A 144,179-nucleotide genomic window follows, 5' to 3' on the forward strand; every position below is an offset into this window, starting at 1 on the left:
CCTGAAGCATCGGGACAAATCAGCGCCTGTTTTCCGGCGGTAGGCGGGCTCCCGGTATTCCACTAGCGGTAACAAGGTACACGGTATGCTAAAGGTGTCTATTTGCGAGAACTTCGTTGACGACTTCGAGAATGGGATCCATTGTAACGCTGGCAAAACGCCGGTGCAAATGTAAACGAAGCAACGGCCGCAATAGCCGATAGATGCCTTCAACGTGCGGCCGGCGGTAGCTTTCTTTTCGGCTGCTGCTAGGCCGCACTGCTGGCAGTCAGAAATCACGGAGTCTGCGTTACGTCATGTGCACGTCATGTTTCACGTCTCTTAGTCCTCTGTCGTCATAGACGAATCCCAAGTTTGAATCAGAGCGGCGGGAAAAACTTTTTCAACTTGGAATCCAAATTTCTTAGAAATAAATGCATCTTTCGCTGCCGGCCAAGTGGCAACAAAGCCATGACATGCCGAACTATCGGATTTTACTATAAAAAAAAATTAATAGTGCTCTCCTCAGTGTCCCTTTAAGCTCACAGGGACAGCTCTAGATTCAGGCTGTCAAAGGGATAACTTACCTGGCGAACAAAATCGAGTGCACGACGACTCGAAATGCGCTGGGAAGCTTGTTCTGAAGCCCTGCCGCATCAGTCACGGTAGTGACGATCACATCTATGTCGATCCAGATCCCCAAACCCACGAAGGCGCAGCTGTAAAGGGTATACCAACTCTTCCACACGACTCTGGGCTGACCCTGATCTTCCCCGCCGAACATGCCACGTATGAAGAAACAGCCGCAGAGGCGGTGAAGGCGTGCATGAAGACGGTAGTTCCGTGCCATCAGCGAAGGGTAGCTGGTTTTCTTGCGTTGGCGAGGATGTTCGGTACCGCTGCCAACCTTTCGCGTTGTTACCCCAAGGAGATCTTTGAGCATCTTGGACACACGCTGGCTATAATGGTCTTTCCCGTGCTGCAGTTCTTTGTACCTAAATGCGAAGATGAAATGAAATTTACGCGGTTCATTTTGTTGCGAGTGTTAAACTCTTTTTACCATTTGTCTCTCATTATCCGCTCAATGGTAGCTCGGTTCAGATGAGAAATTTCAACCCTGCAGACGCAACTTTCACTAGTGAGCATCTTGCTCTGAAAGCTGACAACCAGGCCAAATCGCGGCGCCTTTTTTTTGTGCTTATTATTTTCTATCACCCTATTCTTCACTTAATATTTTTTTCTGCTTTTGACAATACCAATGACGTAGCTTTTTGTCAATTGTTCAAGGTAGTACAATGTTTCACACATTTTAGCAATATGTTTTTCTATAGTGCGCTTTGCTGTACCCATAAAAATTCACGAATTACTTCAGAAGAAGCGTGTATTCAACTCTGCCGTTCTTAATTCTAAAAGAAGTGCTAGAGCAGAAGCTTAAACTTACCTAGCGAAGTGTACAATCGCTTCTGATAGGGCTGGCTTAAAAGGGACATCACCGATGTTCGCCAGTTTTATTCGAAAGTTCTGTCACTACGACCGAAAAAGATTATACTCATGAACGCTTTCTAGATGCTCGACACCTGTGATCAACAGAATATCGATGCTTAGAAAGGTCTTCGCCTACTGGGATAATGGTAGCGCATACCTGCAGCTTAATAAAAGGGTCACAGAAAGCATATTACGACTTGAAGTATACAGTCCCTCCCCTATCTATTTCTGCGAGAAACAACACATGGCCCAATCAATATTTCTCTATTCTGTGTAGTGGAAGTTGAGCATTTTTTCGCTTTAAGTATTATACTTTCCTTTGATAGTTCTTTCATTGCGCGGAACTGCTGTAGTTCCGATCGTTTTCTACCAAGCATGAAAACAAGTATAATTTATTCTTATAGAGCTGTTATTAAAGTTTCCTAAACTTTGCACATGTCTCCTGCGTTAGTCCACTTCAGTGAAAAACAAAAGTTTGAACGCAACCGTTCCAGAAGGCGCCCATTTCGTTCATAACAAAACTTGTTTTAGCCAAAAACGATTGATTTCTCTTTGGGTGCGGCAGTGGACAGAATGGCCAGACCTTGACCACTTTAGTATTGCCCGCTTATTTCTTGAGGCATTTACGCTTTCGTGCACTGTCCCATAGCCGCATTGTCAACAAGTGTTCTCCTGAGTCCATTAGAGATTATTTATCCGTCCAGGGTGATGTCCGCAGTCAGAAAATGTGAAGAACCGCCGCGTCCGGGATCGAACACGCGTCTTTCTGGACAGCTGCCGAGCACCATAGCCACTCAGCCACCGCGGCAGTGGGGTCCGGATTTATGTAATGAAATTTAATAGATTTTTAACATGGTTAGTACAATGGGAATAAAAGTAGGTGAGAAGATACTGAGAATAAAAGTAGGTGAGAAGATAGTCAGTATTCAAAAAGTACAAATAATAGGCGACAACAAACATTTATCGAATTTATGGACAGTGTATTTGAATAGAAAAGCCTAGGAACGATTGGCTAAGTGAGAGTCGTCCCACATAAATATAAATAACATGCTTCTGACTATCGATTGATTGATAGATCGATCTCTCAATGTGTTTGTATCTGTTTATCTGTATCTATGAATCTATATAAATACCCTTTTTAGTTTTTGCGTAGTGTGCAGTGGCTTGGTTTTGCTATTGTGTCATGTTCATTGAATTTTTCTGCATGCTTATCGAAGGTGCGGTGGAAGTTTTCGTGCTTTGTTTTGTTTTAATTCCTGGTAAGGGTGCGTAGGACTTTAGGCACGAGAAAACATTAGATGAGTATTATTGCTCTTTCAGTAAATGATTACACCTCTGCTTTACTCCATAGTTCGGTTATGACGTCAGACGACGGCGCTTTTATCGGAGATGACAGAGCAGCAAGTGTGCCACTGTCGCGGCGCATTGATGATGCCACTTTCGTTTGGAAGCGCCGAAAAATGGCATGGAAACAGGGTGACCTCCGTACAAAAGTAACTCCTGCGGCCATCTAGTATTTTATATTTTATTCAATAAATCGCTGGTAATAGAACGGCTACTGTCATCATCTATGTTGTAAATGGAAGGACATGCTATGATATCTTCTGCTCGGCAAAATTCATATACCATGACGAAAGCAGCTCGTCATAAGCCAGAAACATATAATCGCTCATGATGGGCTGACATCGTACAGAACCGTTAAGGGGTTGACTGGAGCTAGTAAGAGAAGACAGATATTACAAGCACTCGTGTCTGTCTAGCATCTGTCTTCCCTTATTGAAGAACGAAAAGGGGACCTCTCGTCACTAACCACCAGCTCCAGCAACCGCCACTCTCCGACCACCAGTTGGACCAACACCTTCACCAGGACCACGCCACCGCAACTGATGGCTACGACATCAAAAGCGCCAGCCACAGCCTCCGAACTCTGACTTTATCTTCACGGCATCATCCTAATTGCATAAATTAATATCACCTTCACACAACCTCATGTGCAAATATGCAACCACTTCAACAGTGAATTATCAGCTGAGCATCCAACCTGTTCCCGTTCCGTAGCGGCAGTCAGGCTGGATAGTATAGTAGATACCCTCTACCCCCCCCCCCCCCCCGACCATTTTTATTTTTGTAATTTTTTATTGGGAGCAATTGCTCATCACAGATATTTCCATTGGTTTCAATTCGTTATACACTGTGTTATTAGGCGGCGCACTTTCTTTTAATGTGAAAGCAATCGGAGAGCCATGACGGCGAAAACACTCTCGAGTCGGCCTCTGTGTGAAGCTTCCATGCCTGAACCACTGCACCGGCTGTAGTATGATCACTCGCCGCTATCTATCCATGTGTCACGTTTTGAGTAGTTACAAAAAGCCGGAGGTGATAAATAGCGAGTGTATAAAGGAGCCCCAAGCGGAAAAGACGAATTTCAGAGACAACAGCTTGTCTGCGCGCTATATTTACAGACATCTGAAGAGCTCGTCATCATCATCATCAGCCTGACTACTCCTATTCCTGGGTGAAGGCCTCTCCCATGTCCCTCAAGTTAACCCTGTACTCTGCCAGTTATGGCCTCTGTATCCCCGCGAGCTTCTTAATCTCATCCGCCCACATAACTTTCCGCCGCCTTTGCTACGCTTGCCTTCTAATTAGGATTGAGAATTTGGAATAGATTGAAGAGTAAGAGAGAATGACATCAGAACTGGAATAGATTGGTGAGGAAAAGAAGAATGCTATAGCATTATCTCGCGATCAATTCAATTGATCGCCCCTAAATTTCCATTACCGCCAACAGTGCCAAGTGACAGATGGCGTCCCCACTCTCCACCTCCCACCGGCTCTACGACCGACTAGAACGAAACACCGGCTGTACAGAAACACTGCTCTAATGACACGTCCGTGATAGCAAAAAGCAGCGATACTTCGGTGACAGGGGATAGTGATAGAGTGCTAGCGGCTGATAGCGGCTGATAGCGGCTGATAGCGGCTGAGTAAAGTTACAAGTAGCGGTAGTGGTCATAGCCGTACAGTTCGTGCCCCAGGCTGCAGAACGTTAGCACAAAGGACGAAAATGTTCAGAAGAGGGCTGTCTCATTTCCACCGCATAAATCCAAATGATCTATCCTCAATTTTCCTCAGTTTTTTTCTTCGGTTTTCGTTTGCCCGAAATTAGTATCTAGGAAGGGAACAGCAGTTTACAATAGGTAGCGAGGCGCTGAAAGTAGCAACGGAATACGTCTATGTAGCACAGGTAGGTAGTCCGGATCACGAGAGTGCAGTAATCGAAGAATGGCGTGGAGCGCATATGGCAGGCGCTCTCAGATTATGAATGACAGATAGAATTGAAAATTTGTTAATTGTTGATGCGCTGCCGCGCATCTTGTGCAGTCATCTTCGACCCTCTGCTTCCACTGTAGCCGGAGCAGCGGGTGATTGACCAGGCTCGCAAGGGGCCGCCTTTTCGAATTTTGGCGGCCGTTCCCTTGCGCGCAGCCGCTCAATTTTTAGTTCCGCGTGTGGGGCTGAGAAGGGCGAATATTTTGAGACCTTTCCCGTCCCTACGGGAGTTTAACTTCCCAAGGAAACTCACGCTATGAGGGACGCCGTAGTGGAGGGCTCCGGAAATTTCCACCACCTGGGGTTCTTCATCGTGCACTGACATCGCACAGTACATGGGCCTCTAGAATTTCGCCTCCATCGAAATTCGACCACCGCGGCAGGGATCTTCGTGAATTGATGCGAGGAAGTTAACCGGAGAAAAAGGCTCAAAAGCTCAATTTATCAAATTTTGTTTTTGTCAGCATAGGAAGCGTCAAACTGTACACCGCTCTTCTAAAAACACATAAACCACCAAGTTGGCCTATTAATGCAAAAGCAAATAGGCTGAAAGGAAGGAGGCCTATTAACCACAAACAAATTCAGGCTGAATTGTCTGTTCAGTATTTAGCGCGAAAAAATGTCATAAGTAGGTGCACCGTTGTCCGTTTGCCGGCACTTTAACAAAGTGGAACCAAACGAGTCCCGCTGTCCTATATATGGTTAAATAAGTTGCAGCAGTTCCTGCAGCAGAGAGCCTCAAATTTTGAACCTCCTATTGTTAAAACAAAGAAAAAAGAAAAAAAAGCATGTTAGTCGAACCACTGCGGGCAGCTACGATGGAACTAAATTGGCGCAGAACGGATTGGCTTATTTCCTCTTCGTGCTTTACCCCCCAAGACGCCGGTCACCACGTTTACAGCGTACCTCACTGGCGAAAATATCAAAATATCAGAGCATGCTTTCTTTGATGTTGCTTCACGATCACCGCATGGGATAATGCACTTCTGCCGCGAGTTCCAGTGCCAGCACCTTTCAGGATTACCAGCTTCGCGTTTTGTAGCCGAGCAGTATAGAAAACAAACTTTACGAAGAAAAATCTCTTCTCTAATTCTCGATTGCAAAACAGACTCAGACTGATTGACGAGGAGAATCACTGTATTGGGAGAATACACTTAGGTGACACGGCGCCTGGCCACCTCTAGCTTTGGACGAAGACAACTGCTTCGGGATACCTTCCTAACTGACCGTAAGATGGCGCGGCGGCGCCCATTCGCTGCAACTAGGATGGATGCAGTGCAACTTCCAGCACGGTGGAACTACTACAACGCTGTCTAATACGATGCCAAGAGCTCCCAGACAAGACGGCTTCCATAACCACGTGACTCCTGCCACCATATTTTCCAGGAAGTGCTACTGTAAGAGTCTCTCTCTCTGGTCTCTTCCATCGGTATCTCGTGCTTCGACGTCTTTCTGTCTTGCATCTCTTAAAATTTGCTTCTTGTACAACGTTTCACAGCTCGCTGCATGGAAGAAAAGGTTGTCATCTTAGTTTTCCATCGAACCGCAGCTTCTTTGGCTTTGTTGGCTTTGGCCGGACACTCCCCGGTAAAAATGGATGCAAGCGCCCCCCGGCAAGGCGCCCGGCTTTCTTCAAAGGTGTGCGCTGAGCCCCCCACTCAGCCCCTCGTAAGCCAACCAAAGTTTCGAATGACCTCGTTGCCTGCGAATGCGGTAAAGCCTTGAAGCACAGTTACGGAGGACCGGAAACCCTCACATACCTGCAGAGGAGGAAGCGAAAGCCGCGACATTCCTCCCGAGAGAGACGCTTACTCTGCGTTTCATGCGCTTGAGACAGAACGCTAGAACATCGCCGAACAACTGCGTACTGGATATGCGCATCCAGCTTACAGGAAGATATATTTAGCCCCGCATATATTTCATCGAGCCACTAATTTGTCGAAATTCTGTATATCTTCACACCCAACCTCATGGTCTGCGCCAATTTTTTTGCAGTCATTAAGCTCTCCGCCGTAGAAGCCATGTCAATTGCTTCTTACAAATAGACCCTAAAAATTCTCTCCCCAATGCAGAGGTCGTGGAGATGAAAGTGTCTTCAGAGCCGAAGGGACCCTGCGCAGTTAGGCAGTTTTGTTTTTTCTTCTAGCTCACAGCAGCCATATACTTCATGATAGAACATTGTAGATTTATATTTAGGACTCACCATTCCCATCAGCACAAGACGAGTGTATGGTTTGTCCTTTGATGGCAAAGAACGACTTGTGCAGCTCGAAGTTGATAAACACGACCGTGAGAGTGCGTCATATTGCTGCGCTATCTATGTACGGGTAAGATATCTCCGTTAATGCCTTCGTCTTTCACTTCACGCCATCCTTTGTTTGAAGCAATAAATTGGCAGAGGCTCAGCTTGGTTAAGCTCGGAAATTGCGAAAGCAACTTCATCCGTTTCTTCAGCCCGCATCCACCGTGTCTACCGCCGCTCTGCGCCGACGGCTGTTGTTGTGACTGAGAGAAGGAAGAAAAGAAAATTGCACGAGCCTGCCTACTGACTCGAGCCAAGCCACCACCGCTGCCACGTGCAGATAGAGGAGAGTTCCAATATCAGAGGAAAGAGAAAAAGGAAAGAAAAGACGCGTGTCGCAGCAACAACCTCGTCCGCCGAAGCGGACGCTGCTGAAAAAAAAACATAAGCGGCCGTAGCCGCACTCGCTCCACCTCCTCCACGAGCTGGAGCTCTGTTTATACAAGTGCTATGACGTCACTCCAACAGCAGCGCTCCTAGAGGGAGAAGCGAGAGGCCCACCCCCCCGCCGTGTCTACCGCCGCTCCGCCGGCGGCACGAGTTGGGGCCCTTCTCTTCCACAGACGGTGTGACGTCACTCCTACCGCAGCGCCTCTAGTGGGAGAAGCGAGAGACTCACCGCCCGCCGTGTCTACCGCCGCTCTACACTGACGAGCCGAGCTGGGGCCCTGGTTTTTCGCATCTAGTATGACGTCACGTCTAAGGTCACGCTAAAGGTCAAACGTGTCCACCGCCGCGCTACGTTGAAGGGCTCAAACTGTCCGCAGTATTGCTTTAGCAATAAAACTTTTCGCACAGCACAGTAGGCGCTGGGTAACACCCGGCGCTTAATGTACCGTCAGGCTTCACCAGTTGTCCCTAGTGCTAGGAAGGATGCAACTCACGCTCGTTGAATAATACTTTATTTCACTCAAACATTCAAGAATGCGTACGTCGGCGCGACTAAATAGTGACCCATGTTTACTAAAAGGCTGGCCTATTGCAATGCTAAGATGAATCCTATATACAAGTAAAAAAAAGAATACATCCGAAGATGATATCCTTTCGTTGTGATTGTGTGTGATGCCAGCTTACACAGTATTCTGTAACCATAAGCTTTGGTCTACTCTGCTACTTCTCCCGATGAGCTACGTAGTCAAAATGGAATATCTGGCGCAAGTAAATCGCACTGCCGACTTGTATGCACACAATATCCGCTTCCGAGGTACGAAGGCAGTGTTGACATTTCGGTGTCTTTCAATCCACTCTCACATGGAGACGACTCCATTGGCTGGTTCCTGATAGTGAGAAAAACGCAGGAAATAGTGAAAAACTTCATCAAGTTTAAAATATGAAAATCTTTCATAAGGCACTCACCATATACATTTAGCAAGCAGAATGCATCCCTCTTTAAAATCCAATATTCCCATAAACCTGTATCCATTAAAAAAGGTTTATATATCGGAACCCATATGTCTACGCATCTTTTTTATAGCCCATTTTTGGAGCTTCGCCACTTCCGAAAGTTATGAAAGTTCCTTTAAAAGTACGCCGCATCCTTTACGGTAACCTACTGGAGTATCTAGAGAACGATGGTTTTTGTTTTTTTATTGGAGATGTGAAAAAGACAGAAAACTGGGAGGCTTAACTTAAAGGGTAAAATTATTTGGGCTGCACTGCTTCTAACTGGAATGCTATCCTCAGGCTAAATTGATGAACTCAGTTCTTCTCACTGGAAGAAGGCTGTGTAAACAATGCTGGGTTAACTTTACTCGAGTCTGCAATGAAAAGAAAAATTGCAGTTAATACCTTTTCTTACGACTGGAGCTGCTGTAAATTATGAGTGCGTTAAAAGTTTCCGCAATTGCCTTTGTACTTTGCCCACTGTGTGAAAATGGTGCCGTTTAAATCGTGTCCTAAGCGAGTTGCGATGTCGTGTTCTTTTTGTTTCCGGATTTCTGCGCTCTTTTTCCTTCCTGAGTATTCTAAGCTTATATAAGGAGAGGTCCACGGATCGGTTTAGTTTAGGAAGGCTTTTACAACCAGCGAAAAGCAAACTGATAGCTTTTCCTAACCAAAAAATCGTAAAATGACAACTCCACCGAGTGTATGTCAAGCGCTTTCTCTTATATCACGGAAAGACCAGTAAAACTTTCGATCTCGTCTAGCACTACGGTGCTAATTCCTTCCGAACGACTTTGGGAAGACCGAGAACTAGCTTCTTTGCGCAGAGGCAGTGTCGCATCCTAAGGAGTCTCGATAACTACAATAGGAGTTAATTTCATTCAGTGTTGTTTCACATATTGCTTTTGCTGGATATGTTGAGACGAATAGCTGAGTACCACAGAGCGTCATCTCCTGGCAACAAACACCCCGAATTTGTCTCGGATTAATCACTGCATTTGTGAGAACAACCTCAGTCAGCAAACATTAAAGTGTAACGAGACATCACTCAACGCAAAATGCTCCAGCATGCCATCCCTCTGAACCAATACCAATTTCTCCTGCGCAAGTCCTTGAAGCACGTTGCTACAAAGAATATTCTAATCGCGCGATGGGGCAAGTGGGACATCGGAGGGACCCTTTGTAGCCCAAGTGTCCACTCCACAACTCTTGCCGGGCAAAAGTTTTTCGAGGAGCCGTAGTCGTATCTTCGTTATTTTTCGTTCTCTCGTCGCATGCCACCATGTTTCTAAATGCAGTCTGTGAAGCGTCATCCAGCAAATAGACGAGTACTTGCAAATATAATGGATTCTAGAACCGTTCCCAACAGCATGTTTTCTTGCATATGTAAAGGCCCGCGTCTTCATTGTAATTCATGGGCGGAAACATCTTGGGACAGTGATATCTCTAACATATTCCAAGCGCAAAGATTATTGCGGCAAAAAGAGAAAGTTTATAATTGCTGGCATTTTGCAATCGTGCCAAAGAATTTCGACAATAAAACAACATACGTACCTTTTGTTCAGGTTTCAACACATGAAGCACTGCGTCGTGCACCGAAGGATAGAAGCTGCCGGCAGGAATTTCATCCAGCACTTTACCCTTCTTGAGCATTGAAAACACGGGCGCTGAAAAATATGGAGAAAAAACGCGACTCGTGAAGCCTGAACGAATCACTGGGAAAAAGTTCTGTATGGCTTCTACGAGTGGCTAGTATGTACTTGAGAACGCTACGTAAACAGGAAGTCAAATCTTACCCGAGCAGCACGCAATGTACACGCCGATGTGGATACTTTGGTACTCCTTCAGCACCTGGGATAGTAATGGCCGAAATTCAGAAGCAACCTCTCGAAGACTATGCACGCAAAGCCGATTATCTTCCCTCAACCGCATTTGCAGAAATAATTATGCGGCACTGGAAACTTTAGTGTCATAAATTATAAGGTTATAGTAATTGATAAGGTTTGAAGTGTAATGATTTTACTTCGCCTACCAAACTTTGGCAACATTATAGCTTTATTCTAAGGGGGAAGTCCCTGTTTGCTCCTTTTCTTTCGGAAGTTCTCTTCAAAGGAAGTTGCCAGCCCTTGTTGCCTACCACACGAAGCCTCTAATAGATATGGAAGAGGCTTGGCATGGCATAGAACTATGGCCAGACGCTACGCGAAATTATTGGCTATTTCATAGAAACATAATTTTGTTTTCAAGATCTGTCATTATAAAGAATTAATGTGGACATCAGATTGCCTTATATGTTTGCAATGGGATAGTATTACAAATTTTGATGCCTATACCGCAACAGGCGTCACTACCGGTTTGACGACACCACTTCTATCAGGCCAACTGGCGAATTCGACTCACATCACTTGGTTTGCTTCACGCGGGAAATTGTTCGCATTAAAGTGCTGGGCAAAAAATTCACGTGGACATCAGATTACTTTATGGTTGCAATCGGATAGTATTACAAGCTTTGATGCCTTTACCACTTTAGAGGTCACTTCAGGTCTGGTGTCGTCACCTCCATCCAGCCAACGGGAGAATTTTATGATCAATGACACATTTTTTTTCTCCATGAGGAATTTAATGATGTCGCATTAGAATCGCAGGGGCCGCGTACCTGCTTCAGCACAACAGCACTGGAGCCATCGACGAAGGTGACCCTGGAGAAGTCCAGCACAATGTGACGAGGCAGTTGGCCGGCACTACTTGACGGCGTGGGCGGAGAAGAGATCGAAGACGAAGATGAAGAATCTACATCGGCGCCCGCTGTTGTCTGAATGCTTGCCGTCGATTCGCTTAGCTCGTCGTAAAGAGGGGGGCCGGGTTGTACGGCATTCACCTGACGAGAATGAATCAACGTTACGCAAGAGCAGAATGCGATTCGTAATTCTGATCTCGCTTTATGCTGCAACAGGTGTAAAATTTGTGAAATATACCCGGTGCTTCAGGGAAGCCTGCCACTGGTTTTTAAAACTGTTGGTATTTTCAAGTAGGGAGAGGCTATTTGTGACATAGTATAATAACTAGTAAAGTGATTAACTAAATTCTAATAGTTACCTTTTTAACTACTAAAGATTGACGCCTGATTGCAAATAGAGATTTGTAGTCGGCTGACAGTAGTAGCCAAATCAGTTTTTAAAAGTTTAGAAGACGCGATTACGCTCGCCGCTGTGGCTCAACAAATTTGGGTCATATCTTACGCCATTTGAAAACCGCGCGCTGCGTAAAGCGTAAAGTGACGTCCGTCAATTCGCGTCACTACATGCCACATGTACCACGCGACATTCTCTGCCCAGCCCGCGCTGGAGCAACAAAGTGTACAGGAGCACCGCAGCGCGGGTGGGGCAATAAATGTCACATGGTACATGCGGTGTTTAGTGAAGCGATTTGATGGACGTCACTTTGCGCTCCCTTCAGGACGGCAGTTTTTGAATGGCGCGGCAAGTAGCCGAAATTTGATGAGCCACACCGGCGAGGATTATCGCGTTTTCAAATTAAGAAAAGCTGATATGGCTACTACTATCGCGCGGCAACAAACCTCTGTTTGCAATCAGGAACCTGTCAGTAGTAGTAAAAAGCTAACTATTAGAGTTTACTTAATCGCCTTACAAGTTAACGTGATTCTATTTTCTAACATCCGCAAACACTTGCTGTACAGCAGAAAGCCTCTGAAAATACCTATTTTTACAAATTAGTGGAGGGCTTCCCAGAAACACCTGTACATGCAAGGCCTAGGGCGCGCGAGAGAATGTCTTCGCAAGAGAACTGGCTGCCCTTGACCCGGATTCTTCAAGAAGCATCTAGTGTCCAGCAACACCCTGAATATAGCTCACCCTGTGTAGTGAACTAAACGATGAAGCCCTCCCCGCTGGCTGTGACGAATAATAGCTTAAGACAGACAACAAAACGCTAGCAGAATAATTTTGGCTGCGCCATCGTCGACATAAGTAATATGGTCTCAGCCTTTCGGAACAGTAGACGAAATAGACGAGTCGCAAACTGTAGCAGGCCCCTCGCGATATCTTACTGTCGCATTGTTAGACTTTGTTGGATGCCACCTTCAGCGCTGGAGACGGAAATATCGCAATCGGAATTTATCACAGAGAAGCTTTATTAGTGCAAATATCCGAAACATTTTCGAAACCTTCAGTGACTACCTAAACGCATCCCGCTGTTCCACGCGAAAGCGCTGAAAAATAAATGTTGCTATTTTATGAGGTTAAATCTCCAGTGCTTCTGGGATTGAACACACGCCTCTACATCAGTAGGTCCAGTTTTCGGATGTTCGCGTCCTACGGGCTGTTGCGCCAACTTAATATCCTCTTTCAAGAGGTGAAGCTTTCGAAACGTGCAGTTTAAGTTTGGAATCTCCCTTGTCTGTCTTCTCGCACGCCGTTCCAAATAGTCGTTTATGTGCACCTAAATGCAAAAAGCTCCAAGTCAGTTCCGAACCGACGCCTAAATGCTAGTCGGTTGTTGTCCTTCCATGCACAACTTTAACAAGAGGGGTAACATAAGACTAACCCAGTACAATGGAGGGGCAGGCTTTGCAGCAGCTTCTTTCTTCCTGGCTGCAAGCACTTTGCTGTAACAAGACATGAGCAATCAGCCACGTCGCCATTGAAGTTTACCTGAAAATTAAGCTTTTTTTCGCTGCCCATGTCAGACTCGGCGACATTTATGGCACAAGATTTCAGTTCGCGAAAACACTTGACTGCTCCGAGTCTGGTCAACATCTAAATTCTTCCATTTTATGTTGCACAGAGTTCATCGTACTTACTATACTTTTCTTCCTTATGGTAAAAGGCCATAATTATCGGAATATGACGGTGATGACGAACGCGAGAAAGCAGTCTTCCGTAGTTCAAGGATGTAAGTAGTGCTTTTAGCGTCTGTAGCCATGTGGCCCACTCAGGTGATCTCTCGCAGTGTATTAATGGCTGAAGTATACACTCAATCATATACGCTAGCCGCTTCTACACCCACCGTAAAGCATACAAACTAGATTCTCAGACAAATGAAAAACTTTCGCTCATTGTTGACCAGACTGCCGTAATTTAAAACACGGGGCACAATGAATCGGTCTGATTTTAACTTGCTTAACTATAGACTTCTTTAGTAACGAGTTACAACGGCCGAAGGAAGAACTACTCACTGCACACGGATAAGGGTTCTCCTGGACAATTCCGCCCTAAAGAACTCTGCGTTGGCGAAGTGTAGTGGCCCACCAAAATGATAGACCTTGATGCCAGGAATCTCCTGCGCCTGTTGAATAACAATCAAGCGTATGTACAGCATGGGTTTTCTAAAGAAGAGCAAGATTTTGTTTTTGTATAGAAAGTATATCAAAAATTTACAAAAAAGCAATGAGCACACCACGCCTACTTCTGTACAAAATCACAGGTAACCCGCAATAAGACTGAACTTTGGTAATGCATTCTTGTACAAAATAACAACAAATCTATTACCCCTCGGACAAGGTAAACAAGCAGAAAACTTGGGCAGCTCTCTAATCTCGGTATGGTTCGCTTTGTCGCCGCTCACGAAGTAGGTATAAATTATATATGTGGCGTTTATGCCCCAGCAGCTCCACTGGTGCTAGGGGAGACCGCTTAAGAAAGATCCGAATGAATTTTGACGGTCCGAGGTTATTTAACAAGGGCTAACGTCACACAGCACAAATGTCTCTTTGCATTAAACCTCGATCGAAATGTGGCCGCCTCGACTAAGGCTCTATCCAGAGAGCTTAGCATCATCCACTGCACTCTACATGCACTAAGCCACCATGGCCTGCCCAAATCAATAAACGGGGGTTTTGCGTCGTAAGGCTAGCTCCTTGCAATGACTTCAAAGATTCTCATTTGTTTAACTCCTGACAGACTTTCTTCAACGCTTAGTACAGACAAGGTAATGAATAAGTGTAACGCAACATTCTTTTTTTTTTGTGCGGCTCGTTCATGTTTCATTTTCAAAAAGCATTCTCGTTTGCTAAGCTAAGCACTATGTTAGCAAACTGGGATGTAATTGTAATAGCTACATCGGCACTAAAGGTACTTAGCTTCATTATTTGCGTTAAAGCCGTTCACCTTACAGCTTGCCGCACATCAGCAGAACTTTTGGTAAAAATTAAAGCGTGAGTTGCGTCTGCACAAAGCACAATATCTGTACTGAGCAGCGTTATGATCCGCAGACACCACCGTCGTTCTGTGCAAAACATTTCATTGATGAGCGCGTGGCTACGATGCTTAGACATGGCTGGAAAGTCATGGCTGGAGAAGATATGGACGAAGTATAGAACAAATTCTTCCTAATGTATCGGCGCATCTTAAACACTAAGGCATGTGACAACAACAAATAATTCTTTAGCTTTCCACTCTGGCACTCTTCACCGCCACTTTCATCGAATGTTTAATAATCCTTCATTTTAACTTAATAATTTCATAATAATTTAATAATAATAATAATTTAAATAACTATTTAATAATCCTTTTTTGCCTGCGTCACCTATTCTGGATGCTCCGCCACTTCTGGACGCAGTGGTCGATTCCGTCTGGCAACGTGGGACTCTGACTGCTGATCGGGCGGTACAAAAGTGCGCGCCTTTCGACGCCCCTCTGGGCCACGGCACAGCCACTGCGATCCCACGCTCACCACTGATGTATCTACAGGTGCTGCTGCTGATTTTCCTGGGCCGGCCATGGACGATGCACAAGACGGAATGCCTCAACGATACAAGCTCCCAGCTCGGCGCGTGTACGTCAACCGACTGCGGCCTATCAACATGTTTTTTGCCTGCGTCACCTATTCTGGATGCTCCGCCACTTCTGGACGCAGTGGTCGATTCCGTCTGGCAACGTGGGACTGACTGCTGATCGGGCGGTACAAAAGTGCGCGCCTTTCGACGCCCCTCTGGGCCACGGCACAGCCACTGCGATCCCACGCTCACCACTGATGTATCTACAGGTGCTGCTGCTGATTTTCCTGGGCCGGCCATGGACGATGCACAAGACGGAATGCCTCAACGATACAAGCTCCCAGCTCGGCGCGTGTACGTCAACCGACTGCGGCCTATCAACATGTTTTTTGCCTGCGTCACCTATTCTGGATGCTCCGCCACTTCTGGACGCAGTGGTCGATTCCGTCTGGCAACGTGGGACTCTGACTGCTGATCGGGCGGTACAAAAGTGCGCGCCTTTCGACGCCCCTCTGGGCCACGGCACAGCCACTGCGATCCCACGCTCACCACTGATGTATCTACAGGTTGGTTACTATGACGCTTATTCTTACCGTGACGATGACGTCTGTCTTTTAGCGGTGTCGTGGCCACCTCATGTTTTGAAAAGTTTCCGCGCTGGTGTATCCTATTTATGGTGTCTGCTAGTTTTGGGAGGCGATGTCGAGCTAAACCCGGGACCCATGACTAAGGCTCAAGAGGAAAAGCTGGACCTTGTGGCTGGTTCCATCTTACGCCTTGAAGCTAGCAATGCAGTCCTTCAAGACTCTGTCAACAAAGTGCTTCAGATTCACGCAGACTTAAAAATTGACTTAGAAAAACTAACAAAGCGAGTTCACGATCTAGAGCAGAAATTTGCAACCGCACCATCTGCTGAGCTCGTGGTGAACAGTGACAAGGGTCTCGCAATTGTACAGGAAAAAATTGACGACCTTGAAAATCGCTCTAGGCGATCCAATGTTCTATTTTACGGTATAGATGATCCAGAGAAGTCGGAAACTTGGGAGGAGTCTGAACGTCTCGTAAATGACTTTTGTAAAGAAAAACTTGGGCTTACTGTTGAATCTGTTTCCAGAGCACATCGCGTGGGCCGCTTTTCTTCCGAGAAAAAGCGGCCTATCATAGCCAAATTTTTTAATGAAAGGGAAGTTCGCACTGTCATGAGCCGCGGCTATAAGTTAAAAAACACTAATTTAAGCATCTCGCGCGATTACTCCGAAGCCGTTCGCGAAAAGCGACGGAAGCTTCTCCAGTTTTCAAAATCTATTAAGAAAGATGGGGATAAAGTGCGACTCGTTTTCAATAAGCTCTTCGTTAACGATGATCTTTACATGTGAAACACCAACGAAAGTCGAGCCATTCTTGTATCAGGGCGCGAGGATGGCGAATGACGTCCTCCCTCAGTTTCCGTTAACCTGAGTTCATCGACCACCTCACCTGCCAAATTACGAGTACATTGTGGTAATGATAACGAATGGCTGTTTTTGTACACCAACATTAGAAGTGTTGTAGCTAACGGTATTGCACTATCATCTTTCATCGATTCATGTCAAGCTTGTTTAGTGGTACTAACTGAGACGTGGCTGAACGACACTATTCATGATGTCAACATCTTTACCAGTGCATGCAATTTCAAATTTTTTTCGCTGCGATAGACAACTGCGAAGGGGGGGGGCGGTGTTCTCATCGCGATAAAGGAAGATTTCATTGCCACACCTATCGTTATCGATTCTTTCCTTGAATGTGTTTGGGTTTCTTTGAATGATGGTGCATTTCGTGTCATCATCGGCGTTTTCTACCGTCCTCCCGACATGTCTGGTGCGTTTTCAGATCAATATCATCGGGTGCTCAGTGAAATGTATGCGCGTTTTCCCAATTCCGCTGTTATTATATTTGGAGATTTTAATTTTCCAAGAATTAATTGGTCAACACTTTCCGTAGTGGACACAGATGCAGAAGCACATTCTTTTCTCAGCACTTGCCTTGATTTTTCATTAACACAACTCATTAACCAACCAACACGATCAACTAAAGCCTCTTCCAATGTACTTGACTTAGTTCTCACAAACAAACCTGATATATTTTCAGGCATAACTCATGAGGAACGCATCTCTGACCACGATGTTATCACTGGGTACATTAAATTTCGCGCTAGTAAAAAGATAACTACTAAAAAGAAAATAAGATGTTACGGCAAAGCAAATTTTGATGCAATTAATGCAGAATTATTAATGTTTTCTGATAAATTTCTGCATGATTTCTGCTCTCGCTCTATAGAGCAGAACTGGATCCTTTTTAAAACTGCCCTCAATGATCTCATCGACCAGTTCATTCCCATGTTAACCATTACCTGTGATAGCAGTTCTCCTTGGTTTACCAACCGTCTTCGCGGCTGAACAACAAAAAGAAAAAACTATACAGACAGGCAAAACTGAATGGTCTTGTGAGTTCACATGACAAATACAGAGAATGTGAAAAGGATTATAAGGCACTATTAAAATCTACTCGGCGCATTTTTTTTTTCTCATGACTTGTCTTCCATGCTGAAAAATAATATTCGCCGTTTTTGGCGTGTGGTAAACCCAGTAATTCGACCTGACATCAATCTTACAGATTCTGTTGGTGTTCCCATCCCTGATTCAGAGTGCGCTCAACTTCTTAACGATGCGTTTGTAACTGTGTTCACAGATGAAGACATTACTTCCTTGCCTACATTAAGCGCACTAGTGGAACTAACTATGGACGAGATAGTCATCAGTGAGCCTGGTGTTTTATCTCTACTAAACAATCTCAAAACATCTTCTAGCGCTGATCATATGGGCTTCAATAATAAAATTTTAAGGAATACATCACATAGCATTTGTTCCATGTTAACCGCATTATTTTCCCAGTCGCTATCAACTGGCACCATTCCTAACGACTGGCGCATAGCTAAGATAATACCCATTTTCAAATCAGGTGATCGTGCTTCTCCGCTTAACTATCGTCCCATCTCCTTAACAAGTACAGTTTGTAAATTACTCGAGCATATTATACATACTCAGGTCATCAACTACCTTGAAGATCATAACATTATCTTCGATCATCAGCACGGTTTTCGCAAGGGCTACTCATGCGACACCCAACTTGCCGGTTTTATTAACGATATCCATGCACTGATTGACGCTGGTTTTCAAGTTGACGCAATATTTTTAGATTTTTCTAAAGCATTTGATCGCGTTCCACACCAAAGGTTGTTGCTTAAACTTTCCCAACTGAACATTCACCCTAATATTATTGCATGGATAGCAGATTTTCTCTCATCTAGAATTCAGTTCACATCAGTTAACAACTCTAACTCATGTTACGCTAATGTTACGTCTGGAGTTCCACAAGGCAGTGTACTGGGACCTTTACTTTTCCTCATCTATATTAATGACTTACCCAATTGCGTGACGTCCAGAATCAGACTATTTGCTGACGATTGTGTGCTTTATCGACGTATAACCTGTAACACTGACAACCAGCCACTGCAGTCTGATCTTGAAGCGATAAGCACATGGTGTTCTAATTGGTTAATGCCTTTAAATCTTTCCAAAACTAAGCTCATGTCTTTCACCAATAAGCCACGTATTCGTACCGCCTACTTTCTTGATAACAATAGTGTAGAATTCACCACAAGTTACAAGTATCTTGGCATTAACCTTCAATCCGACTTATCATGGAATCATCATATTAATCTCACTCTTGCCTCCGCTAACCGCACTTTCGGACTTCTCAAACATAATTTAAAAGAGGCCGCGACACATGTAAAAAAACTAGCGTACACCACATTAATCCGTCCGAAACTCGAATACGCGTCTGCCATTTGGGATCCTCATCAAAATTATATCATCAGTAACATCGAAGCCCTGCAAAACCGTGCTGCGCGATTCATCTTTTCTGATTATTCATGTTACACCAGCGTCACCTCATTGAAGACTAAAGCCGAGTTAGATAACTTAGCACTGCGCCGAAAAATTTCCCGTCTATCACTCTTCCACAAGCTTTATCACCATCCTTCCCTTCATGATGAATTCTTTCAGCCACCGCCAGTTATCTTTCCACGTCGCGATCATCCTTACAAAGTTAAACGCATTAACTGCCAGTCATTCCATTATGCCTATTCTTTTTTACCACGCACAATAACCGAATGGAACGCTTTGCCATCAGAAATTGCCACAGAATCTGATCTAAATAAATTCCAACATCTTATGCACTCATGTTTCAACAACTAAAAAGGTATTTTTTAGCGTTCTTTTCTTCCGCCTTGTCTTCTTATTTTATATTTTTTGTTTTGTACTTCAGCGGAACCTTTTCCAGTGTCGTCTTTTTCTTTTTCTAGCGGTGCTGTTATTTATGCTCAAATTTTGCTGTTATGTGCATTGTTGCGACCCTTCCTGTGAATGCCTACTTATGATTAATATTTTGTGATTTCTATTTTATTTTAGTGCAATATTTTTAACTTATAACAATGCTTTGTACTTACTCCCCCCCCCCCCCCCATGTAATACCCTGAAATGAGGGCCTTTGGGGGTATTTTGAATAAATAAATAAAATGTCCAGATGTTTGATGTGTAATATCCTCGTGCAACTTGCTCTGGCTTATAGCTCAGCCTCATTTGCTGGGTGCTGTTTCATGTCCATGAATCTGTATACGGCTCTTTCTTGTCAAAAACAGAACTGACACATCATTGCTTACCATTCCATACTTCTTCACTGGGACGTAGTAGTCAGTGTTGGGAATTCGTCCAAGCAGGCAAGTGCTTGGCCTGAAAAAAGCGGAAATTCACTTAGTTCTTTCCTATCGACCTAGTACGCGTTTGCCGACAGAGTTTCAGTAAGCCATGTGCCTTGCTTTTATTTTATAGACTGCGCAGCAAATAATCTAAAACTCTTGTTCTCGAACTCTAAAGGGGAAATAGCCGTCCTAAACGCTGGTTTCCCTTTTTTTTTCTGTGATGTCCCCAAGTGCTCTCCGAAATGACATAACGCACCTCTGTATTTTGTAGACAAGGGTGAGAAGAGAGAAGACAACGCCGATGACAAGCCCGAGTTGCACTTCCAGGATGACTGTTGAGAAGAATGTTACAAGCCACACTTGCTACGTGGGAAGAAAAAAAAAACGCAACCGGTCAGTCTCAAATACGCCTCGAACACTCACAACAAGCAACGCTGATGGTCAGCAATACTGCATTTACATTCATCATGGTGCTTAGTGCACATCGGCTTTCATGTAACTCATAGTGCACAGCAAGAAATACCAAGTAGGCTTAAAAATGCGCGCTATTTCAATCCGAAGTTCCAAATTATGTCATCTAGAGTTGAAGACCATTTGTACTTACTCCGTCAATCTTAGAGATCTTCCAAAAGTTATAGAAGTCCCTGACTTGCATGAAAACTTTCTTGAGAGACACGAAAATGATAGATGCAAGGACCGCCTGGAAGCAAAACAGAATGTAAAAAACACGTACCTTCTGTTTTGGTGAAATTAGTAGGAATACTAAGAGCGATTAATATATCTCGAAAATGAGAAATATGGTGAAGTTAGAGTGGATGGGTGAGGGAGGTCTAAAACTTACCACTGGAAGCTTCTCCAGGTAGCTACCCAAGTAGAGGAGTACAAGGGCGATCAAAACGGTATTGATTAGGCTGACGAGCTGAAAGGCAACACAGCAATAATTATAGCAACAATATACTTGTTAGTGCTTTGCGCTCGGCAAGAAAAGATTTGAACCCCATAAAACGAGCTTCCCGTGAGCACTAGCTTGGTTACGCCACTTTTTATTAAACTGAATTAAGTTGTATACTTTCCACTGACCAGGCTCTGGACATGCGAAGTGCATCAAAACCCGATACGTAGGTAGAAAAAAAATAAACAAAAATCCTAATGACTAATAATTATGCAGGAAGAAATGAATTTAATTCGGCAACATTATTTCCTCTTTCCATTTCAAAAGTATAAAATTACTTTTACGCTAAAGCAGAAAAGGTGGAAAATTTCAAGGGCAGGCCATGACTACTCCACAAGCTTCAATTTCAATGTTATGCGGCGCGTATTGCGCTAAGTATTCCTCTCTTCCAGGGATAGGAAGACCGCACCCATCAGCTGCGGATGACCACTCCAGTTCACCTGCGTCTTTCCTCCAGCGTTGTCCTGAATGGAACTTCGTGGCACCGAAGCACCGCTCGGAAAGCACTCGAGGAACGATCCGAAGAAGTTCGACATACCCAGAGCCAGCAACTCCTGTAATGGAGTAGATAAGCAGTTTGTGTCAAATCAGAAAACGGAGCACATTAAGCCTTTTGTGAAGCCTGCTTTTGTTGCAACACTGAGGGCTCTGACACAACGGCCTCAAGTTGATTTTGAGTCGCAAGCAGTGACATGTTCGGATTGCTGAATATAAGTGCACACTTATAATAATGTCTTTTCGGCGAACAATTATGGTGCGAAACTTGCGGCCGAAGCAGAACAGGCCCAATATTGGGAATGGATCGGCAAATGCCGGTCCGATAAAGGACCGCAGTGAAGCCACCCATTTCCGATATTGGGTGGATTACTTGTGCTCCTTGGATGCATATTCTACTACAAAAAAAAAACGCTTGCTTCTAGAGGCAGCATTTCAGAGTTTGCACTGTTAACAGAGCGAAATCCTAAGAAGCACAGCACCGATCTTTCATGGTAAATAAAACGTCTTAAGAGGGTTTCAAATTGGGCTAGTTGGTAGTTAACATGGTCAAACATAATTGCGCTTTTGAAAAGACAGGACAAAACAGGGACGACACAAACTCTCGTGCGTCTTTTTCAGCAATTATAGCTGCTATGTTGGCATATCATTTTCAGACACGTCATGTGTGCGAAGTCTTTCGTGTACTAAAAGCGACAAAACTTTACCACCCCTCCCCCCAGAGTACATAAGTATGCCACGCTGCCACGAGCATCACCTGACGATGCACTCCTGGTGTCGAGACCAGCGCAGCGCAACACGGTTCGAAACTTTGAGGGGAGGATCAGATATTTTTGTTATCGATAGTACTTTTTGGGGGCAAAGTTCAAGCGTCAACACGCAGAACTTTAGCGCATGACAGACACTTGCGCACTCGAGACTTAAGCTAACGTTACTAAGTCTTAAAGCTCGTCATGTGTGCTAAACTGGACTCTGCGCCACAAGTTTCGTCAAAAATAAAGAAAAGTATTCACGAAGCTCTCTTACCTGATTAGGCACAACCTCGTATCCGTGGTTCCTGGCGAAGATTCGGCCCAATGACACGGTGACGGCGAACGAGACGACAGCTATGGTAAGAGCAGGCACAACGACCTTTGTGACTAAAGAGATGCTGAGGTCTGGAAGGCCAATTTCCGGAAACCTGAAAAACAAATTTACGTCCATGCCTCCGGATCACTTGAGCAGTGTATCTTTCGATAAATTGCAGTATCGATCCACAGATTAATACTTAACAAACGCTTACGCACCACCACCGTAGCTGTGCTCAACGAGCAGCTTGAGCATATTAAAAAGTCAAACCACTTCAAACGCTTTCTATGAGTGTACAACTGACCAACATTGTGAAACACAATCAGGCCGTAGCTTTCCACCACGCGTGCATACGGTTAACTTTTATACGCATATGTGAAACTTCTGTAATTTTTTTTTCCTGTCTGCATAAACAGGATTGTGCGACTGCTCTGTATCCACAATGCGCATACACCCTGGTGGGCATCCGAAAGCAGAATCCAAAATAAGGCTAAAGAAACCTACGTGTTGGGTATGGGACCGATGATCTCGAACCCCTTGTGCTCCAAGTCAAAGTAACTTGACATTACCGTGCCAATTATAACCTGCAATACAAAGCACACCGTCAAACCTCAATCATTCTACTAGCAACTTAGCCAACTCGAATAAAAACACAAAAGCGTTTACGAAGAGGAAAGTGGTTCGGTGTCATCGCAGCTTGAGCCGGTAGGCGCCAGGGATTGAATATAAAAATAATAACCGCGTCAGCATCGATACGCGGTGCATCAGTTCCTGGAAGCATAAGACTAAAAAGAACCCCTTAAGAAAGACGCCCTTCAACTTTAGCACCGAATGTTCCGAGTAGCTTCAGATGTTATTTTTCTGCATTTAGCACTCATTATCTGAAGTGGAAAAAAGCTCGTTTCTTTTCATGCATATGCACTATGCAGCCACATTAATGTTACTTCGCTTGCAAAATCAACCTTCATGTGATGGCTGGAAACTATTAACGCCTAGTTGCACACCACGGACAAGCGACGGCCTTGTTATTAAGTGACAAATGCAGCTCCGAAAAAGTTCATTCACACCAGGGCATTGGCCAGGGTAGTCTCGTACGTGCTTCTGGTAAACGGCAAACATGTGGGAAGGTAAGTTGCTCACGTCACCTTTAAAACACCCGATAAATTATCTAAATTATTCTGCACTTTGTCGAGAGGAAGAGCAGAGCAATCACTAGTTCCTCTCACCAGGATCATCTCGATGGGAACCGGCATTCTGATTTTCCTTTCGACGAAAGGGTCGACCGCAAGCTTGACGAAGAGTAGGATAAAGATGCAGCAAGCTGAGAGAGCCAGCGTGGGCAGGTGTGTGTCTGGCAGGAGCGTGAAGAATTGCACGTAGAGCTGCAGAAACAAAACAAAACAGCGTTAACACCTTAAAGCAGCGTTAACGTCTGCTCCGACGCCTATTTTTCAAGATGGCAGCCCATGTATTCTTACGTACATGTAACAAAAATGGGCTCCTCGGGGGTCTTTACATCGCACGGTACCATATTAGGCACAGGGAAGACAGTTGTCAGCGCACCATCTCTACTGATCTCAAAGAAGACACAATGACCAGCAGCTGTATTCTCCTTTGCGCCGGCTGAAAGTGTAAGGAAGTATTCAGTAGCTACATCTGTAGTAAATCTGGATAGTTTAAACGCTTGCACCGTACTCCGGCTCTGAATTAACCTTGTCACCGCACTACGGCGGCAAAATCTTTATAGACAAGCACTTAAGCCTGCCCTGCTTAAGGGTTGTTTCCTTTTTCTTCTGGAAACATAAATAAAGTTCCTGTTGTGACTGTACATTCTACTGGTGTCCTCGATAATTCCCTTCCGCTCAAACAAGGTATATACGCAAATCCGTCAGCATATCTAGCATCCTGGGACAGGTGACGAAAAAATCACGTCTGCCCACATTAACAATAGTCTCATAGCAATCACTTCTAAACAGGAATATCCTGTTCTATATTTTATACGCCCGTACAGTAGACCAGACACGCTACGGGAGAGGAGCCAAAAGCTCATCAGTTTCTTCACAACGCCAGTGCCAGCGGCTGCAATAAATGCTTTGATTTTAAATACACTGAATGTTTCTTTTTAGAATAATTTCAGCCAAGTTAACGACAATCTGGTACTAAAAAATAGCAGCATTCTCGTTAAACAAATTTGTCACGATTATTAATTAAATTTATAGTGGGCTGGGAGAGCCACTGGTTATAATTGAGCTGCTGGTTATAATGCGTTAAAATCTGCACACTGATTTGGCCCACAGTTACACCAGGCCAGTTGTTCCAAGGGGAGCCTACTATTTTATTCTCATTTTTATTCTCATTCATTATTCTTAAATATTTCTTAGATATTTCTTAAATATTCTTAAATATTCCTTAAATTTTGTTATTTGCTATAATCTATCTTGAGATAGGCAGTATTCTTAAATAAATAAAACGCCACATGATTTAGGAGACATGGATTGACTTCACCACTCATTTCCTCCTCGTCCCACAACTCACTTAAGAGTCTCTAGAACTTCGCTTAAATGTGACCCAGCTTGTCATCAAAGTTCCAAAAATTACCAAGCACTCAGGACTAGCATGCGACACAGAGGGCTTCAAAACTAACCATTTCTTTTTGTCTCGTACAATGTTCCTAATATTGCATGGTTCTTCAGGCAAAAGTTTGCACAAAACGGGATGATGGGTTTCGCCATGCATGCGCTAATCCTACTTACCCTAATGAGCAGGAAAGTGCCGGAGAAGTGTCCCACCGGTATACCAAAGAGGCTTCCTAACTGACTTGAGCCTATGTGGACGGACACTCCAGCTGTGAAGCCGCTCACGAATTGCTCAGACAGGAACACGCTGAGACCTCCGAGGTTAAGAACGCCAAGTGCCAGCTGCGTAACAGTAAAATAAATATGATGCAAATCAGGCAGCCTAAGTGCAAAGCAGCACAAAGGGTACCGGCTAGGTTTGGTTTGGTTTATTGGGGTTTAACGTCCCAAAGCGACTGAGGCTATGAGAGACTGCGTAGTCGAGGGATCCGGAAATTTCGACCACCTGGGGTTCTTTAACAAATGCTGACATCGCACAGCACACGGGCCTCCAGAATTTCGCCTCCATCGAAATTCAGCCGCCGCGGACGGGATCGAACCCGCGGTACCGGCTGGGTAATGAGGGAGCTGGCCTAAGCGCATTTATGTTTCCAGTATAACATGTTCCATATCAGAAGATCCTTAGACCAATAGCATAGAGGAAGTACAGGTAATATTTTTGTACCCTCAGCACCAGTGAAAATCAAGTGCGCTTGTATTCAGCCTCCCTACGCAAAATAGTTTGATTTTGTTGCTTACGTTGCGATAGTATTATTCGTACTTCATCCGACACTGACAGCCGTGTGTGTGCTTCAGCAATCTACTCACACTTTCGAGGAATGGAAACTGAAAACAAAGCAACCACTTTCTTTATCCTTTAACCACACTTCGCATGGTAGGAATCTAAATTTGGCGATATATCTGTCTTGGAGTTTACGAGAAATCGAATTCTCCTAGAGGCTAAATAACGATCTTTATTTAGGCGAAATTTTAATAAAGACGGTGTCTTTAATAATATTATTTTAGTGAAGTTTACAATGAGAAGCGTGCATACTGGTATTAGTACTGATCTCTCACCTGGTACAAGCCCACGAAGAACATCAATGTCGACGCCACGTTCGCTGCTCCGAACTCTTCCTTGTATTGCTCAACGACGGCTCCGGTCATCATGCAGACCACGGCGAAAGCCCCTGCGGCGAAGATCGTTTACACCACAGTGTAAAAAGCCTTCTACATGCTCGAACATGACGGAAAGCGGCCACCTTTTTTTTCTTTAAAGCAGCAGGAATATGATTATCTTTCTGCAGTAAGCGATGTAATACATTGTAACCTTCTACCTTAGAATCCCCGTATTAGCTGATGAGGATGTCGTCCAAGTGCACATGAATCATAGAAGAAATGTGGGCTGCTATATGGAAAGTATATGCAGCCACATCCGGTCTATGCCATGCCAAGTTATATGAATGTGTCAGGTGTATAGTTATGTTATCTAGGTGGAGCTTTTTATTTCTGCTCATTTTTGTCCCTTTTTCTGCACCACGCTTTCGTTGTCGAAGCAAGAAGATACTCTAACACTATTTCTATGAATTTCCTCTGATTGGGGCTAACGGGTAGCTGGCGAGCGGTAATTCTCGTAGCAGAGTGCATTCACGGGGATTACTGCCATATCTCTTGACACTCGGACAGCTAAAATCGCTGTTTTAACACGCTAAAAAGAAATCAAACATGACCATACCGATGGAAAGTTGTCTGGATGTCCCAAAGATGGTGTACATAAGCATTGGAAACATAGCCGTGTAGAGAGCGTTGACTGCTGGCACGCTAGCCAGAAGGGAGTATCCAAAGCCTACGCGAAAAAGTAAAAAACAGGATCAATGAAATGTCAGGCCATACCTCTGAGGTAGGTAGCATGAAACGGGCGCACTCTAGAGCACCACCTTCCATCTGCTTTTGGCACGAAAACCCTATGCTCTCCAAATTAGAGGCAGCATGCTTATCGTTACGAACAATAAACCAAATGACATCTGAACACAAACTGCCTAGGGAATCACTGGCTGCATGCGTGTAACAGGACAAACCCAAAGGAAAATGTACGCTAACGCCAAATTCGTTTCTTGACCTTTCAACAGGTCGATGCTAAGAATTTATATCATTTCTTAATTTACTACTCATTGCACCAGCAGATGATGCTGCGTCACCCTGTCAGTAGTGCTGGCCCTCACGCATCGAGTGGAATGGAATTGCAATACTGTTGTAGTATACCGACCCTGCCTCTCGAGCTCGCATGCAGTGTCTTTACATCAAGCAAGCTTTTCACACTGTTGTTTCCGCATATGCGAAAGCAGCATCTTTAAATCTCAGAATATTTTTCCAAATAGAGAAAACAGAACCAGCAAAATTGCTGGACTCAAGAAATCGGGACTTCCTTGAGCAGTTTTTCCTGGTGGTTTTATGGCGTATATGCAGCTAAGGCCACCACGCGCCAAACATGAAGCCTAATTGAGGTCCGTTGCGTTAAATAGCCTACACATTAAGAAAATTACAGATGGTTCATGGCATTTGCTTTCTTTAGTAACCTAAAATCACACGATAAACAAATGCATTTTCACCTAAAAGCAACACTAGATGAAAAAGAATGCTCTCATTGCAAAATAGAGTAGAATGTTTTTTTACATTTCTTTCAGTTTTGTACATGACATTAGGACGTGGTTTGCTTTGAGCTCGTCTACACACTTTTCACCAATAAGTTTCTTGATTTGGTAGTAAGTAGACATATATCATATGTGCGCGGCCAGTGCGAAGGAAGCATAAAATCGATAAAACATCCATGCAGTCTGCAGAATTTCCAATCAGATAACATGAGCTTTCCGAAGAGTAGATACACAGAGAGGAGAGAAAGGCACTTATATGTGTCTTAAAAATCTGTTCTCTTCCGAATCATCTCCCTTACCCTACCTTCACAAAGTGCCCACCCAGAACATTGTTCAATAATTAGTCCCTTTCTGTCAGGACCTTCTTACTGCGCTTTGAGGCGAAATGTCAAGATTTAGGATGATATTGGTTAGAGGATCTAGTATTTCTAACTCATGATTCACTACCCCAATTGTACTGCCTCCCCACTGTATGTTACTTTACGCTAACAGACTTTCCCAAAAAGCAAACACCATAGGAACCGATATTACAGAGTACTTGGCACTTATTCCTAAGTTTTCTGTGCACTAAACTAATCTAATCTGAATGCGGCCCTTTAATTTTCTGCGACATAGCGCTGCGTGCCTTTGCCGCACATGCATCTGCCCTGTGGCTGTCATTTGTTCCGACGTGACTAGCAGAATTTCAGTCTGTTCTTGGGTCGGGACATTCGGCATATTGTCCAGTGTCCTATTAAGGTCTTAAAAGCAATTCTGGAGTGCACTGCCTTTGGTACACCCCATGAACCATTGTAAATAACACTATTATTTATGCTCTCATTTATTATTTTGTCTACAGCTGCACAAATGGCATAACATTGAGCGGTAAAAATTGACACATTTTGACAAAAAATTGACGCATTGATTTTTTGAAGCGAAAGCTTCACTACGGGCCTCATGCTTCGATCGCGGTGTGCCTAGTTCTCACCTTCAAATGACCTTGAGCTGCGAAAGCAAAGAAAAGGCGTAAAGAAAGGCGTTTTTGTAACTCGCAAACTTCGTTTTAGTGCAAAGTACTCTAATATCGGTTCCTATGGTGTTTTCTTTTTGGGAAAGTGTGGTAGCGTAAAGTCAAATACAGTGGGGAGGCAGTACAATGGGGGCAGTGAATCATTAGTTAGGAATGCTAGACCCTCTAACCAATATCATCCTAAATCTCGACAGTTCGCCTCAAAGCGCAGCAAGAAAGGCCTGACAGACAGGAGCTTATTATTGAACAATGCTCTGGATGGGCACTTCGTGAATCTAGGGTAGCATGGATGATTCGGAAGTGAATAGACTCTTATGACGCATATCAGTGAGATTAATCCGTCCCTGAGTGGAAACTAATATTCTTTCCCACACAGTCTGGCTACAAGGAATGTTCTGCACGCGCCAGATGATAGGCAAAAGCCTATAATACGACAGGTTTAAACGTTTCAGCTATTATGGTCTTCCTGAATAATAAAAGTATGGCCACAGGAACCATGTAAGCACATTCTGCTAGATAAACAACACAAACCATGGTTACTATATTCCGTTTAAAATTTTCGTGTTCCTTCACTTGTAGTGTACCCAGCGTTAAGGTTGAGCCAGGTTAACACTGATTAAAGCGGTTCATTATTACACACCGCAAGCCGCACTTTAGGAACTTTAAAATCAACTCTGTGGTCCTATGTTTTTCCAGCTGGAGCATTAGCAAGAGGCATATACAGTAATAACTTTCAAAACGCTACTGTATAACCTGCCAACTACGAGTGTACACAGGGTCTCTTCCAAATTAAACCAATGACACCATCACTGCGTGTCATTGGTCAACACTGGCAAGACCAAATTGAGACAGTCTGCGGGAAGTTGACATGTGTATGTCATGCTCTTCATCAGGTTAAGGAATTATTTGACATGTCTACATTACGAATGCTTTATTTTGCCTTCATTGAAAGCCATCTGTAATACTGTGTCGAAGCATGGGGTGGAACTTACCATACGTATTTAAATCTTATTATCCGTCTTCAAAAATGTGCATTAAGAATAATAAACAAGTCTAACCGTTTTTAGCACAGCAAACCGTTATTTCGCAAGTTAATGATCCTTCCATTTGATTAATTGTACCGATTAAAAATCTCCGTGTGCATTCACAACATAGTAAGACACAACCACACTTTTCACGCATCAATACTTCATCCCCCGCTTCGATCCACTAGAAACCTCTCCTTCGGCAATTTCAACCTCCCTCCCATCCGCAATGTATATGGTGAGCGTTTAGTGCAGTCTGCTGGGGTAAAAATTTAGAACGCGATACCCATTTCTCTGAAAAACTCACAATTTTGTAAGTATATCTAAAAAACACTTAATTGAATTAATTGATTTAACCTGAAATTCTCTTTTTGTCATAGTTTTCTGTTATTATGTACTCTGTGTGTAACACGACAGTTTTTACTAACAATCGATGTCCGATAGTTCTTTTTGCGTGTCCTGTTTTCAAAGATATTTTCTTTCTTTTGCCTCGCCGAATGTTATCTACTAGTCTTATTTAGACTGCATTGCTTTTAATCATGTACTAAGCTTACGCTTTTCTGTATAAGTCCGCTGTTTCTGAATTTGCTTATACGTATTTTGTGTACTCCGACCCGAAGTAGCCGTTGGCTATGGGTCCAAAAAGTGTTTGTATTTCCTGTAAACTAAATTTGAAATAAATTGAAAGTGAATTGAAATTGAATTGAATTGATCAGGTGATCACAATATGACCAAAAAGGACGGAGCATCAACCGTATTTAACTGCTGGAGAATGAGCCATCAATTTCCAAGTGGTCCAAGCGTCTGGCCCAAGTAGTGCCTCTTCTCAAATATAGAGGGAAGGAGATGACAGGGGCTGCCGTTATCCCTTTGACCTCTACCAAATATTTGGAAGCCTTTACTTGTTCGACCTTTTTTCAAGTTTTACCTGTTCCCAGTAACTCTGCAGTCACGGCAGTAATACCCAACAATTGTGGACAAAAGTATTCTTGAACGGGAAAATGTTTATGAGCGAAATTTGTTATATATTGTAAGATTTCACTGTAACAATCAATATATCCGCAGATCTACCCTAACCAGGCTTGCATTTCTTTGCTATTAACTGTTTTGCTATCGTCAAAAGCGTTCCCCATTGGTTTTCTATGCTCGATGGAAGCGATGCAAACACTAAAAAAGCAGTATTTTGCAGCATATCGGGAGAAGGGACTATTATCTGCAATATTTATATTCCAGTACCTTACAGACTTCCCATATTCAAAGTTTTTGTCCAAGAATGGTAGAGGTGATCCTCTTTTCGTGTCTATGCGAGTACACAAAGAGAAACACTCACTTTGGGGGACATGAAAAATGGCGACTGTGATGCCAGCGATCATGTCGCCGATGAGCCACCGCTTCAGGTCGTAGGCGCGCACCCAGCCAATGATCGGGAAGAAGCCCAGCAGCTTCCTCTGCAGGTTCTTCACGTGCCATCTTTTTCGTATCGAGTTGGCCAAGCGGTCGCATATTGGAACCTGAGGAAGGAGGCGAGGAATTAAGAGCACTGGCAAGTGACGCACATGGTTCATGAATGTCCCTCAACAAGTTTGCCGGTTCTTGCCGAGCTGGCACATGTTATCTAGTTACGCAAAACCTCCGTGTAACTGCGAGAAGTACTCTGCTTACCTACTTCGCTATATACAATTTTGCTAGTTTCTTTACTGGCTTTGGAGAGTTTTCAAGCTTTTCAGAGCTAGTGCAACCTTTTATTCTACGTACAGTTCCTCCCCATTTCGCAGGCCCTGCCACAAACACTGCCAAGTTCAAGTCAGGAGCGTAAATTGACCTTAAAATATTACTGTTGCAAGCAAACCGTGCAACAAAAAGTGTTCCTGAAAACCCCCGGACACCTTACGACAAGAAAACGAATTGCCCAGCTTAAGTTGCAGAATACGAACTTTGTCGATTGTCGACAGTTCAGTGTAAGCTGGGGAATACATTCTCTTTATCCCATTTTTGAAGCGTGCAGTCGTGTTAATGCTCTTGTTGGAAAATATCTGCGCACTGCCTTATTTTGGTGCAGGCGCTACGGTTTCTTCAACCACTTGAGGATTCTATTCTGTCACAAGAGCATAACAGTCTGCAGGCGCTAACTTTCGGATCACTTTTGTAGCGAGAGCTACACTACGCCAGCTCTTCGAGCCTTCAGCGTGGCACCCCTTGAGCTCCGTAGCGGCGCCGTAGCGTAGAGCCGGTTGGTCACGTGGTGCGGAGCAGCTGCTGCTGCCGGCGACACGGCGCGCCGGCGAAACCGAGGTGCAACAGCTGTGCGCATACGCCGTATCGAGTGAGGGGGGGGGTGGAGAGGGGGAGAGGTGTCGCAGCTGTATAAGTAGGCGACTCGGCGGAGCTCGCGTCATCCAAGTTTTAACCACAGCTATACCACAGCCAATGTTTTATCCAGGATTTTTTAACATTTCGTTCACAAGTGCTTAGATTTTTCGTACCTTGTTTTTGGGGACGCCAGCGAACTCGCTGTCGAAGTGCGGCTGGGTGAACGCCTGTCTCTGGCTTGGTGGTGTTTCGCCATTTTCTGGTAGCCGCAGGTCGTACCGGTCACTCTTGCTGAGCCGCCTGATCATGCTGGGCCCTGCAGCAAGATGTGGCGCATATTACTAACCATTAAATATTAATGCTACTAATTAAAAAACACCGCGGAATTCAGGAGAACTTGCAAAATCTATACAATAGTTTCGTATTTACTATCAACATAGGTGGTTTAGCAGCAGAATTAGGCATGAAGTTTTACGGGTCTTAACGCCCCAAAAGCGCCTGCATATTCCAAAATGAAGGTAACCTAACACGTTTTGTTCAAGAGCAACTGATTTATGTTTCTTTAAGGAATGGAGGGTAGTTATAGCTTTTCCCGATGTAGTTAAACTATTCCAGTATGCATTACTTGTGAATTCCAAGGTGTAACGAAGGTAATCAGGGTAACAAATAGCGTTTACGTGAGGATGATTCCTCAGTTCGAACGGAAGGACTAAGAAAGGATTCAATAAATTTAACGTATGGTGAAGCAGCAGGATTCTGCCCGATGCACATGAAAAAAATAACATTATGAACCACAGAAAAAAAATGAAACCGGGCGCGAACCATAGAATGAAAATGTTGCTGTAAAATGCACTGTTCGTACAAGCTATAATTTATCAACGTGGTCCGCACTTTTCGCCGTTATTTCTGACATACTCTAAACCATCCGCAGCGCTAAGCTCAAGCTTGAGCTTCAAGATGAAACTTAGATTAAGTCATATAATGCTGTGCACACAGCGGAGTCGGAAGCATGCCGACAGTTAAATGCGGTTAGAGCGAAACAAAACTGCGCGAAGACGACGGGACAAAAGAAAGGCACGAATACACACACACAAAGCGCAGACTTCCAACTGACTTTATTTTGTAAAAGCAGGGTGCTTATAAAGGCAATCACAGCAAACTAGGAGACAAGCAGAAGCAACGTGCGAACGGCAATGACAGGGTAAACAAGACCATGTGTGAATTACGACGCATGAAAAGTTCGGATGTGTCCATCTAAGAACTTGATTTCCTGACATGAAAGAGATAAAGAAGGGGCGCTAACACACTTATCACCCCTTTTAGAAATGAAATAGGCCTCGATGACTTCTCTTTCGGTTTTTGTTTTGGCCTTTGAAAGGAACTTTGTTTTTTCCAGGTAAGGAGAACAGTTTTTGGTGTCGCAGCTCTTACAGTGCAAGGGTAGATTGCTGCCGGTGCCACTGCTAAGGGATCGCCTGTGCTCTAAAGCGCGTTCATTAAAACAACGGCCAGTCTGTCCTATGTAGGAACGACCGCATGGCAAAGGCATTTCATAAAAAACTTCGGAAACACATTTTTTAAACTTGTTCCGGTGGTTCTTCTTGCAAGTGGTGGGTTCTTTTCTTGTTCCAGCCAGTAGAGGGCACACTTTTTTCAGCTTGCAGGGAGCCGAAAAAACAACGCGTATCCCATACCTTTCTGCTACCTTCTTGATGTTATGGGAAAGGCAATGAAAATACGGCATGACAAATGGTGGCTTGGGATCCGAACATCCTTTATCTTTTACATGTGTAGATTTTAGCCTTTGAAGCAGGCTTTCGCAGGTGCCAAGAAGTAGATGACGGGGATAGCCAGCGGAAAGCAGGCAGAGATTTTCTGGATATTTTCTTCACTGGCAAAACGCACAAGCTTGACTGCCCGCTACGTGCGATTGTGTCAGAGAGAGACAGTTGGCAACGTTATGTTAGCTCCTTCCTAAAACGCCACCTCGACTAAGTTTTGGGTCGTGATCCGTTCCTCATCCGCAGCTCCAAGGACCTTGTGCTGGCTCTGGAACAGGGAATTCCCTCCGCTTACACAGCTATTTCCGTTGATGTACAAGATCTTTTCTATTCAGTACCGCATGAGGGGTTGTACACTGCTGTGAGGGATTGCATTCAAGAGCATGGTGAATTAGTTTTTCGCAATATGGCTGGCATCAGTACAGAGCATTTTTTAGAGCTTTTACAGTTTTACCCGAGTTCCACAGCCACTTTTTACGACGGACGATTTTATGTTCAAAAGTCCGGAATTTGCATTTGGTCTTCGGTAGCTCCAGTGCTGTGTGACATTTTTATGGCTTTTTTAGACAGACGCTTAGAAAAAGAGCTTTTAAACCACCCTGTATCACGTGTGTTTCGTTATGTCGATGACTTTCTAGTGATTCTAGACAATTCTTCTAACTATGACCTTGACAGTGCTGTCACTAACATTCTTAACGCCTTCTCCTCTGAGGGGCAAGGCTTACTTTTTACTCTTGAACTGACAAGGGACAACCGCATACAGTTTTTATACTTAAATCTGCACTTCACTGATGCCCACGTTTGCTGGTCGTATAGCCCAAGGTCGAACAAGAGTCTACTACCCTATAAAAGCGCTAATTCTAAGCTAGTCAAACGTGGCATCATCATGTCTGCATGCCTCTCTGCCCTGCAGAAATCCTGTACCCACACAATGCCATCCAGTTTTCACTGTCAAGTTGAGCGCCTTCTTTCCGCTGGCGATCCCCGTCATCTACTTCTTGGCACCTGCGAAAGCCTGCTTCAAAGGCTAAAATCTACACATATAAAGATAAAGGATGTTCGGATCCCAAGCCACCATTTGTCATGCCGTATTTTCATTGCCTTTCCCATAACATCAAGAAGGTAGCAGAAAGGTATGGGATACGCGTTGTTTTTTCGGCTCCCTGCAAGCTGAAGAAAGTGTGCCCTCTACTGGCTGGAACAAGAAAAGAACCCACCACTTGCAAGAAGAACCACCGGAACAAGTTTACAAAATGTGTTTCCGAAGTTGTTTATGAAATACCTTTGTCATGCGGTCGTTCCTACATAGGCCAGACTGGCCGTTGTTTTAATGAACGCGCTTTAGAGCACAGGCGATCCCTTAGCAGTGGCACCGGCAGCAATCTACCCTTGCACTGTAAGAGCTGCGACACCAAAAACTGTTCTCCTTACCTGGAAAAAACAAAGTTCCTTTCAAAGCCAAAACAAAAACCGAAAGAGAAGTCATCGAGGCCTATTTCATTTCTAAAAGGGGTGATAAGTGTGTTAGCGCCCCTTCTTTATCTCTTTCATGTCAGGAAATCAAGTTCTTAGATGGACACATCCGAACTTTTCATGCGTCGTAATTCACACATGGTCTTGTTTACCCTGTCATTGCCGTTCGCACGTTGCTTCTGCTTGTCTCCTAGTTTGCTGGGATTGCCTTTATAAGCACCCTGCTTTTACAAAATAAATTCAGTTGGAAGTCTGCGCTTTGTGTGTGTGTATTCGTGCCTTTCTTTTGTCCCGTCGTCTTCGCGCAGTTTTGTTTCGCTCTAACCATGAACCGACTAGCCCAACATCATGTCTTAGTTAAATGCGTACAGCGAACCTACCGTCGCATAAGCTCAAAAGAACGCGCATTTTCAAACTCTAGCAGACTCGCGCTATCACTCATTAAATACGTGGTCCAGGAGCGGCGTTGCTAATTTTACATTGGGAATGTCTTGCACCGCTAGTGATAAAATGATAGGCACTGCCAAAATTCACATCACAATGCTGGCAAACGGGAAGAAATGAGAGTGTAAAGGCGTGCATTTTTTCCATCACTGATTGTATAGAACGGCGGCCCAGAGCACAAAGGCTGTACGGGACTTCCTATGGATAGTTCATTATCATCACAATCAGCCTGGCTATGTCCACTGCAGAGGAAAGGCCTCTCTTGGAATCCACTCCGTTACCCTTAAGGACCAGCGGTTATCTTGCCTTCGCATTACATGCCCTGCCCAAGCACATTTCTTTCTCTTGATTTCGACTAGGATGTCATAAACCCGTGTCTGTTCCCTCACCCACTCGGCTCGCTTCCAATCTCTTAACGTTACACCTATCATTTTTCTTTCCATAGCTCGCTGCGTTATCCTGAATGCAGCGAGCCAGAAAAGCAAAATGTTCAGCATCGAAATGTAATCATGAAAACAACCGCAGTTCACAGTGGAAGTCGGGAAAAATCATTATGAACAGAAATAGGGAAAGCAAGACTCGAATAACACACGTTATAAAGTATCAGCGAAACTATTCCTTTAAGGCCATAAAATGTGAACGTGGTTTACGCTTAAACATACTCAAAGATGCCGAACGTTTCCTATCCAGAAAAACAATGCAGAAAAAAAGACTGGCTTGTCTGCCACAATTAGTGCATGCTATTGAGCGCAAGTACTTGTTATTCGTGACAAATCATGTTGAACACGTAATGAGCTCGCAATTATGGCAGTTCTTTCGGCATCCATCTGGTAAAATCGGTTTAGAAAGCAATGTTGAAGAAGGTATCAGTCAGGGCGTCAGAGGATAGAACTGTTATGACGGCACAGCGCCCAACACTTAATGGAAAACAAAGCGTTCCCTGTCGGCATCTTTGCACCAACCTAAAAGTTCAACGGATTGTGGATTGTTGTGTTTTAACGACCCGAAGCGATTCAGGCTGCGAGGGACGCCGTAGTTTGCTCCGGATTAGTTTATACCACCTGGGGTTCTTGAACCTTCGCTGACATTGCAAAGCACACTGGCGTTTTTATATTATTCCTCCATAGAAATGCGGCCGCCGCAGCCGCGCTCAGACCTGCGGCTTTGCGATCAGCATCCGGTCGCCTAAGTAAGTGAATTATATAGTAGTGGATTTAACAGTGAAATGGACGGTTATATTATCAAAGTGTCCTGTAAATGTCAGAGGGGCGATTTTTCTCCCAACCTCAACGCTTTTCGAGCTTAAAGAATTCTTGTCAAGCACATATTCTTGTCGAATACCACTTGAGGGGCATGACAGCGCTTCTAGAAGAAGCATATATGCGTAAAATCGAAACTAATGCGCAGTCAAGAAACTTATGCTGAAAGAGGGACGTTTTTTTTTCTTTCTTTTGAGTTCCGACAGATTTTTGGCTGGCTGTGTGCTGATTAGTCCCGCTTTTTGGGATTACATAATTCGTCCGAAAGCAAGTGGAAAAATTAGTTTTCTGAATGTAGGCGACGGCGATTATTGTTCTCAAATGAGAGGTGCGGCTAAAAAATTGCGTCCTATGAAAATACTTCAAACTTTCAGCGTCCCATGCAAGCAGCATACATCGATGCCTAATACAAGTTTTACTTCATCCCACAGTTCATGTCCCAGGATGCCCTATAACAACAAAGAGCGCACAGGCAGGCGCCCCTGCAGGAAAACAGAAGTACCTTCTGATAAAAACCTAAGTAATAAAGAAAACTTCGGTCGTAGAGCCACCTGGCCGTATCAATTTGCGTGGATACCGTGTCGTTTGAAAGAACACTACATGGGGCGATGCCAAAAATACTTCGGCAAACAACTCGATGTTTTTCAACCGTACTGGGAGTCTACACAAGGTCATAGTCAAAGAGCGAGAGGTATTTTGTTATTTGCTGTTCTCGTTCACCTTGCGAGTTTTCGACCCATCTGATGCAGCAAACGGATTCGCAGATTTGTACTGGTAACTGAAACGGTGTTAAGTCAAACAACAAATGCAGCAATTTGCGTGTGGTGGTCGTACTGAAATTTGAGCTTAACATAATACGCCTTGACATACAACTCACATTACCGGGAAATTACTGGTCCAAATGGCAGCTAAATGCATTGCTTTATCCAGCAGTACGACTGGAACTGTCGGCAAATTAGTCTTGCGTACTTAAATATTTTGAAAGTCATTCAACACGCGACCCACATGTCTCTTAGTAATTCTTGATAGAGCTTTGGTTCAATGCAGGTGAAGATAGTGCAAAAGGATGGAAAGTATACGAACACGAGGACTGCGTAGAACGTTACGTTCCAGAATTAGCTGCGCTTATATTCCACGTACAATCGCTCTAATCATGACTTGCAACGCGAGATCCGGTGGCCGCAGCGCTTGCCGCACTCATGGTCGCGTCAATAAGCGCCGTGTTTGAAGACCAAGGGGAAAGGATTCTGCCATTCAAAAAACTTGGAAAGTACTGCAGTGTGCTGCATTAGAGAAATGCGAAAGCGTCTGCGTTTGAACGTCAGCTACTGATCTGTTGCACGGCAGTGTTATCACGTGACCCTTGGATGACGTTGAGAACTTTTTTCGCAAGGCATCACCGTCTAACTTCAGTACAGATCTCCAAAACTCTTTCCCGTCGTACACCGTAGAACGCATTCACATCGTTCCCCTCTAATACGCTTTAACCAATGACCCTTAATTGCCACCTTTGTGATAGTCCAGAAACGATTAAGCACGGTTTCATCGATTGCAAAGGTGGCATACACTTTTGGGGTATCTTGGACCATACATTTGAAAAAAAAAAGACTTAATTTGACATCGCACTGTTTGCGGTATATCGCTGTACTGCCATGTGTTTGTGAACCTTTAGACATGTCTCTGATTGGACTACACAACCTTTAGAAGTCGTTTATGATGGACCGACATTTTGAATCTGTTTTCTTCAAAGGATAATTTCAGCAGAATGATTGTTCATCTAAGGAAATTTTACACCAGGACTGAACTTTAACCGGAGTGGCAACCACTCCTAGTGCTGTGCTCTTCATTGCCCTTTTTCTTGTGCGTCGTTGCTTTTAAGTGGCTGTTATTATGGTAGAGTAATGATGTTGCCTGTGTGGCGTCTTCGTGCTTGCTTGCTTAGGTGTATCGTATTCTACATTGTGTTCATTTGCGGTTGTTTTCTTAATTTATTGTTCATAGTTCAAGTACATATAACATCGCTTCACTGTAATAAATGCGGGGTTTAAAGAAGAGACCCTTCGCGTCATATGCTTCGCGTGCCTGCCTAGCACGGGGAGGACCTAGGTTCAAACCTCAATGACGGCAAATTTCTTTTTGGAACGAGGTCGTGTGAGAGGTACCACTTCCTGCGGACAACTTTCGGTGATGGATTTTCCTTCGCATGAGGCAGATATTGCCTTCGCATTAAAATCAGCGGTCGTCCCCTCCCCGCGTCTTCTGGTGTTCACAATTTGAAGGCGTCAAACTTCCCAGGCTGCGGCGCGTTCGCTTTCTCGCAGGCGATCTTTCATCCTGGGGCCCAAGACGGAAGTACGAACTACCAAGCCGCGGAACACAAGGGCGTAGTCATCCACAAGAAATGCGATCAATTTAGCGACATACTAATTTGTCCTAATTTGTCGAACCTAGTTTGTCGTGACTTACGCCACATATCGTAAGCGCAGTCAATATTTGTTTCGCGTCGCCGATATCAGCTGATAATAAAACGAACGAAAAAAGATATGCTTATACCCAACAATTCTGTACAGAGGCATTTCTGAGCGGGAAACCACTTATGAACGCAATTTTTTCACATAATGTAAGATTCCACTATAACAATCAGTATATCCACAGATCATCCGACGGTAGTTTTGTATTTTTTTTCTGTTATCGTTCCTGCTATCACCAAAGCCATTCCCCGTTGGTTTTCTATTGCAGTTTTAATTGTTCGATGCGATCGATGGAAACTCTTTAAAGGATTTTGCTACATATCCGGAGAATTGACTATTGCCTTCACTATTTGCATAGCAAGATATGATTTTCCGATTTTCAAAATTTTTGTCCAAGAATGTTGAAAATGCAAAATCACCTTGCATTATATAAGCCGGATAGTATAACAGCACCGAAGTCATTGCGCCAACCAAGCAATAATGTTTTGGCAGAGCCAAGAGCAGACAATGAGGGGGAGGCTGCCGATTGTTGGAACAGCCGAATACTTACCCCCTTGTTTTCAAGCGCACCGCTTGTGGGCCTTACCTTCAGTCCAAGAAGCGCTTCGACCACTCTGTAATGGGTTCCAACTCATATTAAGCTAGACAGTACCTGCGATATACTTACGATATTGTACGACGAGGGAGAGTGCATAGCTCATTTTTTAGCTCTCAAAGTCAACTCTCAAAAGTCAAAGGCAAGCTCTCAAAGTCTCTGGGAGAAGGTGTTGGTACGTCTTCCCATAAAAATCACTAGTACAAACCGCACAAAGGGCACATGATTTAAGTACAAAAGACAAGTATAGTAGAACGTCGAACCGATTCAAAGCTTTGTAACTTCGAACATGGAACTGGAGTTTAGCTTTACGTTTTTGGAAGGGTTAGGGTTGATCTTAAGATAGTAGTCACAGCTCCAAAAAATCCTCGTGAGCGATATACATTAGCTAATTTCTCCAATTATTAAGGTGAAGCCTACAAATGAGGATTCGGGTTGCAAGGAAAAACGTTTAGGAATATTCCGCGACCATACAGCATTGCTATGCCTGCCTTCGGACAGCACTTCGAGCACACCAGCTCAGCGTAAACTGAAGCGTGCAATGTGCATATCCATCTCGCTTCGTCTTGTTTAGATCCACGTTAAATTACAAATGGTGCATCCCGTCGCAGGTAAGTGGACAAAATATAACGCAGCTTCCGTCAAACCAAACATCATGGTTCTTCCGGCACTAGTTGCATGTTGTCACAAATTCGACCGCGCGAAATTCCTTTTTCAGCGCCCGCATACTACCCCATCAGAGTTACTACCTAATCAGTTTCATCCACAATCGAATATCATTCAAGTTCACAAAAGCACAGTCACCAACCTTGAATGGCTCAACGAAGAAAAAGAACAGCAGAAAAAGAAGCCAAGTGATGCAGCGCAGTACAGCAGTGGTTTCGTCGGTTTCCTCACTGGTCCAGGAGAGAGCGGAGAAAAGCTACACTGAGGCTTCTAAACACCGGCTTGACTGTTCGGCACAGGGCACATCTGCGTAGACTGTGAACTAGATGCGGAATCCTGAATGCAGCAGTTCAGAAAGCCGCAAAAATAACACAGCAAACAACCAAGTCGACAGAAGAGCAGCTTGGTTTTTCTGGAATCGTTTTGGCTGTCTTTCTTTTTTACACTTCTTTTCCCACGTACTCCCCACATTTATCGCGATGTCAGAAACCCAATTTGCTTAGACCGCGAAAAAAACAAACCCAGATTCGTAGGCCAAGGTTTCCTCTGCACAACGATAAAAAGGCACAAGACAACGCCTTTCTCATGTGTTTTCTACATAGACAAGCGAAGTTTGTTTTTCGGTCTCAGATTAAGCATCGACCATTGCAAACCACTTTCAGTAAGGCAGTGTGACATCGTCATGGTTTAAATATTACTCTAACATAATCAAGTTACTACTTATAACTTGCGTCGTGCAGACATGAATATGCGAATTATGCTAGACGAGGAAGTGAAGCTATGACGTTTGACAGAACGTCGTGTTCTGTTTATCAATGCCCGCACGCGGCCGTATCGCTTTCTGCCCTCCGCGGAACAAGTTATCAGCAGTATGTTCCCAGGACGCGACCAGATCGCCCAGGAAGTGTGTTATCAAGGGTGACAGCTCCTAGAATGTTCGGGACTCGGCAACGATGAAAGAGCGTTATCTGGGAAGTTCGAGCTATGGTAATATAAATTCGGACGACGTTCACGCCGATTCCGTCAGCTGCAGGCTGCACGCGTGCAATGGCCTCCCCGGAGATTCTTTCGTTCAAGGGCGGAAGTTCGCCCAATCAAAAAATTATTAGTGCGAAAACATTATGCTGGTGGGTAAACCTCGAGCAAGTTCTTGAAATCTTTGCAAGCTTGCTGTGTTTCTGCCAAGTTGAAAGAATTAAAACAATGCAATTTAACATCTGCGACTAGAATTCAAACAAGCGATAGCGCGAACAGATCATTCATAGCTAAGCTACCATAGTTAAGCTACCATACGTACACACACATACTATTCCGTGATGCAGACACACATTATCTTTGTACACTGCATTACACCAGCTCATCAAAATTGTGGGAGGCATACACATGCGTCCAGAATCGGCAACCATTCAGGCGGCCGGTTGTTGTTGTTGTTGTGACTGAGAGAAGGATGAAAAAGAAAGTGCACGGGCCTGCCAACTGGCTCGTGCTGAGCCACCACCGCTGCCACGTGCAAATAGAGGTCCTGCACAGCATAAACCCCACGCACCAAGGCGCACTGTTCACTGAGCAGACATTTAGATGAACGAAATGATTCTGTGTATGGATCTACCATGCGACTCCGGAACACGCCTGCAACACGAACTCATGCTGTGCAATGCGCATAGTGTTCTTAATCAAGTAATACTGCTATCAAAAAAAAACTTTCGCGCTTCGAGCTATGTGCCGGTAGTGACAGATGCGCGCTCGTGCGTTCGCGTTTACCATGTTGTGGCAGAAACACGGCACTAGAACAATACGCGATGGCGTTAACAGCATTGCTGCAGAAATTCGGCGCTTGAGTATAGGTCGCAGGCGTACAATGGGCAAATTGTTGCTGTCTGAAAAATTTAAAGATGCGCAAATCTGGCTCCCTGTGTCAGTGGACACCTCAATCGCGCTTTCAGGAATGCGGCGGTGGTTCCACCTGCAAAAAAACTGCTTTCGCACAATATTTCGTGCCGAATAAAGCTAAACCGCCAGCTATTTTTTTTTTATTTTTGCGCCCTTCTGCTAGTTTGGCGCCTACGCCTGCATCATCCTCACTGGTCGTTGCCGCCATCCTTTATACAAATAGTCTATAGACTTTCTATAAGCTTTTTATAGACTGGATTTGTAGTCTATTCAGAGTCTGCAGACCTTCTCTAGACAGAAGTCTACTAAAAGTGTATTGCCATAAATTCATAAATTCTCCATAGATTGTCCGCGGGATTCGTATTGTCTACAGAATAGTCTATATTATTTGTCTATAGAAAGCCTATAAATAAACATCTATGGGCAGACTACAGACTACCTAAAAACAATTCGTAAGGATGTGACGTTAGCACTCAGAAAATGCATAGCTGCGAGAAATGTTCTCATAAAAACGAACATGATACTCTGCTTTGAAATGATTGATATGATTGAGAAAATTAAGAGCCATGTGGAAGCGGTGACGACATTCATCAGCGATAAAGTGCTGAGAATAAAACATGTTTAACGGCTACGTGAACTCACTGTAAAGTGAAGAAAAAACTTATTGAATCCGAAATGTCGTCCTCTTCTTTCTTGGATGGCGAGATAAGAGTCACTAAACAATACATTAAAAAAAGCTTAACTTAGGCTCAAAGCTACAACAATGTAGTCGATAAGAAAACATCCGAATAACCACTTTCACAGCCTGACGCGATTTCATTGAACTCCGAGCGTGAAGTGCGCCCATCATTGTGAAGATCCGGACATCTATACTCTATTCCCCAATGGTTGATCACGTTTGATCGCGAAAGGAAAAGCCACACGTTCGATCAAACAGCAGAAGCTATTTTCCGAAACCTTCCCCGCAGAACGCTGTCTACTACATCGTAAGCGCTACCGGGTACCAGCCATGAGTACGTTAAGCTAATGTCGGAATCAGGTCATCCAGTGCAGTCAGTGCGTGAAAACGTTAACATTTGCACCGTCAAAGGTGTTCGAGGGGGAACATTGGGCCGTTCCCATTCCTATAGGTGGCGCTGTGGTAGCTTGGCATGCCGGACGAAGTGGTGATAAGGCCCAAAGTAAAATGGTTGCTTGACGCTACGGGGCTTTCAATGCGAGATTTGTCATGCAGAAGAAAAGGCAGTAAGTTGTGAGATATTAAGAACCTACGGTTGAGCTTCCGAGCATTACAGGCTCAAAAACGTGCGCTCAATATGATCATACAATCGCCAACACTCGAAAGCCACATTCTTTTTTTTTTGACGGTGACACGTGCATTAAACTTGGCACCGTTAAGTTCGTCGAACACATTAAAGTTATTTTTGGGTTTCTGTTTCTCTTTTTGGTAGAGTATCCATGCGGTGGTACACTTTATTCCGCGTTGCTGTTAAACAAAACACGACGGTTAGGTTCCCGCAGCGTGCGTTCGTAAGATGTGCAGTAAAAGACGCTGTACTGCACGCTCACACCCTTATGCGTCCAGATATTGCCGCTAGGCTGTCGACCACGCGTGTTCTATTACGCATGTGCATGGGCCCACCATAATGGGTTTGTGCATGCGTGTGAAATCTGCGTCCACGACAGGCTGTTCAACGCGTTTTGCATCAAAGCAAGCAAATATTCATTCCAATCCAGGCGAAGTCATTCCAAGCAAATATTCATTTGTCTATATTCACCTTTCGTACGTTTTATGTTTCTGCACCTCGGTTACGACCCTAAATTCGCTCCTCTACACGAGTTTCACAGCCACATGCAGCTTTTTCGTGCCCCTTCTAGTTTAGTTTAGTTTAGCAGGGTTTTAAGTCCCTGCTAAACTATAGGCAAATATTCATTTGTCTATATTCATCTTTCGTACGTTTTATGTTTTTGCACCTCGGTTACGGCCCTAAATTCGCTCCTCTACACGAGTTTCACAGCCACATGCAGCTTTTTCGTGCCCCTTCTAGTTTAGTTTAGTTTAGCAGGGTTTTAAGTCCCTGCTAAACTATAGGCAAATATTCATTTGTCTATATTCATCTTTCGTACGTTTTATGTTTTTGCACCTCGGTTACGGCCCTAAATTCGCTCCTCTACACGAGTTTCACAGCCACATGCAGCTATTCCGTGCCCCTTCTAGTTTAGTTTAGTTTAGCAGGGTTTTAAGTCCCTGCTAAACTATAGGCAAATATTCATTTGTCTATATTCATCTTTCGTACGTTTTATGTTTTTGCACCTCGGTTACGGCCCTAAATTCGCTCCTCTACACGAGTTTCACAGCCACATGCAGCTTTTTCGTGCCCCTTCTAGTTTAGTTTAGTTTAGCAGGGTTTTAAGTCCCTGCTAAACTATAGGCAAATATTCATTTGTCTATATTCATCTTTCGTACGTTTTATGTTTTTGCACCTCGGTTACGGCCCTAAATTCGCTCCTCTACACGAGTTTCACAGCCACATGCAGCTATTCCGTGCCCCTTCTAGTTTAGTTTAGTTTAGCAGGTTTTATCGTCCCAAAATGGCTATGGGGGCGCTGTAGAGAAGGGCTCCAAAAATTGTCAACCTGGGAGTCTTTAACGTGCACAGACCTCGCACAGTACACGGAACTCTACAATTTCGTTTCCATCAAAATTCGACCGCGGCGGCCGGGATCGAACTCGTGTCTTTTGAGTCAGCAGCCGAGCCCATAACCACCGAGTCACCGCGGCGGCAGTAGGAATATGGGAATAATTAAACAAGGAATGAAGAAAGGAACAGAAAGAAAGAGACAAAGAGAAAGGAAGAGAGCGAGAAAAAGAAAGAAAGAGACAGAAAGAGACAGAAAGAGACAAAGAGACAGAAAGAGACAAAGAGAAAGAGAGAGACAAAGAGAAAGAGAGAGACAAAGAGAAAGAGAGAGACAAAGAGAAAGAGAGAGACAAAGAGAAAGAGAGAGACAAAGAGAAAGAGAGAGACAAAGAGAAAGAAAGAGACAAAGAGAAAGAGAGAGACAAAGAGAAAGAAAGAGACAAAGAGAAAGAAAGAGACAAAGAGAAAGAAAGAGACAAAGAGAAAGAAAGACACAAAGAGAAAGAAAGACACAAAGAGAAAGCAAGAGACAAAGAGAAAGAAAGAGACAAAGAGAAAGCAAGACACAAAGAGAAAGCAAGAGACAAAGAGAAAGAAAGACAAAGAGAAAGCAAAAGAGAGAGAAAGAAAGAGATGAAGATAAAGAAAGAAAGAGAGAAAGAGAGAGAGAGAAAGGAAGAGATGAAGATAAAGAAAGAAAGAGAGAAAGAGAGAGAGAGAAAGAAAGAGATGAAGATAAAGAAAGAAAGAGAGAAAGAGAGAGAGAGAAAGAAAGAGATGAAGATAAAGAAAGAAAGAGAGAAAGAGAGAGAGAGAAAGAAAGAGATGAAGATAAAGAAAGAAAGAGAGAAAGAGAGAGAGAGAAAGAAAGAGAGAGAGAGAAAGAAAGAGATGAAGATAAAGAAAGAAAGAGATAAAGATAAAGAAAGAAAGAGAGAAAGAAAGAGAGAGAAAGAAAGATAAAGAAAGAAAGAGAGAGAGAGAGAAAGAGATAAAGATAAAGAAAGAAAGAAATAAAGAAAGAGAGAGAAAGAAAGATAAAGATAAAGAAAGAAAGAAATAAAGAAAGAGAGAGAAAGAAAGATAAAGATAAAGAAAGAAAGAAATAAAGAAAGAGAGAAAGAAAGATAAAGACAAAGAAAGAAAGAAATAAAGAAAGAAAGAAAGATAAAGACAAAGAAAGAAAGAAATAAAGAAAGAGAGAGAAAGAAAGATAAAGAAAGAAAGAAATAAAGAAAGAGAGAGAAAGAAAGATAAAGATAAAGAAAGAAAGAAAGAAAGAAAGAAAGAGATAAAGATAAATAAAGAAAGAGAGAGAAAGAAAGAGATAAAGATAAAGAAAGAAAGAAAGAAAGAAAGAAAGAAAGAGAGAGAGAGAGAGAGAGAGAGAGAGAGAAAGAGATAAAGATAAAGAAAGAGATAAAGATAAAGAAAGAAAGAGATAAAGATAAAGAAAGATAAATATAAAGAAACAAAGAGATAAAGATAAAGAAAGAAAGAAGCCTGATAACAGTGAAATTAATCTTACATTCAAAAATAGCGTAATTGAGCGTGTTTCTTCCTACAAATTTTTAGGCATAATCTTTGAAGAACACTTGAGTTGGACCCTGCATATTAATAAGATTCATGCCAGCATATCAAGGTCATTATGTGTATTATATAAACTTCGAGACCTTGTTCCGAAATGGCTGAAGTGGCAGTTATATTATACGCTAATTCAATCACATCTTCATTATTGTTTACTTGTTTGGGGATCTACAACGAAAACTAACCTCACGAGGCTGATAACATTACAGAAAAAAGCAATACGATATGTCGAAAACCTTGCATACAATGATCATACAGGTTTGTACTTCTCTAAGCATTCTATTCTAAAAGTCAATGAATTATTTGAGTTGAAACTGCTTTCTTATGTGTTTAACGATTTCAAACATCATCCCACTAAATATGTTCAATTAAACTCTAGTAGTGACGCGCCTTATAAATTAAGGCACGTCAGTTACAGAGTACCATTCGTAAGGACTAACTATGGAACTGAAATGCTTTCATATTTAATTCCCAGTCTTCTAAATAAACATACACAGGCCATAGAAATTATTCAGAAATCTGTTTCCCAAAAGTCATTCAATAGAAATGCTAAAGCTTACCTCCTTTCTCGCCCGAATGATTAAAATTCTTGATGTCCCTGTTTTTCCGTCAACTCTGAATTCTCGTGTTTTTCTTGTTGTGATGTGTCTTGTAAATATTTACTTTAATTATGTCATTGCAAAAGTATGCACCTTCCTCCTACTTTTACCTTGTATAATTATGTGTTGTTTTTTGTAATGAGAGTGTATGAAGCTCTTGCTTCTTTTGCCGCTTGTCGTGAGCATTGTGTCGGGTGCTTGGGCCCCGTCAGGCAGAGTGCATCTGCCTTTTGCCCCTGCATCCGAGACCTTGTTGTCTAAATAAAGATCAATCTAATCTATCTATCAAAAGATAAAGAAAGAAAGAGATAAAGATAAAGAAAGAAAGATAGAGAAAGAAAGAAAGATAGAGAAAGAAAGAAAGATAGAGAAAGAAAGAGAGAGAAAGAAAGAAAGAGAGAAAGAAAGAGAGAGGGAAAGAAAGAAAGAGAGAGAAAGAAAGAGAGAGAAAGAAAGAGATAAAGAGAAAGAAAGAGAGAGAGAAAGAAAGAGATAAAGAGAAAGAAAGAGAGAGAAAGAAAGAGATAAAGAGAAAGAAAGAGAGAGAGAAAGAAAGAGAGTGAAAGAAAGAGATAAAGAGAAAGAAAGAGAGAGAGTGAAAGAAAGAGACAAAGAGAAAGAAAGAGAGAAAGAGAAAGAAAGAGACAAAGAGAGAGAGAGAGAAAGAGAAAGAAAGAGACAAAGAGAGAGAGAGAGAAAGAGAAAGAAAGAGACAAAGAGAGAGAGAGAGAGAGAGAGAAAGAAAGAGACAAAGAGAGAGAGAGAGAAAGAGAAAGAAAGAGACAAAGAGAGAGAGACAAAGAGAGAGAGAAAGAAAGAGACAAAGAGAGAGACAAAGAAAGAAAGAAAAAAGAAAGTAAGAAGAAACAAACGAACAAACAAAGAAACAAACGAAGAAACAAACAAACAAAAAAGGGAATAAATACATAAAGGAAGAAATAAAGAGCAAGCGACGCAATAAAGAAACAAAGTCCCGTAAAAAGAAGGAAGGAAGGAATCCGCGTATTTCTTAGCCCATATTAAAATGATCCACATTTTTACAAGCCGATCACGGGTCATATGTGAAGCATTAAAGGGAAAAAAACATCAAATTCTTTCAGAACCCTGCCCATGCGCCACAAAAGAAAGTAATCTTGTCGTTGCTGTGAAACTGCCTTTGCTTTAAAGACGGCAGCCATCAGTTGAAATATTATCCGCTGGTAATCTCCATTGTTTCGCATCGTGGTAAATCGGTGTAATAAGGTCTCCAATACTGTAGCCTCAGAACTATTCTTATCAAGCTAGAACTGCGAATCAGCTGTAGTTTCATCTTTGTTCCAACTGTATCCTCAGCAAGGCAGCATGCGCGCACCTCTCGGCGTACATAAGAGGCGTTTAAATTTCAGTACATTAATATCGTTATGAGCGACACGCTGAACAAGCCTAACAACCTCAAACTGTTGACGTGTTTGCACTTGCTTGAAATATTTCTGTCACTTTTGGCGGACGGTTTTAAGTTTTCAGTGCTTGGCTTAGTTTCGCAATTGTAGTTGCCAGCGTTCTTCTCCGAGTTAAGACTAGTTCTGCACTAGCCATTGTCACAGACGCAAACGCCGTACAATTAACGATCAGAGCTGATGCTGTTCATACAATGTCTGCGAAAGCTAGCTTACAGCTGCAGCTCGAAAACCAGTGACAGGCCTGGAACGGCAAGTTTCACAGTCAGTGTTCAACTGCGCAGGCATGTGAACGGGGCTGCTAGAACGCAAGACACTTTCGTCTGTTTAGAAATAGCGGAAGCATTGTCAGCCGAGACCACAACCTATACACGGAACGCGCAATGATGAGCCCGTGCCTGTTTCGACACAACGGGCACGATACGCAACGATTCACATCTGAGGTCAGGGCTGTGACCTCGAAAGGCATTCGAGTGCAGCGGGAGTGCAAGTTTCATGGCATTTGAGGAAAAAGTGAATGTCTCCCACTCTCCTCCATCCTAGTAAGCCTAGCGCCAAGCCACTAATTTCCATCAAGGCGGTCCAGAGCACAACGCAGCTTACGTCTTTCGTTCACAAAGACAGGGCACTCACACAGGAGATGACTGATTGTCTCTTCACAGACACAGTTTGCACAAGAAGGATTGTGGCCATCGCGATCCGGAAAGCATACTGGTTTGGGAAGGTAACGCCGAGCCATAGATGGCACAGTAATGTTGCTTCACGACGCCCTATATCACATGGAAGATGGAGGCGCAGTCCAGGGTCCAATGCCCTGAGGCGACGGTCGCAGAACTGTCCCGTGTTCCGCGCTGAAAGTGAGCTCCAGACTCAAAGAGCGAAGCCCATACGTTGCGTCAGCTCTCTTTACAGGGATATTGACAGGGATTCTGTCATTGTGGGCAGAACGGGCAGCTTCGTCAGTCTGGTGATTACCATTAATACCGCAGTGGCCTGGCAGCCACTGGAAAATTATATCATCTCCTTTCAATGTGGCGTCATGGTACAGCTTGCGGATTTCTGAAACGAATTGTTCGTGTGACCCGCGGCGTAGTGCGCCTTGCAGGCCTTGAAGGGTTGTTTTAGAGTCGGTGAAAACTGTCCAGTCATGTGCAGGTTCCTGACTGATGAATTGAACTGCAGCCCGTAGGGCAGCCAGTTCTGCAACAAGATCCTCGGTCCGTGGCCACAACAGTCGCCTGCCATCAAGGCTTATAAGGCAGTGCTTTGTTTTTTGCTAGAGACTGCCTTAATTGACAGATTGTGACTGTTTCCCGTTTCTTCTCTTTCCTCTTTAATCCCCTCATCCTCTTCCCCAGGGCAGGGTAGCCAACCGGAAACCTTTCTGGTTAACATCCCTGCCTTTCCGCCCTCTCTGTATCTATCTTCACCAATTTTCATCATCATCCTTGACAAAGTTCACTGTAAGGCAAAGGCGTCTGCCATATCTCCGATTATCCGGATCCTATGCCTGCTGCGGCCACCTTACATCCGCAAACCTCCTAACCTCCTCCACCCACCTGTCTTTCTGCCGCCCCCATCTACGTTTGCCTTCTAGTCGAACCCAGTCCGTTACCCTTGACGACTATGGGTTATCTTCCCTTCATATTACATGTCCTGCCCATTCCAGTTTTTACTTCTTGATTTCTACAAGGCTGCCGTTATTTCGTAGTTGTTCCCTGACCCACTCTGCTCTCTTCCCGTCTCGTAATGTTGCACCTATCATTTTCCTTTAGATAACTCGTGGCAATGTCTAATTTTTGTTCAATCATTTTCGTTAGCCTTTACATTGCTGTCCCATAGGTGAGTACCGGTGAGATACAGCCGTCCAACTTTTCTCTTGAGGGATATTGGTAAACGAATTCATAAGCCGAGATTAGCTTCCAAATGCGGTCCACCCCGGTCTTATCCTTTTTTCATTTCACTTTCCTTGTCCGATCGGCGGTCACTACCTGCTCTAAGTAGATGTATTCTTTTACAACTTCCAGCTACTCGCTATCTGTTGTAAACTGTTTTTCCTTCCCGAGACTGATGAACATCTCATTAGTTTTTTTCGCAATAAATTTTCTCAAAAAATACTTATCTATCCCACACCCTCCCTTCTTCCAGCTGGTCGGAACGTACAAGATAGCCGGTCACAGCAGCTCTACCCAGTCGCCACCGCACGTGCCATGCGGTCTCGAGTAGAGGAACTGAAGCAAGCCTCAAAACATCCGGAAACAAGTCCAGGTGCATAGGGCAAGGTCGAACCGCAGCGCGTGCGAGCATACGCAGCCTCTGTCATTAGTCCGCTCAGCAAGCACAGGAAACAACGCCAGCTCGTGCGGTTTCGAATGAGGGGGAAGCTGTTCGATATGTACAAATATACCAGCTGGGTGAGCCTCATCCCGCGCATAGCAAAATAAACAGCGCGCAGTACAGAAGACAGAAGACACCCGCACATTGTGTTTCATCGTGCACAGTGGTGTCGTCCTTTGTCTGTTTTGCGCTCTTTAATTACCGGGCTCAGCAGGGGAAGTGACTGGCAAACTATTTTAGAAGTACCGCATTTATTATTTTTAAGCATTATATACTTTCAGCTTCAGTTGACGGCACGTCGCTATGACCTGAGCGCCAGAAAGGAGGGAGAACAAGGCGCCTGCCCTAAACGAACTTTGGCTAAACTTCCCGTCTCTCCCCTGGTGCATAAGGGCTGCGCTGCCCCCTGAGCAGCGCAAGCGATAACGGAGTCTTTCTAGTCACGGGTGCAGCGTCCTCCAGCTCGAACGGCGCACGCGCAGCTCTCAAACCTGTGAGCGAACCGAGCGTGCTGTGTGTCTTACGTAAACCACGCGTCCGCGGTCATCTGGCCTCGTCCGAAGCCATGGCGCCATGCTTCGGTACGGCGCGGAGCCCGCCGTAAACATTGAGGGTGACGGCAGGTAGTAATCCTTGCTGTTGCACTCTGCCACCCCTAGCGACGCTGCGCACGGATAGTTATGTTTTTCCAAGGGGAGACTTTGCAGTATGCTTGTTCTGTAGTAGTGCGCCTGTTCTGCAAAAGATTTCATGCTTAAGTCTACTCTCGTCCAGAGCAGTGTATTTTGCATACCCCCAGTTTTTCAAGGAAAATGGATGTATCGCCTTAATTTTTCGAGTATAATGAATACTTCCAATGCCTTAGCAGCGCCGGTATTGTTATTTTTTATACGTAAAAATCAGAATCAGAGGGAAACAAAATGCGCAATTTATGCCAACCGCAGCTGGTTCATCTATGCACCTTCTGGGAGTAGACTGGGACCAATCCAGTCGAGGAGGTGGTTCTCGTTGCGCTGGCAACGTTACGTGGCGACACCCATGTACTTCCTATAGGCCAGTGGCGCACAAAAAAGGAAGACGGTTTCCAGTAGCTCGAGCTAATGGTTCGGGCTACAGTTCCTCCGTTCACTGGCTGAATCATGACTCAGCAGTCACCGCGGAAACTGTCAGTGGAAAGTGCGAATAAACGCTACCTGCCCATGTCTGCGCTACGGCCAGTAGTGGACAGCGGAAAGCGTGGCTATCACGCCGGACAAATGACCAAAAAAAATTCCCAAATATTCTTTTGACCCATATTAGCAACGGGTCAGTACTAGGGTGATATGGCCAGCGTTCCAGCTCAGTGAGCCGTGATAATGATGAGTATTAGCGGCGCAAGGGCATAGGGTGCCATGGCACCCTATGGGGTGCCATAGGGTGCCATAGGGTGCCATGGGTAGCCATAGTAGCTATGGGTAGCTATGGGTAGCCATAGGGTGCCATGGCACAAGGTATAATTTTTTACACAACGGCAAAGATATTTTCAACATTCCATTCCAGCGAAGCCGAGCACCAAGCTTGAGGAAAGGTTGTATCCACTGTATTACCGGTAGGTACCCGCGGCAATGGGGACCGAACAAGTGAGCCATAAAGGATCCGGAGACCCCAATGCATACGTCAGTCCGGATCCCGATGACTGATTCTATGTTTAATCTTCTGTGTTCCATGAGCTTTACTTTTTCCTCTTGTTACTTCTTTCCTGTTTCCTGTTAACGCGTTTTCGGGACGCCGAAACTTATGCGGAGTGGCTCGCTTTAAACGCAGAGCGCACCGCAGTCTGGAAAGAGTAGTCAGACATGCAGTAGCATTATTGGGAGTGTCGAAACCTACTCTAACGTATCTTTTCTGGAAATCTTATCGAAGTTCATTTTCACAAGCCGTTTGTAAAGAAGTTTCATTCCGACCTGACTGTACACTTCAGGGAGACTTGCTATTCGATCGCTCTGATGTCCGTTACACCTGATGAGTGTATTCATAAGTCTTTACACCCCCTTTTATGGGATACAAAATTTTTCACTTGTGGCGCTTAAGATTCTGAAGCAACACATGGGTAATGAGGGAGTCCGTAGGGAAGGGCTCGGGTTAATTTAGACAAATTGAGGCTCTTGAACGTGCGCTGACATGACACAGCACACGGCCGTTTTGTACTTCGCCTGCCTCAATCGAAATACAGTCGCTGCCACAGGGATCGAACCAGCGACCTCGGGGCCAGCGGTTATCAGATGCATGGCGAGGCTTTGACGGGGGTAGATATGAGTAAGTCGGTATGTACGGCCTGTCTTCAGGGTCCTCCGTTTTCTGGCTAAACCCGGTTTCAACCGATTCTCCGAGGACATTGCTTAAAATTGCTGGAATGTGTTGCTCTGCCTTCTATAACTGCAACTGTAAACACTGAAGATTGTCGAACCTTCATTGTGGTTTTGGTTGCCAAGAACATCTTTACAACAATGTCAGACTTAAAGACCTTGAGCTTTTTGGTGCATCGGTGTAAAGTCCCCGCAACTATATTTCTTTTTGATTTCCGTGAACCCTGAGTTATTTAAACTTTAGACCGGCTTGTTTGGCTAGACTCCACAAATTACATGCAGCACATAAGCTCTGAACTTGATTTCTGCTGGTATCAGCAGACAAACAAAAACCCATGTCATGTAAAGGATCGATAAAACTTCTTGCTCAATCGTTACCGCTAATTCTTGGCTGCCAGGAGAGACCGAGGGCGTGGGTAATATCCCCCTTTACGTGAAAAAGTACGCAGGCGTTTTTTTTTTTTGGCGGTATGAAATATAAAATTTTTCTCAGCACCCAATTGCAAGCTGGTCAATCGTCACCCGCTCTTGTCTCTCACATGGAGCCAAATTCGAAGACCATAAGCAAGTCTGAAACACATCCACATAAACGGCACAGAAAACCCATGCTGGATTGATGTCACGCAGTGAGCTCCGAATAAAGAACAAACAGCTTATTACACCACCCTGGGAGTCGCTGTTTTCTTGCATGAAAACCCTGGATAGAGCACTAGTGCCGCCGCACAAACAGTTCTGCGGCCTCGTCAGGAAAGCTCCGCCACCACGCATGAGCCTGAAGGGAAGGTGCCTATCAGAGGCGTTCTGCTGCTCATAGCTGTGAGATATTAGTCATAAATGATGCCCGAACAGCCTTTGGGGAGTGAAAGACCAGTTCCGGAAAGCGTCTTGAATGGAACCATATTTCAGACGCATTAGAGGCTATATCAAGCGATTGGAGTGACGCGTCCGGCAGGTGTGTAGAACAAACAAATCAATGTGTCGTATACAGTATATGTGGGCGGTAATAAAACAGCTCCAATCCCGTGTTTTAGCGCTCAGACCTTAATTTATACTTCGCCTCTGAAGCGATCCCGCTCCAGCGACTTTAGTGACACGAACAGCAGTTAACGCAGGTGCCGCGCCGGCACATGCCTCCGCTCTTGCCGTCTTCGAGCGCTGTGACATGCTCTCCCAAACCAGCCGTCCAGAAGCCTGCTGTCTAGATATACAGGGTATTGCACCTAAGACATTAAAACGGTTTTTAAAAATAGGCCTATTTCAGCTCACTATTGTCAGTGGTGTAGTACATCCGAATACCACTCAGGCGTGCTAAGTAGCAGGCTCATTAACTAATATTGAATAGGTACCTTTTTAAATCTCACCTTTAGGTTCCTTAATTAATGAGTGGCATGTAGCCCACGGTAAGTAATATCCATATCAGCGCTTAGAATTTCAAAAACGCGGTTACCGTCGATGATATGGCTTAGCAAAACTTAGCTACGTCGTGCCAGAATACATCCGCTGTGGACAAGCTTGCAGGCAAAGCAACTTCTGCACTGGACGTAAGTTGTCGAAATAGCCAAAAGACGAACAAGGCTTGCTATTGCAATAATGCTCGAGACGTCCACCCATGTTCTGTTCTGTACACCGAAGCTCGGTTTTGAAATTTCGAAAAGGGATCGATCGATCGAATGCGTGAGCCGTCTGCGCACAGCGGAAAACCGGTAGCAGAAATTTTGGTTCGCAAAGTCAACTGCAGTGGCACCTGCCGTAGTGTCTACGGTTGTTGGATCTCCTCTTAAAAGGAGTGTTCCCGGCAAGGTGTACAAGCATGGAATAATAATAGAGTAACAGAAGTATAGTACATCAGGGCACGAACAGAAAGCTTCGTATACTTTAACTCGACAGAGGAGCTCAGATTTTCGGTTTCCAGAAATATGCTCCAGGCAATCAGAAACAGTGATTGTCACAGCTGCAAATAACCTTCCTGGGCGATTTAATTCAAAAATCTATTTCAGAAAAAAACTGAACAATTTAAAAAAATAAGATGTGAGTCATACATACGGTGCTGTTGCCTTGCGACGAAGGTGTATACATCTTCTCAGCTTCTATTCTCCTTTGGAAGACTAATCTTGATTTTATTATCTATTTTTGTACCATCATAGTTGTAGGCAGGTTCGGGTCGCACCACAGCTGAAAATCGCGAAAGGCCCTTGATTTCTTACACATATCGCTAAGGCTTATCCAGCACCATCTGCATGCTCACACGTAATCGTCTTGTCCCTGCAAAATTCCTTTTCGCTCCCACAACACTTCGCGACTCAAATGAAGCCATTAAAAGCATTACCATCATTTCTCATTTCTTCGAAATTAGTAACTCACTCAATTCGAATACCAATCAAGCTTATGAAAACACATTGACCAACCTTGTACGGCTCAGCGAAGAAAAACAAAAACAGGCAGGAAAGAAAGCCAGAGATGCCCACTATACACCAGGGGTTGAGTCGGTTAGCGCACAGGTACAGTAGAAGGCAAAGCTGCAGTAAAATCCCGAACACCACCACTATTGTTCACAACAGATCCCATCTGTCTCTGCTGTGCACTAAATGCGACATTCTGCACACAGCTCTCCAGGAAGTCGCTCAAATAACAGAACAAAAAACCGAGTCTGCAAAAGAACAGCTTGCTTTTTGTGAAGTCGCATTTATTGTCTGGTGTTTTTTTTCTTGTTTTTTTCACACTGGCTTTCCCTGAAGTTATCGCGCTGTCAGTGACACACTTTGCCGAGACCGTGAAAACAAGAGAAAGAAAACAAGCACGCGATGCCGTAGACCAAGGTTTCCAGAAAACAGCGTTAGAAGGACGCGTGAGAACGCCCCCTCACTGGTGATTGTAGCAGTGGGAACTGAGGTTCCTTTTCCAGCCTCTGATTAGGTATAATCAGTGAAAACCGCCTTTCAGCAGTCACGTGGAGCCTTTATTCGGCGTTGGAAACAGCCATCTAGCTTCCTTTCAAGGCTTTTTTTTTTTCAGACCACGACGTTCAGCCAGCAACATGACATGATAATACGTTTTAAATATTGTCAAAACCAACAAATTACTGCATATTACTGGCATCGTACTTATGTGGCTAACTACGACCAACGCGAGGTGAACACCGATGAAGTTTTAATACTGCCGCTAAATGTTTTTCCTGGAGGCTCAGTGCTTATGGTCGAATCGGCATCGAACCCAAGAGACACGGGTTCGGTCCCGGACGTGATGGTCGCATTTCTATGGAAGAGAAATGTTAAGAGGCCCATGTGCTGTGCGATGTCAGTGTACGTTAAAGAACTCTAGGTGGTCGAAATTATCCGGAGTCATCCACTATGAGTCCTTCATAGCCTGAGTCTCTTTGGACGTTAAACATTCACCCACCCTACGCTCTGTTTATAACCTTTGTCACGTGGCTTCATCACTGTTTTCAATGCCAAGAGATTTATCGGTCATATGCTCACTATACGCGACCAAATTGCTCCAAACTGCACTGTTAACAACGCTAAAGCTTTAACAGACTCCTTTCGTAGCTAAAAGAGTCATCTGGAAATCTGCAGTCATATTTAAATGAAGTGCGGCAGAGACCAAGGGTTAATTAAATTCCTACTACTTCCCTAAAGCACGTGTTGCCACCGCCACCGCCGATCTTTCGTTCGAGGGTGCGCGTTTGAGGCAATAAAGGGTTATTTTTATTGCCGCACATGCATATGCCTGCCTGTCATCTACACGTGCATCCTTGTTAGTCATTATCACTGTGGAATGTTATCACATTGAAGAAGCAACGTTACGAATTAAGTTTAACGATAAATAAAAACGTTGCTTCGCTTCGGTTAACAACTATGTGACTTAGAAGATTAAGCAGGGGGCATGGCCAAACAATGACGACACCTGCCTACAAAATGGAGTTATGGCACTCACCTGCAAAAAAGGTTTGGTTTGGTTTCTGGGGTTTAACGTCCCAAAGCAGCTAAGGCTATGAGAGACGCCGTAGTGGAGGGCTCCGGAAATTTCGACCACCTGGGGTTCTTTAACGTGCACTGACATCGCACAGTACACGGGCCTCTAGAATTTCTCCTCCAAAGAAATTCTAGCCGCCGCGGCCGGGATCGAACCCGCGTCTTTTGCAAAAAAGACATTAACCCTGCCGAAGTAGACTGCCTAAAGCAGAGAAAAGTACGGTTTTTATACGTACTTACGGAGTACTGACTCATTCGCTGAAGTATAACAATGCGGTCCCTTTCATATCGCAGAGGTCTGTACGAAGCTAACGAGGTGGTAGAATTCAGCACGTTAGCATTCGACAAACTTCGACACAAAACAGCAAATCACCACTCCTTGCACCCACGACAAACTTTTTCTCCACATTTATTTACTATATTTATGCGACCTCCATTACATTCATTGGAGCGAAGCACTTTCTAATATATTTACTACATTTCGATCATGCGTACACCTACCACAGCTAGCACATTAGCCTTCAATATTAGATGAGACGCTCAAAAAAAAACAGCTGCACAGCTGCTTAGAAAGCAAAAAGCCATATACATCTTCGCTCACCCTTGCATATGGAGCAGCAGAAGGCTTGCACCTGCGTGCCATTAAAAGGGGCATGGTGCAATCAGTGTGTCGCGATTGTCGCTTCTATTTTTTTTTTTCAAATCTATGCATATAACATGAAAAATACCAGCAGCGCTATCCTTGAGGGTGCATATTTTCTGCCTGAGTTACTTCAAGCTGTCGTCTATTGCAGGTCAAGTCTTGGTACAAGCGAATGTTTGTAAGTGTTTGAGTTTGGTAACGAAAAAAATCTTCAAGTCATGCCCGTGCCTCAGGCATGTGAAGACCACTCCTGGAATGCATCTAATGCTGCGACTCTGTAAGAAGCTTTAAATCTCTTAGACCCATTCCGTCGCCGGATAGTTTGATTTCGACGTGGCCGTGATCAAGCCGTCTACACGACGGAAGTAAGTGAGCCTATTCAAGAAGAGCTCGTTGCATCGCTGTCAAATCTGCGATATACGGCGCTAACATTTGTCTCCACAAGCATTCACGGGCTTGAAGCAGATGCAATGCTTGGCTTGGGGTACGAGTGACTTTAGCTGCCCCTTCATGGTATGTTTTATTCCGCTATATATCAGGCCCGGTTGTCAAATCTGCTGCAAAGAACAATTGCAGAAATACCGGAATTACAGGAATTGGAGGAACCTACAGGAAAACTGAAGTAATACAGCAATACCGTCACACGTGCAGTAATGAAATAAAGCAGTGTACAGGAAGGCAGGTGGAGGCTTTTAAAGCAATTTGCCGAAAGAACCCATTGCTCTGCGGCGGTGAAAACGCCACGGATACTTTGCAATCACCGCAGCTCTCAAGAGCGGTTCGAACATCACACAGCCCTTCCAGAGGAACTCGCATGCGTCGTTGTGAGCGCTACTAAGTACCTCATAAGTTCGTGCGCGTTATGATTAATATGTCTTGCATGACACACAGGATAACTTCACTCGCCAATAGCGATAACGAAACATTCAAAGAAGAAACAGAAGTCATCATGTCATAATCAGAGTTAGAATCAGTTTAATGTAATAAAGAATGAAATATAAGTTGGAGAAATTTATACACAAGGACATCCCGTAGTCAGTGACTGTACTGGAACACGTGATTAAAGGCGACGCCATGGTCATCATGATGAGCTTCAAACCTGCCGCGCTTGCAGGAATCCACACAGTGGTACCGTGGTAGCCCTTCACTTCTGGTAGAGGCTACGGGTCCTTTGTTTACCACATGCACACTAAATATCTTCGGTGACGGCTATGCATGTACCCCCTTTGCCAAAAGTAACCGAACAACAGGTTTTTGCTTCTCAACCCTATAATGGAGCCTTTACGGCACCCCTAAAGACCGAATGGTGTCAGAACGTCAGGAAAAGGGTTCGCCTTACTTTACACAGATTCGGAGATTAAGGGCTGCCATAGGTGCTTCGCTACGACGCTTAGAAACAAACCATAGTTGCCGGGTTACTTCTGGCAAAAACTGTACATACTTAGTAATGATAACTGCTCCGATTTGCAGGAATTGCGTCATCGTCATACTGGCAAGCGTATCGTAACGGAAAAATCACGCCAGGAACCAGGGACCACGGGATTACCGTCTGGCCATGGACAGCTGCTGAGCTTGAATGAATGTATTTGGGGATTTATGGCCCCAGGGCGACAGCTGCCGTGTTCGGCCGCCGACCAACTAGAATGAATCATCCGATGTTGTGCGCATGAAACCTTCAACTGGGTCGTTTCAGGTCGGTGGGAAGAAGCGGGGTACAGCAGACAGCTGTTTTTCCTACGCCCCCAGAAAGAATAACACACCGGTTGCTCCATTTCATTTTAAAATAAAGCCATTCTTTTTCGAGACAAATGTACGCGTCTGGAGATATCCCGTGCTCGGCGTTTCACATGAAAAACCAAAGCCGTAGCAGCCTTATGAGGAGGACTTTGGCAGCAGCCGTGCTCACTGCCTTCAAGATTGAACATCACACCACACGTCTGCTATGATCTACATTGGCGCAACACTGCTTCCAGTTTGAGCATAATGGCCTTCATTCACCTAGGACGGATGATGCGACTAAGCTCAACTGACCGACGGATTTGTCGATTCACAACAGATTTACCGACTTATTGCATTAAATACCTCCGGCAAAAAAAAAATAGTTTATTCATATAATGATTCTGTACTGCATTGATTTATATATTGGTTAACAGATTTTTTGCGTTATCTGGTGATCGAGGCGAAGAAAAGCGCTAAACTTTGCATGCATTCTGCAAGCCAGACCGTGGTCGTGCTAGAGTACTCAAAACTGCTCCGGATCATCAGTTTGTTACATATAAACCTGCGAAATAAATGCAGTACATTTAAAAGAGACTTAATTTGACTCCGATGACAGTCAAATATTAGAGTTGCTTTAACCGCTGCCGTGTTTCTTTGCCTCCGCTGTGGGTGTACTCTGATCAGAGGAACGCTTGCGAAGACTTCATGAGCTTTTTCTAGCGCCTCCCGTCGCGTTCATGTGGCAACATTTTCCGCAGTGCATGCATCTTTTTGTAGGGAGTTACGCCAAGGTAGTGCTTCAAGTTTTGTGAGACTGGCTGGTTCTTTGTGGACACCAAATGGCTCACTTCCTCCGTGGCTAGGTGGGAAAATGAATCCTAAAGAGTGACCAACTCTTTTGCGAAGCTGGTGGAAAGATCGCAGAATGCTGCGTCGGGTGTGAAGAGGCAGAGAGCGAGAGACAATAATAAAACGCAAGTAGGTTGACCAGTCATTCCCGGGTGGGTACCCCGCACGTGGTGAGGGCGACAGGGTGAGCGAAAGACAAGAGAGTGTACGATAAGTGTAACTAATAGCTTAGAATTTGTCCAAGTTCTATGGCCTGTATGTACAGTGGACGTCCACAGCTGGCCTACAGTGAAGGGCTCAAGCCTGTGCCTTGAATATAGCAGGATTGCTTTGATGGCTTTCCTGAACCACAATAAGCCTAAGTACAGGGTCTCCGAATCATGGCCTTCATTAGGGTACGCGAGATCAAGCGGTGGAGTGCTGCCTTCAGAGACATTCCTTGACTGTCAAAGCTTGGGGCCGTAGGAAACTACGAGTGCAATTGTTTCCAAACGCCTCCATTGCTCATATACTGGGGAGTCATGGGGGGGGTTGGTTACGCGCTCATTGGCTCTTTTTTTTTCAGGCGCCCATACAATGACGGAATGACGACAGGGAGCACCTTCCGTGGTTTCAGTTTTGAGCAGAGGTATTCATTGGCCTGAATATTTAGGTTGTTTCTGCGTAGACGCCTGCTCCCTGTATAAATCCCGAAGGTAGCAAGTTCCCTACACTCCTTAACATAATTCAGAATTTTCACCAATATTACAATTCAAAAGACTGCAATCTGCACGTCAAGTAAACGGGCAGAAGGTGGCCCCCAAGGTAGAACTAAGGGTGGAAAAGCATGGACGCTGCCTTAGCTCAAAGCCAACGTCACGACAAGGCAACAAGTTACTGAACATGGTTGCAACAAGTTTAAAAACAAAAAAAAACTTATGTTACGAGAAAAACCTTTGCGACGTCACCGTTTTTTTTTTTTTGCTACATCCCCCATGGTTAACCGCGTAGAAGGGCATGGCTGACATACCAGTCCTCATTTCGATAAAGCATCATCGGCAGCCTAACACTGGCTTCGTCATTACGTAAATATTAAACGGGCAGACCTTAACGGAATCTCTCAAGCCGCCATCGAGTGGCTGGCTATTCGCTGTTTATAGATCGATGAAAGCAATTAAACAAACTGATAGCAGCGGGTACAACAGACAGCTGTTTTTCCTACGCCCCTAGAAAGAATAACACACCGGTTGCTCCATTTCATTTTAAAATAAAACCATTCGTTTTCGAGACAAATGTAGGCGTCTGGAGCTATCCACTAGACGCTTCTGTTTCTTTTGATTCGCATTTCCCGTCTTTCTTAGGATGTTTCGTTATCGCCACTAGCGAGTGAACTTATCCTGTTTGTCATGCAAGGCAAATTAATCATAACGCATACGAACTTCTGCGGTACTTCGGAGCGCCCACAACGACGCATGCGGGTTTCTCTGGAAGTGCTGGGTCATGTTCGAAGGGCTCTTGAGAGCTGCGGTATTTCAACGATTGCGAGCTATCCGTGTCGTTTTCACTGCAATAGGTTTCTTTCAAGAGGAGTGGCTGGCTATTCATTGTTTACTCAGATAGATCGAAGAAAGTGAACAAACTGATCGCATATCCAACGCGCTTCGGGACAAATCAAGAGGGAGTAGAGCGGCTGGCTATTGATAGTTTGTTTAGTATAGATCGACGAAAGCAATTAAATATAAACTGATCGCTTATCTAACGCGCCTTGGGACGAAGCAACAGAATATAGCCAATTTCTGCATTCCTTATACTTTCGCCGATTATGTTCCGTGTGCCCTGGAATCGCACGCCCCGTGTCTCATGGCCATAGGCAGCGTTTTGGCCAATCTTTCCGGGCTTACAACACTCCCGTGCGCGTGCGGTTTTGGCGGCCAGTCACGCGACAATAGCGTCGCAGCTGGCAGAGTTTATCTCAACCCCGCGCTGCGCAGAAAAATAACTTGGTCGGCGCGAAACAGCTCGAGGGAGCAAGGTCGCACGTTGAGGCTGCACGTGCCGTCTAAAGTTGGAACGGGACACAACAGCCTTCAGATTTAAGCAGGCACGATGCCGACGATGCCGAGGCGACGGGGGTGTCGTGATTTTCATCGAATTTCGCGGCGGAAATTTTCACCAGTTCCAATACTAAACTCAGAAGGAGGACAACAATTTTCTGAGCTTGGTGCCCGTTCAATCACTTGAACGAGGTACCGCTGAAAGCTCACTGATTATACAAGTTGGGCAGCTTCCCGTAGAAACCCGCATAACAAAACCTGGAGCTCTGAACCAAAATTATGAGGGTTGCAGGTCCCCTCGCCACCTGCGGCTTCGAGGCAAATGGTTTAGCGCCTCTTATAGCACGCATATTTTCCGCGAGATCGACCTACAGATGGCGGCACCGTCGCTCAGCTAGTGTGAATCGGCAGCCAGAGGCGCCAGCACAAACTGCGGATAGTTATGGCATTACGGGTATTTTCTACCGGAGAAAACAGGACCTAGGCTATGTATGAGTCTTCTATTGCTTAAAATGTTGCGACTTTGCACAAAGCACAAAGCATGAAATGCTTTTAGCCCCCGTTGTCGGCAGTGTGGTGACGTCACGCCGAGACCGAGAGCCATCATCCGGGCACTGAAATCCACTCATCCGGGCTCTGAAACGAGAACATCCGGGCACCGTACGAGACTTAACGAGATTTAACGAGACTCTCTAAGCCCTCCTACGCGACCGGCATGCAAGCGCCGGTTGGTCTCCAAACGAGTCAAAAAATAACTGCTGCCAGTGCCTTCTCAATGTTTATCAAGATATCAGTCGAGCTGTGCGTTTGATAATGCACGGAATTATAATTTCCGATTACTAATAACGCGTGCAAAAAAATATCTGCCTCTCCCGTAACCGAGAGTAGAGTAAGCATGAAATGTTTACGGGCCTAATGTCATCTCGGTGGACACCCGAACCGCACCGCACCGTACAGGCAGGGAGGAACGCCACCACCCGTTCAGCGCGATGCCTTGCCATTTGAACGCAACGTTTTTTGAGGAAAGGAAATGGCGCAGTAATTCTCTGCCATCTCGGTGGACACCCGAACCACACCGTAATGGAAGGGAGGAACGCCACCACCCGTTCGGCGCGATGCCTTGCCCTTTGAACGCAGCGCTTCTCCCCCGGGCCCCTGTGCGCCTGCGCGGCTTTGTTTCGATGCGCGAAGCCCCTAAGAGATCACGTATGGCAACAAAGTGTATCGTGGCATTTATGTGCTTTTTGCACGCGTTATTAGAAATCGGAAATTATAATTCCGTGCATTATCAAACGCACAGCGACTGATATCTTGATAAACATTGAGAAGACACTGGCAGCAGTTATTTTTTGTGACTCCTTTGGAGTCCAACCGGCGCTTGCATGCCGGTCGCGTAGGAGGGCTTACAGAGTCTCGTTAAATCTCGTTTAGTCTCGTACGGTGCCCGGATGTTCTCGTTTCAGAGCCCGGGTGACTGGAATTCAGTGCCCGGATGAGTGGATTTCAGTGCCCGGATGACTGGAATTCAGTGCCCGGATGACTGGATTTCAGTGCCCGGATGACTGGACTTCAGTGCCCGGATGAGTGGATTTCAGTGCCCGGATGAGTGGATTTCAGTACCCGGATGAGTGGATTTCAGTACCCGGATGAGTGGATTTCAGTGCCCGGATGATGGCTCTCGGTCTCGGCGTGACGTCACCACACTGCCGACAACGGGGGCTAAAAGCATTTCATGCTTAAAAGCACAAATGCCACGATACACTTCGTTGTCATACGTGATCTCTTAGGGGCTTCGCGCATCGAAGCAAAGCCGCGCAGGCGCACAGGGGCCCGGGGGAGAAGCGCTGCGTTCAAAGGGCAAGGCATCGCGCCGAATGGGTGGTGGCGTTCCTCCCTTCCTTTACGGTGCGGTTCGGGTGTCCACCGAGATGGCAGAGAATTGCTGCGCCATTTCCTTTCCTCAAAAAACCTTGCGTTCAAATGGCAAGGCATCGCGCTGAACGGGTGGTGGCGTTCCTCCCTTCCTGTACGGTGCGGTTCGGGTGTCCACCGAGATGACATTAGGCCCGTAAACATTTCATGCTTACTCTACTCTCGGTTACGGAAGAGGTAGAGATTTATTTTGTTCAAATTCTCTTTTGCGTTTTTTTTTCTTTAGAAAACGGCTCTGCGCCCAAAAGGACTAGTTCTGCACTATTTAGAAGAGGTGAAACTCACTTTATAGCAGAAGTGGTTTTAGGCTCCGATAGCTAATTATTTAGAACCACTCCAAAAATGATCGTGAATACAAAAATTACGCACGATGAGGCCCTGTAGCTTTTGGCCCCAAACAAGAAAGTGCAAGCATTATTGGTACATTTCTAGATCGTTCACATTTCATTGTCCGCAATATTTCTGTGACCCGCAGTCTGTAGTTTTCGTTGTTCAAAGTTCACCGTAATTCAACCAAGGTATTTGTCTTCATGAAGGATAGTGCGTTTTCTTGGTTGCGGTGAACTGTGAACTGCGGTAAGCTTTGAACTGAACGAGCGCCGTTGGCCCAAAGACTGACTAAAAGCAGCCTCAAAACCTGGGGCATTTTTTTTTCTTGAGTATCGAGTATCCCTAAAATGTGAGACAAAAAAATAATGAGTTTTTGATGCCGATACCTTCAGGCTTTCAGATTTGGTAAGTGATACCAGATACAGATACACGAAATGCATCGAAAAATCGTATTCAATATCCATGTATCTTCAATACTGCACAGGCCTGCTGCCAATATTTTATAGCATTAGCGACGATAAGCTTCCGATAGGATATTACATGCTTGTAACATACACGGTTTTGCACTGTGCTAAATCAGTATCACCGCAGCAACAAGTTTAGTTTTGTGCTAAGAACGCTGAAACTGAAAAGGCCACACTGTCTTCGATTAAAAGGCTATATCCATTGAAATGAAATGCAGTCAGAGTTATAGGAAACGAAAAAGTCTACGAGCGCCGCTCCGCGTGAATAAAACGCATATCATTTACAGCTAGCATACAGGATCAACAGCCCGCCCAGCCAGATTATTGATGGCATGTGGAAGTGTATTGTGAAAGTAACTGTACATGTGTTCAGAATTTTCTGTTCGCTATATGCTGCTGCGTTGTACGGGCATCAGGCACCCTCAAGCTACCAATGGCAGCTTTTTTGCCTCATGACCCCCAATGAGACGTTGGAAATAAAGTTTTCAATTGAATTGAATATTTCTACTTGCTTAACATAGTGCATCCCGAAGTTTTAACGCGTGCAGGAAACAGTTCTCAGCACTCCCTCTCACGCGTCTCGCTCACTCACTACCTTCCCATTTTCAGGCCTAGCTTCTACATCAGCTTTCGTAGCACTGCCGAACGCCGTATTGTCTTTATGGATTATTAACCCTTTGCACAAGCTCAGACACAGAGCGGCGGCAGGAAATTTCGCAACCTGCGTTAATCACTAGTAAGCGCACCGGTAAACGCACCGACTATGACGGAACGACTCTTGCCGCTGTTCAGAGAGCGTGTAGGCATTGTTCAGAGCGAGCGCAGACACCGCTTAGAGGAGAAGCAGACAGTGTTCAGAGGAGACCCAGGCATTGTCAATGCCGGGCGTACACGGCACGCAACCCCCAACTAGTGCGTATTACAACATAACGCGTACGTTACGGGCGATCAATATTCGAGAGCTATGACCTGAAAGGCATTAAACAGCGCCGACAAAACAGGTGGTTATTGCCTCCCTGGCCATTCGCGACGGCGCGTGTCACGCCGTCGCATGCAGCAACTGAATCCTGCCTCAAAACATCCGAAACTAAGAGCATCTGTTCAGGCGAAGGTGACACCGTAACACGTGAGGGCCTGCATTGCAACCGCTGGTGTTCAGCGCGGTAAACCCCGAGGACCTAACCGAATCCCTCGGCTTTGTGCCACGGATAATTGTTCGGTCCGTATTCAAGTAGCCAGCTGAGCGAGCTGCTGTAAATACACGGTAAATAAACTGTGTACAGCGGATCTCGTCTACAGTCTTTCCCGCGCAGTTTAGTTAAACTGACACAGTTAGTCGACAACCCTTCAAACTTGAATTGGTTTTAAAGTTTCCCAACCGCAGGCGATGGTTTTCGCGACTACAGTTCATGTCCCGCCGGCCAGTGGTGTACATGCGCTAATGGGCCCTGGAACTCTCTTGGACGTCTTCGGGACGTCTTGAACATCCACAGGACGTGCATGGGAGTTTTATTGTCCATTGCATGCACTGAGAGGTGCCTCTTGAGGCACAGCACTTTCAAGGTGTTCAGTGTTCCCAGACCCAGTCAAAAACAGACCATGCATGAATCGGAGGAGTCTCTTCGAAACCCCATATGCCTAACCGATTCAACGGAAACTGATGTCAGTGTGTTTCCCTCTAGGCAACCTACGGTGCATGCATTTCCCTATTCCATGCTGGTTTTGTTGGCTTTATTTGCATCGCCGCGCTCAGCGTGCAGCCTATATGGGCCCAGCAACAATACCTTCCACTTCAAAACTAACAACTGCGTACATCAGCTCATTCTCATCCAAGAACAGCATCAATAGCGCAAATTCAATAGCGAAATGAGGCTCACCGAGCTCAACGAAGCAAGGTTAATCGAAACCAGTGCAAATTAGATGAGAACTTAAAAAAGTGAGATTAGGTTTCTCTTATTCGAAAGTGACTCAACGACAGCATAATCAAAGAATAGCCAGGATTAGAGAAGTTGCCCGTTTCCCTCTCCCCATATCTTTGTCCGCAAAGCGCCGGTGCCACTGCAATTTCACCACTATTCCACTCACGGCTGTGGAATATATTGGCATTTCGTAAAGTAAGAAGACATTCTAAATACGACAAGGCGGTAGCGTTATTAACAGTGGATCTTTATCGTTCACCCGCAGTCTGCAGTTCTGCAGGTGAACAACACGTATAAGCTAGATAGGCTGTGGACATTCTTGCCTCGCGAAATACGATGGCTGGTGATGTCAGCCTGCGGCAAGAAAAATGTCTTAAACGTTTTAAACTAAGAAATTCTTTTAGCTCCGATTCTCAACAAACTAAGCCGAACACTTTCCGAAAACAAGGCGAAACTGTGCAACATAACTTCGAACCTGAAGCCAAATGTAAAGAACAAAGTCGAGCATGAAGTCGACCATTTCCGACCCGTTCCGAAATTTTCCGCCAAAACAGAGCCCTGGACAAAAAACTTCAGCCCTGTGAAGGAATGGAACAAACGCCTACGAAAACGGAGCACATATTTTTTCGGTACCCCAAACGACACGCTACTGCTGTGACATCTTGCGCTAAGTATTCTGTCTAGTATTCTCTCGCACTACTGTTGTAAATAGTCTCCGTTGCCTAGGCTTCTAAAGGCTGCGTGGCAGTAGTTTCCCCACCGTGGTAGTGCAATGGAGCCGAATATGTGAAGAGATGTAATCGCTCACATATATGGCCTTATGGAGCCGCACAAGAAAGTGAGAAGGCAGCTTTATGTAGCCACACAAGAAGATGAAAATACGGTCTTATGTAGCCACACAAGAAGGTGAGAAGGTGGTCTTATGTAGCCGCACAAGAAGGTGAGAAGGTGGTCTTATGTAGCCGCACAAGAAGGTGAGAAGGTGGTCTTATGTAGCCGCACAAGAAGGTGAGAAGGCAGTCTAAAGCGAACCTAAACCCGAAGAGAAGCATGCCAGTTAAATGGCGCTTCAAGCAATGAAAGCACCGAGGCACGCTCAGCGCGCTCTGAAGGACTAAAGAAGAAAAGCTCACTGAACGCGGAGGGACGTGAAGCTCTAAATGTGGCAGAGGACGCCGAGTGAGCTGTTCAGCTGGAAGAGAAGCGAATTAGGACGGCAGTTTCGTCAAACCACGAAAGCAGCTTCTACTGTGACGATGCGCTGCCCACGTCGAAGGATAGAAGCGGGTAAAAGCGGCAGCCCGTTCAGCATCCAAAAGACCTGGCCATGCCCGGTCGCGGCTACCGCCATGATGAGACGTCTTAGGATGGGCTAATTATATCCAGCGGCTCATTTCATGCCTCCACCTGTTCTGAACGAAGAGATGCACAAGTTTTAGAGCGCAGCTCTTGGGCGCCCGTTTCTGCGTTTCGCGACGTCGCCGTTCTCCGTTGTAACCAGCAGTGGACACCCTTTAAGCTGCGAAAGCAGTGGAGAGGGAGCTTGGAAAGGAGAAAGTAAAATCGCAATCTCCTTCCCCCCTTAGCAACCGGCGCGCCAGTGGGGGGCGCAGCTGTGCATAGTAACCGTGACGTCACACAGAAGCGGTAGAACGAGCGCGCGCGCGTCGGCGGTGGCAGCTACACCGCCGCTATTTCGCCGGACGTCTCGTTGCAGGCGAGTGAGTGAGACTCATGGTTCCGAAGCGGCCCAGTGATTCTGCGCCAAGCGGTTACACCTCAATCATGCTTTAAGCTTCGTGGCGGTATTGACAGATGTGCGCTGCATGTTTTAAGCACTGATAACGTTGTGCCAGAAACACTGCCACCGGCCAGGGTGGGTGGGGACTTTAATGTAGATATAAAGACAAGCAGGAATTTCCTACCACTTATGCGGGAGAACATCTTGTTCCTCTCGCTGGTAACGGCTCCCACAGCTGTGACAACCTCACGAAATACTTGCGCAGACCTAGTCTTTGAGAACCAGGCATTGCTGGAGCAAGTCGAGCATATATCCATCTATTTCTTCGTCCACAAAGCTTCCTTCATGACAATCAAGGACTGTTAGTGGAGTGGTTCTTGAAGGAATATGTGTGAAAAATAACAAATTGTCTGTAATTGTGCATAAATGTCTTGCTCTAATTATTTTCTTCAATTTATCGATAAGCTGGAACAGCTGATGAGCTGCGCTCAAATTTTGCATTAGAAATTTTGCATCGTGGGCAATTTTTTCAACATATGGCGTTCCTTTTAACCGCATTACAGGTCACGGCAAGGAAATGTCTGCCAAGCGTAATTTTTCTAACCTAAGTACTACCATTCAAAGTACTTTCGGCAGCTCGAGGGACAGCTAATAGACTATCGAAGGATGAGCTACGAAGCGGACCAAATATAGAAGTTGCTTGTTACAATCGATGGCCGATAGCCGTACATGTCTCAAAGCCGATGGCATGTGTACAGGGAATGCTATGCTCTGGCATCTTTTTTGAGTAGCGATGTTTACATGAATGCGACAACTGGCGCGTCGCATCGCATCAACTTTGTAGCGCATCGTTTTGATTTAAACGACGATAATGCACTACGATAGCGCGTTGAATCAATAGCTGCGATTACATGAATGGGACAGAAGTCGACTCCAGTCAGCACTTTGAGGTAAAGAGGGTTTTGAGCAGGAAAAGCGTGACTCGTCCTCTACTCTCTTCCTTGATGTGTTTGCACTTTCCTGAAAGAGTGGACTGGAGTCGACTTCTGCCGCATTCATGTAAACGTGGCTAATGCGCTAGACTCAGAGGCAGACTAGACCGAGGAAGGCAAGTCGACATTTGTGGTGAATGAAAACAGGTTTCGAAGCACTCCTCGTCCTCCTCTATTACATTTCGTTAGGTGTTTGCCGCCACGTTAGTCTTAACCGAGCGTCGCCTACCACCGAGGCCATCACGGGCTGATAATTTACAGCCCTTGGTTGCAGACTGAGCAGAGTTATGCCTGGAAGCGCCATCGCTCGTTTTATTCCTGTCAAGCCTATAAATTGTGTGTGCGTGTTGGCCTTGTGCTTTTCCTCGTGTGTGATATGCCATTCGCGCGCCTGCCACAACCTGACCATGAGCAGGAGACTGCGCTTCAACTGAATGAACTATCAGCATCGGCAAGTGCGATGCTTGCAGTTCGCGTGTGTTGTCTTCGTCGTCGGTTGCCTGTAGGGTAATCGTGGCACGGTGTTGAAAGATGAAAAAATATAATCGAAATGCGTTCACACTGAAAACCTGAGCGAGCGATCGAATGTCTATGGCGTCGAGAAGCACAATTCCTCATGTACGCCCTCGCTGCTTGCTTGGCCATGGCGAGTGGAATAATTTTGACTCAGAGCTGACGACAGAGTCACTCCTTTCACAAATTAAACGTTCGGGAGATAACAGCGAGCTACGTGACTGAAACGAATCCGCTTCTGAATGTGGCAATGCTTGCTTGCGGTGATACGCGCGATAAAACTGAAATTCGGTCTCATCTGCCGCTCACGTAGGGCTGTTCATACTACGAGCGATAAAATCAATTCATTCAAAACAATACGCATTCTTGCGTTCCCCGCGCCCGCCAGCGCTCACTGGCCAACAAATACCAAAAGAAATGTGTAATTACAGGTACTGATAGGCTGACACGTTAATAACGCTATTACCGCTTGCTGAGAGGCAAGACTGCCACGCCTGCATTGAGGATTCCAATACCAGTTGGGTAGGGGCACTGCTCCAGTCGTGACATTTGTTGGACGCCTGACAAGTTATGCATCGTCTAATTGAGTGGACCTATTTACAATGCATTCGATGTGCTTTCAGTTGAACGATTACAATCCATGGCAAAGTTCCGTCTCGAGATTACCATGTGTTCTTTCGTTGCGGTCGCTGCATCTTTGTTCACTTTGTAGTTGGGTAAAAAGTTTGTCTCGTAGCTTCCATCCATGCCATGCTGTGCAAATGCGATTAGTATTTTCGTACCAACGCCACGTTTGTTTTTCGTGACATGTGTGGTAGTGAATGAAAGCTGCGGTCAAATTTTAAAGGTAGTCCGTCGTCGCAGTCCGTCCGTCGTAACCAATGGGTATATTGCCATGAGAACCACTGGGTGGGTGGTTACCATGCAAGGAGGGAGCCATGACGTGAGCGGACGGTTACCGGGAGAGCGAAAGAATTCCCCAACCGGAGGATGGTTAAGAGCGTGTGAGCGCGAAACCGGTACCTAGTAACCGTTAAGCGTAGAATGTTGGGCTAGTTGGTTGGTAGTACTATTGTGAGACATTCCAGCGGCTAAAAAGACAGGGACGAAGGTAGACGAGACAGGACGAACGCCGGACTTCAACTGAGGTTTATATCGCCGGACAGCTCACTCGTTATCTGGCGGAGGTCACCTAGCTGACCACATTCGCCGTTGCCCACACAAGCCAGCATGCAAGGCGTTTTTAGAAAGAACAAGTGTGATGAGTAAGTTTAAGACTGAAAAGAGCCGAGAAATTTTTTAAGCGTTCAGCATTTTCAATGATAAAAAAAAACTGCGTCAGCAGCCCTTCTGTGACATTACGCAAAAAATAAATAGATTACCTGAAGTCAAACGGGTGGATTCAGCCAGGTAGGCAATGAATAGAAGGTGCGCCTATGTGGCAAACATGAGTGGCATGGCACAGGCACCTTCTGCATTTTTTTTAATTATGGGTTAATCTTGTCACGGATTACTTTTCCTTGCGCCCCCTTTTGTATATTATAGCTGTTTGTGAAATAAACTTCAGTTGAAGTCCGCCGTTCGTCCTGTATCGTCTACTTTCGTCCCTGTCTTTTTAGCCGCTGGAATGTCTCACAATAGTACCTAGTAACTGACCGGAGGTCAGCTATCCTAGCAGGAGACGAGGGTTGCCGTTAAAGGGGTAGTGCGGTAGGAGGAGGGTGTGGCGAGAGTGCAGGAAGGCTTAGCATGGTAACCATCCGGAACGTGGTTACCGTGGAAGCAGGGAGGGTTGGCTAAAGCGGAGCAATGTAGCACGGTCCATTTGCGGCAGCTGCTGCGAAACACTCCGCCCGAGGAGAGCATCATCGGCGGCGCTGTATTTCTAGAGCGGCAGACTGATGTGGAGGCCTACACGAAAAGCGGCTATGTGCGGAAAACCTTAAAAGAGCGCCCTATACTCCGTTTCATACATCAGGTGCAACGCTGTAAACGCTAGCGCTCATGCCTGCGCTGCCTACATCCACGATCAGAAAGTTGTGCGCTCCATGTGGTCAGCGAAAAATAGTAAATGTTTCGCCTGCAGGCTTATTACGTTATACTTCTGTCATGAGCTTGATTCAATGCGCTCTTATTGCCGACGACAGGCTGTCACTTTCTCGTGCCTTTGACCACTAGGCCACAAAACAATCGCGGAGTCACCTGCTTCTATTTTTTCCGGCGGTCTACTTCTGTACATTTCACTGCGTTGCACCTGGTGTATGAAACGGAGCACAGAACTATAAAGATGTGAGGTCGCTCTCAGTTTCCCTACCACAACATATCGTAAAGTACAAATACCTCAACAGATGGCCTTGAGTCTAGCGTTAACCCCTAGTAACCATCCTGTCAATATTTTATTTTTCCATCCAGCTTTTTTTACGTTTTTGTAATTGAAAAGTCCGAAACACCTGCTTTGTGCCTCGCTGTAAACGTCGAGAGCACTGAACTTGCACTTGGAACACAGCCGTATTATTTAAGTGAGCATCGATGCGTATCCCAAAGCACGGACTTCCCTGTAGTCTTTACTTGGTAGGTATTTAACATTGTTTGTTTGTTTGTTTTATGGTGTTTAACGTCCCAAAGCGACTAAGGCTATGAGAGACGCCGTAGTGGAGGGCTCCGGAAATTTCGACCACCTGGGGTTCTTTAACGTGCACTGACATCGCACAGTACACGGGCTTCTAGAATTTCTCCTCCAAAGAAATTCAACCGCCGCGGCCGGGATCGAAACAGCGTCTTTCGGGTCAGCAGCCGAGCACCATAACCGCTGAGCCACCGCGGCGACAGGTATTTAACATAGAGTGCCCTGTAAATCAAATGTGTATGCCGCCATGCGTTTTCGATAATAACAGGATAGATTCGTATAGGCCTTGAATGGAAGTGGTTCCCTTCCACAGTTCGAACGAAAATGTCGCAAATTGAAATTTATCGAAATCCAGGGTGTTTCTATTGGACAGTAAACTGCTAGTCAGGGCAAACTACACATGATGGGGTGCAGTCCCAGTAGAAAATTAAAACAGAACCTTTTCTCTGCTTACAACATATTTTTGTAGGGTTTTAGCCATGCATTTTAAGACACGCATAACTGGCTTCCTGGGTCAGTGGACAGCTCAATTGTGCTTTCATATATGTGGAGGTGTTGTCTACCTAAAAAAGCTGCTTTCGCGCAATATTTCTTGCTTATCGATGCTAAACGAGCAGCCATTTTTTTTTTAAATACTTTCACTCTCCCTGCTTCCTTGAATGTTTTAATAACTGATCCTGTGGTTAAACTTATTTTGTTAGAATTTTAGTTAAGTTTCGTTTAGTTTAGTTTATGGGGTTTAACGTCCCAAAGCGACTGAGGCTATGAGAAACGCCGTAGTGAAGGGCTCCGGAAATTTCGACCACCTGGCGCTCTTTAACGTGCACTGACATCGCACAGTACACGGGCCTCTAGAATTTCTCCGCCAAGGAAATTCAACCGCCGCGGCCGGGATCGAACCCGCGTCTTTCGGGTCAGCAGCCGAGCACCATAACCACTGAGCCACCGCGGCGGCTGTTAGAATTTTCATATTTTTCCACTGAAAATTTTCTGGACCACAGCCCCCATAATTACTCTCACTAGTGTAAATCAGTGATTAAAACAAGTCCTGACGGTTGCAACGCAACTGCATTACAACGATAGAATCATGATGATGACGAATTTTTATGGCGCCATTGCACACGGGTTGTTTCTTTTACTCAAGGTGAGGTCAAAGACCTATTTTCCAAACATGTCACCCTAAAGAAGCCGAGCACCGGGCAGGGGAAAGCTTGCACCCCTTGCACCACCGGCGGACACCTGGAGGCACTGGGGATCGACCCCGCACTTTCCGCATGCGAGAACGACGGGTGAATCTTGGAGCTTTCCGCTGGCTTTGGAAATGGTTGTGTAGCGCTGCTGGAAATAGCGTAACTGCGTTGAATACCTTTCTGAATGCTAGCCGATACAAATGTTTTTAGACGCGTCCGTGCAGCAGGGTGTAAGTTGCACGCCATCGCGGCTGGGTATGGCAGAAATGGGGACATCTCTAACAAGCCGACAAGCCCCAATCATGGCCGCCATCTGTCGTAGTTGCTTCAAAGCTCCCGCTGAGATGGCGCTACTTATACGCGGCTGTTGTCTCGTGCCGAGTACGAGTGATACTGGGTACGTGAACATAGCCTTGCAAGGAGGCTATTTCCTATGTTTTGTCCGTACTTGCTTTTATTATTTGCTTTCGCCTTCGTCTTTGGCTCTAGCTCCACCAAGCCGCGTTTTCAGTGGAATAAAAAAATTCCTGCAAGAGATGATTAGAGAAGAATTAAAAATAGCTGAGGCTTAGCTAAGGTTAAGCCTAGTCAGATGCGAAGCATATTGATGGCTTTCCTTGGTTGAATACTTGGTTAATTTAGTACAACCACTAGAAGCCTTCGTCGTGGGGGAAGACAACGGCATGGCTACAGCGGAACGCCGACTAACCCCGAGACGCGCGTTGGGTGAGCGCCTGGATTGCCACGGAAGCCGCGTCCGCCTGCCCGGTGGAGCGAGCGTTTCACCTACACCGAGTGTGAACGCGCGTTCGAAATGCGCGGGAGTGTGACGTCACCATACCACGTGATTCACATGGCGTGCAACCGCAGCGACGGCACAAGTTGGAGCCCCGTCTGCCATCTGTCGTGACGTCATTGTGTCACGTGGTGTGACGTCATGTGTCACGTGATTTGGAGGCGCACAATCACAGCGACGGCGCGAGGTGCGCCCCCGTTTCTCCACTGCCGTGACGTCAGCGTGTCACGTGGTGTGGCATCATCCTGTCACGTGATTTGGAGGCGCACAACCACAGCGACGGCGCGAGGTGGGCCCCCGTTTCTCTACTGTCGTGACGTCATCGTGTCACGTGGTGTGATGTCATGTATCACGTGATTTGGAGGCGCATAACCCCGGTGAAGGGCTGAAGTGGTAGCTAAAGTAGTATGCTTCGCATAAAATGCTATGTAGACTACATGGCATTTCAGGCTAGTTGGTATGACAGAGTGATAGATACACAGCGCAAAAAACAGCAGGGACACAAGTGAGTGTGTGAAGCTTACTTGTCTCCTACTTATCGCGTGCGCCATCTCACCACCGTGAAGTATTTCACATTACGCCAGCAAGAGACTACCCTGCCATATTCAGCGGTCCTCTTATATGTGCAAGTCTCGCTTACAGACCCGGTGTAGGCCGGGTGTCATGCGGCGTTCTTTCAGACGAAGTTTTTCAGAAATATTAGCAAGTTAGCGCATATCAACTTGGGTATCAGTTAATGGCATAAAACCATCAGCATGCATTAAACCCGAGAGTCCTGGCTATACAACTGTTACTCTTAGTTTATATGAGAGAGTATATTAGTTAAGCGCTCTCAGCTTTATTTCCATGTTTATCAGCGAGATAATGAACACCAATGATGAGAGTAGACAAACTGCCTTTATAGGTTGCCGACATTGCTTGCTGCTCTCGTCATCTATTTCCACGCAATTCTAGGATTTTTAATAGACAGGTGAATATCTATTAGCAATTCTATTATCTCAAGATTGATACCCTCATCTTTGACTATCTTTGAAGCCCAACTATTTTCTTTCCTTTGATAAAGGAGTGTTCTCCATTAGAACAGAGTCTTTCTCTTTTATTTTGCACGACTAGCCAAGATGTCATGGGGCTAAATAGGAGTTCCGAGCTTCGATGCATTTAAATCTGCAAGTTTTTCGCGGTTTGAAGCTATCCACGGAGGCTATAAACTCCCACGGTTGTGTTTTCAGCAGCTTGAGTTTTCCAGGTTCCTTCTTTTCAAGAGCTGAACGATTGGCAAAATACAACTAAAATTGTTTTACAGATTCCTATCGCGACAGATCGGCCATTCATTCGGTGCAGAGACGCTCGAAGCCCTTCATACACGTGTCGAAACTTTCACTACCAGTCATGGAGCTAAGATTAATGGAACTTTTGGCGCACATGTTTTATCAGTCCATGCAAATAAGCTGTCGTGCGTGTCACATTAAACACGCAGTTCAATAACATGTGTCCCGTATATAGCTTAGAGCCATACGCATGTTGAGAGAAAATGAAGTAATGGCTGCCATTTAATGCACCGTGCAGCCTACTCCGTACGTGGAGAAATATTTTAACTCCTTAACACTTCTTATATTTTATATATTAACTTATTAATCATTTTACTCCAAGAGTGGGTCGCCTCAGTTTCACTGAGTGTTCCTTTTTTTTCATAGCTGTTTTGTTTTGGCATTCATGCTGTAGGATTGTGGTTAAATTCTAGGCATGGTCGCTTTGATTAAGCTTGCAACCGATGTACGGATCGATTTGTCAAACAAATTATAGAGAGCTTCGTGAATTATTACTGACCCGAACAATCCAATCATGAATGTGAATCTTATGGGAAGTGTTTACGTGCGGCATCAAATTCTCCACATTAATATGTAGGTTTACTAAAGACGTGGCATATATTGAAAGGCAGCAGAGGCAAACCAGTTAAAAGGCTTCAAGCAAGAGGTTCATTGCATGAAGTTCTTTACGGCACTCGATACCGCGATAAGTTTGCTCGAGTTAAAGATACAGCTATGAACTGCGCTGGCAAATGAAGGATGTAGTCACAAAGCGCAATCTTTAAACATATCAAAAAGCACGAATACTTGGAAACGTCGTAATGTGAACACTTTCGGCGTAAAAGGACAAAGTCATCAAATGATAAACCAGAATATTTACAAACAGGCAGTGCAGATGCAAAGACTGACAAACCGACTCAAAGGCAGACTGCGCAGGCTTAAACGGCTTACTGTTGAATAATCATTGCAAAAAAAGCCTGGTTATTTAATGCCGCCGTGAGCCGAGATAAATCCGTGTGATGGAAATTTTAACGTGCGCGCTTTAAGAGCTAATTTTAACCATGCCATGCACGCTAAACCGAATCAACGGGCCTCCTTTTCGCAGCGTTGCCACTTCAAAGCTGTTCACCAAGCACAAACCCACAGCGCGCAGCCATTTCTGCGAGCAACGAAACGGACCACTTCACACTTGTGTGACTAGTTTTCCACGTTGATGGAACGGAATCAGTATATTGTAGTCTAATAATTTGGCTGTGCAGTTGCACCCAACAGGCTTGTCACAATGTCTTATCACACTTCATTGCACCACAAAAATAATTGGTTTATTGGGGTTTAACGTCCCAAATCGATTCAGGCTATGAGGGACACCGTAGTGAAGGGCTCCGGAAATTTCGACCACCTGTGGCTCTTTAACGTGCACTGACATCGCACAGCACACGGGCCTCTAGAATTTCGCCTTCATCGAAATTCGGCCACCGCGGCCGGGATCGAACCCGTGTATATGGGGCTAGCAGCCGAGCGCCGTAACCACTGAGCCACCGCGGCGGGGCCACCGGAAAAATTTATTCCAGAGCGAAAAGCATGAGAACCTCTGACCAACGAGAATTTTCACGCTGGAACAACCACATCGGGCTGCCACTTCAACGAGCTGTGCCACGTCGTATAGTGACGCAGCAAGATTCAGCAATTTTCGCAAACGTAAGAGCCTTTGCCTCATCGATCAGTCACGAACCGAAAAAAGAAGCTGCCTTGAGCTGAACCTATTGCGATAAGAACATTAATACATTTTGCTGGCAGCTACACACCGCATCTTAACGGGCTGCCTGCTAAGGCAAAAAACATCCCACATTCTACAGATTTCTGCGTGTCTCCCTGCCATAACTAGCAATTCTGGACTAAAGCATTTTTGAACGGGAAAAATTTTACGAACGCATTTTCTGCATGTAATGTAAGATTTCACTATAACAACTGATATTTATTTATTTATTTCATAATACTGCAGGCCAGTAGATTGGCCCATGCAGGAGGGGCTATACAAGGCATTGAAAATGACAAATACTATGAAAATACATGGGGTTACAAACAATGAGCAGAATAACGAAATACAACGCTCATTCACTCCAGAAAATGCTTCTCAAAAGCTTTACTAAAATTTGAGGACTGGAAAATGGCCTCGGGAAGAGAGTTCCAGTCGGAAACAGTCCGTGGAAAAAAACTGTGCTTCAATGAGTCAGTCTTTGCAAAAATGCAGCAAATGAATTCGTGAATGGTGTGTTCGGCGCGACAATTGTTTGAGAATTGCAGGGCGGGGTATGTTTAGTTTATGTGTTAAAAGGTTGTGCATAAACAACAGAAGGGAAATTTTTCTGCGTACTTCCAGTAATGGAATATGGTTGGTTTTCATTAGTGTTGTAGGTGAGTAACCTCCTGTATTTGTCATAAATAAACCTAACCGCTTTCCTTTGCACCATCTCTAACTTGTATATGTCTTTCTTTATGAATAGATCCCATAATACCGAAGCGTACTCTAATTTGGACCTAATGAATGTTGAGTATGCAAGGAGTTTAACTTTACTTGGGGCATCTTTAAGCTTCCGCCTTAAGTAACAAAGCTTAGAAAAGGACGAGGAGCAAATGTCTGCAATGTGTGAAGTACATGTTAAGTCATGAGTTAACGTTACCCCTAAATATTTATATTGTGTAACCTCGTGGATTACATGATTTTGCAGGGTGTAGGAGAAGGAACTAAAATGCTTTTTGCGCGAAATGCGTAAGAGAACAGTTTTATCAAGGTTTAGTTGCATATCCCATTTTACGCACCACTGATGAACAGCTAGAAGCGCATTTTGCAAGATGTAGTGATCGTTCTGGTTATTTATGGTCTTAAAAAGTATGCAATCATCTGCAAAAAGCTTTAAAGAGACATTCCCGGGGATGGAAGCAGACAGATCATTTATATAGATTAGGAAAAGCAGTGGCCCTAAGACGCTGCCTTGAGGTACACCTGAATTAATTGGAAGATCGTTAGATCTGCAGCCATTAGCATCTACGTATTGTTTCCTATGTTTAAGATAAGCATGAATCCAGTTGACAAGATAAGTAGGGACGCCAATACTATCTAATTTAGAAATGAGTTTACCATGAGAAACAGTGTCAAAAGCTTTGCGGAAGTCTAAAAAAAGAACATCAACCTGTCCGGATTTATCAAGAACAACTTGGAATTCATTAACAGTAGAAACCAACTGCGTCACGGTGGACATACCCTTTCTGAAGCCGTGTTGCAAAAAGGATAAAATGTTATTTTCAGCAAGAAACGAATTAAGGTACCCAGAGACTATGTGTTCTATTAACTTACAACAAGAAGAAGTAATTGAAATCGGTCTGTAGTTAGAAATACTGAGCTTATCCCCTTTTTTATGGATTGGTACAACGCGGGCCATTTTCCAGTCCTCCGGCACATCACCAGAAATTAAAGAGACTTGAAATATCTGCGCTAAAAACTCTGATAATTGCGTTGCAAAACGTTTAAGAAAAGAATTCGCAAGCCCATCAGGATCTGCAGGATATATCTGCAGATCTCCCGTCGGCAGGCTTGCATTTTTCGTATCAACTTTTTTGCTGTCGTCGAAAGCATTCCCCATTTGTCTTCTACGACCGTGTGAACTGTACGATGCCAGCTATATAAAACAAACAAAAAATATTTTGCTACACGTCCAAAGAATGGGCCATTACCTTCAATATTTCCTTCACGGCACCTTACAGTTTCCCCAATGTTCAAATTTATTGTCCAAGGATGTTGGACATGGCAGCAAATGCAGTCCCCAGCGTTTATGCGATATCTAGATTTGGTTCATCACTCAGGAAAAAAATCTACTTACTTTTCTCCGGAATGTAAATAGACGTAGCCTCATACAGTTGTAGGCAAAGACATGGCTACTCTTAATGTATTACCCCATAATTTAGGTGCGCCACACCGCTTTCAGTGATGACAAGCTTACCTGCCGGCTCTCCGTCGTCCCTTGGTTTCATCACTTGGTGAGGTAGTCACTGGCCTCCTCGAATGAATTCCAAGCTGCCCTGTCGTCCGGGCCAGTCCTAAGTGTTCGCTGAAGTGAAGCGACGAACCTAACACACCCTCACTTCGATGTGTCCCGGGCAGGTTAAACGAGTGCACGACTACGCGCGTCACGCCTTGTGCAGTCAGCTCAGTCAGTCATCGAAGCCGCCGCCGCCTGTCTGTACTGAACACGACTTCCGGTACTGCCGAGAGCGTGCACTACGTATACAGGGAACGTTGTGACACGGGGCATGTTCCGCTAGCCAGAATGGGCCCGGGACAGCTGGCGTGGCGTGGCCGTCAGTGCACGCATCGCTCTAGAATAAAACGTGCAGGTATGCTTATCACTGCTTCCTTTCTCTCTTTTCTGCGCCTGCGCGTGCTTCTCGTGTGTGCTTTCGGGAGAGGAGGATTCCGTTTCGGCCGGGATGTCGTCCGAGCAGTGCAAGCGCTAATCTAATATTGACCATCTTTTGCTTTAAGCAAACAGCAACTCCAGATTCTGCTGCAGTGTCACGACAAAAAATACGAAAAAAAAGAGAGGACGCACTAGCTCCGCCTGAAGGCCATGACACTTGAGCATTAGTGTTTATTCGCTTATTTCTTGACTAGTGTCTACTTCTAATTACACAAACCCATTAGCGCATATCAGTAGGCACATTATGCCACGTGATACATCAAGATACACAACCACAAGACACACAACGCTTCCCTTGAACGAAGACGAACGAACCTGCTTCGTTGGCCTAGGGTTCGCGTGTCTTATACTAGCAACCCAAGGATTATGGGTTCGGTTCAAGCCTTAGTCGCTTTGGGACGTTAAACCCCATAAAACCAAACCAAACAACTACTTAACCCAATTTTTTTTAAACGTATTTAATTTTGTTTCCATCCTTACATGCAGTAATTACATTTCAGTCGTGCTAACACCTCATATTTGCAATTTACCTTAGGTTGAAATCATTTTGACGCGATAGCGCCAGGCTCCCATTCTCCAGAAAATCCGGCGTCGTCGTCGCCGGTGTAGTTGGCGTTGTGAACAAATAATCCCCGGAGAAGCAACCAGATCACGTGACCTTGTACAGTCATCGCGACTTGTCCACTGGACTGTGAGCAAACTGACCGCAGTGGCAGCTCTCAGCTAAGTGATGATAGGTCACTCGGGAAATGCAGCCCCGATCTCACAAGCCCCACCGGGGGCAGCAGCTGCCACCGCAGGGCAGTGGCGCATCGCTTAACCGCTGCACCACTGCGCCAAGAGTGGTATGAGGACTCCCAGGGATATAAGAATGTTAAGTAAAGAATGACTAATGCCGCATATATGGGCATTAATTAACCCATAATGGTATCACCTACTATGTATACCCTTAAGGTCAATCTTAAGCAGCACCGCCCCCCCCCCCCCCCATTTTTGCATTCCCCGGCTCTTGGTGTGCACTCACGACCCTCTCGACCAATCAGGATTTTCTCGACTCGCCAACGCCAACAACTACGGCGTTTCTCCGCTCTTCACGCTGTGGAGTAAAACAAAAAGGCAAGCCAGTATCCTGCGGCTGAAGATGTCACGGCAGAACGGCGTTCGTTGGTTGCGTAGGCGGGTTCTTACAACAACCAGCTGTGCAAATAGCGATGCTGATATTACAGCATTGCGTACACTGGCTCACGAGATTTACTCAAATATGGGTTTGCCCCTTTTTTATTGAAGACGGAACTACACTTTTCCAAGGACGACAACGTTCACTTTTCTCCACGCTTGCATTCTTCCCCTAAAATGCTAACATACGCAGTCTCGAGCCTGCATTCGTGGAGGGGATTGCGCGTGTCTTGCTTATTCATGTAAAGTATGTGGGTAACGATAAGCTCGTGGTCGGCGTCTCTTGTGCGTTCCGTATTTTTGGTTTTGTTCAAGCTAACCGCATTTACAATCCAGACATACCGCCAAGCCTAAGTCGAAGATCTATACCCAATGGTTAGGAAGGATGTGTCGGTGATCAGAAGGTTCGAGCAACTGCAAATCAGCCGTTATTCGTAGCGATAGCGTTCTCTTTGGCGGAACAGTATACGAGGTGTTTCAGGGAAGCCTTCCACTCATTTTTAAAACTAAGGTTTCTGTGGCAAAGAGCAGTTCTTTAGAGCGGTAGCATTACTAGACGCTCTTTAAGGGCTTCAAGCATGCGTGTATACGTCCCTGAAGCCTGCCTGCCTTTTGGCAGGTGGCCCACGTGACCGCCGGGTTGTGGGCAACCTGTAAGGTATGTACTCTCGGCGGACTTTCGCCTGCGTGAAGGCCTTGATGGAGCGTACATCTGGGTGAAGGCCTTCAAGGAAAATGTCTTTAAAGGGTCAAACGATTTTCGGTCAGGTGCCTTTATGGTTAACGCCTTTAGTGTAAACACCTTTGGGCCTAACCATGCTTTCGCATTCACAGCACGCAAGGATTTAAAGCTGCACTGAACAGGAATCTGAACTTGTCTTTTTGCCGCGGGAACTCGATCTACACGTGCCGAGCTTTCTTAGAAACTGCGATTTATTGCCCTGCATGGCCGATTTCCCTAATTAAATCGAATTAACGTCCGGCTCCCGCCTTTCTTTTTCAATAGACCCTTTAGAAAATTCAGCGCCATCTGGTGTGTGGTGCGCAAACCGCGGTACCTCCGCCATTACTTGGGCATACGCCTGCCGGTATGCTCTCGGGCCAGATTGAAAAGTACGGCGACCGGCGAAGCCACAACAAGCTCAATTTTCTTGTTTCTATGTCTTATCCATGTTCCTTGACATTGGCTCTCTGCACCAAGCTATAGTAGCTATGCCGGCATGCTGCTGTGTGCCTTTCTGCAGCCAGCGCGGCGAAGAGACGCGCACGGAAACAAGCTGTGTTTCCAGAGCACGGAGCGCACGGAGTAGCTGCATGCTTCTTTCTTCTCGTCCGTGACCTGTTCGTTTTCACATTAAAATAAATGATATAAGTATTGAAAGAGCAGCGAAAAGTTCCTTCTACCGTGTAGCCGCTCCGCTGTATAGTGAGCACAAAAATAAAGGTGCCACCTTCGGCGCACTCGAGGACATGCATTCCGATGCTGGCGACTGTTTCGGCGCGTCACAAAATCAAAACGTAGCTCAAACGCGCTTGTTTTGGATTTTCAAGCATCCACGTCCATTCATAGAGAGTTCCGTGTGCGCGAAAAACAGCACGACGATGCGGCGCGGCGAGGAGCGCCGTCGTTCTCTCTGTTGCGAGCATGCAGCAAACGACGGCGACATAGGCGGAGTGCAGCAGCAGCAGCTTTGTGTTTTCGTTCGGTCAGGGTGCCTATGCACTCTGGCTAAGGCAGGAGACACATGTCCGGCAACACGCTCCGGTCGCCGCTTCCGAACTGCCACACCACAGCAAGCAGGGACACACGCAGCGGCAAGCACTGCTGCGCCGCTCTGCCCAAGCTCCGCCCACAACCGGTGTCGCACTTCGCCGCAGCGCAGCAGTGGTGTGTACAAATATTGCAAGAACAAACGGCATCGCCTTGTTATCAGAAAGACTGCCAGCTATACTCGAGCGGCGACAAAGCATGCCAGCTGATGTTGCGAGCTTTCGGCAACGGCACCGCTCGCGGGCGCTCCGGGCGAAGAGCTCTGCGGCTGCCTGTCTGCCGTGGTCGTCGCTAGGCCTATAGGCTGCTTCGCATCGAAGCGGCAGGGGCCGGCGCTTCGGAAGTCGCCTGCGCTATGATTGAAGGCCTATTCTTCACTCCGCTTTGCCGTCAACAGCATCATCTCACAATAAAATAATAGTATGGTCAATTTCTACGGCGCCTTCAGCAGCGGAGCTAGCGGGAGCCAGTCGAGCCGGACCCCGGCGTCGGGCCAGCGGCAGCTTCAAGGCGGTTCTCGCAACAAATTCGCTCGTACCACAGACGTCACTTTTACCAGCAACTCGGTATTGACCAATGACCCAGAAAAATGATATATTTTCTCATTTCCCTATCCTAGGGTTTATTATTTACGTCGAGAACACTCATTAGCTCGTTTTTATGACGCCGGCAGATGGAATCCAGGCTGGCCGGCCGGCAGGCTCGGCTTACTTCACGTTCGCACAAGAAAACACAAAACAGCCATGCTACCAGAAAGGATGCATGCTAGATTCTGGCAACGACAGCATGCCTGTGCTAGAGTGGAGCTTTCGGCAACGACATCGCCTGCGGCAACGCCGGGCGACGAACTGCGCGCTGGTCCCCGACTGCCCTAGTCGTCGCTAGGCCTAGATGGTGAACAACTACAACGCGACTGATTTCGCACCGACGGCTAGCGCACCGGCACTGCTGATCGAGCGCCCGTATCCGGATCCACACGCATATCGCCCCGTAGTGCACCTGCTCGTAGTCGAGCCCGGTCCAAGTGTTGTTAACCCTCCTCGACAATAGATTCGACCTGCAGGGTGACACGGCAACGCACACTGTCGACGGATCGCAGTGATACCGGCTTGTAGCTTCGCTGAGAGGTGCGGCCGGACGATAGGAGTCCAAAAGCCTTTCCGAAAATCCGCCCGGAATGACAGTCAGGTCCCTCGACCACTGCAAATTTTCCGCCTGTCAACGGATCGCAGTAATACTGGCTTGCAGCTTCGCTGAGAGGTGCGGCCGGACAATAGGAGTCCAAAAGCCTTTCCGAAAATCCGCCCGGGATGACAGTCAAGTCCCTCGACCACTGCAAATTTTCGGCCATCGCTTTCACAAACGCAGCCAGACATGCCACAAGGTGGAAACTAGTGCAAAGGCTGTGCAGAGCGCTATAGCTGCGCGTCTTCCAGCCAAAGGTGCCCAAAATATGGCGCCCGGCGCCGACGAAAGTTGCTGATGATGATGCCTGCCGAGTTGCCAGACTGAATTTTCTAAAGGGTCTATTCTCCCCCGTACGGTGGGCGGAAACGACCAACGCGTGGAGCGCCTTTCACCGAGTCCCGTGGCGGCTTGCCGCTCTGCCATCGGCGGAGTAATACGTAGTAGTCCGTAGTAGCAAATAGCCCGCGCGTATTTTTGTTTCTGCGGGCTTATTTTGCGGCTATATTATCTGCGAATGAAACTATTTATTCACGGAAACCTAAAAAACAAAATAAAGCGAACGCAAAGCCTCCACGGAGCTGGCTGAAAGGCACGTCACGCGTTGGTCGACTCCGCCCACCGTACGGGGAGAATTCAAAAATTAAAGGCGGGAGCCAGACGTAAATTCAATTTTATTAGGGAAATCGCCCACACAGGGCAATAAGTCACAGTTTCTAAGAATGCTAGGATCGTGTAGATCGAGTTCCCGTAGCAAAAAGACAAGTTCAGAATCCTCTTCAGTGCACCTTTAAGTGCCCACCGTAACTAGTGCTACTGGACGATATTCCGTGCTCAACTATGCTAAACCGTCTGGTAATTTTTGCGGCATAGTACTACCAGTGTTGGCGGATGTCGAGAAACAGGCAAATCGTGTTGAGTCGTAAAGTCATTCGTAAATATATTATTTAACTTTCCAACACTTATAGATAGGAGCTTGATTGCAGTTGCAGAGTGGTAGCTGGCTATTAGTAATAGCCATGTCAGCTTTTAGAATTTCGAAAACTCGATTACCCTCGCCATTGGAGCTCAACAAATTTGGTCAATTTCTCGCGACATTCGCAAGGCGCGCGCCTGCGCAGAGCGCCGCACAGCCACGTCCATCAAACTGCGCTATCCCGTGGTGCACGTGCCAGCCAAGTGATAGTCTCCCCCCCCCCCCCCCCCATTACCTTGAGCTGGAGCAATAAAGTGGCGAGCAGCTGGAAGCACCAAACAGCGCAGGCCGGGCACAGTTGGTCATATGGCACGTACTCCGCCGAGTGGACACGACGCTCTACAGCGACGTGTCCACGTCCACTCTACCGGCGCGCGGTCCTCGACTGACGCCAGAAATGGCCAAATATGTTGAGCCACAGTGGTCACGGTAATCGCGTGCACGAAATTCTAAAAACTGATATGGCTACTGCTGCCGGCTGGCTACAAATCTCTGATTGCAACCAGGCGCATATCGATAATAGTTCAAAGTTAACTGTTCGAATTGAGTTAAACCCTTTACTTAGGATGATCGACCTTTTTTGTGATGCCCGCCAGCACTGGCATAACGATGCCGCGAACAACATCTGTTTACCTGAAATACCCTATTTTTAAAAGTTAGTGGTGTGCTTTCGTGAAACACCAGGTACGTGTCACTGTCGATGCGTTGTCAAGGGGGAGAATGCAAAGTGAAACGTTTATATTACTATTCATAATCTTTGCCACTAATATCTGGAGTGGACATGTGAGTCGTGACGACGTGTTGCTATTTATAAATGATCCATTGAGCTTAGCGAAACGATCGGGAAAGATTCAGTACAGAGGCAGCGACGACACAACAGAGCGGAGCCACCAAACCACGCCGGCCGCCGTCTTGTCGGTTGACCTGACAACGGAAGCCATTGAGAGAAAAGCTTTGGATTCGTTTGCGTCACGTCCAATGGTGTTCCCGAAGTACAGCCTTTGTCAAAAGCTTGGAGCACAGAAGGTTTGCTTCTGAGCCACACTGCGTGATTCGTAATGCGTCTCCAGCGCTCCAAATTTCCTGAAGGTAAGAAGATTGCTGGTCCTGCCTCCTCGAATGGTCAGGACTTCTACGAATGCTTCAGGAGGACCACTGCAAGGCTTACAAGCAAACCCCCTGGGCTCTAAACATTTGACAAAGACTGTACGTTGATTACTGCTTTCTTTGTTTTAGAAAAGCACCATTTGCAAAGCTTTCTTGAGCTCCTGAACGCCGTGGAGCCATTCATAAACTTCACCTGGAAGAGGAGGCGAATAGCAGTATTTCGTTTTTGGACGTCAACGTCAAACGCGATGCTCACCGATTATGCTTCAGCGTCTTCCGAAAGCAACGCACTCGGGAAGATACGTGGATTTTGAATCGGCTCACCCTCCGGCTCACAAACGATCAGTGGTTGCCTCACTAGTCAACCGTGCACGAAATATTTCCTCGGACTCAGCAAGCCTGAAAGTGGTGAAACCGGACCTTGAGCGAAACAGCTACCCTAGAAACTTTGTCTGCAAAGTGACAAGGAAGCGCAAGCACGCGCGCGACAGACTGCCAGCAGCAAAGGCGATGAAGCGGGATGAGATCCCCTATGTGCCTCAAGTCAGCGAAACCCTTTCCCGGATCTTCAGGAAGCACGGCGTGCACATCTTACACGTGCCAACAAGCAAGCTCTGAGCCGAGCTTGTATATGTGAAGGACCGATTGCCACGTGCCAAGTTCCTTGGCGTAGTTTATCGCATCCCTTGCAGCGACTGCCCCGCTGTCCACATCAGAGAGACCGGAAACTTTCAGCGGAAACTTCCAGAATGACGTTAGGTGCAAGCACGTGTCAAAAAACGCGATTGCGCAACACGTGCAGACCACCGGCCATGAGATAGGCTGGGACGAGGCGACCATCGTGCCAACGGAAAGAAACTTCATTGCATGATTACATCTAGAGTCCTTAGTCATCCAGACGACACCGAACACGATGAACAAGAATCATCTACGGAAAAAGCTTACGTAGGATCTTGAAGACTATGTAAGCCCCTCTTTTCCGGGACAGCCTTATTGTGAACAAGGGTCCCGTGCGGGACCCGAAACGTCCTTTTTGTTTTGTTTTTTTACTTAGTCAGTGACCAAAACTTTGCCTTGTAATAGCGTCTTATAATAAAAGTCTGAACACAGTCGGACCACAAGATGAACAGTGCACGTCACCGGAAGTAGGCCTCATTAACGCTTTTACGCCCTATGTTCACAACTGTGCATAAAGCGAACTGACAGCTTTTTCTGAGGACGGGCTGCACCTAGGTGCTATTTCATTATTTAACGTAAATTTCGCAACGTTCATGTCAAAAATAAAGTTTGTGGTGTTTCATTACTTGTTCGTGTTTGTCTTTGCGCTGTGTGGTTGTGAAAAATAATGTGTTTTTTTTCCTCCACATAGCAAAACCCAGTAATAAATATTTAGCGAAAAAGTGAGAGAGGTTGCACGTCATCCGCCATTTTTGTGCAGACTTATTGTGACAGGAGTAGCAGCACCATTTTTTCCCTCCATTTCAAGCGTAATGTGCACCTTGGTAATATAAATTATTTCTACGATCATCTGGCCGCTTACTTAATAAGTCGTAGCATTTCGATGTTGCTAATTTCAGCAAATATCACTGTTTGCACTAAATTTTGCACATCCCTGCCAAAAAAAAATCAGGAGCTAGTATTTTGCGCAGGAAACCACACAAATTGTCTTTCTAAGGCCCGAACTTAGTGTTTCGGCGGGAAAATATTTCGTTTCGATAGAAACAAAACATGTCTTGTCAAAGAGCGAACAGAGGGCATAAGCGTCTGTGTCGCGTGGTCTGAACATCAGAACGTGCTAGTGTATGTAAAATTCTGAGCTCTCTAACGTAAAATTCTGGCAAATTCTGGCCGCAGTAAGAGATTCTACGTCAAAGAGTCCAAACTATCTCCAGCTTCAGTCAGCTTTCCTGTGCCTAATTGGCACTTCCTTCCAACGCTGTTATTTACACTGTTTCAGATAATTCGCATCCCTCTCATTTCCTTTTTTGCAGGCCAAGTTTAACCATGATCATATCAATGCTCTTGGTTTCGTGTCGACCTTCCATGGAACGCAAGAAAATAGCAAGCATTTCTAGGCAATGAATGCTATTCCCCGCCTACCGCCTTGCATACAGACATGTGGCAGGGTCACTAGGCTGGTGAAGAAAAACAACGATGATTGTAGCACGGAACTATTTATCGCTGAAATCTGTGCCCTCCAACTAAAACAAGCATCGGCAGTGGCGATAGCAACACATGACTTCTGCGTCGTCCGGATAGGAGTGACGGTTGCTCTATGATGAACTTCATTATTTAAAAATGAGTCAGAACTTTGAAACAAAGAACCTGCAACCTGTGGAGCAGTCCAGAGAATAGTGGGATCCGCCGCTCGAGATGGCTATCCTTCCAGAGCAACATGGTCGCGTCCATCGAACACGCCACCTATAACTAGCCTCGCTAGGCAAGCAGGAAGTGTTAAACCCGAGCAAAGGCACCAATAAGCAAGAAACACTGGAAAAAAATGCGATCTACGCCACATTTAAAGGAGCAGCCGAAGCCACAATTGCAACAGCTAGCGGTCAGTAGCACAGGTAATCGGCCCAGTACTGCAAATGCATGGTTTCACACTGGTCCTTTGTAGGACAGGTCTTTGCCAGCATGTTTCCTGTATTGGGCCAATTACCCGTGCCGATTGGGTTATTAATGCTACAGCGTTTAGGTTGTCCTCTCACACAAAATTTACGGCTTCTCTTTCATGAAATTGCCTGATTGGTCGAAAGAAGTCACGTGATATTATGACATCATCACAACTTGTTCTTATGGGTCACCCTGATTGCTTGAGAGAGGTCATGCGGCCTTGTTACGTCATCAAAACCTGCCTACTATGGCAAGTGGCAATTCGGCCACCGGACTGTGAGCAACCTGCCGGAAGGTATTTGAACATTCTAGGTGATTACTCATGCATACCATAGAAATGTATTAAAACCAATTTGCACCGGCGTTTCGGTGGGAAGGTCTCAAGAACAACATTAGGCACCCATTGTAGACACAACCCGCAGCGGTGGCTCAGTGGTTATGGTGCTCGGCTGCTGAGCCAAAAGCCGCGGATTCAGTCCTGGCCGCGGCGGTATTTCGATGGAGGCGAAACGCTGTGAGATATAAGTACTGTGAGATATAAGTGCAAGTTAAAATATCCTAAGTGGTCTAAATAATTCTGGAGCCCTCCACTACGGCGTCCGCCATAGCCTGAGTTGTTTTGGGGCGCTAAACGTCATGAACCATAAAGCATCATTCTAGACACGATAGCAGGCAACCTAAATGCTACCGTATTTGTTCTTTAAGAATGTGGTTTAGAAGGCCCCCCAAGTTTTTTGAACGACTTTCTTCGCAGTTTGGTTTCGCGAAGCGAAAAATTGCTGACTTTCATGAAAAAAAAAATTGAACGACGACATCCCAGAACAAGTATACTCCACAAGTATAGTTGCTCCTCCCGGTAGTATTGGAGTCAATAGGACCTGCCTGTAGAAATTGTATTGCGTGGCGAACACTGTTTGGAGGATTTTTGGCAAGCATTGAGCCGAAAATTTTTACAGCTTTGGGAAGCACTCGGGGCTACAGTCTTTTTCGGCATGTGCTGCCCCAGGAAGGAAAATAAAAATGCGCTGCCAGCACCAGAAAGTTGCGACATGCAGTGTTCCGTCTAACCATACGCCTTTTTCATGACTTACGAAGGAACGTGCAATGCATCACACAAGAAACAGCTGGCATATGCGTGGCGGAGAACTTTCCATTGCTTTCGGATTTTTCTGTTCGGCTGAATTCACTAAACGAAAGCGGTTGGCTTGTCTTGTCAGGCTGTGCATGTCGTACCGAAGTAGAGGTACTTGCAACTTGAAGGTTCCCGACTATAGATGAGGATAGGCCACATATGCTTATTTTCTCTCAATCCATGGTAACAGACATTACCATCGAGCATGCCGCGTCCTGTTTTCTTGTCTTTTGTCTTTACCTGCGCGTTCAAAATTCGGTATCCTGTGCCTACCTCAACCAGCCCAAAAGAAAACTTTGTTAAGATGATAGAGACGAACAAGTTTTGAATTCACCCCCCCCCCCTTTTAATCATTATCCCGACTACGCTCAATGCAGGACAAATACCCCTCCCACATATTTCCAATATGGTAGAAGCCTTTGCGCCACCTTATCTCCGTAAATATCCACATCTCACCCCGTATATCCTGACACTCTGATGCCCCTTGTTACCCTTGCCCTCTCTTGGAATCCACTCACTAACCCTAAATGACCATTGATTGCATTTCTTCGAATTACATGCTCTGCCGATGTCCATTTGTTCTTTATTTCGACTGGGAAGTCACTAACCGACGCATGGTCTACTGGTGGTAGATTTCAATCGCTGCGATTCAGCGCATGCGCTGTCGTGTCAATATTCGATGCCTCCAAATACAGCCGTATTGCCCTTTTCAAGCCCACGTGCCTCTGCCCAGTCGGTATTGCGAATGCCAGATACCAGATCCTTGTCAAGTGCGTTCGTAGCCACCCGCCAACTATTCGCGTCATTCTGCTCTTGAAAGGTGGAAAGTTGGGCGAGTAGCATCAGATTCATGGTGAAGGTAAAGAAATTTTTCACGAGGTGGGCTTATACTCTATGTTCTTACAATAAAGATTTATTGGTTGGTTGGTTGGTTGGTTTATGGGGTTTAACGTCCCAAAGCGACTAAGGATATGAGAGACGCCGTAGTGGAGGGCTCCGGAAATTTCGACCACCTGGGGTTCTTTAACGTGCACTGACATCGCACAGTACACGGGCCTCGAATTTCTCCTCCAAAGAAATTCAGCCGCCGCGGCCGGGATCGAACCCGCGTCTTTCGGGCCAGCAGCCGAGCACCATAGCCACTGAGCCACCGCGGCGGCTAATAAAGATTTATTGCCGAAATAGCGCTCATGCCGTGTCTTGCTTCTTCCTTTCGTCCTTGTGTTTCGCACTACCTTCGCCGTGAACTCCAGTTGTGTTGCGTTGGATTTAATGGCAGATACGCAGCTAAGGCCATCATGCGCCAACAATGAATTCTGGTGTTCCCCAAATCTGCTTTCGAAGTCCCCTGACTAGCCGATATACACAGTTGCATAGTCGGCACCTGGTATTGCGTAAACAACGCCTGGGATTTTCACCTTGTGTAATTCTTCTTTTACGTGCGCCAATTCTCTCCTGTGTGCGTGGATTGGCACATGCGCAGTGTGCACGTCATAACAGCATGATATACGCGCTAACGTTGCACTAACACCTGGAACGCATGGAACTGCAGCTTACTTCTAGTTACCGGTGGTCGGATGTAGCTCGGGGTGGCTGAGTTTGCGTTCTACAGAACGAATAAAATTAGCGGGATAAATGAAAAGCATATTAATTGTGCCTGGTCTTTCATGTGCCGACTGCGCAGCTGCTTGTATCGCCGAGTCAAAGGACATTGAGAAATGGTTTATGTGGGCTTAACGTCCCGAAGCAACTCAGGCTATGAGGGACGCCGTAGTGAAGGGCTGCAAGAAATGTCGACCACCTGAGGTTCTTTAACGTGCACTGACATCGCAGAGTACACAGGCCTCTAGATTTTCTTCCTTATCGAAATGCGACCGCCACGGCCGGGATCGAACTCACGTCTTTCGGGTCAGCAGCCGAGCGCCGTAATCACTGAGCCACCGCGGCGGCGGACTTCGAAAGATTTTGAGGACAGATCATTGACCTGAGGAATCAACAGGTGGCTTCGAACGCGCTTTCCGAACATTCTGTATCGATTAGCCAGAATATCGACAGGACAAAGGCGCATGTGCCTGTGATACGAAAGAACAAAGCATGACGGTCCTATATAGGGTCGTTGATTATTCAGACGACAGCGCATGCGCTTAATTGCAACGAGGGAAATCTGCGAGATATCTGGGTTTTGTAATGTGTCGTATATTTAGCGACGACACTACGTTCCTCCTTCATTGTGATCAAGGATGCTAGAGTCAAAATCTCTTGTAATCTTTCTTTTGTTTGACGCTGTTTATTTTCTGGTCACGTACCAACCCGACCAGATGGGCTTCCGTCAAACTCTTGGCTTCAAAGATAAAACTATATACTTGCCCATTGAGGAACGCTAGTAAGCTGCTATTCGTGTCCTAAGAGCACCTGTCAAATGCGCTCCAGTTCATTGTGATTATCCTAGCTGTTTCCCTCTCGTGGTCAGTACCTACGGGCACAACGTACCCTAGATAAATGTATTCTCTTATCACTATCTCGCCGCCTATCGTAGGATGTTATCCGGTTCCAGCCTTTTCAACTTTAGTTATCTTCATGGGCAATCCTAGCTCCTCGTTTTCGCTACGGAATGTTCAATAGTTAAGAATCAAGAAGATTTATGTTTAAGGTTTAGGCTGACAGAGTTTCGTTGTTTGTACGCAGAACCAGCGATACTTATAAATCCATAAAAATTAAGTCTTTTAGCCAGGGATTTTCAGGAGAAATAATTCTCAGTATTCGCAATGTGTCATTTATTATAGTCGTTTTGCAGAACTCTTTAGCATATATAGTGGCAAAAATGCAGAAAAACAGGCGCTTGCTTTTTTCCACATCTTCGCAAGACTAGGACCAAGAACCAAGCCTTATTCCAACAAGCACATCCTAGACTGCGAGTCCTTTCTGGGAGAAATGACAGTGACAGCAGAAGCTCCTTTCCTCCCATCATCTTCTGCAAGAGACACTGACCATTCCATGTAACCCCACATTCCTGTCATGTCATCATAGCGGCAAATATTCATTAGTCTAAAGTCAGGCGATCATATGATTTCAGAGTAGTGACGTCAACTAACGTTTTGTTACGGTAGACGAGCTGCCAAATACGGCGACAACGGTTACCCGTTAGCTGTGCAAAGACTGTCTACGAACTTGTTAAACTAAAGGTGACCTTAAGCCCATTGAAATTAGGTCCACAGAACGCACTTTACTATTTCAAATGTTGCATGCAGTGTTGCTGGAATATTGACACGCCGAAGCGCAGCAAAGTACTACAATGCTACATACTGCTACAGTGGCGGCATGTTGTCAGTTACGTTTAAAACAAACAATGCCAAAATTACCTCAAACGTACAGTGACCCCACTGCGACATGCTGACATAGATAGGAACGAGCTCCCATAGATTGAGCTGTGCATTAGGCCCGAACATGTCCAATACTTTCGTACAAAAACTTTGATTATTGCAAAATTATAAGGTATTGGTATGAAAATATTAAAGATAATGGTCCATTCTTCAGATACGTAGCAAAATCTTTCTTTTATAGTGCTTCCATCCCTCGCATCAAGCAGTTAAGTGTGCCATAGAAAACCATGGGAAAGGCTTTCGACGATAGCAAAACAGTTAATAGCAAAAAAAAATGCGTCTGCCGTCGGGAGATCAGCGGATATACTGATTGTTAGAGTGAAATCTTACAATATATGCAAAAACTGCTTTCAGAAAATCCTTCCCGTTCAAAAATGCTTTTGTCCAAATTATTGGGTATGATGCCGCGCTAGTGTCTGTGCGTTTACCATTATACACCAGTTACCCTCGTTAAGGGCAGCTACGTCACTTTCCGAGACTTTACGATATTCAAAGATTAGGCTGCGGGTAAAGCATGCCAAGTTTTTGGCACAAGAATCAGAAACGGTGACGAAATCAAAGATTGAATCTCAAGCTTCCACTCAGAGCACCAGAGGGGTGCGGAGAAACTTGGTGAAGACGTCACAGACAAGGACATCTCAAAACTCCCGTTGCCCTCGCCCACAACTAGCCGTGCGCTGTCAAATGTCGCCATACCAGGCTGCGCATGCTCTGCCTTCGATGGTGTTAGTTTTTTCTTCCAAAGAGAGCGTTTATGAGCTGTAAACATACCGGCACCGTAGATCACAGCAACTCCACGTGGCGGTGTCCGCTGCCCTGAAACCTGAATGCTGCCGCAGTTCTAATTGGCGATTACGTCACCGTTTCTAATGTTAGCCAAAAAATATTTCGCAAGCTTCACCTGCAAGTTCCATATATTTGACGCATATAAGGTCGTCGAATTCTAAAACCTTAGCAGTTGCTCTTTAAAGAATGCTACTGGCGGAACAGTTACTGTGACTTGTTATACTGGTCTGCTATCTTCGCGGGGACGGCGCCAGCTTGCGAAATATTTACGCCGACACGGACGGTTCAGGGCAGTTTTCTGCACATATCGCTATCAGCAAACAAGCACAGGGAAATACCTACGGAAGAAGACAGCAATAACAAAAGAAAAAATGAAAAAACGCACGGGAATATTCTATGGGTGTACAGGGTGCTGCAATATTACAGAAAACAAAGCATGAGTGTTCAATGAATGATTAATTAGCGATGATATGAGGCAAGTACACTTTCTCCTGTTTTATAACAATTTTTTACTCTTGACGTGTAATATCCGAAAGTTCACTGCACCTTCACTGCAGAAATAAACTCACAAAAAAATAATTGAGAATTTAACACTGCGTTATGTACGCGACAGCACTTTTCGGCCACTGAGATGCATTGTCCGGCAATGAGGAACTCTGTTGAGTTTTCGTATATGTTTTATATTGACATCTTATGACATTTCTTCACTGTTAACATGTATACCGGTTAACATGTGAAACATGTGTAATGGTTAAGAGATAATAGCATTAATTCAGCGATCAGCACTCTTGTCTGTTATGTCTTCCTAACCCATCTGCAGGCGATTTTCCTCCAGTTAATAAAAAAAAGGGCAGTGAACTTCAATCGCCGCAGTTTGATGTTGCCTCACTGCAAGAGGCTTGCTCAAACATCGGTTCAATCCTGACGGTGGATAAATACCCTAATTTCAACATCAGTGTGATGGTACGGGTACATTCAAAAAGCTTATATGGCTGGCTCGTTAGTGTAGGTAGTACACCCCTTACCAGCTTCAAAGACGACAGCAAAGGATCATGGGGCAAAACTTATGCGTTGTTGTACATATGTGCATAATGTTACGGTGCAAATAATTAGAGGGTAGCAAAATCACGCAAATAAGTGGTGTACCGTAACAAGACGCACACAAAAACCTGTTCATGCACACATATCCGGAGAAAATAGTTCTGAAAGAAATTATCCAGCGGGGTACTGTCCGCAACTTTATGTGTGGTGTTGCATGTGCTTCTGATTAATTTTATCTCGCTTTAAAACTTTCTGCGCCCTTAGAAAAACGCTAACTTCAGATTAATCGCTGATGCACTGTATGCATTGCCTAACGGTGAACTTCTTTATGGCATTCGGTTCGATTCGTTTTAGGGGGTTTAACGTCCCAAAGCGACTCAGGCTATGAGAAACTGCAACAGGGTAACCATGCGGGCTAGTTGGTGTCGATGAAACATAACGTAACCAGCAACGAAAAAAAAAACGCCAGTGCTGTCCGGTGTACTTTTTCTCCTGTTCCCGTTTTCGTTGCTGGCTACATTAAGCTATGCGGTACGCCGTAGTGGAGGGCTCAGGATAATTTCAACCACATGGGCTTCTTTAACGCGCTCACACATCGCATAGCACAAGGGGCTCTAGCATTTCTCCTCCATCGAAACGCGACCACTACGGCCGGGATCGAACCCGCGTCTTTCGGGTAAGTATCCGAGGACCACAACCACTGAGCCACCACGGAACATCTTTATGACATCCCTTTTTAGCACTTAGCGCGTAGAATTACTGCGACACTGCCCTCATACGCCAACAAAACGATAAAAGACGCTAATATTTATTTAAGCAGTATCTCTTTCTGTACAAGGCTAGATGCATTAGGCCATTCAAACAAGGAAGGAGATATTGAATTTCTGCACCGGATGAACTGGAGGTAGTGTACATACCAGACAGCGCCCAGAAGAGCCCTGCTTGTGTTTCCAGGAAGGCTTCTCCGCTTAACGGGACTTATATTCCACAGCAAGGTTTGGCTGAGGAAGATACGCAAACATCCGCCACTGCTTTTTTCTGCGCACATTTGTGTGCACGTATGCGGCTGACTGGTTCACTGTTTACAGGCAGGGAAAGAAGCGTGTCCCACGCACATCCAGAAAGCTGTCAGCGTTTCTATAGCGTACACAAAGGTCTTTGTTACCAACCTCATTCGTTTTCCTTCCACACGACGTAGTAGGCTTCGGCAGTTTTAGTAAAGAGCAACGCTTTCAGAAAACTGTTGCCACCGTACTACTGCTGACCACAAAGCACGCATTTCAATGGATCAAAGTGCAGAACCTCCCGTGGATTGTGCGTTGTCAGTGCACGTTCAAGAATCACCAGGCGGAGGGAACTGAACCGAAGCCGTTCACCTATAGTGTTTTTCATAGCCGCGTGCAACTTCGGGAGGTTCTGTGGACCTGCACGCGAAAATGGCTGATAGGTCAGGAGAGGTCATGAGACCTTGTCACGTTATCACAACCTGCCCGCCGTGGCAGGTGGCAACCTAGTGTTGTCTTTGCACCAAAAGTCCGCCGAAATCCGGTGTCATGAAATTCGCTGAATTGTCGAGAGAGGTCAAGTGACCTCGTGCCGTCATAACAACCTGCACATAGGAATTTGAGCTCAGCATAGCGGATGCTTGCTACTGCAACTAGCAGTCTGAATATGGCAGTTGAAAGGTCGGCAGTTCCAAAGAAACTCACGTAAACATAGACAGAAGTTGCAACAGTAGCTGAAACCATGTGAAGCCTATTGCTGTCGCATTCCACTCGTAGGGTGACTTAAGCATACGCAGAGAGAGAAACAACTTTATTGCCAATGATGTGTAGATCGTGGGCGACTGTACCTCAATGTGACCCCCTAAACACGGGTGACCTCCAAGACGCAGTTAACGAGAGCTTTCTTTGTCGTCTTCTACTGCTTCAGCAGCAGTTGATTCCAGCTCTCTTCGGAGGGAGCTGGCAGGAGCATACGTGGTGGAGGCTTGACCTCACATGCCCACAATATGTGACCTTGAGCTGCCGATTCCTGGCAATTTAGGCATGCGGGGTTATACTCCCCGTTCGTAATAAACGATAACCTATGAGGGCTTAGAATGGATCGAGACTGGATCTTTCTTAGCATCGTGGTCTGTGCTTTGCTAAGGTCCGCAGGCGGAGGTAGATAAGTTTGTCTTCTGATAGTAGTTTGTTATGCCATGGTACAGCCGGCCAAATCTTTAGCTGGCGTGCGTGACGGCCGTGTTTTCTGTGCTACTGTAGATTATGATGGAGCAAACTTGCGACAATACCTAAATCTAAGCAGAGGCTCCCTAAGCCCTTGCTTAATATTGAGCTTTCCTCACGTTTGCTTCATCCCAAAGCTCATTAGCGCAGAAAAAGCGGCCGTCACGCACGCCAGCTAAAGATTTGGCCGGCTGTACGTGGTCAGTGCTTCAACCCGAGGGTCCGGGCCTGAGGAGCCGATCTCCCGGTTTGTCAGACCTCGGGCTATATGATCTGCCTCCTCATTCCCCGGATTTCCTTAATGAACTGGGACCCATACCAGTTCTGTTAAATGTTGTGGAGTGCAATCCCGTAAGATACGGGCTGCCGTCTTGCCTACCGCACCTTTACAGATATTCGTATAGGCCCGCTTGGATTCACGTAAGACTGTGTGCGTCGGTGTATTCGTATAGTTTTCTTCTTTCTTTCACAGTTTTTCATGACTCTCCCACAACTGATTATAACAAACAAGTCTTGTGAGAACTGAAAACCATACAACCAGCCCAGCCCAGAAAGCCTTCATGTTGCATGTTTGGACGGTTAAAAGCAGCATACGCAGTCTCAAGCACGCATAAACTATTTGCGTGTCCATGGCATGTCGGGTGGTCTATTCACCAATGCCAAAATTCTGAAAATCTTCAACTATGTTCATACTTTATTATTCACTTGAACACCGCCATGACCATGCTGATTAGCTAAGCTAAAGAATTTCATAGCAGCACAGTTGTGGCAAATATTTCATGGCCATCTTGAACTTTTTTTCATGAAAAGACAACCTAACAGTTAATTAACTATATAAGCTGAAACCAATGCAATGGCAGACCGGTTTAAAGACTGGGTGGTTTAAACGCTCGGCCAAGTGCAGCGGGCGGCTCATTTTTTTAATTATTTGTTATTCAATGTGTTGTACCTTAATACAGAAAGCGGCAAATTCAGTCATGGAGGTTTCAGTCATAGTGAGGCAATTACGCTTTTCTGAAACTTAATGCAAAGTGCGTTATCACAACGCGGAGGCTTTTCAGCGTCATATGCTTCTTAGCCGCTAGGCGCACCTCAGGCTGGGTTTGAATATCGTCACAGCAAACACTTCCCGCACTCCCACCTTACGTCAATGGTTGCGTAACTCGGGCGCCGATTTTGGCACGATCTACTGGACTAAGTGAGCGAGCATCGTCACACGAGCGCAGGTTCTTATCGAGCCTATTTCAAGCGCAAACCTGTTCTCTAACACGTGCGTGCGCAATCTTTACTTGGCTAAGTCGCAACGCACGATTAGATCTGGAGAAGTGAAGGAAATTGAATGTGTCGCCGCTGACTACGGATAAAGAGAAACCAGGAAAAAAACAATGACTGGTTGAGCCGACGAGCGTCGCTATATGTACACGGGATAGCAACCGTCTGAAGACGACCCCTCCATCGAGCGGAATAGTTCTCAAGAGCCGGCGGCCGCGTCCTTGGAATAATTCCAACCTGTACGACCAGTGCGTGTTTCCTGGATGCATCAGGAATCAGCCTCACTTGCGACGGAAGGCTGCATCTTCGATACGAACGCTTTGAATTGAAACGAATTGCAGATCGATTGCATGTACGACGGCTCAGGCGTGTCGCACGACGCAACTAATGCGGAATGGTGGGCTATCCGTATGTGACATCTCAGTAGCCATGTACAGACAAATATTGTTGTATAACAGAGGGCATTTAGAGGAACGAAAATTGGTTTGATTTTCACTATATTGCGCCAAAGCACGAATGTGGGTTTTCGGGTTTGCGGTAATTGAGGATTCCGTTTTGATGTTCACAATTCTTGGTTCTGCAACGCACGGTGGAATCTATGCTCATGAATGTTTTTGGGTTTGCGGTAACTGAGGGTTCAATTTTAACGTTCACGATCTTTGGTTATATGTAACACACGGTGGAATCTTAGTGCATGAATGTTTTTGGGTTTGAGGTAATCGAGGATTACGTTTTAATATTAAGTTCACAGTCCTTGCATGGTCCTGCAACGCACGGCAGAATCTTAGAAAATTAATTATTTAGGGTTTGCGGTAATTGAGAATTCCGTTTTAATGTTCGCAATCTTTGGTTTTGTAACGCACTGCGGAATCTAAGCTCATGAATATTTTTGGGTTTGCGGTAATGTAGCATTCGGCTGTAATGTTCACATTCTTCGGTTTTGTAACCCACGGCGGAATATTAGTACGTGAATGTTTTTGGATTTGCGGAAATTGAGGATTCCGCTTGAATATTAAATTCACAGTCTTTGGTTCTGCAACGCATGGCGGAATCTTAGAACATAAATTTTTGGGGGTTTTAGGTAATTAAGATTTCCTTTTTAATGTAGACAATTTTCGGTTCTGTTACGCACGGCGGAATCTTAGTATATGAAAGTTTTCGGGTTTGCGGTGATTTAGGATCCGTTTTAGTGTTCACAGTCTTTGTTTCTGTAACGCATGGCTCAAACTGAATACATGAATGTTTTTGCGTTCTACATGCGCTGTAGTTCAGTCGCCGCTGCCGTGATCCAACATGCGAAATCGAGTTCAATGGCACGGGACCATAGCGTATGAGCCGTCGCAGCTGCTTCAACAACGGACGTCCTGTGCCGGTCACAGAATGCTGCTTGCATGCATAAAACGTAAATATGTGGTAAACTAAGTTACAGGCATACTGCTTCGTAAGGTTGACGTTGCCTTTCATGCAGTCAATGAGTCTGCTTTGTACATCGTAGTTTAGTTTCATTTTTTCTGGGGCCAGAAAAACTGAACGGAAGCTTTCTTGGGACTTGTTACGATATACATATGATAAGAAACAGTGTCGGTTCTGTGTTACGGAGCTAATAGAATTGATTATCACGCACACTGGTTTCGTCGTGTGAACTTGTCCGCATGTTCTGATTCGTTCTTTGTATCTCGGATATGTGGGGTTTTTGGTACAGTGAACAAACGATGTTTGTTCCATATTTCTCGCACCTTTTTTCCAATTCACGTTTAAAATCCTTGGACTCAGATCTGAAGCCCCGGCTTCCATCCGGCCTACCACGACGTGAAGAAACTTTGCTGTGTCGCCTCTGGCTTGGTGTAGCTTTCACACACCATTACTCTTTCTTAATCGGTATGGCTGATAGCCCTGCATGTGCCATTTGCGGGTATGACGAGACTATATCCCAAATTCTTTGTGACTGCCCTGCCTACAGCGCCGAAAGGCAGTTTCTCAGCCGTGCGCTGGAGCGTCTGGATCCACGCCCACTGACTTAAATGAAGATTATCGGCAACTGGCCGCGGCGATCGTCGGCGATGACAGCCTCCAATGTCCTGCTCCGCTTCTTGCGAACTTCTGGCCTGCACGATAGTCTGTGACTTTAACGAATGCTGACTTTTCATAGTGACTTCAATTTTCTGCTAATCTCTTATCTCCTTCGTTTTTTATCCCCTCACCCCTTTCCCCCATGTAGGGTAGCAAACCGATTATCCTTCCGGTTAATCTCCCTGCCTTTCATCTTCTACCTCCTCCTCCTCCTCGCACCTTATACACATCTTTTATGTGCAGGAACTCAATTGAGAGATGCGGGAGCGATTCATGTAATATGTCTTGTTTTCACTATAGGTGCATTCATCACATTAGCAGGAGAAGAATAGCCGGCTTCACCAACGAAGGCCAGCAACTCATTTCGTCACACATAATAAACAAACGTTATATGTGTGATTGTAGTCAGCGTGCAATGTACTGCGGCTCTCCACTAGCTTTCACTGCGTTCCAAATCACCATGGTGCCAACAAAGGCGCATAATCTGTTTAAGACGACGGAGCATCCAAACCGACCAGCTACCTTGAACCCCCCTTACAAACTTCTGCAGTACCATCACAAGAATGAACGGAGGAGGCTATGATTTTTGGCTTGAGCGTGCGGAAGATGGCGCCAGGAGCGCGCGCAGCTAGAGCAGCGCGCTGCCCCGGCTGCGGAGCCAGTTGCGAGGGACAACAGTGACGCCGCGAAGGAAGGAAGGAAGGAAGGAAGGAAGGAAGGAAGGAAGGAAGGAAGGAAGGAAGGAAGGAAGGAAGGAAGGAAGGAAGGAAGGAAGGAAGGAAGGAAGGAAGGAAGGAAGGAAGGAAGGAAGGAAGGAAGGAAGGAAGGAAGGAAGGAAGGAAGGAAGGAAGGAAAACTTTGCTTTTTCCTGCGGTTTGGGGGCATCTTCAGAGACGTCTTGGTTCTATACCCAGGAGCCTTCTCTGTCGAAGTCGTCCGCCTCTAATCAATGGTCGGTTGCCCTCAGTCCAGGGCTCCGCTGACCACTTCCGCCCGTTGAGCTCGCTGTGCCAGACCTTGTTCGTCTTCACAGCGGTCGCTGGACAGCAGAGTTTCCCCTTGCTCCGCACTCGGGTTTTGTATTTTGGGGACCACGTCTATGTTTTGGCAGGACCATTTGATGTGACATAGTGTAGGTTTTTTGTCGCACCAGGGACATTTGTCAGCGTATATCGCAGGGTGCATTTTGTTTAGTATATGTAGGTCGAACGTGAGCACTGCCGTGTTGGATTTTCCGAGCATCATTGCCCGAAGTATGGTCACTCCTTGAGTTCTGACTCAAGGAGGGAGTTCATGAGTTATGACTCAATTTGTGCTTTGAGTTCTTCGGGAGACGTACCTGGGTCTACACCGTGAATCACGCCGCACAGGACGTCTTCCGGTGCTGCCACGTAAGCTTTTACATCATAAGCCTTTCCGTCGAACTTGAGATGGGTAATGTGCCGCTCTAGCTGAGCCGTTTGCTCGTGCGGGATGCTAACGATAATGATATTGAATCCGGTGTGAATCCTTACAAGAAGGTCCTCGTCCTTGCATTGGTGGCCGCACGCCATGACGTTGGCGCGCGCTACTTGGTGGGTGGTGAGGGACTTCACCCCGAGTCATTTCTTAGGTCGAATAATGATCTTGTAGTCTCTGCTGAGGAGTGGCGGCATTCTTCGCCTAGGCTTCCTCTGCTCCCTAGATCCATTCTTGTTGCAGCCGGTCGCATCACCCGGTAACTTTATCGTGAGGTTCGGCGGCCGAGCCGGTTCCCGTGCCTTTGCGTTCTTTTCGCCTTTGAAGTTTTCTCTGACGCTTGGATTGTGCAAGCTCCCAGCTGGCATCGTTGTTGTACCCGGCTGGCTTCGACGAGGAGTGGGACGGGATCCCGTGCTCACTTCCCAAGTCTGCGTCTCCGAAGTCGTCTGCATCCATCTCTTGAAATTCGTTGAGAAGGACGTTTGGGGGTTGTAATGACGCACCATTGGCTTGGCTGGGCCCAGGCATATGGTCCGTCTTCGAAGCGGCGTCGATGCTAGGCGTCAGCGTCGTGGACAAGGTTAGCGACCCATGCTCTCACGAAGTCGAGCTGGGTGCCCCGTTAGGGTTAGCGGGCCGGCGCCGGCTTTGAACTTTCAAGTCCGGTAGACAGCCGAAAACTGGACCTACCGCTTGAAATTTAAATCCTGGGGATCTAGCACTTGATATCTTTCCGTTCCGAATAAAATCCGGTGGCGGGAATGATGTGGTCCGGTCGAATTTGGTCAAAATTTTGCGGAACCGATGCGACGCGCGTCCGCTTACTTGAACCGCCATGTAGCGTCTCCGCGACGCCGCGAAACGAAGGGACGGGCGCCGAAGAGCTGCGCCAAAGAGCTGCGCCGTAAGACGCACAAGCGGGAAGCCCGCCGAAGTTCTCACACGCATAGTCTTGGAGTATCTCTAAAGTTCCACGTTACACAGCTTTCCCGCGCGTACATCACACACTCACTTTCACTGGTGTCTAGTACGGGAGAGGCAGCACGGCCACACGAGCACGCCGCGCGTCGATGAGTAAAAGGGAAGTTTATTCAACAGTGCAAACAAACAAAACATTGGAAACACACTCATGACTGAGGGCAAAACAAATGTATACAAAGTGGGTGGCCACCCAGAAACACCATGACCTTATTTTAACACACAGTACATATCACAAATTACAGCCTATAGTGCATAGAACGAACACTGGACAAAGAAGAATCAGCCTCCCGTAGCAACGACGCACGGGGGGGGGGGGGGGAGGGGGGGCAAGGATCTTTCTCAGGGTGATTGGCCCTTTCAAAATTATACACCACCATCCTCGAACAAACCAGCATAGTCGGTAAAGAGAGGGGGGGGTTCGGTCCGGCTAATACCGCAGCGCCGGCATAACCAGCCGACCTTCGTGCACGACAAAGAAGCGTGTGTGCCACCGTCGCAGAAACCGACTGCTGCTGACTGCCTTCTGATAGTCGCTAAGAGCCAACGATAGCGCGTTTTGGCATCACATGCTTTATTATTAAGCGCTCAACTCTGTAGCAAACATTTATGCCGATTATTCTAAATATTTGAAAATCCACAGCAAGGAACCTCCCTCGCTTTGCGTCAATTGCGATTTGCTTTTTATTTCGCTAAGTTGATAATCGAAATAAATAATCCACTTAAAGAATCAACTACAAAATAACACTTTGTAACTATCATGCAGAGAACATTTGACAGCCACGGCAATTAGTTGTCCAGTCATACCACTAGAATCTCACAGGAGGGTGGTGGTGAAAACTTTATTGACAACTGCGGAGTTTGGGACACACAGGTCAGTGGGCCCCGCAAGGCCCCACTGCACTCAAACGTTCATCTCCCGGAGGCTCATGACGCTGGCAGCCCGGCATGTGGCGATGGTTTGCTTGGCCGGGTCCTCGGAGCGCAGTAGGGTCTCCCAAGCCTCCCAAGTGGTAAGGTGCTCCAGGCCCCGCGGGGGAGGATCCGCCGGGCAGAGGAAAAGGATATGGTCTAGAGTGGCTTTGGGGTGGTGGCAGAGGGTACAGGAGGGGTTTGTGTGGACTTGGTGATAGCGCGAGCGTATATAAGGGGAGGGTAAAGTGCGTGTTTGGAGTCGCCTCCAAAGTGTCTGATGGTAATTGTCGAGGGAGGGATGGGGTGGAGGGTACAGCCGACGCTCGTGCAGGTGTACATTGGGCGTGGACCTTGCAGCGCGTCTGATCCAGGAGTCTGTCCGGCGCCTTTCACTTTGCGATAGCTGGACATGTCCCGCCTTACCCGTAACAAGTAACCGGTCTTCCAAATCGATCAGCCGCATAAAAGGGAGGGAGTCTTAACACAAACGATACTGCAATTACCAGGAGGAGTACAATGTTGATGCTGCGGAGTATCGCCACCGAGACGCCATTTCGCTCGCTATTATCGACCACACCGGCCGCCCCTCCACCTCCGTCTCCGTTATGACCGCCTCCCCCGATATCGCCAACGAGGTAGCAATCGCGATAGCAATCGCCGACTCTAAGCCAACTCCAAAACCTTTATCAGTGACTCGAAAACAGCAATCAATTATTTCTCTAAATGCCGGATCTCTCCCAGCACCCTTCCCCTCGTAGCATTTAAATCCCTACCCACACCATCCAGCTGATGCGAACCTTCACACACTCCCTGCCATATAACTAACACGCCCGAGGCAGTGCAATCTGCGCGGGGCCCAGCCCCTATCCTCTTCAGGTCAGCGAGGGACATGTAGACCGCAGGTCTGTTACGACATCAGCCAATATTATAGACTTGACCGCCATCTTTACACACCGGCCGACAGGTCCCTATCCCACACGCACTAAACCTCTTGGCACAAGCTCTCAGCGCACGCCTTCCTGAATCCCACAGTTCTCTCCCGTATATTCCCTACCCCCTGCTCACCCAGCTGAAGATTCTGCGGTGGTAATGGTAGTGAAAAAATTGCCAACGATTACGTTATTTCCTCATTGGCTGTTTCAGCTTTTCGATTGATTTAGCCAAAAAATTCGAGCAAGACATGTGTGTACAATCACGGACAACTTTTTATTTTTCACACATATTCCTTCTTCAAGAATCACGCCACTAACAGTTCTTGACTGTCATGAAGGAAGCTTTGTGGTCGGAGAAATAGATCGATATATGCTCGACTTGCTGCAACAAGGCCTGGTTCTCAAAGACGAAGTCAGCGCAAGTATTTCGCTAGATTGTCACAGTCGTGGGAGGCAATACGAGCGAGAGGAACGGGATGTTCTCCAGCATAAGTGGCAAGAAATTCCTGTTTGTCTTTATATCTACATTAAATTCCCCTGCTACCCTGGCAGGTGGCAGTTAATGGTTGATCCCGAGAAGCGCTCATCGTTGTCAGCGCTATCGCATGCAACCCAAATATCTCTCTCATCACCCTACGTATCTACAAGCGCGATTCAGGCGTCCACTGACCCAGGGAGCCAGTTATGCGCGATCCCCTTTCCTTAAAACGACCACAGTGTAAAACGTTGCCAACGGCCAATGAACACAATGAACGTCGACGGCCTATGCCTTCAGCACCGCGTTTCTGGCCCAACGTTCTCAATGCCTGCAGCCCACATCTCTCTCTCATCACCCCACGCACCTATATGTGCGATTCAGGCGTCCACTTAGCCAGGGAGCCAGTTTATTTATTTTATTTATTTATTCAATAAACCCCTAAAGGCCCTCAAACGAGGGTATTACATAGGGGGGAGCAATGACACACAACGCAAAATAAGAATGAGCAAGCACCAAAGTGCAAAACATAAATACAAAAAGCACATGTAGAAAACAAAACAAGAAACAAACAAAAACCTGTAGTATACATTGTAATTTACACGAAAAAAGAACAGATAGCGTTTTAGAGGCAATAACAATCGCAGGAACAAAACAAAATAATAAAACAGCTCAATGCAGCAAGTGGTACAATCAATTAGTAAAGCTAAACAGACATTTGGGTTAGAAGGTCGTGAAACTTGTTAAGATCCCTTTCAGAAGCGATGTGTGATGGTAGATTATTCCAGTCGACTATAGAACGTGGTACGAAAGAGTTAGCAAAAGAAGAAGTGTGGCATGATATGCGTTTAACTTTCAGCGGGTGGTCGCGACGTGGAAAAAAAGATTCAGGTGATTGAAAAAAATCGTTATGGAGCAGAACATGATGGTAAAGTTTATGGAAAAGGGTCAAGCGTGATAGTTTGCGGCGATGTGATAACGTATCAAGTTCGGTGCGAGCCTTTAGTGCGGTGACGCTAGTATGACGAGAATAATCAGAAAAGATGAATCTAACGGCACGGTTTTGCAAAGATTCCAAGTCATCTATAAGGTATGCTTGATCCGTTATGCGCAATTCCGATTGTTATGCGCAATTCCTGTCCTTAAAATGATCCGAGCGTAAAGCCTTGTCAACGCCAACGCTAATGAACACAATGAACGCCTACGGCGTATGGCTTCAGCGCCACGTTTCTGGCACAAATTGGTAAATTGGTCTTTTGAGGAAACGAAAGCAGGAGTATCTGTCTCGCATATCTCGGACGACACCCCAACCGCGCCGTAAGGAAAGGGAGGAAGGTGAGAGTAAAAGAAGAAAGAAAAAATTCAGGAGCACTTTGTCTAAAGTGCGTAGAGGCGAAAGCGTTTTCCGCACCACTTTGACTGCCTCTGTGGCACTGGTGACGCCACCCCTGGATGACGTCACACGTAATTAATGACTAATTACTAAGTAATGACAAATTACCAATTAATGGCTAATTACTTATTAATGACTAAAAAATTGCTGAGCCTTAGCTAAGGTTAAGCCTAGTCAGATGCGAAGCATATTGATGGCTAGGCTTGGTAATACATGGCTTTCCTTGGTTGACGTTCATCCCGCTCTTCATCGGTCTCTGTGACACGCTGAAGCTTTCGCTTCTCGTTCAAATCAGCCCTGCTTCTAGGCGGCATCCCAACACCTGGCCGCCTCGTAAGTGCCCGGAGATGTTGTTGTTGTTGTTGTGACTGAGAGAAGGATGAAAAGGAAATTGCACGGGCCTGCTACTGGCTCGAGCCAAGCCACCACCGCTGCCACGTGCAGATAGAGGAGAGTTAAATGATCAGAGGAAGGAGAGCGAGGCAAGCTCAGCTTTATACCGCTGCTGTAGTGTCACGTGGTCAGCTGCAGCGCCTCTGATGTGGAGCCTCCACCGCCGCGGCCGACCGCGCGAGCCGGCAGCCCATCTCTCCTCTGCTGTGACGTCATGTCACGTGGTCAGCCGCCGTGCCTCTGATGTGGAGCCTCCACCGCCGCGGCCGACCGCGCGAGCCGGCAGCCCATCTCTCCTCTGCTGTGACGTCATGTTGTCACGTGGTGTCACGTGGTCACGCTAAAGGTCAATGGTAGCTCCACCGCCGCGCTCGACGGGCTGTAGTGTAGCTCTAGTAATATGCTTCGCATAATACTCAGTAACCGCTAATGAATGACGCTTAAGCTTCGCCTTTAGGAGTGTAACGCGACAGCGTGTCGCGCCCTGCCAGGGAGTACACGGAACGCCACCACCCGTTCGGCGCGATGCTTTGCCCTTTGAACGCAACGCTTTTTGAGTAAAGGAAACGGCGCAGTAATTCTCTGTCATCTCGGTGGACACCCGAACCGCACCTTAGAGGAAGGGAGGAAGTGGGAGTGAAAGAGGAAAGAGGAAGAGGGGCCGTAATGAAGAAAATGAAATTGTATTTGAGGAAAGGAAGGGAAAGAGAGACAGAGAGGAGGAGGAGAGGGAGAAGGAGAACGAGGAGGAGACGGAGACGGTGGCGGCGGCCGCAGCGCGCCAGCTGTGTACTCTGTGACGTCACCCGCTCCTCGCGCATGCGCAGCTTGGCCTTTCCAGAGAATGGCTTAGCGACTAGCATAGTGTTACTTTCGCAACAACAGTTACAACGTTGTCAATGCCAACGCATGCAGCGCACATCCGTCACTACCGCCAAGTAGCTTAAAGCACGAATGAGGTGTCCACTCTTCCGATGGCAATTAAGCGCCCTCCTCTGCGTTCCAAGCTCCCCGCTCCATTGGTTTCGCAGCTTAATGCGTGACTAAGGTATCCACCGCTGGTTACAACGGACAACAGCGACGGCGACGCCGCAAAACGCAGAAACGGCCGCCAGAAAGCTGCGCTCTAAATAAAACGTGTTTCCACAAATTCACTGAAAGCTGATTCAAGAAAAACAAAATTTGAGGGGCACTTCACCTTAAGCGATAGCATTAAAGGATCCCCGCGGTCGCTTGGGGTCCCCTGGCGCACCCGCTCGCAGATATCGACACGCTTATGGCCATCACATACTGCTTTATTACACATCAATGGTGAGACTAATTATTTGTCCTAATTAACTAAGAGTTCCTGCAATAATTCATCCGTCGCTGTTTTTGGCGCTAGTGCAAGGCCTCCATTTATTTAACTGAACGAACGTTCTAGAATAGTTTCTCAATGGTGACTTAAAGGACAACGGTTCAATTCCGCTTGAACACCCTTCTTCTCTTGAGAGAAACTGATTTCCTACGTCACTGCCCTCTCGACCAATCAGGAGTTTCCAGCCACAACGGCGCCGAAGCCGGGTTTTCGCCGAACGGAAGCTTTACAGCTATCGCGTTAAATTTGTGTGTACCAAGCAGAGAGAGGTAAGTTCAGATATTCAGATATCCCTGCTTACCTTTTCTTTATTTATTTATTTATTTATTTATTTATTTATTTATTTATTTATTTATTTATTTATTTATTTATTTATTTATTTACAGAATACTGCAGACCCTAAGATGGGTCCAAGCAGGAAAGGCAAAAGCACAAGAAAAAGAGGCGCGGCAGATTACATAGCACAAAACACACATAACAGTAATAGAACATAGTAAAGAACAAGGGGAAAAAACAAAAAACAAAAACAAGTCAGCAATTATCAATAAGTAATTTTGTTAATGGCATCGATGCTGTTTTCAACCTCAGGCGGGAGTTCATTCCATTGATTTATTGTGTGAGGAAAAAATGACTATTTAAAAGCATTGATTCTAGCGCTGTAAGGTGTTAGTGATTCCTTTTGACGATGTCGTGTTAGTCGCGTTGTGATCGGTTTAAGAAATAAATCTGGGCTCATGGAGAGTTTGTAATTTTTTGTAGGAAAATAAATTTCAATCGTTGAATTTTTCTTCGTGTTTTCTTCTGTCGTTCCGTATACGCGTAAGATTGTTTTCAAGCATTTACTGCCGTACGTTGTGCAGAATTAAAGAACTCTCCACCGTCTCCTTTTGGCTGCTGTAGATCAAATCCTTGGGGAGTACTTTTGCTATTTCAGGGGAAATAGGACTTTGACGTTGGACGCTAAACGGTACTCATGGCGTAATTTTTGCTTTTACTTATTTCTTTCTTTTTGCATAATAACAAATGAAAATTTGCGTAAAGTAGTTGCTGTGTCTTCGAAACTTTCCCCGATCCGTAATATTTTCTTGTGTGATCTTAGGACAGTCAATGAGTTGCTGTTCCGCAGAAAAAAATGAGAGTACTTTAGTCCAGACAAAGAGACCGTTTTTCAATCCAGACGACAGCAACAGCATCGCTTTTTTTTTTTTAGGCTAACCTCGTGTTCAAATCAGTGTTAGTGGCAGGGCATCATAATAACGCGAGCCTTCGACATTGTCTTGTAATTCTTGAAAGGTGTTTTTATGCATAGCTGTGTCTCACAATGAATCCTCGATTGCCTTTTTAATTTCAACTTGCAAGAGTGCTGCGGATTGATTCTGGCTGATCGTTTTCATTGCATGTACAATAGTTGATTAACCCTTTCAGGTGCTTTCTACAAAACTCTCTACGCGGTCAGCTGGCGTGTTTTTTTTAATTTTTTTAGGATGAGCAGAGATTTCTTTATTCGGAATGAATTTACCGCCCTAATATCGCCCCTGATGGGGTTTATTTACGTTAGCTATCGAGCGCGCTAAATACTATTTCTCAGAATAGTAATAGCAGTAGCATGTATTTCGACATGTTTTGTCTCCCATTAAAATTGTTGTACTGCTCGTTCTCGCATGAAGTGCATCTTTAAAAGAAAAGAATACCGTCGCACGATGCCTGGATTTCTAATTTGAGAAATACATTTGTGCAAACACTTCCAACGCTCTTGTAAAAATAGCGATTGTTTTTTCGCGCTCCAAAACTAATTGACCATCTTCAAGCCTGCATAAACTAATTAGACGTAGATAACTTTTTCGTGCACACGACAAGCGGCTGCTGAGCACGCTAACTCGGAGGCCGTACAGCTTTGCTACTTTTGTTATTAATACCTATTGTTCTAACCAACAACTGTCCATTTAGTCCTTAACGAATAAAGACGCTGTAATTGCCTGCACACAGATCCGTGGGTGCATATTTTTCGTACCTGTGATAAAGAGGCACAATCTTTAAGGAGAACAAAAAATACACAGTCGACTGTAGACCCCACATTGAGGCATGTGTAGGTGTTTTCCTGGTAGCACTATTCCTGATTACTTTTTCTTTCCACACTTCCTTTCCTACTTCGATTTACTTTAAGCCAGAGCCATATCGACGTTTGCAGTTCGACGAGAGGAAACTACCTTACACTTTATCCGAACGGCGCGTGGAGCACAGCTTTGTTTCCGGTGAACTTGTAGCACTGCCGTACGGAGGAACCTTGATATGATTCTTGTGAACTTCCTTTAGTTTTACTTCTGGCACGTGCGTGTGCTATCTACCATAAAAAAAATATCAACGTACCATGCCAGCACATTGGAAAATTCATTTCTCGAAGCGCGGCAATGCTGTTTTAGTATTTTGGAAAAAAAAAACTCCGCAAAAAGGCGACAGACACCGAATCAACCATGTCCAGCTTTCTCGGACAAAAATTTTGAAAACAAAAAATAGTACGATATTGCTGTAAAAACACTGAAGGTAATGGTCCACGCTTCTGATATGTAGCGAAATCTTTTGTAGTGTTTCCATCGATCGCACCGAACAATTAAAACTGCCATAGAAAACCAATGGGGCACGCTTTGACGGTGACAAAAAAAAGTTTATAGAAAAAAATACAAGACTGCCGTCGGGTGATGTGAGGATATCTTGATTGTTATAGTGAAATCTTACATTATATGCAAAAATCGTGTTCATAAATGGTTTCCCGCTAAAAATCTCGATGGAGGCGAAATTCTAGAGGCTCGTGTACTGTGCGATATCAGTGCACGTTAAAGAACCCTAGGTGGTCGAAATTTCCGGAGCCCTCCACTACGGCGTCCCTCATAGCCTGAGTCGCTTTGGGAAATTAAACCCCCATAAATCCCCAAAAAATGCTGTTGTTTAGACTTTTTGGGTATGTTTTTGCGCTGTCCACCTCGACGATGTACCAACTAGCCCAAATTTGGCATTGCTTTAGTTCATTTCAAGTATCTTCGGCCCTTTCCTCAGTGTTAATTCTCCTCCAAGTAACCAGCGCTGTGAAACCTGTTCTGTACATCTCTTGCCAATGTATACCAATGTACACCGGTACAACTGCCAGTGTACACCTCCTACACTTCCCACACATAGGCCGTAGGCCATCCCATGTGCACATGCACTGAAGTCGTCAACAGGCATGGGTAGACCTGAAAACCTTTTTACAGCTTCAGGTTGACTTGTTATCCTTTCAGACAAAAGTTATGCGTTTTTTGCGCGACAAGAAAAAGTAAACTTGCTTGTGCATGTATTAGGTATGTCAGTTTACAAACAAAATCTTACGTAAACCTCACACTATTCAAAGACACGAAATGCGTTTACTTTCTATTAACTGCAAGCACACAGGATCTGTCACAAAACTACAACTAATAAAACTTTACAGAAGGAGAGGCCGAGAAGGAAAGGCAGGGAGGTTAGCCGGAAGAAACAGATTTGCTACCCTGCACGGGGAAAAGGGATGAGGGGATATAAAAGTAAAGGTGAAAAGGGAATAGCAGGAAAATGAAGTCAGTATGTGGAGTCACTGATTATGCGGTGAAGTCAGAACCTATCCTGCAGGCCCGACGCTCTCAAGGGGCGGCGCAGTGCCTGGGAAGCCTTCAACGCCGAATACCTCCACGGCCAGTGGCCGAAAATCTTCATCTCCGTCAGTGGGCGTGGATCTAGACGCTCCAGCGCATTGCAGAGAGGCCTTCTTTCGGCACTGTATGCAGGGCATTCACAAAGAATGTGGGCTATAGTTACGTCGCACCCGCAGATCAGATGGTACATGCGGAGCTATTAGCCAAACCGATTACAAAGGAAAGGGTGGTGAAAGCTACACCAAGTCACAGCCGACACAGCAAGCAAAGTTCCTTCACATCGTGGTATCTGGTTGGAAGCTTGAGCTTCAGGTCAGAGTCCAGGGACTGTAGGCCTGAGTTCGAGAACTGGACGGAATTCCACAAGGCAAGCGTGATCTCCCGCGCAAGTGTGCGAAATCTGCCCGCCGCGTCTGCTCTCGAAGGGGGTTGACACGGAGTCGACGTCGTGGGGGGCAGTTCGTGTGACCTCGTCAGCGCGTTCATTGCCTCGATACCGCTGTGCCTGGTAGCCATCGGTAGATAATTTCGTGTCTTTCGTGGAAGCCACCTTTAGGTCTCACCCTCCTCTCCCTTACAAGAGGACAAGAGTATTTCTTTCTCTCCACGGTTGCACTTACCAAACGTCACATGTGATGTATACGACACTGCGCCGCCGGACTCCGGACACTTTTTGTTCATTGTGTGGCTTCTGCTCCTAACCCATAATCTCACACACTTAAAAGAAGGACAACCTTATCTTTTTTTTTTGTTTCTTTGATCAGCGCACATTCGAAACATCCGCAAACCACGCAAGAAACAACGATTCACGGCTGACCATTTTCCAGAACTCAAATTGGCGCCATTCGTCAGCGAAATTACGCCGGCAAGGTGGTCCTTCTCTTAGTCTAAGCTGACTTTAGCTTGTCTTAAACCTCAGGCTTAACTAGGTTCGCTTGGTTATCAAAGTGGGTTAGGTTAAACTAGGCTCAGAATAAGTTTATACAGGGGGTTGTGAATTTCCGTACCTAGAAACACGCCCTCCTTAACGCGATAAGGAGGGCGTGTCGCAGAAAATCCGGCGTCGTCGGTGTCGTTGACCTTGAGCCAAAAATCCTCAGAAAAGAAATATAAGAGGCAGGTGGGGCACCTAAGTCACGTGACCTCTTGGAGTCGTCACAACCTGCCCGCCGGATTGTGAGCAGACTGCACACCGTTGCAAGTGGCGGATTAAATTAAGGATTAGAAGCGAGAGGTTGCTTGGGAAGAGCAACTTGGGAAGATCTTGGGAACTCCCACAGGTGCCAGCACCTGCCATCGCAGGGCAGTGGCGCATCATTCAATCAATCAAATAATCTTTATTTGCTCATCCAAGGAAACTTCGTACCAACTATTTGGACCGATAGCCTACATGGCTAGTATCCGGTCCAATACAAAACAGCATATTTGGGAAACTTCACAGCAAATTATGTGAATAATTTTAAACACAAAACCGTGAACAAATATAACGAAATTCTCCGGTCTTATTTTAAATTTTTAAAAAAAAACAAAGCATTTGGACAACCGCACGAGGAAAATGCAAACTGATATTTCTACAAAATACACGCATTGCATTCAACAAAATGCAAACATTCAATTAACGTAGGGAAATCACATCATTACTTGATTGTGCAAAAAAAAAACAACTTCGAAGAAAGTTTAAAATTTCCGGCAAGCTTTAGTTCTATTGGAAATGTATTCCAGATCTTCGTCTCAACAGATTCTAATAATCTCTGACTGTATGTATTCTTATGGATTGGAAGGTTAAAGTTACCGTTAGCCGCATGTCTTGTGTTGCGTACTGGAAAAGTGAACAGGCTGAACGGAAGTGGAGGGTTAGTTGTTATACTATTTACTAGAACGGAGATTTTATAGTCACGCAGAGCTGAAAATTTTAGTACGCGAAGTTCTTCAAACAGAATGCTGCTCGGATGGTTTAGTGCAGAAAAAGTTATTATCCTTAGTGCTCGCTTTTGTAAACGTTGTAGTGGCATGAGGTAAGTCGAATACGTATGCCGCCATGCACCACTGCGCATAGAGGAGTATGAGTACTCCCAAGGATCTATGAATGTTACCTAGAGAGTGACCAATTCTGCATATATGTCATTTAACCCATTAAAGTTATCACGTCATAGCCTTAAGGCGGAGCATAAATGTCCCCTCCTATTTTTATTAGGAAGGAGTTTGAATTTCTTTCCATTTCAGACCGCTCCTTAACCTTGCGCGGTTTGCACGCGGCTAAATCAGTCGCTGTTGACGTATGCAGGCGCACCCGTAGTGAAATCCTTGGTGCGACCTCCACAATGAAGGAAAACCCCAAAGACCCGGAGCACCCTGAACTCTGTTCCCCGTCTGGTGCCCGATTCGGAGCTGATAAGGCGCTTAGGACAACTGAATGGTGAGCGCCAATGGGCTCAAGAAAGACCTGCCGACTGAACCTACGTTGGCCAGATCAATGAGTCAACAACCGAAGGTCGTATGCGGCTTTCCTTCTCCTATCTGACACGTATTCCTTCGGATCGACTTACACACGTTTTCCATTTGCCGCAGCAACCTTACGCCGCTAGCACTTCGCACTAAAGGCGTCGCTCGCGGGCTCGTAAACAACTCTGGCTACTTGTTCTCTAGTAGTGGACGCTCGCTCGAGTTGAGAGCGCATGACGTGGCCACATAGGGACCGGCGCACAGCCTTTCCGATTGCCGGCACGGGTGCCCAAGCGTTCAGCATGCGGCGCCAGCTGGCAGCACTGTACGTACGTCATCAAAAACCAAACCATGAAACGCTTCCCAGTGGAGACGTCAGCACGGAAAGTTCGACGGCCTTGTTCCGTCCGTTCAATGCTTCGCAGAATATTGGTCAAGGTTCTGGCACATGTGCGTGAATAAACCTGGAAGCAGCATCTAGTGCGTAAAAATCCTTTATTCTTGTTTTTGGAAAGCGGTTGGTGCTCGGGCGGAAGGGAAGCAGAAAGCTGTCTTTTCTGTCTGCCTTTGCCATCTAGTATATCATGTAATAGCCTGCTGCTTTGGCTTTACGTTGAACACCCAGTTCTTCATTTCTTTCGAATGGGGCTATGGCCTTCATGGCATTTTTTTTTACTAATCGAGAATAAAAATTCCAACGGTTCCTTTAAGTCTGCTTAAGTGCAGTAATGCGAAACCATTTCTCTTAGTGCTGCCGATCATATTGCTGCGTGTTCGTTTCTTTATGCCTTTTGCCGTTTCTACGTCGTGTTTTCACTATCTTTGGTTTTACCGCATCCGAAGACGCACGTATCGTTGCTAGAGCGTCTAGTAAGCACACCAAGTACTAATTAATAATTAAAGTAAATGATTAATTAACTAATTCAGTAATAATAGTGATATGTGTGCTCCGGACTGCGATGTAAGTAAATTGGGCAAATTTTACACGGATAGTGTCCCCCGATAGGTGAGCAGGGCGCCCCCATGCAGCTTTCTTTGGTAGCGTGGTGACATCACCGCCATTTTCGAAGCACACTAGCTAATTTATCCGCATTAAAGTATTTTTACGGAAATCAATATTTTCTTGACTTTGACATATATATCTATATAGCATCCAATTCGTCTTTCAGACATCAAATTCAAATTGAATATCAGAACCTTTCTGCCCGTTGTAGGGCTCACCCCGATGCAAGTAATTCAAAATGGCGCCTCTCGGTTGGACAAAAGGTGTCGCCATGCTTGCGAAGAAATGCTGTATAGAGGCAAACTAGTAGGTGAATTATTAGTTTTCTTTAGCAACCTTACGCATGTTTTGGCGCTGAGTTATTATAGAGGTAGTAAGTTCTAATAAATAGTTACCTTTACAGGCACATGTGACATGAAAGCAAGTATTTTCTCCTGACCAGAGGTTGCGACGTGGCCACAGTGCACATTTGGCACTACATGCAAGACAGACACAGCGAGGAAGTCTCACTCTGCGCATCGTATTTGGAACGTTGTTATGTATTTATTGGTGGCCCGACACAGCATCAGTGAAGATGAATTCATGCCATGTCACACAGCAGCCTTATTAAACTGGTATCGCATATTCTCGGAGCATGCCGAAAAGTCACTTAGGCAATATTCTTCATATAATTACAACGGTTACTTTGTGTTCTTTGTGAATGTGCAGGACATTACGTGCAGAGCCTCTTTTCATATAGTATTGTGTTGTGCTGGGTTTAATGACAGTCAAGCGACTGATGCTATCATGCCCCAAACACGAGGCTAGAATTCTATTTGTTTAAAAAAGTATTAAAATGAAGATATTAAACACCTGCAAGTGTGCTATGCCCAGAGGGTATTACTTTAATTTCATAAAATTCTTCAAGTATGCCTGCTCTTGCCTTGTTAATTGCTGCGTCTGCGATGTGAATTCAGACTGACCTGTGCTGTAGGCCACGTCTCAATAACCGACCTGAGTGTCACTCAGTGACTTTGCCATTCGGCTTCTGATCCCAAGGTGATCCCGGCCGCCTTTTGATCGGCTTTTGATCCCGGCCGTTGAGATCGTATTTCGATGGAGGCGAAATGCTAAAACAACCATGGGCTGTGTGATATCCGCGCATGTTCAGGGAGCCTCAAGTGGTGTAAATTATTCTTTAGCCTTCCATTACGGCGTCCCTTATAGCCTACGTGTCGATTCGGGACATTAAACCAAACAGTTTGCAGTTTACAATAACTAAGCTCCACAGCGGGCGAAAGTGTTACATAACACATGTTCTCTGACCGCCTTTCCTAGAACGGTGCCGACGTCCAACTTCATTCAACAAGTTTTCTAGCGACTGGAACAATCACGTATAAAAAAGCAAAGGCGTATTTCTTGTTGACCATGTCTGAAAACTACGACACTCAGAGGAGCTTTTGCCCATCTCTTGTCGTTTGAGTGGATGCTACACCGTAACCCTTTGCCTGTACCTGGAATGGTCTGTAATTTCCCTTTTCCGGCTACCGCTGTTTGTTTCTTCCCTTTCTCTTTCTTCGTCACGCATCAACTTGCGCTCCTACAGCAAGATGCCTTGGTGTCCAAGGACAATGCTCCTTCAAACGACCTTCAAGCATCGCGCCGTTTCACTGAAGCCTTTTACTCCAATTGGCTTCTCTCTAGAGGCTCATCGGCCAGACCTTGATACCATGTGTCTTTTCCACGACGCAGAATCGATTATTCCGTCACTTGTTGCGGGTCTCTCCTGCACTGCGACCAATTAGAACTGAACGACTGACAATAATGAGTCTTTCGTTGGAAGGCGCCGCATCCTCTGTTACGTGGAAACACGGATCATATCATCACTCCTTGATTGCGTTCATTCATTCGGCAAACCGGTTCCCATTAACATTGTTTTCTTTCACGCCTTGAGACACATCCGAATATACGAGCTAAGTGGAAACTGTCATTAGCCTGCTTGAGTGGCATCCACCAAACTCCCACGCTGAAAACGGCCTACAACACACACTATGCGGTCGTAGCTCAGTTCAAAGCAGTGCGGGTCATGAGGCGTCTTAAGTTAAGCATTTAGAAGCCAGTCGGAAAGCAAAGATCTACGCGCTGACCCCCACCGTTCTGGGGCCCGGCACTGTCGCGCTCCGATTTGTGATAGAGCGTAATTCAAGGTCACGGCCGGAGCGTTGCAGGCCATCGTAAGTGCTAGAGTACATGCTGCTAGACGAGAAGGCACGACTAGCAGCCATTACATTTTAACTCGAAGAAAGACACAAGAAAGGTGAGAAGATAGTGACACAACTTGGCTCAGGCACGCATCACGTACCGCAGCTTGCATCGCGCAGACGCAACGGACGTGCAAGATTGTTCGGACAGTTTCAGCATCACCGCCTCGTCTCTCCACGTGATCTGGTCCGATCGGCTATGCACGCCGCTTCGCGACAACACTGTAATTTTACCCCACTGCGCACTTCCCGTTGACGTGTACGCCATTGCTAATGGTGATATGCAGCATACGCAGCGGAGTCGCTGCTTTTAACAGTGACGAATAAAAAAGGAACGGACAACGTTTGACGGTTCTTTAAGAGACTGCACGGAAAACTTATTCCCCTCCACCACCGTCGTCGGACAAGTGTTGGCCGCGCGTGTCATGACTCAGACGAGTGTCGTCACGCCGCTTATTGAGCGCCTCTTACGTAATTCCTAAGGTGTATGCCGGGACAAGACCGATGCAACCGGTGTCTCGTATAACCGGTTGCTGTCACATTGTCCGGTTTTAGTTGTCTTTTTTGTATACGCGCTCCTCGCGTCCGTGACCTTGACGCTCTGTCGACGCGAGCGGTGTGGCGGAGGCGGAAAAAGATCCACCGAGGCTGGCAGTCCATGCACGTTCTCTTATGTATTTATATCTTGATTTCTGCAGCCGTACTTTCGCCGTCTTGATGACCCTCGCCGTTTCTCGGACGTCTAAGGCTGTGCGTGTGTCTCAGCGGGCGTCGTGGTAGGGGGAAAGTCTTTTTGCGGTAATCCATTCCCCCTCACACCTTTCGGCGAATGGGAGACGCGCTACCCGCGATGAAGCGAGTGACGTCACAGTTCCGCGCGCAGTCTCTTAAACTGGCTCGCGTGCTGGCCTCACCGGCTCACTTGGAGGAGTAAACAGTTCATAAACTAGGAACGCAGCGGACTTGGATATTTGCTTCACACCGGAGGTCTGGGTGAGTACGTTAGCGCCTTGTTGCGCAGATGCCGGCCGGCAACCGATGTTCGAATTCGGTTTAGGTTTATTCGAACCTACATGTTTAGTCTACAAGAGGCAAATGTTTCACGACAACAAAACGCCCATATTTTATTGCTTGTGAACATTACATGGACAAGTGTTTTCGCGTTGCAGTAGTGCATTGGCTAACAGTGTGAAACATTACCGGGGAAGTTAAGGCAGGCGCTTCATTCTCGGAATGATTGACAACAGTTTGATACACTTCGCCAAATAAGATTTGTTACGACCAAAATTTCTCTATGAGGACTCAAGAAAGACGGTAAAAATATAATTATCCGCTGATGCGCAGTAACTTCCGCAATTATTATGCCTGATAACGGGAAACACCGCGCAAAAAAAAACTAACAGGGCAAAGCAACCACGCCAAACATTCGGCTACAGTACGTCCCCTTTTAATGTGGAAGGCTTGTTGAGGTAGTGATTAATGCTGCATGGTCGTTGAGGGATTCCGTTTATATGGAAAGTGTGTTCCACTCGGGGATGGTGACAGAAACCGGACAATATATTCAAGCATGTTATTTCGTGTTCATTTAATCTTAGGAGAATGGTCAAGACATTCACTCCAAACAGGGCAGCTAATACTCCTGAAAATTCTATTTCAACTAACTGCGCTTAATCTTAACACGCTTTCTAGCACAGGAATTCGCGTCTTTTTTTCCACAGCACAAGAAAACTGCTCCTCGTGCAGCTTGCTGTCTTATAGGGTGTCTGAAACGACTTATATTTTCGGATGCACTAATGCTGTGGCGAGGCCAAGGGCCATGGAATGTAAACATATAAGAGGCGTTGAACGTCGGGGAAAATGTATTAATGATATTATAGGAAGGGGGGGGGGGGGGTGATGGCAGAGGGGAAAAGTCGTGGTAAATGTTACGCTTCCTGGGTAAACAGGCTTGCTCACTGCAAAGATATTTTGGTTTCCTTCCTTTTAAGCGGGGAGAACTGCCTAAATGGCTACAAGCTGGCTGACGCAAGACCGAACTTGAATTCCCGCTGTTACGAGGAAGGTTTACAGATTTTTTCCGCACTTCACACCATGCATATTTATGAATTTGCTTCAACAACGTGCCGCACACTGAGAAAAGAAATAGCTGAAGCGCGCAGGATGTAAGGGAATAGAATTCATTTACTACTGATCGCTCGTATTCCGCCACTTGGATTAAATTTGTCTTCATAATTCACTGCGTTACTTGCGTCAGAAAGTTCGAGCGCCAGGATTAAACGGAAGTTGCATCAAAGGCATTGCTAGCGTCAAGGATTTCAGTTTATGGAGTATGTTACCCTTCCGGTGTACAGTGCAATTGCATGCAGGCTTTTTCGTGCTGAAATTTTATTGTAGCCATTATAACCAAGTCGAGCATTTTGGAACAAAAATTCTGAAAATTGGAATATTGTAAGGTACTATTATGGAAAAATTGAATGTAATGGTCTATTCTTCCGATGAGTAGCAAAATCTTTTGATTAGTTTTTCTATCGCTTATATCGAGCAGTCAAGACTGCTATAAACAGCAAACAGAAAACGTTTTTGACTTCAGCAAAAACGTTAATAGCAAAACAAAATGCAGGCCTGCCGGGGAGATCTGCGGCTTTATTGATTATCATAGGGATCTCTTGCAATTTATGAAAAAAATTGCGTTCGTAAGCTCCGTCTCGCTGAAATATGCTTTTGTCAGAAATGCTTGGCGTCATTGCCTTCAATACATAGTAGCGTCGTGCAAGCGATCGCCAAAATCTCCTTGCAGCGCAAACTGCGCTGGCGTTGAACATAGTTTCCGTACTAAGATGCCATGTCATGATGACTTCGATCGCGGATATAAAATGGGCTAAACTAGAATTTGATGACATCACTGATAAAAAAACTCCCCCGTCGCAAAGCTTTTCAAGCCTAGAGTAGTCCGTATTTCTGAGTTCGTTATTTTTGCAGGCACAGAAACGAAACATTTCAGCACTGCCTTTAACGCTGCACCTAATACTTGCTAACTGTAAAGCATCACTCTTGGTACATTCTGCACCTCCTATCTATTTTTGCTGTTTGATTTTGACTTGTTTTTACCACTTTGTATGCACCCTTTTTACGCTGTCTCTGTCTCTGTGACCGCTGACGCGGTATCGCTAACGGTCGCTAGAGGTCTCTGGTCCCTGAGTCAAAACGAATGAAGCGAAGCAACTGCGAAAATTGCAGCTGTCAAAGCTGCTGGGGGCAGTCTTTAGTAGTAGTCAGCAGGCAAAGCTCAAACACGTTCAGTAAAATCAGCAAAGATCAACCTGTTCTCAATCTCAACATTCGCTCGGCGCCTGCTTCTTACCCCATTCCTTGCTTCTTGTATATTATATGTTTTTCTTCGTCACGCCGATCGTGACACTAAATATATTGAATCGCATGCCTCAGGTCAAAACTTTTCTCGCTACCGCTCCTTGTGACCAACTAGATTTGGTTTGGTTTGGTTTGGTTTGGTTTGGTTTGGTTTGGTTTATGGGGTTTAACGTCCCAAAGCGACTAAGGCTATGAGAGACGCCGTAGTGGAGGGCTCCGGAAATTTCGACCACCTGGGGTTCTTTAACGTGCACTGACATCGCACAGTACACGGGCCTCTATAATTCCTCCTCCAAAGAAATTCACAAGGAGGAAGAGGTAATAGCTACAGCGCACGTGTACGTTACGCAGAGCGCTCAGAGATAGTTGCTAGGCGTCCCCGCATTCGTTGTGCCAAGTTTCCTTTTTAGTTTGCATCTACCTGCGACACGCGCACTCTTTGTCTGAAGTATAAACCCCTTTTCATTCACAAGGTCAAAGATGGCGTCTGACCTTGTTTCAGCGCTTTTGTAGCCTTGTACCAATGCTAAGTAGCCCTAAAGAATGGGAATAAACGTTTGTGTATTATTAGGAGCCCAGAAGCTCAAACAGGACTGCATTAGATGCAAGGTGACCGCGGGTCATGTAAATGTGGCTGGATATCTAAACAAAGGGTATTTTATGCAAGTGTTAGTGTGATGGCATCCTAGGCCAAAACGCAGCTTATGTGCGACTTAATTTGCGAGAAAAATTTCGCTTCACGCTCCTGAATGCATACTGCATTTCTTAAAAAAATCAAGGGCATATATGTTTCGTCAGGGCTCGCTACCTTCGCTTTGCGTCCCTAACGGTATTAATTTGGAAGTAACGTAAGCGTTCCCAATACAGCGCTTTTTTGAGGTACTTCTATGAATTCTGTAACATGAATGGACACCGTCGTTGAGTTTTTGTTTTTCCTTGGTGGCGACTCCAGTATTTCGTTGTTTCTGCCTGAGGTGCGCCATTAGTGAACAAGCTTTTAAACTTGTTTGTTCTAAGCCGGAAACTCAGAACAACTCGGAAAAGTTTTGTTATGGATGGTAATGGATTGCAGGAGCTTATGAACGGGGACCCCCGCTTCTGGACACTGAGAGTGGTGTTGGTGTGTTTTGTGGCGCAGGTGTGAAGAAAGCAGTCATGGTGGCCGGAGGAAACAGAATGTTTCTGCTCTTAGCAGTCTTTGCTATGGCGGTACCCTTCCTGAGAGGTAAGCAAGAACACTGCCGCAAGATGGTAAAAATCGTAGCATTGAAATAAAATTTCAGACGAACACATTACAGGGATTCAGGAGATGAGATTAATCGCTGAATTCATCCTTGCTTGTCTAAATGAGCTGTGTGATTCTTTCTCTGCATGAGGCCTGTGCAATCAAAAAAATTCTAATACAAACTTCGCACTTGGAACGTAAGCTCTCGTGCACCTTGCAAATTACCTGTTTTTCTTCCTTTCTTTGAAATTGTTCTCGAATTTCTATGTAATTTCTGGCAGTGGAGATCACTGTTTAGGATTTCGAAGCACCAGATGATAAATGTTTCTTTTGTTATCGGAACTGTGCACATATCAAAATATTAAAGTCTGCAGAAGATAATAATTCTCTCCTTTAACAGTGACCCAATCCGAAGGGGGGGGGGGGGGGGGGGGAGTATTCGAACTGTAAACTATACAAATTTATGAATGGGATTGGTTCCCACCAATTAAGTGCGATGTTTATCTACGCCGTTCTCGCGAAAGTTTTGATTTCTACTTAAGTCTGGTACCAGAGTTCTACCTTGCGGTATATAACTGTAGCAACCTGTATTCACTGGGAAACAGGCTACGTCGGGAGGCGTACTGGGACGCTAAGATGTCTAGTTTGTTTTCTACGTCACGCCATTGCATGTGGCTCGTATCTTGCTAAACACCTGGTTCCTTTAAAAAAAATGCGCCAATCCATGCGGTAAACAAATGCGTACTTGAATGGCGTTACACAATTCCAGAAAAAAAATTACTATTATTTCTTTGTAGAGAAAGATGTTTATTTGTGCAAAAGAAGGCTATTTGAAATTATTAATATGATTCCACGCATCGCCTAGCGTCCTTTATAGATACTTTAACGAAAATGCATTTTTTCTTATAACCAATGGTACTTCACAGTGATTCGATATGTCCATTCAAGCTAGTCTAAAATTTTGAATTCCTACGGAAATGCAACATTTTCTAAAGCTTTGATCTAAAAAAGTGATTTTATCATAGTTACCTGTTTTGTCGGCAGTGGGAAAGAGTGGAAGGCAGGGGAGAACAATAACTTCCCCCAAAATCCACGCACATGAAGTACATAGTGAGAAAAAATTGTTTACTCCTCCCTTCAGCTGCTTACATTGACTACTGCACAGACTAAAAGCATGCATTTTTTTGTTATGTAAATAAGGAAACTATTGAAAGTAATTTGTAAATCAGAGAGATACGATCAAGTTGGTTATACCGCCCGTGTGTCTTTCCCTCTGCAGGGGCACCCGCCACGAAGTTCTATGGGGGCAACATTCCCATCAGCATCAAGCTGCCAGACAGTGATGAGCTCGTCAAGACAGACGTCCCCAGCCAGTCCTCGATACCAGAGGTGAGTGTTCTAGGGCGGATAAAGCGTTTTCTGAACGTTGTGTCGTCTCGCATGAAGCGCTTTCTACGTTCCCGAAGAAAACGCTCGCCACCCTTCAGTTCATTCTGCCGACTAAAAGAAAGAAAAGAACTGCAGTGACATTTTGAGCCTGAGGACATCATCATCATCATCATTACGCGATAGCGTGAGGAGCTCGTTCTGCGGAAAACCCGGTGTCGGCCGTTGTCCTGCGTAGATCGGAAAAAATTCCATTATACAGATGTAGGAGAATGCAGAAGTAAATTAATAAAATAAAAGAGCCGCCATCGGAGTTCAAACCCAGGTCCTCTGTGCACCAGGCGGGCATGCAAAGCATAGACCACAAAATGTCTTTTTTTTTCTTTCTAGCATGGAAAGCAAACCCGCTAAGCTACTAAATGCTTTACATACACATACTATTCCGCGATGTAAACACACATTCTCATGTCTTAGTACAGTCCACTCCACCAGCACATCAAAATTGCGAGGAACATACATAAGTGTCAAGAATCAGTGACCATTCAGGCGGCCGGTCCTGCGCAGCATAAGCCCCCCGCAATAGGCCACGAAGGGTCGTTGGTTCTATCGTTTTAGAGGTGAACGCGTTGTGATGTGTATGACTTAGTAAGGCGTGTTTGGGATGTGTACTGATGTTATAGTAATTAAAAAAAATAAAATCGAATGTAAATATGCTGATTAAGCGTCAGAAATTGCGAGGAATAAAAAGGCGGTGTTATTATGCTTTACTGTACTAAAACAAATGGTATGTATGTGTATGAGTAAGTAGTGGCGTAGTATGTCCTGCAGTGTAACCTAGACAATGCTTGGTGATTTTTAATCGTTAATGTGATCAGTAATTGTGATTGTAATCAGTGACCACGGTCCGTAATGTGATTGCTGATTGGTAATCGATGAGAAATGAGAAAGAAAAGGAATAGAAATATAAAAAATCAGGAGGTAGGTGTCAGTATCGCGTCTTAGTCTTAAGGCGAAGCTGAAGCTGAAGCGTCTTCCTAGTTTTTATTTATTATTTTTTCTTCTTTCTGCTTTTAGTGCTTGAAGGCCCTTGACGGAGTGACTGAAAATGTGAGTACTACTTAGCAAGCATTGATACAGCTGTTTAGCAGCTCTCACTTTCTGGCTTAACAATAAGCCACCGGCTGCAAACTTAGCAGAGATTCCAAATGCAATCGCAAACTTCGTAGGAAAGGCAAGCTGCACGCACATAATTAAAGAGTGGTTCACGCCATTAAAAAAAAAAGCTTAACAAAAATGTTGTGATGGATTTCGCTTTATGTAATTTTCGCCGGTCTCACAATCTGTCTGCCTTGTACAAAAATCATTAAATCCGGCTCTTGGCGCGCCGGAGACAAACAAGACTGAATGTTTACACGTAATTTCTTCCGCGTGAACCGGCATCGTAGTAATAACAGTCTGTTTTTCGACAACTAAGCTTAAGTCAAGCGAATTTAGGAATGGACTACATTGTGTTTGTGCACGTTATATTTACTATGATGTGTCCTTACGTTTTTTCTCTTCATTGCTTTTTGATGTTTTCAGGAAAGCGGCCTAGTTGTGCCAGCCGAAGCCTACACACAGGTAAGCAATAGAAGATGCCCGTATGTTAGGCCAACAGAATTATTTTTCACGTTTTTCGCGGAACAGATCGCCGTCACCATAACGTTTCGCATTGTATGCTCTCGTTACATTATAACAAAGCTTCCTTTTTATTTTGTAGATTTAGTGCACCGTATATTCACAGGTTAGAGCCCCGCCGCGGTGGCTCAGTGGTTACGGCGCTCGGCTGCTGACCCGAAAGACGCGGGTTCGATCCCGGCCGCGGCGGCTGAATTTCTTGAAGGCGAAATTCTAGAGGTCCGTGTGCTATGCGATGTAAGTGCACGTTAAAGAACCCCAGGTGGTCGAAATTTCCGGAGCCCTTCACTACGGCGTCTCTCATAGCCTCAGTCGCTTTGGACGTTAAACCCCAATAAACCAACCAAACCATTCACAGGTTAGACCACGTGCAAGATATTTCCTTACTTAACTCTTCCAGACGCACACTTTTATCACTGGCCCTAACTTCTGCTAAGAAAGTATTTGACTTAAAACGCTTGTGCACTGTCACCTTCACAAATATATAGGCATATTCAATGTCTTGTTTGATAAACACCATAAATGTCACTGCTTCTGTGGGTACCTTTTGGGAGGAAGCTATTCTGCATTTCGTGAAGGTTTGCACTGAGGACAACCGCTGACGCCCATATGCTAGTTATCAAACAATTATTTCATACCACGCATTCAGTGCCCCTCACACGGTTGGGCTGAGGAAGAATACATATGCTAAAACCTGAGTTCCAAACTTCGCGCTTTCGTTTTTTCTTTGAGGCTAAAAACATCAAATTTACCCTTTGAAAATCATCAAGAATTTAGCGTCAACAAATTTACAGCGAAAATTTCTGAGAACTTCCGTCAAGTTTAATGCAATGTTTTTTTAACTGACATGTAGACAGCGCGTTTACAGTATTTTATGTGTTCCCTCATAGTTGCCACCGAGCATTTTTGTTGCAAGGCATTTTTAACAGTCTGAAAATCTAATATCATAAAAAATTTTCAGTCCATTTACTTGTCTTATTTCTTAAGTAGAGAAGGTTGGTGCACTTTGAAACCTTTGACACTTACTATTCGTTCGAGGGTGAATAACAAAAACAAAAAGTAACCTCACGAACTGAAGGGGCAGCACCCAGTTTTAGGGGCACTTCCCGTCTATATGCTTTTTTTACTTGAAGCTTTGCCGCCATTAATGACTCATCGCTGATATCCAACACCGATACAATGAAATCATGAATACTGAGTTTGACTGTTGACAGTTAGGTGCATCGCGGCGCATGAACCCGGCTGACTGTGTTCACATGACGTTGGTTATCCCACACTTACCTATCTCTACAATGCAGTTCTTTCTGTACGCATCCACTGACCAAAATAGTCCTTTTACTGTCTTCATCCAAACTCTGTGTTCGAATATACGTTGTGATCTTGCTTTCTCTCGATTGTGTAGTGCGCCAGGCAAGAGCTGGGCCGTCTGCAGTCAGAACTAAAGCCCAGCGAAGCCGATAAGGACGACTCTTCCGAAGAAGAACCAGTGGAGGATGACGTACCCCCGCCACCAGCCGCCAAGGCCCCAGAGCCAGAGCCAGAACCTAAGAAGGACGTTCCAGCTCCGCCAAAAGAAGTGAAACCTTACTTCCCCGAGGCTCCCACCATTCCGGACCTGACGAGCATCACAGACGCCTTCACCAACGTCAAACCCATCGATAAGAACCCGACTGTTCTCGGGGAAGTCGTCAAGATCCTTCAGGTTGGTAGTCATAAATGGTTTGGGGCCTGTCAGTGAAACGTCAGCAGGGACGTATTATGTAAATACTCATTTTGTTTTGAACTCATTCGGTCCTCTGCCGCCGCGGTGGCTCAGTGGTAACGGTGCTCGGCTGCTGACGCGAAAGATTCGAGTTCGATCCCGGCCGTGGTGGTCGCATTGCGATGGAGGCGAAACGCTAGAGGCCCGTGTACTGTGCGATGCCAGTGCACGTTAAGAAGCCTCAGGCGGTCCAAATTACCGTAGCCCTCCACTACGGCGTACCTTGTAGCCTGAGTCTTTAAACCCCCATAAACCATAAACCATTTAGCCATTGCACAAAGAACATTTTCCGCAAGTACCTTACTCTCGATGCTACTGGCGCTCAACTCACGCTTACCTTCTACCGTACCACCATTCTCACGTGAATCCCGCAGGTGATATTCGACTTCAGACGTGTCATGAGCGACATGCAGCGTATCCTGCACGGAGACCTGCACGGAGTTCTGCAGGAGTACCCGGAGAGGGCCCGCGGCTTCTTCCAAATGGTCAGCAGTCTGCCAAGCAGGTTCTCGCTGGCCCGTGACAAGGTCGAAGAGGTCAAGGAGGAAAGGTCAGTGGTCAGCAGCGTTGAAGCTAAATGTCACCTTCTGAGCCGTATTGATGCGCAAGGTCTTTAATCAGGGAAACGGGGAGCTTTATTACCATGCAACATTAAGCGCATACAAAATCTTTCGTAGAGTCCCCAAAGGTAACTGGTACGTAAGCTAGTCCAAGGAAAGGCAGGACCGCCACACTGGCGGAACGCGTAATGGGGAAATATAACGCCGAGAGGCCGGAGAAAATGCTTTAACTTCAAGAACACCATATGGTCTATTCCCTAATTTGGAATCCTGCATTTTACCAGTATACCAAAGGGCACAAACGGTGGTCAAAAACGAATGTACTTGTAGACACTTCGTGGCGTGAAGAAGCTAGTAAATGCAGAAACAATGAAGTTATGAGGCCGAAAATCTCCCTGATCCTAATGGATGATGCAGGACAGTTTCCGGGTCTCCGCATGATCGTCTTTTGAAAATGTGTTTAATGCACAGCCTTAGCCGCTAGTACACAGCCCAACGAGTCGCATTCTGAACCATTCATTTTGGCTAGTCACGTGTCGGTAGCATTCTGACCGCCTGTCATCGCCGTGCATGTTCTCCTTTCCTGCGTTCCTTGTGCCATTCGCGCTGATTTTTTTACACGAGCATTCTGAGATGAGATGAACTATACTTCTCACCCCTCCGAAAGTGGCAAGTAGCATGTATAGTTCTAGGGCTCCAACACACGAATTAGAAGCAAACCACTCGGATTGTTTACTTCAGACCAAAGGCTGTACTTCTTCACAGACATGAACTTTTTCTGCTGGTCTGACGTCGATATGTATCACTTGCAGCAAAGAGCCCGAGTACGTGTCTACGCTTGCTGAGCTGCAGAACTACCTGACCTCGGCCGGTGCCTCGTCCCAAGAGCTGCCCAACGCACTGTCGTTGGTGAGCACAATGGATGCCCTCAGGACCATCGCGGGACGCCTGCAGAACCACCTCACCGAAGGGCTCACGGGACGCAAGAGGGCCGCGCAGTCTCTTACACGTAAGAAACGCTCTTACACGTCTCTTACACGTAAAATCTTCAAAGCTTGAAGCATCGGTAATCAATTACTAAATCAAACATTAAACCAGTCATTCAATCAATGCTTATTTACACCGAAAGAGGGCTCACGGCGCCATGGAGAAAGAAAGCTCCGACAAGATTGACGGGCATCTGGGTCCTTCCTAAAAAACGCATGAATATTTTTTTTTTAATTTCGGTTGTCCAAGAATAAACAACATTTCTGTGCAATTTTTTTTAAATGCGGAATTTTTTGCCAAATGCAACACTAAAGCTTAAAACTAGGGATGTGCGAATATTCGAAATTTTCGAATATTATTCGAATATTATATTTTTGGTATTCGTATTCGATTCGAAATCCAAGTATTCGTGTTGTTTCGAATATTCGACCCGACTCGAATATTCATATATAGCCGAATATACAATGTGAGCACCGGCGTTCATTTCGGTCCGCAAGCCCTATCGACAGAGACATAACAACAGGGCGGCGCGTAGAGCAATGCGCATGGAGGAAGGAAAATTCTTCCTTCCTCCAAGGGCCATGCCGTAGCTGACTGCGCTGGTGAGCTTCTTTGTGGCTATACGTGCGAAGCTGGTATGGCCAGAGCTGTGCACGAAGTACCTCGCAATACGTGCCAGTTCAGTGACAAGTGAGAGGGCATTTTCTGTGGCTGGAGAAGTCGTTTCACCTAGAAGGGAACTACTACTGCCTGACCATGTGGAGCAGCGGGTTTTCCTTCACTGCAACCTTTTATGTACATCCCAGCAACGCGCGTTTGTGCTGATGGCAGGCTAGCCTTAATCAGTGCTGTGTACCAGCCATCTTCTCTGATATTTCCACTCTTCTAAGAATAATGTTCGAGGCTGATACTTTTTGTGCAGCCACACACACTTTTTGTGTTCATTTAATCATCGATAGTTTAACTGTGATGTTCTTGGGTGCTCAAATAATGTTTTGTAGTGGTTAAATGCGTCCGTCCTTGATTATTCGATATTCGATTCGATATTCGGAACCAAGTATTCGTATTCGATTCGTATTCGAAAAATTTGATATTCGCACACCCCTACTTAAAACTGAAGGGCTCACAGCAGCAAGAGCTGAATATGACACCAAAACTATCAAATGTGATGTCTAAATGACATAAAATGACGTCACTTCTCAATGATCGAAGGTCTCAAGATCAAATGTGGATTAACATATGAATTAGCTTAATCTGAGGCTTCTCGCATTCATTTCAAGTCTGGTTAGGTTCAGCCACCCTAACTAACCATCAGAAATATTATGACGGCAAACAATTTAGGGAAAACTCAAGGTTGTCGATGGCCTTAGGCATATTGAATGAAAAAAAATATCAGGGGCACCTAAGGAACTAATGTCCACATAAAGCGAAAGCATTGCAATTTTATATCAATTATATTCAAATTTTGCTGTATTAAGGTTTCTTCTATATATATGTCAGTCCTAATGTAATACTATTCCTTTCTTGTTGGTGCAGTTGTCAGTACTGTTACCGGATATTACTGGTTAGCATATTGCATTTTTCCCGTCTTCGATTGCGTCACACTGTGCGGACAAATCGCGAGTTCTGTAACACTACCACTTTTTGGGCGGCACCGGGTTTTCGTGTCGATGAACAATCTAATGTTTAGCATCTAATGCTTTCTCATTAATAAATCTTTCTAGACCTGCAATGTCATTGTCTTTCGAGTAACCTCAGATTTAACAAAGTTGATACTAACGCGTAGTTACTGATTTAATACAAATTTACCCCATTTTGGGGATTCCTCTTATCTAGAAAGGTATTCTCGTTTTGATTTTTCGGTCAGCTCGGCCTCACCCTGCCATATAGTAGCCGTCCTGGTTAGCTCATTGGTTGTGGACGGTGGTCTCAGGTTCAAAGCCCAGACTAGCACAATTTTTTCTTCAACTGTTAAATTTCTGAGAAAGCTATATACTCTTCACTTGTAGTCGGTGCGCTTGCATAAATGCTAATGACGAGTAATTGTTCTCTTGTTATAAATTTACTTCACCTTGTGGTACAGCCCTAAACCTATTGAATTAACTTCAAGTACACCGAAACGCTTCCTTCATTGGAGATAGAACAACAAGCATGGAACTCATAGTGCGTAGCAATAAGCTCCTTATCTCTTCCTGCGCGCTCACAGAACGCTCCCAGCCGCAGTCCAAGCTCCTGGATGAGGTCAAAGACATCTTCCTCATCATTCCGGACACCTTCCGAGCCTATGGCCGACGCAGCAAGCTGAACGGTGGGCCAGGCATCTTCAGCCCCTCTCCCGTGAGCCCGCTGAGTCCGTGGAATCCACTCAACCCGCTGTCGCCCATCAGCCCACTGTCGGCGGCGTCGAGACTGACTCCGCTCGACCCACTCGGACCGGTTTCTAGGGCGCAAGTCGGAGCCGTGGACGCAATCTCCAAGAGACTCACAGATCTGTTCTCATCCCGAGGCGGCAACAAGCGACAGTGATGCGTCATCTGTATGGCGCCTTCACAAGTGCATAACCATCATGTCACAAGAACATCGCCAATGAACATAGCAGCAGCGCAAAGTTGCATCGTGATTGATATGTGTAAATAAAGAACATCCACCACTATTCCACTGGCACGTCTTTATTTTAGTAAATTGAAGGCTACAAGAGAATAAAGCAACCAGTTTTCATGTTCCAGAGTAAAGGTCTTCTTGTAGCATTTTATGTCCCTCATACCGTAGCGGTGGCCTAGTAGTCGGAGCACCCACCTCGCTCGCAGGTGGTGCGGGGTTTGGTCCCCAGTTCCACCGGGCCACTAGTCATTATACAATGGGTACAATCGATCCGCTTGCTTAGTGCACGGCTTCATCGGGATTAAATTCTTAGTGAGTAAGCCTTTTACTCCACGGTAGAAAGAAACAGCTCATATCATGGCGCTGTTTTGTCACAGATGCCCTTGCGCTGCATAAAACTATCAGCATCATCAATGCCATTAACTGCGAGCCCTATACGATAGCAAAGGAGTCTTCGTGGATATGTGCAAGAGAGAAGTGGGGAATTCCGTTTCAGTACTAGCGCTCTGCGCACCTTAGAGAGGGGCAAAAGTGTTTTCAGTGCGAAAGCAGTAATCCTGTGGTTCACAGCCGAACAAAATCGTCTCTTGCCTATTGTATGTCCTAGAAGCGCGAGCGCTCCCTCACGTGGCACTGCCCACCCATCGTCGTCTTTTACGTAGCAAAAACCAACCAACCAACCAACCGATTCTTTCGCTCTGATTCGAATGTAGTAAACATTCTCTGTCATTTTTTCTTCTAATACTTGATGTCTCAGAGGTTTAAACTAGGGTGGTCATAAGAGTGCCACCGTACGACTGAGCCACTGTTCGTGTCGCCTGAAATAGTTGTGGGAAATGTTGAAGGGAACTCTGCGTTTTTATTCAAAATATTTCTGCTGTCCCTTCTGAAGGGCCGTTGATGTCGACAGAGTTGCACAATTAAGTCTCAAACGTACAGGGTCGTCCACTCTTAGTTAGAATACCCTAGCGCATGGCCGTGCTCTTTGGAGGGTCACTGCGTCCGAAACGGTTGCGCATCGAAGCGAAGTGGCAGATGACACGAAGCACCACGTCCAGGTACACCTTCTCCTGTGCCACTTTGCTGCGATGAGCGACTGTGTCGCACGCGGTGGCCCTCTGAAGAGTGCGGCCATGCGCTAGCGCATTCTAACTAAGAGTGGACGACCCTGTACCGGTGCTGGTAGCTTGAATACTGTATGGCAAGCTAAGCAGAGAGCCCTAAGGCATGTATCTAGAACAAACGGCATTCATGGCGCCTGGTATCAAGATCATTAGCCGCAACCTTGCAACAGTTAGAAAACCCAGAAGAGACGTGGGCGTCTTCCTTGACGGTTCAAGCCCAAGTTCCCTGGTGAAGGCGATGATAATGCATGGGCCAGACCCTTTGCAACGCGTGGTTTTCAGAGCGCCTAGGTTACATGCTTTCTGGCATCGTGGCACTCTAGTGGGGATCATGATGACTTTATGGCTAGCTCCTTTGTAACAGGCAGTAGGCGTTACAGGGCGCCACCAACTAGCGCTAACACTCGCCCGCCAGCAGCGAACAACCTCTAAGTAAATTTTTTTCCTCTGCAATTTTGAGAAAACTGCAAAGCAGCGAGATGCTGCGAAGAATGCGTTCACGATGACTGCCGGCTCTTCCTACGTGCTACGAAATCTTACTTATGGAATGGTTTCGGTTTTCTAACTTCCTGGTTCTCATCCCGTATATGCGATGTCAGTGCACGTTAAAGAACCCCAGGTGGTCGACATTTCCAGGGCCCTTCACTACGGCGTCCCTCATAGCCTGTGTTGCTTTGGTACGTTAAACCCCCTAACCTAAAACCTCATTGTCCCAGATAATCAGTCGGATTTACAGATGCATATACTCGCGGCGATTTTTGAAGTTCGGCGTCACGCGGCTTCTTGTGGCAACTGCGCAAACTAAAGCGCATGCGCATATTCTTTGACCTTCTCTCTGGATAACTTTTAAGCAATGCTGACCCAAGGACCAACGGCCTAGGCCGGTGACCAACTACCGGTGACATTACACAACTTCATATTTTTTTGTGGGGCTGAAAAAACCACCTTTACGTAAGCCTTCTGGGCGATCCTCTTAGGTTGTGTGAAACCTTATGTAAGTAAGGTATGATCACAACCTTCTGTTTTTCGGCATTTTTGTCTACCCTTAGCTCATTTTCATCCATTGCTTGACACTCCGCCTTTTTTTTTCTTTTAGAACACTTTCCACTCCTTAATTATGACAAACCGACTAGCCCAGTATTCCGCGTTTTTGTGGCAAGAAAGAGATAAAGATTCTAGCACCGTTGCACGTGGCGCGTGCACAGAAGAAGACGCCCTTCAAGCGAGCTCACACAGCTTCCTATGCAGCCTTCTTGAAAACGCCCTAAAGCCTTCTCGGGAACCCTGACCTTGCCTAGGACTACGCGCAGCCACCATCGGCATGCATGTCGTCAAGATATACGCCGTCGTAGCCCTTTCCTTCTTCCTGATGCTGGAGTACACGGACCTGTTCGCTCCATTGTTGCGGCAGATCGGAGTCCTCGGTGTCTCGCTGGTCGTCGGCTGGTGGGCGAGCCTCGGCATCAAGCGCCTGCTCAGCTCACGTCACAAGGTGTCTCCTGAGCGACTCGCCGTCGTAATAGCAGGTACCGCGCGCAACCTTCGGGCTCTCTTACTCTAAAATAGTTCATCAAATGCCTCAACTCCTTCACTCCGAAAGGGCCTTCTGCCTATCTTGACCAGCACTAGCTTACTGTCAAGTTGATCCACGTCCTCAGTGCGCCAATCAATAGCCTGCATAGTATACCCTGTGCATATCAGGCGCTCAATGGCTCTTGGCTCCACTTTGGGTGTGTGCATCAAACCGGTTCCTCGTAAAAAAATGGCAATTGAGCGCATTGATCAGACAGGGGTAAGAAACGTAGGGGATCGTTGTGACATAAAGGAAGCCAGCAGTCCCCAAAACCAAAGAAGGCATTGGGGAAATGTTTTTAAAGCAATAGCGTCAATGGTCCCAGTCAGCGGCAACATCGCCGTCGGTGGCTGTGGCGTTCTGAGAAAAGCAAGGGGCCCACTTGCCGCCCAGGTCACCTCCCCACCGGATTGTGAGCAAACTTCCCACAGTGGCAGGCGGCAGTTAAACTAGTGATTGTTTGCAAGAAGTTGCTCGGGAAGAGCAACCTGGACCTCACAAGCCCCACCGATGGCTGTGTTTAAAACCCGCCGGAGCAGCGGCGCATCGCTTAACCATGCACTGCGCCACTGCGCCAGGAACGGTATGAGGGCTACCAGCGATCTATGGGTATTAAGTAGCGAATTACCAATTCTGTCATATAAACATGTAGGAAAAACCTAGACGACAGAGAAGAAGTAGTGCGGAAGTTATGTCTATTGCTATGGCATTTTGCTCTTAAGCGTAGGTTAAAAAGTGCAGTGTCCGTGTCTGCGAACTGACACTCAAAGAGGACCCCAGACCGCTGAAGAGACCCATAAACGCTACTGCATCATGCTCTTAATGCAAAGCTTATGCGTCCCCTCAAGATTCTTTTTTTGGTGTGGATCAATGAAAAATTACTAGTGTTTTCTTTTCAAACTGAAAGATAGTTGATTAGAAAATAGAACATAAAGCAACCACGTGACGATAAGCCGCCACAGGCCGCAAGATAGGCACCGTCAGAGCGAACCCAAAACGCCAGCAGGAAAATGTTACCGTCATAACATGAACGCAAAAATATTAGGAGCTAGACACAGACCTATTCACATTTGTCTCTGCATCGATAGCTAGTATGGGTCAAGTAAAACCCTTGTGTTCTGCGTCTAATATGTCAATTTTTTGTTCACTTTGCATTCGATGCTGAACGTACAAAATATTTCGCATATTCATTTCTATTGGTAAATGAAAACGGGCGTAAGCACATCACCCATTCACCTTATTGGTTTAATGTTAACTCCAGCTTATAGTTTATTTTGTTGTTATTTCGGGCTATTTTCACTGTCCACGTGGAACCGTGCAGCCAACCGCTCATCCTGCAGCCTTGGGGCCACTTCTATTCTTTCATCGATTGCAGAGAGTGTGTTAAGATTACAATCGCCATCACATTCTCTTCAAAAAATGTGCTACAGGCACAACATTCACCTTGAATTATAAGTTTCTTAATATAACAACAGAGAAAACTAGCACCTCTACACTTCAACCACCATGGAGAGCCTCGGGAATGCCAGAAAGACGAGTTGTTTTGCTTTGCTTGGGTATTGTTGGGCATGAAAAGTGTATTCAGACGTAAAAACAGTACTCTTCCTTAGGCCAGCCTCTATTAAATGCTGTGAAGTATCCATGCCAGGCCAGAAGCGAACTTTCACTAGGGTTAGAGTAGAGCATAGTGGCGCAACAACCAATTTCGATGTACAATCCACGCTTTCGGCCAAACACTAGCCAAGTTTCAAGATGAAACCTCGTCTTCCCGGCATCCCCTGGGCGGATTAAGTGCTCTTTTAGAAACTCGCATAGACAGCAGCGCCACCTTTCCCTCTAGGTAATATTTAATAACTATATGCCTTGTGTGCAGCGGTATGTTCGCCACTATACCAAATTAGTCCTTTTCGCTCTGTCACTAGCGTACAACCGGAAAAGCAGCCCTCTTTCTACCCGTTGTTTTCTGCCACTCTTGCAGATGAATAGGAGGTGAGGGGGGGGGGGGGGGGGGGGAGAAGTAAATTATTTACCCTTCGGGGAAAAAGAGTGACACTGGCATGCCTCACTTGTCATTAGACAGCGCAACACGGCCGTAGTTTGCTCGGGGCGTTAACGTGCATAGACGTATGCATACAGAGAGGCTGAATCGTGGGGTAAACGAAAATGACTTCTACGGCACTTTTTCTCCCGTAGTTTGGCTACTTAACGCTGCAGCGGATGCTTTCTTTTTGTGTCAAGAGGCGTTCGTCATGCTGAGGGCGGGGCAAGCGAGAGCAACGATTAAGGTAATTGCTAGCGCCGAAGGACACGCACGAGCTAGACGCCCTTGGCGATTACCCGTCGTCACGCATGCTCCTTTTTTTCACGCAGCGCAAGTTCATTCCGTCAAAAAGTCTCCTGTAAACATAGTCAGGGCAAGATGACGCTTTTCTGCGAAACGCTTGACTTACGCGGTTGCCTCGTTATGGAGAGGGACTGGAAGCGCTGTGTAGCTGAAACGACATACATTTAACTCCTGAACTGTTACTCTCATTCGCTTTTTTTTAAGAGTTCGTGAGTACGAATTGAACTAGGTCTTATTCATACATAACCGCTTTTTTTATGGTTTTGGGGTTCAATGCTCCAAAGCGACTTAGGCTATGAGGGACGCCGTAGTGAAAGGCTCCGTAAATTTCCACCACCTGATATTCTGTAATGTGCACTGACATCGCACAGAACACGGGCCTCTCGAATTTCGCCTCCATCGAAATTCTACCGCCATGGCCGGGATCGAACACGCGTCTTTCGGGTCAGGAGCCGAGCGCCATAACCACTGAGCCACTCCAGCGGTTTTAATGATAAACTACTTGAACCAGAAACAGATCTTTTCTATATTGGTAAGGGTTAAAAAATAAAATACGGGTTGTGCCAACACCGGCCGGTGTCGAAAGTATACTGTGATGCGTCAGCACAAGTTTTGTGGGCACGGATCCCATAGGATAGGGTACACCATGACGCAATCATTTTCTGTGCAGACATTATGTGTCTTAATGGAGCGGCAAAAAAAGTTTTCCCACAAACTTTCCCAACAATGAAAGCGTCTTCTGCTGCCCGACAGACGTCAACATATCCAGAGAATGCCGCAGGCAATATTTTTACTTGGAAGAGAAATTGGATGGTGTTGTCTTCAGTGTCCATTCAACCACGCTGTATCTCTATGACAGGTACTGTTCATGTACACAATAATTTTGTTTCTTTAAAAATTGCTGCTCTGCAGTGACATTCTCTCTCAGTAACGCCTTATTCATTTACACCTCTAAAAGGAAACCTTTGCGCCAGATTAAATCCTCCCTTGTAAACGTTTGTAATATATAAAGAAAACGTAATCCTCATTCCGGTTGCCCCGTTCATGTAACATCATTGCTTTTTCCCAGGAGCTGATGCAACCGGCTATCACTAACTCTTCAATGTTAGTATTAGGTCTAGTGACCTAACTTGAATGTACTTCCTGCAGAAGTGCACCTCACTCTTCAGTATCATGTCCCCAATTTTCAGGCTGCGACAGCGAACACGGCTTCGTGACGGCGTCCCAGCTGAGTCGCTACGGCTACTACGTGCTCGCCGGTACACAAGACGTGGGTGGCGAGATGGCCAGAGGGATGGAAAGGTTGAAGGTCGAGGTAGTGGAACTGCAGGCCTCGAATGAGGGCTCGGTGAACGACGCCTATCAGGACATCTGCGAGAGGCTCTTCAAGGAAGGCAAGTTCCAGCTAGTCATTCATCTGCACGAGCCTGGGGCATGCAAATTGTTCCTGCATGGATCTGTGGAGATAGTCCCACTAGCAGTGAAAGGGGTGGTGATTCTATGCGGCGGAATGGCATTAGCACTGTCTGGACCGTAACACATGTTGGCAGTTCCTTAAAGTGTCATGTGTGTGTTAAAAAGTCTATAAGTGCGTATGATCTATGTGCCAAAATAATAAGCCAGCTGGCTTTGCAAACAAAGTGCTGTAGTTTATGCCACTTTGCTACTTTTTATCGCTGACCTTAAGCAACCCTGCGTAGTCAATAGATTACCGGACCGCGATGTGTTCTGCTGTCAGTTTTCATGAATGCATAAATATTCATGCGCATGATTATACACCTGCAGAACGAGCACACACCTATCCCTGGTACAGTTCTATCTCAAGCCATCCCTGCACACAGGCTCATGCTCATAAACTTCATGCTAAAAAACAAATGAATGCCCTCATCTTAGCATTTTCGCTTTGGTAAACCATGTGCCTTCTTGTTCAAGCGAAGTGAGACGTCCAGAAAGTGGAGAACTTCAGATATGTCCCAAAGAGGTCTTATTTTATATAAGCATGCTTACGCGTTTATTAATAAAGGCTTTCCCTTAAAAAATGACGCGAGGCTAGCGAATCATTCAGCTCCTTCATCACCCTTAAGGTGATAAACTCTGGAGGCAATACCGAGGAGGAGGACACGGAACCGGTGCCCATCTACCATGCTTCTTTCTTGCGTCTTCGTCCTCCAGGGGTCCCCTTATTATGTTTCACCACATACTACCGCAAACCGCTACTCTCTTCACCAGATTACTCACGTTTGAAGCTACGGGCATTACAGGACACTGCGCTTGCAGACTTAAGCAACACGTTATCAACATGCTGGCATGACCAGCATGTCATCCAACAACACTAGCCAACTGCCTCGAATCTCTTGTACTTGAACTTAGCTTTTGTTGTCCTATCTGTGAGGCAAGGTCTACGTATCAGCATCTGGAAGAACCCTAGCGAGCGCTCCTATGCTGCGCAGAGAAGCGGCTGCACGCGCTGGTGTGCAACGTGGGATCCGGCGAGCTAGGCGAGCTTGAGTGGATCAGCGACCGGGCTCTGAGGAGAGTCCTGGATGAGACCGTGGTGTCCACGGCGAGACTGGTCAACCGCTTCCTGCCACTGCTGAGAGAGTCACGAGGCAGAGTAGTCATCTGTGCTGGACCTTCCGGTATGTGCTGAAAGAGAGTCCGTTTGTCTCATGGCTACCGACATCTTAGCCATTTCATTGCCTAAAATTTCACTCGTTTCTCAAGCAGCTGAAAAATTTCGGCAATAATCTGCAGTCCATAAGCGAACACAAAATCCATGTAAGAAGAAAATTAGCTCTACAGCTAAGTGAGGTATTCCTCCAAAGCAATACTTTTCTTTCCTATTTGATCGCACGTTCGCACGCCATTGCTGCCTATGGAGATCCAATTACTGAAGTGAATTAGGTTTTTTGCGGCTGCACATTGTTCCGCTGTCATGCTAGCAGTCACGCATCGTTCGCATTGGTCAACCTACAAAGACTGATCAACCAGTCTGAATCGTGCGCCTTTTAAACGAAAGAAAAAGAGCTGCTATCTCTTTTGGAATTCATTTCTAAAAGTATCCTCTTGCAAAAGGTTGATACAGAGATCAAAACGGTGCATGATGTAAGAAAAATAAATAATTGAGCTTTCTCTCCTTAGTAACGCTGAGTAGTAAAAGATTAATTCTGCTCAATGCGAAGGATATTTCAGATTCTTTATTGTCTATTGACATTCGGAGAGCATCTAAACAGTGACCCTGAGGGGATAATGGGTTTCTTAGAAATAGCTTCATGTCCAAGTCATTGACAATAGAGGGAGGCTCTTTGATTGAAAAACAGAATTTAGCTGGCATTTAAATCCGCTGACATGCTACTCTGCGTGACTACTCTGCATTACAATGTTCCCCATAAGGTCATACAATGCGGGGAGGCCTGGGAGTGAATTGTCTTGGGATAGATGCGATATAGCTTGAGCAGTAAGAAAATGGTTTTTGACCCCACTTTACAAAGACTAAGCACAGCAGATTTGGCGATAACTTCCCCGGCGCAAATATAAACTCAGTGAGCATAACCAGAAAGACACCAGTCTCTTCTTTTTGCATCACATTAGCGCCGCTTAGGCCGACCATGTATATAAGTCAAGCTTCTGGATCAGGCCCGAGAGAGGTTAAGAAAATAAAAGATATCTCGAGTCCGCTCTTGCTGGCTGCTTTTTGCGCAGGAAGAGTTGCCGTACCAGGAGCCGGAGTGTACAGCCTCGTCAATGCTGCCCTTATTTCGTACGCCGACTGCCTGCGGCGCGAAATGTTTAAATTCATGGTCCAAGTCACCCTCGTCGAGCCAGTGTGGATCAACTACAGGTGCGCCACAGACTGACCACGTTTTTTTTTTCATGCTATAGAATAAAAGCCTCACCGGAAAAGGCCGCCGGCGACCATCAGGCGTCGTCTAGAAAAATACTGATTGGCTGGTGGGCAGTGATGTCATCAGTGATGTCACCACAACCATAAAATCTGATATGCGAGAAGGGCGTAGATGTCACCAGACTAGAGAGTGTCCATTGGTTGTGGAGAAGTGACGCCACCAGACTAGATTCTTCACATGTTAAGCCTCCACCTGCCAACACTAGCAGATTGCATGTGCTTTACGGGAAGAGCATCCTGGCTGTCACTTCCGGCCAGTCACTTCCGGCAAAGCCATGAACAGCTTGGAGTGCTAAGGTATCGCTAACACATAACGGGTTGGATGTCCCTTTGCTCTGATCACTAATGCTCTAGTAAAGGAAGCGCTGTTTTCAGCATCCAAAACAGATGGATTGTTTATCGTTGCTTTGGTAGCTGGAATTAAGGCACATTTTTAGGGAATAACTTAATTATTTCGTGAGTGGGTACCAGCTATCGAAAACTAACGCCGAAAGAGTCAAGTGGGCTAGTCGTAGTGGAACGCTTCGATTCCTTTCCGTCGAATCATTATTTCTATTAGCTGGGATATGATCCCGCGACCTTGACGCGCAGCAACGAAATTCACTGAACAAAGTTTCATTTTTTTGTCCACCAAAAGTGAGATTCACTTCGCCTTCTCGTCGTAAAACATTGCCATTTCGCATTTTACTGCCAGAGCTCTTTCAATAAAAAAGCGAGATTTTAGCACCGGGTGCCACCGTCCCATTGTCTTTTGTTATAAGTTTGGTTTGGTTTATTGCATTTAAGGACCGAAAAGGACTCAGGCTCTGAGGGACGCCGCAGTGAAGGGCTCCGGAAATTTCGTCATCCAGGGGTTCTTTAACTGACATCGCACAGTACATGGGTCTCTCGAATTTCTCCTCCAAAGAAATTTACCCGCCGCGGCCGGTTTCGAATCCGCATCTTTTGGGTCCGCAGCCGAGCGCCATAACCAGTGAGCCACCGCGGCAGCTTTTTGTCATAAGTGACGTCCTATTGAATGGTAGAATACTTGTGCATGCTGTTCTATAGCGTAGCCACGTGACACAACGGCCATTTCGTTCCCTCTTCGTATTCGAAAAACTGACCCTCGGGTTGACCAAAGAAAAGTACTTATAACTGCTCTCGCACCGTACGGCGTCTCACCCAGCCACGGGCAGAGTGGGTCAGGGATAAAACACGAGTTAATGACATCGTAGCCGAAATCAAGGGGAAGAAATGGGCTTGAGTAGGTCTTGTAATGCGAAGGCAACGGATGTTCCTTAGGGGTAACACTAGATTTCAAGGGAAGGGAAGCCTAGCAGGGTGCGGCAGAAAGTTAGGTGGGTGGATGAGATTAAGAAGTTTACGGGGATACGGTGGCCGCGACTGGCCAATGATATGGTCAGTTGGAGAGACGAGGGAGAGGCCTTTGCCTTGCAGTGGGCGTAGTTAAGCTGATGATGATGATTATGATGATTTTTTTTCTTTTTTTTCCCTTCCACATGCCAGGACTCCTTTGATCCGCTTGCACTCACCAGGCGTCGCCATCAAAGAGGTGCTCAGCGGCCTGAGCCGCGAAGTGTTCGACGACTACTCTCTGCGCTACGCGAACGGCTTCCGCAGCCTATGGAACTGCCGCACAACGCGCTGGTACGTGGGGCCCACAGACACCCTCGCCACGTGTACCTGCCGTGCGGTGAACGACCGCGTGGCACAGCCCGTCTACGCGTGCGGCTACGCAGAGGAGAGAGCGGCCAATGAGGTGCTCGAGCGGTTGCCTTCGCACTTCGCTGACATGGCGCAGTGCTTCCTGTACCAGGCAAGTTTGTCGCATACCCAACACTGGACCAAAGCATTGCTAAACAAGAAACCATTTATGAGCGCATTTTCTTCATGTAATGTGAGATTTCACTATAACAATCAATATATCCGCAGATCGTCCGATGGCTATCTTTCATTTTTTATCTATTAATGTTTTTGCTGTCATCAAAATTGTTCCCCATTAGTTTTCAGACTGTCTTAACTGTTCGATGCATGCAATGGAAAATTTTTACAGAAAACTTTTGCTTGAAAGAATGGACCAATGCCTTCAGCATTTCCAAAAGAGTGCCTTATAATTTTAAAATATTCAAACTTCTTGTCCAAGGATGTTGCACATGACACGGGCGCACTTTTTCTCGGAAAAAAAAAATATAAGATAGTGGGCATAGATCAGCAGTGCTGTGGCGTCTCATGACAACCAGCCCATCTCATAGCACACTTCATGGCGCGTCCTCACCCCTTCCATTCAACCTCATCGTCGTAACCTGACTGCGCCCTCGGCAGGACAAACGCCTTTCCCATACCTCTTCGATTAACCCCATGCTGTGCCAGCTCTTATGTACTTTTCTCTTCATGGATGCTGCTAAAGGGGCATTTTTGATCTAATATAGCCTGACCATATAAGATTACGCCTCCTTTCATATGAATTAATGTTTTTAGCATTCTTCTAATATTCATCTATGCTCCAGGTC

The 144,179-nt window shown here is 45.7% G+C and overlaps 3 protein-coding genes and 1 pseudogene across 5 annotated transcripts in view; 3 read left to right on the forward strand and 1 right to left on the reverse strand.

Moving 5' to 3' along the window:
• Nucleotides 1-8,021: 8,021 nt before the first annotated feature.
• On the reverse strand, nucleotides 8,022-97,386 carry LOC149329881 (prestin-like). 3 transcript variants are annotated; one of them, XM_089559678.1, is made up of 21 exons: nucleotides 97,251-97,386; nucleotides 80,687-80,794; nucleotides 32,312-32,454; nucleotides 31,159-31,339; nucleotides 26,879-26,989; nucleotides 26,221-26,333; nucleotides 25,282-25,446; nucleotides 23,755-23,910; nucleotides 23,033-23,112; nucleotides 22,487-22,640; nucleotides 21,406-21,519; nucleotides 20,855-20,932; nucleotides 20,618-20,713; nucleotides 20,270-20,376; nucleotides 19,975-20,044; nucleotides 13,677-13,786; nucleotides 13,046-13,106; nucleotides 11,139-11,360; nucleotides 10,279-10,333; nucleotides 10,037-10,149; nucleotides 8,022-8,376 (listed from the first exon to the last, which is right to left on the reverse strand). In XM_089559678.1, the coding sequence occupies exons 2-21, from the start codon at nucleotides 80,715-80,717 to the stop codon at nucleotides 8,347-8,349; spliced, it is 2,190 nt and encodes a 729-aa protein (XP_089415804.1). In that variant the 5' UTR covers nucleotides 80,718-80,794; nucleotides 97,251-97,386; the 3' UTR covers nucleotides 8,022-8,346. The 3 variants fall into 3 exon arrangements, with proteins under 3 accessions (XP_089415804.1, XP_089415805.1, XP_089415803.1); XM_089559679.1 differs by lacking the exon at nucleotides 80,687-80,794 and having other exon boundaries at nucleotides 97,251-97,353; XM_089559677.1 differs by lacking the exon at nucleotides 97,251-97,386 and having other exon boundaries at nucleotides 80,687-80,949.
• On the forward strand, nucleotides 15,066-16,645 carry LOC149329882 (uncharacterized; annotated as a pseudogene).
• A 22,616-nt stretch (nucleotides 97,387-120,002) lies between the features above and the next one.
• On the forward strand, nucleotides 120,003-132,773 carry LOC149329883 (uncharacterized). Its single transcript, XM_089560619.1, has 9 exons — nucleotides 120,003-120,147; nucleotides 123,662-123,748; nucleotides 125,028-125,137; nucleotides 126,209-126,241; nucleotides 126,716-126,754; nucleotides 128,214-128,513; nucleotides 128,948-129,123; nucleotides 129,946-130,142; nucleotides 132,327-132,773. The coding sequence occupies exons 2-9, from the start codon at nucleotides 123,679-123,681 to the stop codon at nucleotides 132,644-132,646; spliced, it is 1,245 nt and encodes a 414-aa protein (XP_089416745.1). The 5' UTR covers nucleotides 120,003-120,147; nucleotides 123,662-123,678; the 3' UTR covers nucleotides 132,647-132,773.
• A 6,283-nt stretch (nucleotides 132,774-139,056) lies between these two features.
• Nucleotides 139,057-144,179, forward strand: part of LOC149329884 (D-beta-hydroxybutyrate dehydrogenase, mitochondrial-like) — a 5,994-nt gene continuing 871 nt past the window's right edge. Inside the window, exons 1-4 of the mRNA XM_089559317.1 lie at nucleotides 139,057-139,156; nucleotides 140,213-140,401; nucleotides 141,465-141,603; nucleotides 143,176-143,489. Of these exons, the coding sequence (XP_089415443.1) occupies nucleotides 139,057-139,156; nucleotides 140,213-140,401; nucleotides 141,465-141,603; nucleotides 143,176-143,489 (742 nt within the window). The remainder of the gene's footprint in view (nucleotides 139,157-140,212; nucleotides 140,402-141,464; nucleotides 141,604-143,175; nucleotides 143,490-144,179) is intronic.

The sequence above is a fragment of the Amblyomma mixtum genome, chromosome 9, assembly GCF_055824585.1.
Source record: "Amblyomma mixtum isolate Tamu chromosome 9, ASM5582458v1, whole genome shotgun sequence".
Lineage (NCBI taxonomy): Eukaryota > Metazoa > Arthropoda > Arachnida > Ixodida > Ixodidae > Amblyomma > Amblyomma mixtum.

Bases quoted from the DNA above. Each gene is read 5' to 3' on its own strand.
- LOC149329883 (XM_089560619.1), top strand. From the start codon at position 123,679: ATGGTGGCCGGAGGAAACAGAATGTTTCTGCTCTTAGCAGTCTTTGCT. The intron at 126,755-128,213 runs GTAAGCAATAGA...TCGATTGTGTAG, and splicing joins CAGCCGAAGCCTACACACAG to TGCGCCAGGCAAGAGCTGGG. The intron at 129,124-129,945 runs GTCAGTGGTCAG...TATCACTTGCAG, and splicing joins GAAGAGGTCAAGGAGGAAAG to CAAAGAGCCCGAGTACGTGT.
- LOC149329881 (XM_089559678.1), bottom strand. From the start codon at position 80,717: ATGAAACCAAGGGACGACGGAGAGCCGGCAG. The intron at 32,455-80,686 runs GTAAGCTTGTCA...ATCTTGCTGCAG, and splicing joins GGACGACGGAGAGCCGGCAG to GGCCCAGCATGATCAGGCGG. The intron at 26,334-26,878 runs GTATGGTCATGT...TCTTCGCCGCAG, and splicing joins ATCCAGACAACTTTCCATCG to GGGCTTTCGCCGTGGTCTGC.